Source organism: Bufo bufo, chromosome 6 (assembly GCF_905171765.1).
Source record: "Bufo bufo chromosome 6, aBufBuf1.1, whole genome shotgun sequence".
In the NCBI taxonomy this organism is placed as follows: domain Eukaryota; kingdom Metazoa; phylum Chordata; class Amphibia; order Anura; family Bufonidae; genus Bufo; species Bufo bufo.
Window position 1 is genome coordinate 325,048,092 of NC_053394.1, and position 134,253 is coordinate 325,182,344.

General features: G+C 45.6%; 1 protein-coding gene across 3 annotated transcripts; it reads left to right on the forward strand.

Moving 5' to 3' along the window:
• Positions 1 to 23,828: 23,828 nt before the first annotated feature.
• On the forward strand, positions 23,829 to 98,351 carry NDRG3 (NDRG family member 3). Of its 3 annotated transcripts, none has more exons than XM_040435326.1 (17): positions 23,829 to 23,971; positions 67,720 to 67,807; positions 70,516 to 70,551; positions 79,015 to 79,120; positions 80,544 to 80,664; positions 80,810 to 80,872; positions 81,453 to 81,513; positions 83,196 to 83,282; positions 83,932 to 83,988; positions 84,846 to 84,949; positions 88,590 to 88,652; positions 89,344 to 89,395; positions 92,646 to 92,693; positions 94,112 to 94,147; positions 94,360 to 94,411; positions 96,271 to 96,309; positions 97,514 to 98,351. In XM_040435326.1, the coding sequence occupies exons 2-17, from the start codon at positions 67,751 to 67,753 to the stop codon at positions 97,693 to 97,695; spliced, it is 1,164 nt and encodes a 387-aa protein (XP_040291260.1). In that variant the 5' UTR covers positions 23,829 to 23,971; positions 67,720 to 67,750; the 3' UTR covers positions 97,696 to 98,351. The 3 variants fall into 3 exon arrangements, with proteins under 3 accessions (XP_040291260.1, XP_040291262.1, XP_040291261.1); XM_040435327.1 differs by lacking the exon at positions 23,829 to 23,971 and adding an exon at positions 24,015 to 24,084; XM_040435328.1 differs by lacking the exon at positions 96,271 to 96,309.
• Positions 98,352 to 134,253: the final 35,902 nt, after the last annotated feature.

Here is a 134,253-nt window from a genome sequence, read left to right on the forward strand (position 1 = left end):
ACCATTTACCCAACCCCCCCCCCCCCCCCCCCTTCCTTCCGTAACAGACACATCTTCCATTTATTTAGTACATGTGTCTTCAAAAGCCATAACTTTCCTTTTCCTATTTGGTCTTTTAGATAATGTCTGCATTTTTTTTGTTTTGTTTTTTGTGATAAGTGAGACATTTTATGTCATTTTTATTATTTTTATTTTTTTACCTGGGGAAATGTGAAAAGAAAAAAATAGTCTGTTTTCATGTTTTCTTAAGTGTTTCTGTAAGTATTACCATGGTCCCAACCACCAGAGAGGCTGACACTTTTTCCTATGGTGTGCAAGCACGACCACCGCTGATGAATTGCAGGGTAGTCATGACTCCTGGATATGAGCAGTGTATAATGTGATTGAAAATTGAATCAAGCCAGCAAAGGAAGCAATATAGACAATCACAATACATTAGTAAGTGCCTTTCATTAATTTTGTTTACGTGATATATGTCATTTGTCAAATTGAATAAAAAAAAGTGAAAACAGACAGTTTTCTCTTTTTTCCCCCTTTAAGTCCCCTTTCAATTTCAGTCATTTTTATATAGGGGATACATGGGCATCAATAAGTAAAAACATTAGGGGCTTCGGACCTGGATGTTTTGTCCTAGGCCTGAATCTACTGCCTGCTGGACCCATATGACTGTACAATTGAATCCCTGCACTGCAGCGCTACCATACTGGATGATTTGCCCTGGGCCCCCTGCTCAGCTGGTCCACAGATAGTGAAAATACAAGGGTGACTTCTGACCAGGATGCACTGCAGGAACTGAAAGCAGGGCCGGCCTTAGGGTTGTGCAACCAGTGTGGCAAAAATGTCACCTTGCAGTATTGGTGTCAGTTCACACCATGCGGCCTGTTCTGCCAACAAGAGTCCATCAGCAGGCTTTAGTCGGCCTGTTTCCCCTCACATGGGTCTCAGCCCTCCTCCCCCGCACAAGCCTCAGATCCCAATACAGAGATCGCCTTGGCATGAACCCAGCTGTCTCTTTGGGTCCATTCACATATCTGTGTGTGTTTTGTTGATCCGCGGATCCGCAAAACACGGACACCGGCAATGTGTGTTACACATTTTGCGGACTGCACATCGCCGGCACTTAATAGAAAATGCCTAATCTTGTCCGCAATTGTGGACAAGAATACGACATGTTTTTTTTTTTTCGGGATCGGAATTATGGAGCCGGAAGTGCGGGTCCACATTTCCGGATCCGGGTAGCACATCGTGCGGCCCCATAGAAATGAATGGGTCCGCAATTCCATTACGCAAAATGCGGAACAGAATTGCAGACGTGTGAATGAAGCCTTAAAGGCAGCTAGGTGTTAACAAAAACCCGGATCGGCACCTGTGATCCAGTCCGGTGTTTGACCTTACCTGACTGCTAATTAGTCCAGCAGCTAACACTGGGAGGAAAATACCTGCCTCCACATACAACTCCCTTTACTGTGTCCCAGTCCCTACATAGATACCCCCACCATAATAGATTTGGATTTTTGTATTCCTTTTATTTGGTGTTGGGATATGATCCCTGTCCATATGAGTTATTGCTCCATACAATCTTCATGTAGGTGAACACACTGTTCAAGAGAACCAAATCCGCAATGAAAACCTGGCATAATTGTGTGTTACATGCAAATTTGTTGTGGATTTTACTGCAGATTTGCCGTGGATTTCACCCTATACATTGTGAAATCCACACTAAAACCAGCACACATAATTGACGCTGTACATTTGCGGGTTTCGATGTGCATTAGGTCAGTTTTGCCACAGATCTTACCCTTCCTTTGAAAAGAGTGAAATCCACACCAGAGCCACAAATATAGCCGACATGCTGCAGATTTCTAAATCCGCACGGCAAAGTGTACATGAGGTTTGTGCAATCTCATACACCTTGCTGTACATTTAGGCCAGCTGCACACTGGGCAGATTTGTGTGCAGAAAATCCGCATGGATTCCTCACTAAAGCCGCACAGTGTGGTTATGTGGTTTTTGGTGTGGATTTCCCGCAGATCTCATCCTTCCATTGAAAAGGGTGAAATCCACTCAAGAAAAATGCAGCAACACCCGACATGCCGCAGATTTCAAAATCCACATATCAGGTCAATTTCTGCACCTAAGGAAAAACGTGCAGGCACCCTAAAAGTGACCTAAATGGTAAAAATACTTAAAAATCAGCATTTCAGGTCAAATTTTGTGCTGAAAATGTCCGCTTTATGTAGATGCGGTTTGTTAAAATATCATTAGGGCTTTTTAGGAAATCAGTTCTTTCTTTTGTCTTTTAAAAGAAATAGTGTTTAGTTAAAGGGGTTATCCCACGATTAATGTAAAAAAAAAAAATTGGACAACATATAGTACATGATAAGTACCGAACTTTAGGATTTTTTGACCCCGAACATTTCAGTAAAAGCTTAGGTTCGGGTTCGGTGTTTGGCGAGTTAATGGCGCTTTTTGAAAGGCTACAGAGAAGCCAATCAACAAGCTTTTAACTTGTGTGCCCTTAGAAGCCATCACAGCGATGCCTACTAATGGCATGGCTGTGATTGGCCAGTGCAGCATGTGACCCAGCCTCTATATAAGCTGGAATCACGCAGCTTACGGCGATTTTGTTTTGTGGGTGCCGTGCACAATTTTTTTATCCTACTTTGAGCCCAGTGACACAGAAAAAGAACTTTTATCCATCCGTTAGTTAGGTGGGCGGCGGCGGCCATTTTATGCAAGTTCAGTGCACCAGCAAAGCATATTTGCATTCGTGACAGTGAAATACAAGCTTGAAATACTGCAATTATATTCTGGGTTTTTAAAAAACACCCATTTTTTGAGAGACCCTACATCTGGGGCCTTTGCTGCATTTGTCACAGTGAAATACAAGCTTGAAATACTTCAATTATATTCTGGTTTTTTTAAAAAAACTTTTTTTGCAATACCCTACATCTGGGGCCTTTGCTGCATTTCTGACAGTCCAATACAAGCGTTAGATACTGCTGTTATATTCTGGTTTTAAAAAAACACCCATTTTGGGCAAGATAATAAATTTGCAGCGTTTGCTGCATTTCTGACAGTCCAATACAAGCGTGATATACCACTATTATATTCTGGTATTTAAAAAAAAAAAAACATTTTGGGCAAGATAATACATTTGCGGCCTTTGTTGCATTTCTGACAGTCCAATACAAGTGTTAGATACTGCTGTTATATTCTGGTTTAAAAAAAAACACCTATTTTGGGCAAGATAATACATTTGCGGCCTTTGTTGCATTTGTCACAGTGAAATACAAGCTTGAAATACTGCAGTTATATTCTGGGTTTTAAAAAAACACCCATTTTTTTTGCAATACCCTACATCTGGTGCCTTTGCTGCATTTGTCACAGTGAAATGCAAGCTTGAAATACTGCAATCATATTCTGGTTTTAAAAAAACGCCCTTTTTTTTTTGCAATACCCTACATCTGGTGCCTTTGCTGCATTTGTCACAGTGAAATACAAGCGTTAGATGGTGCTGTTTAGTCTGGTATTAAAAAAACACCCATTTCATGCAAGATAATACATTTACGGCCTTTGCTGCATTTCTGACAGTCCAATACAAGTGTTAGATACTGCTGTTATATTCTGGTTTAAAAAAAAACACCTATTTTGGGCAAGATAATACATTTGTGGCCTTTGTTGCATTTTTCACAGTGAAATACAAGCTTGAAATACTGCAATTATATTCTGGGTTTTAAAAAAACACCCATTTTTTGCAATACCCTACATCTGGGGCCTTTGCTGCATTTGTCACAGTCAAATACAACCAGTCAATACTGCAGTTACATTGTTGGTTGCCAAATTAACATTTTTTGTGACCATGAAGTAATTGTATAAAATTCGCCTGTCACACTGTTGTGTGACCTCAATAAATTTTCCCTCTTTATGACATTGGCACTGCCTTATTCTCAGTGAACTTAATTGTTGACTATTGGTGGTTACATTGTCGCCTGACATAAACCCTCTGTTAGTTTGGTGGGTGAACGCAAAGAATGAGAAGAGCGTCAAATAAGGGACGTGGCTCTGGTTGTGGTGCTGCTGGTGGAGCTCCTGTTACAGGGAGATGACGTGGTCGATCTGTGCCAGCTACACGCACAAGCAGGGCCGTCTTTGCCGCAGGGCAAAAGGGGCAGCTGCCCTGGGCCCAGTTTCTCCCGGGGGCCCAAGGGAGCTCAGTTTCCCGACTCTCATTCACTAGTCTATGCTATGCGAGCGAGCGGTGTGTGGCTCGCTCATTAGTAAAGGATTTGTCTGACCAGTGGCGTTGCGAAGGGGGTGCGGTGGGTGCAGGCCACACCCGGTGACACCAGTCTGATGGGGTGTCACCCGCGGCCCGCCGGCGCTTGAGTTCTCACTCACAAGTCTCAGAACAAGCAAGCACGTCGGCGCCGTCACGTGGTAAATGGAGTGTGACTCACCGCAGCCTGGTGAGTGGCGCCGCGGCAGAACAGCCAGCAGGGACTAAGTCTCCGCCTTTGGAGGTAATGGGATTGGGTTGTGAGTCACGGACTCACATGACCAGTGACTCACTCACCTTACACAGCCAGACCTGCCACTGCCGTGCTGGGAGGAGGAGGTGGGTAGAGCGCAGAGAGCGCAATCACGCATATTGACTTTATTTTATATTCAAAATTTAGACCGGTCACCAAATTATTAAATAACCCCATTCATAAATTAGTGGGGGATTATTATAGAGACGGCCCCAGGAGACATAAGGGGTTGGGTTCTCTCTGTCTGCTGCTGAACTGTGGCCACCCGGCCACATTTACTAATCTTTGCTCAGGGGGGCCCTCATGGTGGGGTGTGGACTGGTCATCCCTTCCCTGCACAACCAGGTGTGCACTGCGCAACGCCATCTGTGGCAAGCTCCACCTAACTACGGATACATGGACCAGTAAGCACGGTCAGGGACGTTATATCTCCCCAGCAGCACACTGGGTAAATGCAGTGGCGGCTGGGCCTGAGGCGGATAGCAGTTTGGCGCATGTCCTTCCACCACCAAGGATTGCAGGGCGCTTCTCTTTGCTTCCTGCTGCTTCCTCCTCCTACTCCGCTTCCTCATCCTCTACCGCCTCCTCATCCGGTCAGCGTAACACCTTCACCACCAACTTGAGCACAGCCAGGGGTACACGACAGCAGGCAGTTTTAAAACTTATCTGTTTGGGGGACAAACCCCACACCGCGCAGGAGCTGTGAACGGGCCTTGAACAACAGACCGATGAGTGGTTGGTGCCAGTGAGCCTCAAACCGGGCCTGGTGGTGTGCGATAATGGGCAAAATCTCGTAGCAGCTCTGGGCCTAGCCGGTTTGACGCACATCCCTTGCCTGGCGCATGTGCTGAATTTGGTGGTGCAGAAATTCCTTAAAAATTACCCCGATATGTCAGAGCTGCTGCAGAAAGTGCGGGCCCGTCTGTGCGCGCTTTCAGCGTTCTCACCCTGCTGCTTCTCGCTCGTCAGCGCTGCAGCGTAACTTCGGCCTTCCCGCTCACCGCCTCATATGCGACGTGCCCACAAGGTGGAACTCCACCTTGCACATGCTGGCCAGACTGTGCGAGCAGCAGCAGGCGATAGTGGAGTTTCAGCTGCAGCACGCATGGGTAAGTCGCTCTGCGGAACAGCATTTCAGCACCAATGAGTGGGCCTCCATGCGAGACCTGTGTGCCTTGTTGTGCTGTTTCGAGTACTCCACCAACATAGGCAGTGCCAATGACGCCGTTCTCAGCGTTACTATCCCATTTCTATGCCTCCTTAAAAAAATGCTCAGGGCGATGATGGAAGAGAATGTGGCACAGGAGGAGGAGGAAGAGGGATCATTTCCAAGCGTTTCAGGCCAGTCATTCACAAGTGCAGGGGTCAAGTCCTGGGAAAAAAAGTGTGGGAACTCACCCAAGATCCACTGCAAGGCTGGAAGTAGGCACCGCACAATAAGAAAAAAATATTTTTCATTACACCTCAGGTCAGACCACCAATCAGACCCCCAATGTTAATAAGACCCCAATAATACCTCAGATCAGAACCCAATATCAATGACCCCCAATCAGACCTCAGATAAGAGCCCCATGCCTCATAGCAGCCCCCAGTGCCTCTCCATCAGCCCCCCGTCAGTGCCTCTCCATCAGCCCCCCGTCAGTGCCTTTCCATCAGCCCCCCCGTCAGTGCCTCTTCATCAGCCCCCCCGTCAGTGCCTCTTCATCAGCCCCCCCGTCAGTGCCTCTCATCAGCCCCCCCGTCAGTGCCTCTCATCAGCCCCTCCGTCAGTGCCTCTCATCAGCCCCCCCGTCAGTGCCTCTCATCACCCCCCCCCGTCAGTGCCTCTCATCAGCCCCCCCGTCAGTGCCTCTCATCAGCCCCCCCCGTCAGTGCCTCTCATCAGCCCCCCCGTCAGTGCCTCTGATCAGCCCCCCCCGTCAGTGCCTCTCATCAACCCCCCCGTCAGTGCCTCTCATCAGCCCCCCCCGTCAGTGCCTCTCACCAGCCCCCCCCGTCAGTGCCTCTCATCAGCCCCCCCCCCCGCTCTCATCAGCCCCCCCTCTCATCAGCGCCTATAGTATAAATAAAATATGGAAAAAAAAGAACACTCACACTTACCTCTCGTGCTCCTGGACGCAGACGCTCCTCTTCTACTGCTGTAGGCTGCGCACGGAGTGACGTCACAGAGCGACTCACTTGGCTCCTGTGCGCAGCCCCCAAAGCCGACAGCCGAGGACCAGGAAGGCGGCGGTGAGTACAAAGCCTTCACCGCTTCCTCCTGGTCCTTTTGCCCTGAAAGGGAACGGCGTTCCTGCCATGAAAAAAGTGCAGGAACGCCGTTCCCACGCGTTCCCCCTCGACTCGACTTCTGCACAAGTGGCTCCGAGGGTGGGTTCCTGCACCCACAAATGCCAGGTACACAATTGTTCAGCAAGGGCACAGTTCTGGAGGATGAGGAGGAACCGTGTTCACAGCAGGGTGGCACCCAGACCAGCTCATGGCCATCACTGGTGTGCGGCTGGGGGGACACAGACGATACACCTCCCACAGAGGACAGCTTGTCGTTGCTTTTGGGCAGCCTGGCACACATGAGTGATTACATGCTGCAGTGTCTCTGCAACGACCACAGAGTTGTCCACATTCTAACTTGTGCTGATTACTGGGTGGTCACGCTGCTGGATCCCCGTTACAAGGACAACGTACCATCCTTAATTCCGTCACTGGAGCGTGATCGTAAGATGCGCGAGTACAAGCACACGTTGGTAGACGTGCTGCTGCTGGCATTCCCACCTGATAGCGGGGGCAAAGTGGAAGCACAGGCGAAGGCAGAGGAGGAGCACCTCAGAAGGCAGGGTTAGCATGGCCGAAATGTGGAAAAGTTTTGTCAGCACGCCACAACAACCAGCACCACCAGCTGATATGAAATGTCTTAGCAGGAGGCAGCATTTCAGCAACATGGTGGAGCAGTATGTGTGCACATGCCTACACATACTGAATGATGGGTCTGCCCCCTTCAACTTCTGGGTCTCCAAACTGGGCACATGGCCTGAGCTTGCTCTTTACGCCTTGGAGGTGCTGGCCTGCCCTGCAGCCAGTGTATTGTCTGAACTTGTGTTTAGCACGGCAGGGGGCGTTATCACAGACAAGCGCAGCCGCCTGTCCACAGCCAATGTAGACAAGCTCACGTTCATTAAAATGAACCAGTCATGGATCCCACAGGACTTGTCTGTACCTTGTGCAGAATAGACATGTATACCGGCACTAACCAGCCATTGTTATACTACAGCTCAATTGCTCATTGTTGTATTTTTGGTATTTCACACTCGTTTGGGGTGTACCCTAATTTAAACTAAAAAAATTAAATAAAACCAAAAACCAATGTTGGCTACCTCCTCCTCCTCCATTGCCGCTTCCACCTACACCGCTACTCAATCAGAGTTTCTGACAGCACACCACAAGAAATTTTCAATGCAATTAATGTTTTATTCAGCCGGACATTACATCATTTTGAAAAGCAATGTTTCGGGCTTACATATTATGCCCTTCATCAGGCTATGTCTGATAAAAGTGTATATATGGAACCGGCACCACTACGTCCACCGCTTCCTCAACCTCCTACTCCATAGGGTTAATAAATTTCACTAAGTTGTCTGTTACATTGTCGGGTGAAATTCACCAATTTATGGCTGTGATATACCCCTGCTCTACCTAGTGGACAGGTTAATAAATGTCACTAATTTGTCTGTTACATTGTCAGGTGAAATTCACCAATTTTTGGCTGTGATATACTCCTACTCTACCTAGTGGACAGGATAATAAATTTCACTAATTTGTACAGCAGCAGCGGCACGAAGTACAGTACAGCAGCAGCGGCACGAAGCGCACAGCGTCATAGCAACCAATGATGCTGTGCGCTCCTGCACTCAGCAGGAATCCAGGCCGGTATCTCACGGTGTTCCACGGACGTGCGCATGAGGCTTTAAAAGGGAATGATTTAATATGACCACCAGTAACCTGTCCTAGAAAGTGACCAGTACTGGTTGCCACCACTTGCAGAGCTGCCTATGGGGGGGGGACACCTCCGCTGATCAGATGTTTGAGAAGGCGGCAGCGCTCGCAGTAGCTCTCTGCACATGGCTGTACACTGTATAGCTGCTGTGCTTGGTATTGCAGCCGAGCCCCATTCACTTCAATGGGGCTGATCTGCACCTAAGCCATGTGACCGATGAATGTGACGTCACATGGACTAGGAAAAGCTGGAGAAGTCCACGCCGCCACTGCGAGCTGCCTTCTAAAACAGCTGATCGTGTGGGGGTCCCTGGTGTCGGACCCCCCACTGGAAAACCCCTTTAATCAATGGGAAAGGGCTAAAATAGCTGGCATTATTTGGTGATGTTATCTCTGCTAATAAAGCCTACTGATCTGCCATTGATTTTGCTCACATGGATTTTATCTGCGTGAACACAACCACAGGGTATATTTAGATGTTACAGAAATTCCTGCAACTGGAAGTCTGCTGCACTTACTATATCTGAATGGAAATGGTTTTGCACCGAGCACGTGGATTTCTCTAAGCCCCATTCAGATGCATGGGACAGTTCCAGAATTTTTTTGCAACAAATGTGCAGCATGTGAATACTGCAATATTTGTAAGTGGCCATGAACCACAAGTAACAACTGACTCGCGGCGGACGAATACTGCACAGTTATGAAAGCTGCTGCTGCGGGATCAAATTAATTCATTACAGACAAAATGTTTATTTGGTGTTCATTATTAAAGGGGTTGTATCAGCTGGAACATTGCTGGCATATCGCTAGGTGAGGGTCCTACTTCTGAGACCCACACCTATCTCTTGAACAAAGTGCCCAAAAATTGGGTGCGTGCACCGCGCATGCGCAGCAGCTCTCCATTTATTTCTATGGAACAGCTCTGCTACTTTCGGTGCTCCCATAAAAATGAATGGCGGGCGGCTGCACACGAGCTGTGCGCTCTCTTTCTCTTTGGAAGCTTCGTTCTAGACATAGGTGTGGCAGGGCCGTAGATAATTTTTTTTCCTGGGGGGTTCAGCTTTCTCAAATTACACTAGTGCGGGGCTGGCAGGCGGCGGAGCACAGGGGTGTGATTAGGGTGTGCCCAGGCACACCCCGTGCGCACGCCTATGCTGCCCAGGGGCGGATTAAGTGCATGATAGGCCCGGGGCTGTCTACCCAACTTGGGCCCCCCCCCCCCCCCTCCATTTTAGTTTAGTTTTTTTTTTTTTGTATGAAGAGGCTGCGGTGCTTCATGAGCGCCACAGTCTCTTCTTAGGCCATATGACATCTTCAGACAAAAAAAAAATACCCCAAATTGGGTCCTAAACTGAAAAAAGTCTCCACATAGAAATTATCCCATACTGTCCCCACATAGCAATTACCCCCACACTGCCCCCATATAGAAATTTGCCCCCACATAGTAGTCCCTCCCATAATAATTTGCTCCCACACTGCCCCATCTAGTAATTTGCCCCCACATAGTAGTCCCTCTCATAATAATTTGCCCCCACATAGTATTCCCTCCCATAATAATTTGGCCCCATACAGCCCCCACATTCCCCCCCCATCATGTACTCGATTTATCTTCCCTAATATGTCCTCCTGTGTCCCCCCCCATGTCCCCCAAAGTAGGCACATGAAATAAAAAATATAAAAAATGAACAAAAAATAAAAAGATAAATACTCACCTATGTCCAGGGCCAGGCGCTTGCTCGCAGAGGAAGTCGGGATGAGTCAGGCGCGTCATAGTGCTGCGTCCCGGCACAGGCGCGCGATGACGTCATCACGCACGCCTGCGCCGGGATTTCACTACCGCATAGGCCTCAGGCCTTCAAGGCGGTGATAGGCGACGGGAGAGGGAGCTATGCGCTCCCGTGCCCCTCCGCAGTAATACAGTATGTGGGCGTTCGGGTCAGCGGCACGCCTGGGGGGGGGTTAAACCCCCCCCCCCCCCCCCCCCCCTTATCTACGCCCCTGAGGTGTAGGTCCCATAAGTGGGAGTGCACCTAGCTGACATTGGTGGCATATCCTAGTAATATTGCAAGAAAATTTAGACTAGAACCTTCAGAATCACAGGTGCATATCCATGATGCAAACATAATTACAAAAAACTAAATGGCTGCACACCGTTATATATACAAACAATAGAGCTAAGAAATGGGGGTCATTCTAGATAAAAGTGGTACAATACCGACTATAAATAAGTAATGGAAGCTCTTAGCGCACACATTTATAGTCGGTATTGTACCACTTTTATCTAGAATGACCCCCATTTCTTAGCTCTATTGTATTATAACGGTGTGCAGCCATTTTGTTTTTATATCCCAGCAATATGCCACTAATGTTCCAGGTGAAACAACCAGTTTCATGACCGTATCCCTAGGCACACAGACACGGCCTGATTATGTCACTTGGACAAAGCAGAATCTTCTCCAATCTGTATACAGTACACACGTAGCAGCAGTTGGATGATGGCAGACAGGGCTGTACTGATCGTACGTATTATACTACTGATCAGATATTCAGGACATATCCTGAGGATCAATAATCAATATCTGATCAGTGGAGGTTCAGGTCCCAGAACCCCCACTGATCAGCTATTTGAAGAGGCCTCTTCTTAGGCCAGTGACGTCATCATACATCGGTCACATGGCCTAGGTCAGGGATCAGCATATTCCACTAACTTGTGACAAAAAATAAAAAATTCTAGGAACTCGCCATACCTCTCACGGAATACCTTTGGGTGTCTTCTTTCCAAAATGGGGTCACTTGTGGGGTAGTTATACTGCCCTGGCATTCTAGGGGCCCTAATGTGTGGTAAGTAGTTTGAAATCAAAATGTGTAAAAAATTACCTGTGAAATCCTAAAGGTGCTCTTTGGAATGTGGGCCCCTTTGCCCACCTAGGCTGCATAAAAGTGTCACACATCTGGTATCGCCATACTCAGGAGAAGTTGGGCAATGTGTTTTGGGGTGTCATTTTACATATACCCATGCTGGGTGAGATAAATATCTTGGTCAAATGCCAACTTTGTATAAAAAATGGGAAAAGTTGTCACCACGTCAAGGTCGCCTCTATGGAGTGGTCCCTAACACTAGTTGACGGGGTTAAAAGCAGAGTGTGCTTGGCATGCATGCTGCACCTGCATTCCCTGGACTTTGTGTGGCTGTCATGGCCCATAAACAGGTAGGAACTAGTGTTAGGGACCACTCCATAGAGGCGACCTTGACGTGGTAAGTGGCTTATTACGCTTTGGCCAAAATGTACACAATGCCTCATCCAGCATAGAGGCAGGGCAGAATGCTGGTTGCAGAGTGCTATTGCATTTGTATTTTGCGTTTGTATATGTATTTCGCCATATCGATGTGCACCTGCATACAGGGTTGTGCTGACTGAATCCCCCACATTTTTTCTTTGTAGTATATATTGGAGGCGTGGCGATCTCCATGCAGTCATGCACACCTGACCAGTCAATCTGTCCTGGAGGCTGGTTTTAAAGTCAGTATAAAATTGAGTCTGCTTATATAGCACCTACCAGTAGCCATTTGGCTCCAGGAGAAGTATATAGTGGGCTCAGCATGCATGTTGGTACTTGCATCCCTGGATCCGATGAAAGCTGTAATGGCACCGGACGGGGTTAAAAGCAGAGTGTGCTTGGCGTGCATGCTGCACCTGCATTCCCTGGACTTTGTGTGGCTGTCATGGCCCATAAACAGGTAGGAACTAGTGTTAGGGACCACTCCATAGAGGCGACCTTGACGTGGTGAGTGGCTTATTACGCTTTGGCCAAAATGTACACCAATGCCTCATCCAGCATAGAGGCAGGGCAGAATGCTGGTTGCAGAGTGCTATTGCATTTGTATTTTGCGTTTGTATATGTATTTCGGCATAGCGACGTGCACCTGCATACAGGGTTGTGCTGACTGAATCACCCACAATTTAAAAATTGTATTCTGGGAGTGATGGATGGAGTGGATATCCCTCAATATCGAGAGATAGCATCTAAACTCTTATTCCAGGCCAGGAGATGTATTGTTCGACACTGGGGGGGCAGTGCTGTCCCCACGGTCAATGAATGGGAGAACTTCACCAGAGTCTCACTTGCCAGAGAGGAATTTCATTTGGTAAATAAAAATAAATAAATAGAGATTTGCTAGAACATGGCACAAATGGTTAAATTAAATAGCAGATGCTTTTGAGAAAGGCGAGTTGGGTTGGGGGGCTGTGGGGTGCAACGGAGGGCCGGGGGAAAATTGTGTTTTGCTTTTTTTTTTTCTTCTTCTTTTGGAGCAAGCGGTGGCTAAAAGGAGGGGGGACTGGTCTTATTGTATGCAATGTAATGAAAAATTTAAGGACTTGTAAGATGCTTGTAAAAAAAGTAATAAAGATATAATTAAAAAAAATCGTAATATGTGTTCTATACTGAATCGGACATGTAAGATGTCTTACTCTATATCATTCATTACCATTCACATTGAATTCAATATTAAAGAGGACCTTTCACCCATTATGACAATGTGAACTAAGTATACAGACATGGAGAGCGCCGCCCAGGGATCTCACTGCACTTACTATTATCCCTGGGTGCCGCTCCGTTCTGCCGCTATGCCCTCCGGTATCTTTATGGTAGACGGAGATTTCAGTCACTAAGTTATGGTAGGCGGAGTCAGCTCTTGTTCTGCTGTAGCGCTGGCCAATCGCAGCGCAGAGCTCACAGCCTGGGAGGTTCTTTTCTCCCAGGCTGTGAGCTCTGCAATGCGATTGGCCAGCGCTACAGCAGAACAAGGGCAGACTCCGCCTACCATAACTTTGTGAACGAAGATACCGGAGGGCATAGCGGGAGAACGGAGCGGCGCCCAGGGATAATAGTAAGTGCAGGGCGATCCCCGGGCGCCGCTCTCCATGTCTGTATACTTAATTCACATTGTCATAATGGGTGAAAGGTCCTCTTTAAGGCCAAAGGGTTGTAATGACTTTAAAGTAAAAATCCATTTTAGCTGCTTTTTTCCAAGGATGCGTTCTCTATCACCTCCTCTTCTCAAAACCCCCACTGAATCAATCACACGGAATCTCAGTTGGTTGACAGAGTGACCACACTCCACAAAGTGTTTCGCCACCGTCTTATCCACCATTTTTTACGGATTGTACTCTTGTTTGTTGATCCTCTCCCTAACTTCCATGGTTGTCTCACCAATATAGATGAAGCTGCATGGGCACTACTACTATATACCACATCCCTAGATCTACAAATGTAGAAATCCCTGATGACATATTTCTTCCCACTGTATGGATGGACATATTACCGCAATTGCAGCATCCTAGGCAAGGAAAGTTGCCCATTTTTCTCGGTGCTAAATATCTGCCTCTCCCTACCTTTTCCTCCTGTGTCAGTCTTAACCAACTTGTCCCTCAAATTAGCATTTCTCTTGTATGACATCAGTGGTGAATTACTAAACTCATGTACTGTTGGGAGACCCCTATGTAGATTCTATATGCCATTCCTTCCTCAATGTATAGGCTATGTCCCCACTGTGGTTACCAAACGTGGATACAAAAGGAATCCGATCCATATTTTTATCAGTCGATGTATTGTGTAGCGTGGTCTCTCTGTCAACCAACGAGATCTTATCACTCACATTCTGTAGCAATCTCTGTGGATATCCTCTTCTGGCAAATTTGTAACACATCTCATCTACCCTACCCTGAAATCTGTCGTCATCTGAAACCACTCTCCTCACCCGTAACAGTTGGCTCCAAGCTAGTGCGTTCAGCATCTGTCGTGGATGATTACTGTCATGTCTAAATAAATTGTTTCTATCAGTAGGCTTTTTATACAGGTCCGTCTTGATCATCCCTTCCTCCACATATACCCTAACGTCCAGGAACTGCAGCTCCTTCTGTGACGCGGATATCGTGAATTGCAGACCCAGCATTCCCCTATTCAGATGTGGATAAAAGTCATCTAGTTTGTCTTTAGTGCCACTCCAGATCATAAAAATGTCATCGATGTAACGCCATCAACACAGGATTCCCTCCAAAAATACAGATGCGTACACCAGCTTGCTCTCAACATCAGCCATGAAGATGTTAGTGTAGGTGGGGGCCACATTGGACCCCATGACCACGCCCCGCTCTTGCTGGTAAAATGTGTCACTAAAGAGAAAATAATTTCTCCTCAGGACTACCTGCAGTAGTTGGAGAACAAACCGGCACGCATCAGGAGAGAGCCCTGTGCAAGCGAGCGCCACATCAACGACATTTAAACCATAACTATGCTCAATAGATGTATATAGCGATGTTATATCAAAACTCCAACCAGAACTCGGCAGGCAAATCAATCCCTCTTAACTTGGTCAAAAAATGACCTGTGTTCCATGATATAGGAAGAAGCATTGATCGCATGGACCTGAAGCAATCTATCAAGAAACATAGCCACAGTGCTAAATATTGATCCCCGGCCAGACACAATCGGTCTGCCAGGTGGACCCTCAAGACTTTTGAGGATCTTGGGGAGGACATACAGCAATGGGGTGATGGGATGCTGCACTATCAAGTATTCACTCAAGTCCTTGTCGACGAGTCCCTTATCCGAGGCGTCGACAATGTTCCTGAGTGTCTTGGTGATGTCCCACTTGGGGTCACCTCCCAGTACACCTCCCCATCATCCAGCTGCCTACGTACCTCACCAATATACTTGCCTGTGTCCATCACGACCACTGCTCCCCCCTTATCGGCAGGCTTAATTGTGATCTCCTTATTCTGTTCTAATGACTTCACTGCCTCCCTTTCTTGTTGCTTCAGATTATGTCTCAATGTCACCCTATCATGTTCTCTCAAATTCCTGATCTGTTTAGTCAATATCTCAATATATGATTCAATGATATGATTGCTTTGTGGGGGCATAAAGTTACTTTGTTTCTTAAGTGCTAGATCCTTTAATGATAATTCTTTATTTGTTATCTTAGTGTCAACCACCGTGGAGAAAAAAACTTTCAATCTCAGTCTCCTGAAAAAACGCTGTAAATCTAACTCAACATCAAACCAATTAGTGTCCACTACAGGGCAAAAGGACAGTCCACGTCCCAATACCCTAATCTGATCGACAGTCAGTTCCATAGAGGAGATATTCACAACCAGCTGTTCTATCTCTTCTGATTGTGTCTGGTCGGTCTCCCCTGAACCTCTTTGTTGTAACTTGGAAACATAGGTGGAGGCAGGTTTCTTCTGGAATCTGTGGTGCTTCTTTCCGCCCTGTCGATATTTCCTTCCATTGAGCTTCCTGGTTGTCCTAAAAAAGCCGATTTGACCAACTCATCAGTGGATTCCGAGTCACAGGTGGTGAACTTAAATCGCCCCTGATCAAACTTCTTCCCTTCCTTTTCCTTGGTCTGTTCTCACTCTGCCGTTTATGCCAATTATATACACGCCCAGACTGGTAATCCTCCAAATCTCTGTGCCACTTATCTCGTTTGGTTTTCTCAACCTCGGCCCTATGTCTTTGTATATGTTGGGCCATCTTCTCCTTATGTGCGGAGAAATCATCAGCCCCCAGTAGATCTTGAATCTGGGAATCCAATGTTGTTAGCGTTGTTTTAATGGCATCAGCCTCTTTATGAAGATATTCAATGTTTAATAACATCAATTCAAATGAGTATTTGTTATTCACCAACTCAAATTTTTTTCAAAAGTCCTCATTATTGGGGAACAAGTTGGGGCGCAGATGGGACCTCAGACCCCTAGGAATTATTTGTGTCTTGTAATATTCCCTCAAGGTATTGAGATGCAATTCAATAGTTATAAGTCTCTTACAGTTTTGCTCATATTTCTTTCTTAAAAGATCGATTGATGGTATCATGAGGAAAGAGACATCACTCTTATCCTCATTAATCAACCTATGAATGTCCTCTTCAGTATATAGATATACAGTCATGGCCAAAAGTTTTGAGAATTACATAAATATTGGAAATTGGAAAAGTTGCTGCTTAAGTTTTTATAATAGCAATTTGCATATACTCCAGAATGTTATGAAGAGTGATCAGATGAATTGCATAGTCCTTCTTTGCCATGAAAATTAACTTAATCCCAAAAAAAACTTTCCACTGCATTTCATTGCTGTCATTAAAGGACCTGCTGAGATCATTTCAGTAATCATCTTGTTAACTCAGGTGAGAATGTTGACGAGCACAAGGCTGGAGATCATTATGTCAGGCTGATTGGGTTAAAATGGCAGACTTGACATGTTAAAAGGAGGGTGATGCTTGAATTCATTGTTCTTCCATTGTTAACCACGGTGACCTGCAAAGAAACGCGTGCAGCCATCATTGCGTTGCATAAAAATGGCTTCACAGGCAAGGATATTGTGGCTACTAAGATTGCACCTCAATCAACAATTTATAGGAGCATCAAGAATTTCAAGGAAAGAGGTTCAATTCTTGTTAAGAAGGCTTCAGGGCGTCCAAGAAAGTCCAGCAAGCGCCAGGATCGTCTCCTAAAGAGGATTCAGCTGCGGGATCGGAGTGCCACCAGTGCAGAGCTTGCTCAGGAATGGCAGCAGGCAGGTGTGAGCGCATCTGCACGCACAGTGAGGCGAAGACTTTTGGAAGATGGCCTGGTGTCAAGAAGGGCAGCAAAGAAGCCACTTCTCTCCAAAAAAAACATCAGGGACAGATTGATCTTCTGCAGAAAGTATGGTGAATGGACTGCTGAGGACTGGAGTCATATTCTCCAATGAAGCCTCTTTCCGATTGTTTGGGGCATCTGGAAAAAGGCTTGTCCGGAGAAGAAAAGGTGAGCGCTACCATCAGTCCTGTGTCATGCCAACAGTAAAGCATCCTGAGACCATTCATGTGTGGGGTTGCTTGTCATCCAAGGGAGTGGGCTCACTCACAATTTTGGCCAAAAACACAGCCATGAATAAAGAATGGTACCAAAACACCCTCCAACAGCAACTTCTTCCAACAATCTAACAACAGTTTGGTGAAGAACAATGCATTTTCCAGCACGATGGAAAGTGATAACTAAGTGGCTCGGGGACCAAAACGTTGACATTTTGGGTCCATGGCCTGGAAACTCCCCAGATCTTAATGCCATTGAGAACTTGTGGTCAATCCTCAAGAGGCGGGTGGACAAACAAAAACCCACTAATTCTGACAAACTCCAAGAAGTGATTATGAAAGAATGGGTTGCTATCAATCAGGAATTGGCCCAGAAGTTGATTGAGAGCATGCCCAGTCGAATTGCAGAGGTCCTTAAAAAGAAGGGCCAACACTGCAAATACTGACTCTTTGCCTATATGTCATGTAATTGTCGATAAAAGCCTTTGAAACGTATGAAGTGCGTGTAATTATATTTCACTACATCACAGAAACAACTGAAACAAAGATCTAAAAGCAGTTTAGCAGCAAACTTTGTGAAAACGAATATTTGTGTCATTCTCAAAACTTTTGGCCACGACTGTACATTCAAATTGGCAGTCTCTCTGGTCTTACCCGGTCCTGGGGGTACCTCCATCCTGAGTATTGGGGTCTCCCCTGATGCACGCTCCCTGGATCCAAATAGTATAAAATACTATTTTTATACTATCCTCGGTATAGGTCATCAGTATCTGATCGGTGGGGGTCCGACACCTCAAACAGATAATCTGCGGGAGTCCCAGGTGTCAGACCCCCACTAATCAGATACTAATGACCTATCCAGATGGGGTTTGCCGCCAGCCTGAACCAAGAAGATACATCGGCTTCCATAGGTGAGAAGACTGAAATTTTCAGAAAAAGCCCAGTGAACCCATTTAAGGTCACATGAGCGAGTTTTCCATGTGGGTGCGATGAGTGAAGCAAACGCACAGCATCAGGGCTGAATCCTGACCCGTTCATTTCAATGGGTCTGTGCCCATGAGCATTGTTTTTCACGCATCATTTCTGCCTTCCGGAAAAATTGCAGCATGTTTTATATTCTGTGTTTTTCACGCAGCCCTGGCCCCATAGAAGTGAATGGGGCTTCCGTGAAAAACGGATTCCATCCGGATACAGTACGTTTTTCACTGATGGTTGCTAGGACATGTAGGTTGTAATAGATTTTTTTCATGCACATGAAAAACGCATCAAAAACTGATTGCACCCATGTGAAAAAAACTAAAACACAACACAATCGCAGACAAAACTGACTGAACTTGCGTGGAAAACCATCAGTTTTTCCCAGAATAGATCCTGAGAGAATCCGTAACGCTTGTGTGAAAGAGGCCTAAGGCCTCTTTCAGACGGGCAAGACTTCCGCACAGGTGCGATGCGTGAGGTGAACGCATTGCACCCGCACTGAATCCGGACCCATTCATTTCTATGGGGCTACACAACACCTAACCCAAACCTGAACTTCTGTGAAGAAGTTCGGGTTTGGGTACCAAACATACCGATTTTTCTCACGCGCGTGCAAAACGCATTACAATGTTTTGCACTCACGCGGAAAAATTGCGCATTTTCCCGCGATGCACCCGCATTTTATCCGGCCCAAAAACATGACGCCCGTGTGAAAGAGGCCTAAGAGATGATATAGAGCTGGCGTATGCCATCAAGTAGGCTCTGCTCATACACTGCGTGCAGAATTATTAGGCAAATGAGTATTTTGACCACATCATCCTCTTTATGCATGTTGTCTTACTCCAAGCTGTATAGGCTCGAAAGCCTACTACCAATTAAGCATATTAGGTGATGTGCTTCTCTGTAATGAGAAGGGGTGTGGTCTAATGACATCAACACCCTATATCAGGTGTGCATAATTATTAGGCAACTTCCTTTCCTTTGGCAAAATGGGTCAAAAGAAGGACTTGACAGGCTCAGAAAAGTCAAAAATAGTGAGATATCTTGCAGAGGGATGCAGCACTCTTAAAATTGCAAAGCTTCTGAAGCGTGATCATCGAACAATCAAGCGTTTCATTCAAAATAGTCAACAGGGTCGCAAGAAGCGTCTGGAAAAACCAAGGCGCAAAATAACTGCCCATGAACTGAGAAAAGTCAAGCGTGCAGCTGCCAAGATGCCACTTGCCACCAGTTTGGCCATATTTCAGAGCTGCAACATCACTGGAGTGCCCAAAAGCACATGGTGTGCAATACTCAGAGACATGGCCAAGGTAAGAAAGGCTGAAAGACGACCACCACTGAACAAGACACACAAGCTGAAACGTCAAGACTGGGCCAAGAAATATCTCAAGACTGATTTTTCTAAGGTTTTATGGACTGATGAAATGAGAGTGAGTCTTGATGGGCCAGATGGATGGGCCCGTGGCTGGATTGGTAAAGGGCAGAGAGCTCCAGTCCGACTCAGACGCCAGCAAGGTGGAGGTGGAGTACTGGTTTGGGCTGGTATCATCAAAGATGAGCTTGTGGGGCCTTTTCGGGTTGAGGATGGAGTCAAGCTCAACTCCCAGTCCTACTGCCAGTTTCTGGAAGACACCTTCTTCAAGCAGTGGTACAGGAAGAAGTCTGCATCCTTCAAGAAAAACATGATTTTCATGCAGGACAATGCTCCATCACACGCGTCCAAGTACTCCACAGCGTGTCTGGCAAGAAAGGGTATAAAAGAAGAAAATCTAATGACATGGCCTCCTTGTTCACCTGATCTGAACCCCATTGAGAACCTGTGGTCCATCATCAAATGTGAGATTTACAAGGAGGGAAAACAGTACACCTCTCTGAACAGTGTCTGGGAGGCTGTGGTTGCTGCTGCACGCAATGTTGATAGTGAACAGATCAAAACACTGACAGAATCCATGGATGGCAGGCCTTTGAGTGTCCTTGCAAAGAAAGGTGGCTATATTGGTCACTGATTTGTTTTTGTTTTGTTTTTGAATGTCAGAAATGTATATTTGTGAATGTTGAGATGTTATATTGGTTTCACTGGTAAAAATAAATAATTGAAATGGGTATATATTTGTTTTTTGTTAAGTTGCCTAATAATTATGCACAGTAATAGTCACCTGCACACACAGATATCCCCCTAAAATAGCTAAAACTAAAAACAAACTAAAAACTACTTCCAAAAATATTCAGCTTTGATATTAATGAGTTTTTTGGGTTCATTGAGAACATGGTTGTTGTTCAATAATAAAATTAATCCTCAAAAATACAACTTGCCTAATAATTCTGCACTCCCTGTATGTTCGGTGTATGCACCAGGAAAGCCTTCAAAGCAAACTACAACAGAGACTGGGGAAATTTTATGGATGTTTTTAAACCTTTTTTTTTTTCATGTGGCCACACGTTGCTTTAAAGTACTTGCCAACTCTCTTGGAACATCTGGGAGGCTTCTTGAAAATGTGGACAATTCTTGGACTCCTGGAAGAGCTGGCAAATCTCCTAGGTGCTTAAAGGGGTTGTCTCATCATGGACAATGGGGGCATATGGCTAGGATATGCCCCCATTGTCTTATCGGTGCGGGTCCCACCACTGGGACCCACACCTATATCGAGAACAGAGCTCCACAAGTGAAGGATGGAGCACTGCGCATGTGCAGCCGCCCCGCATTTATTTTCTATGGGGCCGATGAAAATAGCCGAGTGCTGGCTCGGCTATTTCTGTTGGCCCCATAGAAATGAATAGGAGCAGGGGCCGCGCATGCGCAGTACTCTCCTATTAACTTCTATGGGGAGTCGACTTGGTGGTGGCCGGACCGGAGTCCTCCAGCCACCACCTTGTCGGGCTCCGTTCTCGATATAGACAAGGCAATTCTAGCGATATGCCCCTATTGTCCATGATGAGACAACCCCTTAAAAGTCTCCCAGCACCTCACGGAGAGCATCCCTAATTGTGGGTGCGGGGCGCAGCAGTAAGGAGGCCTGACCGGAGAGAGAGTCATGGCCATAAAGGGGGCAAAGTTTACTATAAAAGTGGCTCATTATGTCAAAAGAGGGTCTACAGTCTGAACAAAAATGCAGCTCCTGTCCTGCTGGATCACTAATATGAAAATTATACTTTAAAAGGGGATTCTTAACTAGCGATATGCCATAAATGTCTGATGGGTGCAGGTCCCACCGTAAAAAGCCGGTCTTAGTAAATGTTCCCCAGTGATTTCCATCAGTGACTTTGAGCCAAAACCAGGAGCAGGAACACAGAACAGGAGCAGATCTTTCCCTTATCTTATACCTTATCTCTGTGGAGGCTCCAGTCCTGGTTTTGGATCACAATCACTGATGGAAATCACTGACCGAACACTGACGTGTGAATGAAGCCTAAAACACGTGGATTTGGTGCGGGACTGCAGCGAAAACCGTATGAAAACCCAAGCAATCCACATAAATGACACTGCAGTGCGCATATACCCTTAGAAAGGTGGCTTTTACTGGTCCCTCACCAAAATCCAGTTGCGTTACCTTGCAGTTCAAAGGGTAAGATCTGGGGTAAATGTGCGACAGAGGGCGTTCACATCACCGTTATTTTTCCTTTCTTCCGATCTGTCAGAAGGACAGAAAGACAAAAAACGGATCCTGTGCATCAGTTATGCACATTTGGCATCCGTTTAAGCCATTTCCACCTGAGACGTTATTTCAGACGAAAAAAAAAAAAGTCCTGCATTTCTCCGTCTGAAATAACGGATCTCTGAGGGAAATGGCTCAGACGGATGCCAAATATGTATAACTGATGCACAGGATCCATTTTTTTCGTCATTTTTCTGTTCTTCTGACAGATCAGAAAAATAACGGTGATGTGAACGCCCTCTGTCGCACATTTACCCCAGATCTCACCCTTTGAACTGCAAAGCGTGAAATCTACTCTGGTTTCAAAACCCGCACTGCAGGTCAGTATCTGTGCGGAACATTCCCCCATCTTAGCCGGCACCGTTTGCACAAGGCTTTAGGCCTCTATTACACGAACGATAGGGATTGGCTCCGTATGCGTTCAGTGAAACGCGCACTATTTCACAAGCAAGTTCAGTCAGTTTTGTCTGCGATTGCGTTCAGTTGTTCATTTATTTTTCCGCGCGGGTGCAATCCGTTTTGATGCGTTTTTCACACGGGTGAAAAAAAACATAGCATCATCTGTGAAAAACGCATTGCACCCGGACTGCATCCGGATTACGATGCGTTTTTCACTGAAGCCCCATTCACTTCTATGGGGCTGGGGCTGCGTGAAAAACGCAGACTATAAAACATGCTGCATTTTTCACGCAACGCAGAAATGATGCGTGAAAAAAAACCGCTCATGTGCACAGACCCATTGAAATGAATGGGTCAGGATTCAGTGCGGGTGCCATGTGTTCACTTCACGTATCGCATCTGAGCGGAAAACTCGTTTGTGTGAAAGGGGCCTTAAGCTAAATGCACAGGATCAGGATTGCGTGCCGATTTTCCGCGTGGATTTGCATGCGCAAAAATCCGCACCCCGTAGGTCATGTACATTGTAGTCTATGAGAATTTAAAATTCTCAATGCACACGATGCAGATTTTTTCAGCGCAGATTTTGACCTGTGGGGAGGATTTTAAAATGTCAATTTATTTTATTTTTCCTGACCGGATTTTCTTCATTCACTTCAAAATCCGCATGGAAATTCGCACCAATTGATGCTGATTGGCCGCACGGATTTGCCTGCGAACACCTGCGGATTTCAGTGCGTATTCTCCGCACATGAATCCTGAACGTGTGCATGTACCCTGAGGGTTTATTCACACGGAATATTCTCAGACTGATTCCAATGCAAATCAACCTGGAAAAAACCTCAAGAATGTGTCCGTTGATTTCAATGGGAATCCTCGCTGCATAAATGACACGCTTAAAAAAAAAAAAGATCATGCGCCAGCTTATGGCAAAATCAGCGCCCATCGAAACGGAAGCCGATTAAACGCCAAAGGCTGAATTTATACTGTTCTTTTTTCCGCTTGTGGTTTAAAAAAAAAAAAAAAAAAACACGCCATGAAGAAAAAACGGGAGACCTGCCCATTGTAGACGCAGAATCCGCATCCGGAATTGACAGGGAGCAGGATGAAAAACTGCATCAAAAAACATGTCATGGAAGCAAAAAACTGAATGTGAACAAAAAAAAATCCGTTCAAAAACGCATGTACTTTGAAATCGGCATCAGCCTGTAAAACGCGTTAGTTCTCAGGCGCATACTACACGACTCCTAGTGTGGCGCCATGGAGTACAGTGAGGGCCCCTCTCCCATACACCCTCATCATCATCCCAGGAACACATGGAAATGACTACAGCGCCCGCCAGCCAATCAGCGCCGCGCTCTCACCGCCCAGAGAAGCTGTCACAGGCGGCCAATAGGAGGCCGCGTAACATGGAGATTTAAAGACGCGCAGAGGGAGGCGCCGCTTTCTGTCAGTTCTCGGGGTTACAGCTGCCGCTCCGGCACCGCACCGTGAGGGAAAAATAACAGCGCCGGTGGGTTGCTGAGTGGTCGCCATCGCCGTGGTGTTTACGAGAGCTTCCTGAGGTGAGGCGCAGCTCTGGGCGTCGCTGCGGGTGGCGGGAGTGGCGGGGAGGGCACAGGTGTGTGCCGCTCTGTGACCGCAAGTCTGTGGGCAGGGTGCGACATTCTCTCTCCAGGTAGGTCGCTGTAACGGCTCGTTCACATTGGGTGATGGCGTATTGCTGTGTTTTACTGCTGCGTATGCGCTCCGTATATGCGGTTACATGTCCTGTGCACTGTAGATGTGTGTAGATTACATGTAGATATGTATTCTGTAGGGTAAGTGTATGTGGGGGCGGGGACGTCTGTGTCATGGCTCTCAGATTAACCCTTACATCTCCGCTGTAAGTCTAGATGGCAGACATGTCTGATCTGATAATATATATATAGCTGGCAGTGAGCCTGGCACCATCAGGTCTGGTGAGGGACATTCACTATTGGTTTTCACTTTGGAGGATTGTATGGATCATCCCTAATGCACCATGACCCAGCATGTCACTCAGTCCAATATGGTCTGATGATGGTTCTGACCCATCTGGGTGCTGTGGGCCTGGTCCAGTATGGAGGAGATGGATAAGGTGCCCACTGCCCTACAGGCTTGTCCTGATGATCTGCAGTGAGGCCCATGCAGGGGACGCAGGCTCCGGCCACTAACGAGGCGTGGTTTCCGATTTATTACCTGTCAGGCCGCTGTCACGGGTTGGCTTTCCCCCTGCTGAACAGACCGCATGGCTCCAATGTCAAGGTGATGATGGGAGTTGTAGGTCAGGTGCTTGTGAGGGTGGTGCCTGGATCTTCAGAGATGTGTTTTTTCCCTCCTGTTCCTTTTGTTCCCGTGAAGGGTTAAGCAGTGCTCCAGACTAAAAAAAATACCTAGTAGCCATTGGCTCCTGAACTGAAAAATTTAGGAGCCAAATTATATTTTTAGTCGCCAAATCGAAACCGAATCAAAATTTTGGTATCGTGACAACGCTACGCCGATCAGATCGGCGTAGGGTTGTTTCGATACCAAAATTTTGATTCGCTTTCGTCACCATAAAAAAGTATTGCGATACTCAATACCGCGCAAAAAAAAAAAAAGCCGCGTGCATTTCGCATTTTATGAAACGTTCGGCCCATAATAGAACAGTCCTATCCTATTTTTTGGGGTGACAAGGCGACTAAAAAAATGACGAATCGCATGGTTTTTATTTATTTCTGTTACGGCACTCACCGCATAGGAGATATTTTTTAATAGTTTGGACTTTTCGGACGCAGCGCTATGTAATATGTTTATTTATTGTTTATATATTTTATATGTAAAATTGGGAAAGGAGGGATTTAAATTTAATATTTTAGGGTACTTTCACACTAGCGTTTTTCTTTTCCAGCATTGAGTTCCGTCACAGGGGCTCTATACCGGAAAAGAACTGATCAGGTATATCCCCATGCATTCTGAATGGAGAGTAATCCGTTCTGGATGCATCAGGATGTCTTCAGTTCAGTCGTTTTGACTGATCAGGCAAAAGAGAAAATCGTAGCATGCTACGGTTTTATCTCCGGCAAAAAAACCGGAAGACTTGCCTGAATGCTGGATCCGGCATTTTTCCCCATATGAATGTATTAGTGCTGGATCCGGCATTCAAAATGCCGGAATGCCGGATCCGTCCTTCCAGTCTGCGCATGCGCAGACCGGTAAAAATGTGTAAAAAGATACAAGACAGATCCGTCTGTCCGCATGACAAGCGGAGAGATGGATTCGTTCTTGCAATGCATTTGTGAGATGCATCCGGATGCGTCTCACAAATGCTTTCAGTCACATCCGGATCCGGCAGGCAGTTCCGACGACGGAACTGCCCGCCAGATCACACTGCCGCAAGTGTGAAAGTAGCCTTGTTTTTTTTTTTTTTTTTTTTTTTTGTTTTTTTTTTATACTTGCCATTAGCCGCCTTAGGGGCTGGAACTCTTGTCCTATTCACCCTTAGGCCCCTTTCACATGGGCGAGATTTCTGCACGGGTGCAATGTGTGAGGTGAATGCATTGCACCCGCACTGAATCCGGACCCATTCACTTCTATGGGGCTGTGCACATGAGCAGTGATTTTCACGCATCACTTGTGCGTTGCGTGAAAATCGCAGAATTCTCTGTTATGCGTTTTTCGCGCAACGCAGGCCCCATAGAAGTTAATGGGGCTGCGTGAAAATCGCAAGTAAGTGCGGATGCGGTGCGATTTTCACGCATGGTTGCTAGGATGAAAGTCTATTCACTGTTATTTTCCCTTTATAGCTGCCGGTCTCCTGTTCTTGCTTCAGGACCTGTCCAAGGACCAGTGGTGACTTCACTGTGCTCATCACATGGTACATCACATGATCCATCACCATGGTAAGGGACCATGTGATGAGTTCAGTGACGTCACCACAGGTCCTTTGACAGGTCCTGAAGAAAGAACAGGAGACCGGCAGCTACGCTATCAATTGGAGGAGGTGAGTTCATTTTATTTTTTAATTTTTTTTAACCCTCATCGGCACTGCGCCACCAATGTTTATTATACTGGGGGGAAGGGGGGGACGCACTGTGCCACCAATGTTTATTATGTTGGGGGGGGCGCACTGCGCTACCAATGAAGATAACTGGCCTGTTAATACAAATACAGGAGGCGGGTGCCGTACCTGAGGGGTTAACTGCCGCTGATCGCAGCTCCCTGTCATAGAGGTCGGGTGCCGGCTATTTGATTCCGGCACCCGCCTCCTGTATTTGTATTAACAGGTCAGTTATCTTCATTGGTGGCGCAGTGGCCACAGCCCCTCCCCTCCTCCCATCTCTCTTCTTATTGGCGGCAGCAGCACAGGGGGGGAGGGAGAGACTCCTTCACTGCGCTGCTGAGAAGAACATCGGCGGGGGGGCGGAGAACTATCATCTCCTGTGCCCCGCTGCTGTATTCAACCTCAGAGCTGCAGCGGCGGGTCTAGTCGCAAATGGCGACAAGACTTTGTAAATTCTAAGTCGCTTTGGCAACCATTTTGGTCGCCATCTGGAGCCCTGTACACCATTCGCTGTATGGGATAAATATTTCGCCGTCTCCTCATACAGCTGATCAGTGCCTGACCCCCGCCGTTCTGATATTGATGACCTATCCTGAGGAACCATCATTAGAGTAGGTGTTCTATAGTATTCTCTGTCTTATTCAGCAGATAGATTGTGGTCCCTATCCCCTATGTCGTCCCTCAGTGGAAGCTCATTCATAAAGGGATCAGATAGGATGACTTATCTAAGGGAGAGCAGGTATCAGGTAAGTACAGTCCAATATGGGAACATAAAATTATATACTGTTTAAAAACAAACATGATAAAAACAATGGAGCGATGATAACCGATCAGAGAAAAAAATAAGGTCATAAAAATGGGGCAAAACTGTTGCCTTCATTTAGACCTTTTGGAGCAACAGTATCAAGCATATAGATCCATCTGGTTTCCCTCTGACTCAACAACTTTTCCAATTGCCCCCCCTCCGGGAGAGGAGATGATACCCTGAAACCTCGAGAGTGAGCTCTCCGAGCCATGCATTTCCTTAAAGGGATTCTGTCACCAGGTTTCACCCCTGTCAGCTAAACATATGCTGATGTTCAGGGCCTCATCAGGATTCCTAATGTGGGCTTCTAAATGTCATCCGTGGCCTTATTTTGCTAAAAAACAGGTTTTACTAACCTGTCACTCAAAGAATTAAGGTGCCCAAGGGAATGTCAGGGGATGTCAAGGGATGCAAGGTGCCGGCCGCACCCACCGCCGTTCGTGCCCAGCGCCGCCTTTCCAGACTTCTGCACCGCCTCCTAATCCTCTGTGCCGCCTCTCGCTCTCCCTCCCTCCCCCCTCCTCCTGCTGTAAGATATCGTGCGTGCGCACAGGGCTCTGAGAGGCTGGCGCCAGAGTGCAGGTCATACCTGGGTTGAGAGAAGTGCCGGCGCATGCGCACTTCGCTTCAAGAAGCCAAATGGAGAAGTCCGCACGGGCGCATCAGGCAGAGCCCTGTGCGCACGTGCGAGATCTTAGAGGAGGAGGGAGGGAGGGAGAGGCGGCACAGAGGATTAGGAGGCGGTGCTGAAGTCTGGAAAGGCGGTGCTGGGCACGAACGGCGGTGGGTGCGGCGGGCACCTTGCATACCCTGACATCCTCTTGGGCACCTTATTTCTTTGAGTGACAGGTTAGTAAAACCAGTTTTTTAGCAAAATAAGGCTACGGATCACATTTAGAAGCCCACATTAGGAATCCTGATGAGGCCCTGAACATCAGCATATGTTTAGCTGACAGGGGTGAAACCTGGTGACAGAATCCCTTTAAAGTGTCTGGGAATGGTATGTAGTGCACCTACATTTTTCTCATCTGTGGCTGATTGTACATGTTCTCTAATTCTACGTCTGTGTAGTTATTCCCATGTAGATCTTTTTATAAGTTGCCCAGTAGAGTCCTGGCAGCTTCAGCGCAGGCCGAGCTTCCGGTTTACTCCGCCCACTGCCACCTACAGTTTTTTTTGTTTTTTTTTAAACTGAATTAGCAGCAGGGGTGGAGAAAATCAGGAGCTCATGAATATTCAGGCCTCATCAGCATGTGCTGAAGCTGTTAAATACAAGATCTTAGGTAACCAGGCCAATTTTTCCATTTTAGCAATGGGCTGATCTTACTGCGAGTAACGATCTAATTTCTGAGCCCACCAACCTTTTGTGCCATTAGCTGACCGGTATAATATCAACAAAAATATATTGAAGGAGAAGCTGTGGAAATGTATATTTTTCAGGAGAACATTTCATTACCGTGTGTTTGAACCGTGAATATGGACGCTATATGTGCCATTTATCTACTGGCCGGGACCAAATGTTATAATTGTAAGCCATGACGCAAATGTGAATGAATCCTTAGTGTGGGTTGACATGTTGTAGTAAAAGAATTGCGTTTTAAAACCGTGGGGGCCGTAAAATTGTTGCTTGACCCCTTTTTTGTGACCTTTTTTAAATAACTGTGTGAAAATTTGTCACAAGTGTTTTTACAGCTCATTTAACACAATGGAGTGGCGGGCTGGGCCTCTGGCACTGGCAAACTTACTAACTTTACGTCTGGAAAGGGGCATCAAAGTTACTGAAAAATGGGCCAGCGTAAGTTTTCCTGCAGGCTCAGACTACCAGAAATGCGGGTAGTTTATGAAGCGGCGCTAGGCTCACTCCATTTAGTAATGTAATGTAGTTTTACCGTGTCTGGCTTCCTTTTTTTTTTTTTCTCTTTAGTGGAGGGAAACTCGGCATAAACGTGGATATGTTTAGAAAACTGCCCGCTTCAGGTTTTTTATTGCCGCCCCCAAAACGCAGCACCACCACGATGTGTGGCAGCAGCCTGAGAATAGCGCTCTTTACCTGAGCTGTATGAACGTGGCCTAAGAGCCTGTTGGTTCATCCCAGGAACCGGTTGCGGCGCCATTACCACTTTGTGATGTTATTGGGGCTCTGTAGGGGCCCGTACATGATATTATAGAAATGGTTGCAGCTCTTTTCCCTGTAGACGGTTCTTTATGGGTATGTTCACATGGTACTTTTTAATGCAAATTTCTGCTCATTTTCCATTCCAAAATCCACCATAAACAAATAAACATTGCATTGATTTTAATTGGAATCCATGTCGACATCCAGTTGACTTGTCAGTGGTTGCAGAGGTTTCAGGAAGCCACGGTAGGTGGCTGAATCCAGTGTGAGAAATCGGAGGGTCTGACTTATGGTACAATTTCCACTGAAGATGCCTGTTAGATTCCCCCCACCCCCTTTGAACATACCTTATGACTTGTATATTTGGGGTCTTTGTCTTGTGACAAGATTAAGTTTTGGAAGATTCTGGTTGCAATTCCCAGCATTGTATTTTTCATTAATTTTGACCACATCAATTGACTTGATGGATATATTATCCATCTGTGTTATTTACACATGAAGTGGTCTGACCAGAGGGATCTACGATACTGAGAGCTCAGGCAGTGGGCCCCTGTCACGTGTGAGCTGTATTGCGTCATGAATATGCTTGTGTGAATAGCCCCCTAACTCTGCAGGTTGCATCTTCCATGTTCCAGTGCTGGTTTCAGGCATTCGTCCAGCAATCAATAGCTTGTTATGTGGGAAAGCCCCCCGTTGAGCCAGAAATGTCAGCCCAGAGCGCTCCCTGCTCCCTCCCAGTGCTTGGCTTTTATACATAGGAAGTCTTGTCCTTTTGATTCTCTGAAGGTTTTTGATAGCGGTTCTTCCCCTCCAGACTGTACATTCCAGTGTTTTCTCTGATCTCAAAGCCTGATCAGTACTGCGGGGACCCTCAGTATCATCAGGTCACCATTTCCTAAAGGGTCTCTGAAGAATGGTATTGGTGGCTACGGCCATTGTTCCTGTGAACGTCCTGACATGAAATCACAAATGTGGCGAGACTGATCACTTTTGATGTAGTCTTTTGGTGTCTGGTTCTTTTAGGGTACGTTACGTTCACACATGGCGATGTGTATTTTTGTGTGGCAGATCCACATCGTTAATATCACCCTTTGCAGTGGAGAGGGCAAAATCCTTAAGCTATCTCCACTGCAAGAAACGCTTCTCATTGAAGGGGTTGTCTCATCTTGGACATTGGTGGCATATTGCTAGGACATGCTAGCAGTATCCGATACGTGCAGGTCCCACAGAATGGGCCCCTAAAAGTGAAGGAGAGTCTGTGCATGCCCAGCTGCTCTGCATTCATTTTTATGGAAGTGCATATGTGGCTGCTCTCCACTCACTTTGGGGGGTTTCATTCTGGAGATAGGTGGGACCTGCACCTAACACTGGTGGCATATCCTAGCGATACGCCACTGATGTCTAAGATGAGACAACCCCATATAATGCAGTTTTTGTTGCAGATCCAGCTGACTTTTCCACTGTATTTAAAGGGGTTCTGCAGTTTGTTTAAACTGATGATCTATCCTCTGGATAGATCATCAGCATCTGATTGGCGGGGGTCTGACACCCGGGACCCATCAGCAGTTTGAGAAGGCAGCGGCACTCCAGGAGTGCCGCGGCCTTTTCACTGTTTACCACAGGCCCAGTGACGTCACGACTAGTATCAACTGGCCTGGGCGTGGCTAAGCTCTGTTCACGTAAATGGAGCTTAGCCCCGCCCAGGCCAGTTGATACTAGTCGTGACATCACTGGGCCTGTGGTAAACGGTGAAAAGGCCGTGGCACTCCTGGAGCGCTGCTGCCTTCTCAAACTGCTGATCGGTGGAGGTCCAGAGTGTCGGACCCCCGCCCATCAGATGCTGATGATCTATCCAGAGGATAGATCATCAGTTTAAACAATGTGCAGAACCCCTTTAACGTCTGTGTAGATATATATATTTCACATTTTGCAGACCTAAGGATGCGGTTACACAACTGCACTTGTCGTGCGACAATAGGGTATAACTACACTGCAACATATGTCGCAATGATAGTATGTGGTGCCGCACTGTCACCTGTGATGTACTGAGACACGACAGTCGCACAAAACTTGGATGGCTCTTTGTGCGACTGTTATGTTGCATGTCAGTGTGACACCATGGACTGTCATTATAAAAAGTCACACGACATTACTTCGACAAATACCGGTAGTTGCTTGAGGAATGTCGCCTCGTAGATATACCCTAAATTCTGCCCCACAAGTAAATTTTTGCAGTTTCCAGACCATGGACCCAAAATGTCAACGTTTTGGTCCCCGAGCCACTTAGTTATCACTTTTGCCTTATGGCACGGTGCTCCATCGTGCTGGAAAATGCATTGTTCTTCACCAAACTGTTGTTGGATTGTTGGAAGAAGTTGCTGTTGGAGGGTGTTTTGGTACCATTCTTTATTCATGGCTGTGTTTTTGGGCAGAATTGTGAGTGAGCCCACTCCCTTGGATGAGAAGCAACCCCACACATGAATGGTCTCAGGATGCTTTACTGTTGGCATGACACAGGACTGATGGTAGCGCTCACCTTTTCTTCTCCGGACAAGCCTTTTTCCAGATGCCCCAAACAATCGGAATGAGGCTTCATCGGAGAATATGACTTTGCCCCAGTCCTCAGCAGTCCATTCACCAAACTTTCTGCAGAAGATCAATCTCTCCCTGATGTTTTTTTGAAGAGAAGTGGCTTCTTTGCTGCCCTTCTTGACACCAGGCCATCTTCCGAAAGTCTTCGCCTCACTGTGCGTACAGATGCGCTCACACCTGCCTGCTGCCATTCCTGAGCAAGCTCTGCACTGGTGGCACTCTGATCCCGCAGCTGAAACCTCTTTAGGAGACTATCCTGGCGCTTGCTGGACTTTCTTGGACGCCCTGAAGCCTTCTTAACAAGAATTGAACCTCTTTCCTTGAAGTTCTTGATGATCCTATAAATTGTTGATTGAGGTGCAATCTTAGTAGCCACAATATCCTTGCCTGTGAAGCCATTTTTATGCAACGCAATGATGGCTGCACGTGTTTCTTTGCAGGTCACCGTGGTTAACAATGGAAGAACAATGATTTCAAGCATCACCCTCCTTTTAACATGTCAAGTCTGCCATTTTAACCCAATCAGCCTGAAATAATGATCTCCAGCCTTGTGCTCGTCAACATTCTCACCTGAGATAACAAGACGATTACTGAAATGATCTCAGCAGGTCCTTTAATGACAGCAATGAAATGCAGTGGAAAGTTATTTTTTGGGATTAAGTTAATTTTCCTGGCAAAGAAGGACTATGCAATTCATCTGATCACTTTTCATAACATTCTGGAGTATATGCAAATTGCTATTATAAAAACTTAAGCAGCAACTTTTCCAATTTCCAATATTGATGTAATTCTCAAAACTTTTGGCCACGACTGTATATCAGTCGGTGTTTCATCTGTAAAGGATCTGTAAAAAAAAAAAAACAGAAATGTGATGATACCTTTCACTTGGCACTCCAGTGGTTCGTTCTGGAGACGGTGGGAGATTTATCATCTCTTTACACTTTTCTGGCAAAATTTTATCAAAGTGGCATTTCCACACCGTCCTTGCCACTTTCCACAAAGGGGGCGTGACCAAACAGGTGGCAGGGCAAGGATACTCAGCATATTTATCTTCCTTTATGCCAGTTTTCTGCAATAAAGAATGAAGTTATGATCTGCTGTAGATTTCAGTATAGGGCTGTGCACGGACTGCTGGAGGAGGCTGGCGCAGGGGATATCCAGACTAGTCTACTTCTACTGCATGTCCACATGCAAATGAGCAGTTAAGTGCACACAAGATGGGCCCAGGCCACTCTGTGCACCCCTGCTCCTCCTACTTTCTCTGCCAGCACCTGCATTTTAGTGACTTGGACAAAAAGTTGTGATTGCCCTGCATCTGAACAACATGAGGAAGCCGAGCTGACATCAGCGCGGTGGCCACTTTAACCACCTCAGCCCCCAGTGCTTAAACACCCTGAAAGACCAGGCCACTTTTTACACTTCTGACCTACACTACTTTCACCGTTTATTGCTCGGTCATGCAACTTACCACCCAAATTAATTTTACCTCCTTTTCTTCTCACTAATAGAGCTTTCATTTGGTGGTATTTCATTGCTGCTGACATTTTTACTTTTTTTTGTTATTAATCGAAATTTAACGATTTTTTTTTGCAAAAAAAATGACATTTTTCACTTTCAGTTGTAAAATTTTGCAAAAAAAACGAGATCCATATATAAATTTTGCTCTAAATTTATTGTTCTATATGTCTTTGATAAAAAAAAAAAAATGTTTGGGTAAAAGTTATAGCGTTTACAAACTATGGTACAAAAATGTGAATTTCCGCTTTTTGAAGCAGCTCTGACTTTCTGAGCACCTGTCATGTTTCCTGAGGTTCTACAATGCCCAGACAGTACAAACACCCCACAAATGACCCCATTTCAGAAAGTACACACCCTAAGGTATTCGCTGATGGGCATAGTGAGTTCATAGAACTTTTTATTTTCTGTCACAAGTTAGCGGAAAATGATGATGATTTTTTTATTTTTTTTCTTACAAAGTCTCATATTCCACTAACTTGTGACAAAAAATAAAAAGTTCTATGAACTCACTATGCCCATCACGAAATACCTTGGGGTCTCTTCTTTCCAAAATGGGGTCACTTGTGGGGTAGTTATACTGCCCTGGCATTATAGGGGCCCAAATGTGTGGTAAGGAGTTTGAAATCAAATTCTGTAAAAAATGACCAGTGAAATCCGAAAGGTGCTCTTTGTAATATGGGCCCCTTTGCCCACCTAGGCTGCAAAAAAGTGTCACACATCTGTTATCTCCGTACTCAGGAGAAGTTGGGGAATGTGTTTTGGGGTGTCATTTTACATATACCCATGCTGGGTGAGAGAAATATCTTGGCAAAAGACAACTTTTCCCATTTTTTTTTTATACAAAGTTGGCATTTGACCAAGATATTTATACCCATGCTGGGTGAGATATGTAAAAAGACACCCCAAAACACATTCCTCAACTTCTCCTGAATACAGAGATACCACATGTGACACTTTTTTGCAGCCTAGGTGGGCAAAGGGGCCCATATTCCAAAGAGCACCTTTCGGATTTCACAGGCCATTTTTTACAGAATTTGATTTCAAACTCCTTACCACACATTTGGGCCCCTAGAATGCCAGGGCAGTATAACTACCCCACAAGTGACCCCATTTTGGAAAGAAGAGACCCCAAGGTATTCGCTGATGGGCATAGTGAGTTCATGGAAGTTTTTATTTTTTGTCACAAGTTAGTGGAATATGAGACTTTGTATGAAAAAAAAATCATCATTTTCCACTAACTTGTGACAAAAAATAAAAAATTCTAGGAACTTGCCATGCCCCTCACGGAATACCTTGGGGTGTCTTCTTTCCAAAATGGGGTCACTTGTGGGGTAGTTATACTGCCCTGGCATTTTCCAGGGGCCCTAATGTGTGGTAAGTAGGTAAATGACCTGTGAAATCCGAAAGGTGCTCTTTGGAATGTGGGCCCCTTTGCCCACCTAGGCTGCAAAAAAGTGTCACACATGTGCTATCGCCGTATTCAGGAGAAGTTGGGCAATGTGTTTTGTGGTGTCATTTTACATATACCCATGCTGGGTGAGAGAAATATCTTGGCAAAAGACAACTTTTCCCATTTTTTTTATACAAAGTTGGCCTTTGACCAAGATATTTATCTCACCCAGCATGGGTATATGTAAAATGACACCCCAAAACACATTCCCCAACTTCTCCTGAGTACGGCGATACCAGATGTGTGACACTTTTTTTGCAGCCTAGGTGGGCAAAGGGGCCCAAATTCCTTTTAGGAGGGCATTTTTAGGCATTTAGATACCAGACTTCTTCTCACGCTTTGGGGCCCCTAAAATGCCAGGGCAGTATAAATACCCCACATGTGACCCCATTTTGGAAAGAAGACACCCCAAGGTATTCAATGAGGGGCATGGCGAGTTCATAGAAAAAAAAATTTTTGGCACAAGTTAGCGGAAATTGATTTTTTTGATTTTGTTCTCACAAAGTCTCCCTTTCCGCTAACTTGGGACAAAAATTTCAATCTTTCATGGACTCAATATGCCCCTCAGCGAATACCTTGGGGTGTCTTCTTTCCAAAATGGTGTTATTTGTGGGGTGTTTGTACTGCCCTGGCATTTGAGGGTCTCCGCAATCATTACATGTATGCCCAGCATTAGGAGTTTCTGCTATTCTTCTTATATTGAGCATACAGGTAATGAGATTTTTTTTTTCCGTTCAGCCTCTGGGCTGAAAGAAAAAAATTAACGGCACAGATTTCTTCATTCGCATCGATCAATGTGGATGAAAAAATCTCTGCCAAAAAAAGAAAAAGGAGGGGAAAGGCGTCTGCCAGGACATAGGAGCTCCGCCCAACATCCATACTCACTTCAGCTCGTATGCCCTGGCAAACCAGATTTCTCCATTCACATCAATCGATGTGGATGAATAAATCATTGCCAGGATTTTTTTTTTTTTATATATACAAAGTGTTTGCCAAAGTATATGAACACCGCCACCTCCTCAGCTCATATGCCTCGGCAAACGTATCTTTTACTGCAGAGGAGAAATCTCGTCTTGCAGCGCCGCATACACCGACTTGCGTGTAATCTGACAGCAGCGCAATGCTTCTGTCCGAATGCACATCAGTGCTGCAGCTGGTCGATCGGTTGGTCCACCTGAAAGGTTAAAAAAAAAAAAAAAAAAAAGAAAAAACCAGGCCGCAACGCAATAACTTTATTAACTTTAGAACAGAACATATAAACTTTTTTTTTACTTACTTACCGGTAATTTTTTTTTTGTTTATTTTTTTTTACCTTTATAGAACAAACCTCTCCTTCCCCATGGGACAATGTGCAAAGCGCAAATCGCTCAAAGATGTGGCAAAGTACGTTATGCACTTTATCCCAGGTGAAAGGAGAGGTTTGCAGCAGCTGTGAGTAAAAGGGCCCTAATAGCCCTGTGTGCCTGTCCTGTGAGATGCAATCCCTATGCTAGGTGTACCTGTGTGTGGTACTTCCGGAAACACTCCCCAAAGCATAGGGCAGGGTGGTCAGGACAGTCAGGACAGAAATAGCGGGTGTCACGCCTTATTCCACTCCTGCTACAGACACGACATCTTTTTCGGGGTGACGGTTGGGTTGAGGTACCAGGAACGACACTGGGGAAATGTCGCTCGTGTAGACGGCTAACTACACTGGTGGATGGGGCCACGGAACCTCCTGGGTAAAGGAGGTTCTCGATGATCTCTTCCTGGAATTTGAGGAAGGATCCTGTTCTCCCAGCCTTACTGTAGAGAACAAAACTATTATACAGCGCCAATTGAATTAAATATACAGACACCTTCTTATACCAGCGTCTGGTTCTGCGGGAAACTAAATACGGAGACAACATCTGGTCATTGAAGTCCACCCCTCCCATGAGCGCATTATAGTCGTGGACACAGAGGGGCTTTTCAATGACACGGGTTGCTCGCTCAATTTGGATTGTCGTGTCTGCGTGAATGGAGGAGACCATGTAAACGTCACGCTTGTCTCTATTTCACCGCGAGCAGTTCTTCGTTACACAAGGCAGCCCTCTCCCCCCTTGCAAGACGGGTGGTTACAAGCCGTTGGGGGAAGCCCACGCGACTAGTTCGCGCGGTGCCACAGGCGCAAATCCGTTCTAGAAACAAATGCCTAAAGAGGGCCACACTTGTGTAAAAATTGTCCACATAAAGATGGTACCCCTTGCCGAATAAGGGTGACACCAAGTCCCAGACTGTCTTCCCACTGCTCCCCAGGTAGTCAGGGCAACCGACCGGCTCCAGGGTCTGATCTTTTCCCTCATAGATCCGAAATTTGTGGGTATAGCCTGTGGCCCTTTCACAGAGCTTATACAATTTGACCCCATACCGGGCACGCTTGCTTGGGATGTATTGTTTGAAGCCAAGGCGCCCGGTAAAATTTATTAGGGACTCGTCTACGCAGATGTTTTGCTCGGGGGTATACAAATCTGCAAATTTCTGGTTGAAATGGTCTATGAGGGGCCGAATTTTGTGGAGCCGGTCAAAAGCTGGTTGGCCTCGGACGGGAGGTGGTGTTGTCGCTAAAATGCAGGAAACGGAGGATGGCCTCAAATCGTGCCCTGGACATAGCAGCAGAGAACATGGGCATGTGATGAATCGGGTTCGTGGACCAATATGACCGCAATTCATGCTTTTTTGTCAGGCCCATGTTGAGGAGAAGGCCCAAAAAAATTTTAAGTTCGGAAACTTGGACTGGGCATAAAAGCTTCCCGGGTTGGCGGATATAAATTGTGTGGCATACCGGTTTGTCTCTGCCACGACTAAGTCCAAGAGCTCCGCAGTCAAGAACAGCTCAAAAAATCCCAGGGCTGAACCGATTTGAGCCGTCTCAACCCGAACTCCAGACTGGGCGGTGAAAGGGGGAACTAATGGTGCGGCTGAAGTTGGTGACTGCCAATCAGGGTTTGCCAGCACCTCAGGGACTCTAGGGGCTCTACGGGCCTGTCTGTGCGGTGGCTGCGACGGGGTAACTATTGCACGTGCCACCGTACCAGCTTCAACTGCCCTTCTGGTGCTCGCCACGTCACCATGTTGTACGGCAGTGCTGGTACTAGGTCCAGGGAGGGCTGCGCTGCTGGTGTATGCCTCACCACGTGATCCGGCAGCGACAGCCCCACTCTGCTGCTCTTGAAGCGGATCCTGCGTAACCTGTGGTCTAGCGACACGGGGCCGGGTACGCCTGGTGCTGCCAGGGACCTCAACCTCCTCGTCCGAACTTTGGGTCAGAGAGCCACTGCTTTCTACAGGTTCATATTCTGACCCGCTAGATTCGTCAGATGAGGGTTCCCACTCCTCATCCGACTGGGTCAGAATCCTGTAGGCCTCTTCAGAAGAATACCCCCTGTTTGACATTTTGGACTACTAAATTTAGGGGTATTCCCTGAGACTACCCAAGAAAAAAAGCAAGCCTGTCTTACAAAGGGGAGGCTAGCGAAGTACCGGAGGCCGCTGCGGTTGATAAAAAATATCAAAACAGATTTTATCGCCGCAGTGCGTGTAAAATGAATGTGCAGTGATCAAAAAATATATATTTTTGTCACTGCGGTGGGGCGGGCGTGGGTGAACGCACGTGTGGGCGACCGATCAGGCCTGATCGGGCAAACACTGCGTTTTGGGTGGAGGGCGAGCTAAGGTGACACTAATACTATTATAGATCTGACCGTGATCAGTTTTGATCACTTACAGATACTATAAAAGTACAAATGCTGATTAGCTAAACAGCGAATAAGTGACTGCGGTGGGCTGGGCGCTAACTCACGCTAAACTACCTAACCAAGGGGCCTAAACTATCCCTAAAACCTAACAGCCAATACTAGTGAAAAAAAAAAGTGACAGTTTACACTGATCACTTTTTTTCCTTTCAATAGTGATTGACAGGGGCGATCAAAGGGTTAATTGGGGTGCAGGGGGGTGATCTGGGGCTAAGGTGTAGTGTTTGGTGGGTACTCACAGTTCAGTCTGCTCCTGTGCTGGATCCAACCAACGAAAAGGACCAGCAGAGGAGCAGACAAGCCATATAACAGATCATATTTACTAATATGATCTGTTATATGACTTGTGATTGGATTTTTTGAAAATCGCCAGCCTGCCAGCCAATGATCGTTGCTGGCAGGCTGGTGACGAACTTGTTCTTTTAATTTTGCCAGCCCGCGATGCGCATGCGCAGGCCGGCTTTGAGCGAAATCTCGCGTCTCGCGAGATGACGCGTATATGTGTGATTGTGCGCAGCGCTGCCACCTCCGGAACGCGAATCTGCGTTAGGCGGTCCGGAGGTGGTTAAACAGCAGTACGGTGGGGGTGCCAGGAGTCGGACCCCCACCTTTCTGATATTGATCTATCCTGAGGATAGGTCATGAGTTTTATGATACTGGATTTCCCCCTTTAACAGAAAGCAACAGATCACCAAGTGAAAGGTATGATTACATGGAGCTGGGCGAGCCGTGCCAGCCATTGTGCCTTCTTAAATGGTGATCTTACTGGTGACGGGGCCTCTTTAAAGGGGTTATCCCACTTAGCAGTTTCATACTTACCTGCTGCCACCGCGCGTTCACTTCCTGGATTCTGGCTGGGGGCGGGCTTCATCTTGATTGAAGTCTTCTCCCGGCCGGGCCGCGCGCTGGACTGAACGCGCACGCTGCCGCGCATGCGCAATGTGACTTATTTCTGGCCAGTATAGTACAGAGCCGGCGTGCGCGTTCGCAGCTCTGTACTATTCTGGCCGGGAAGAAGTCACCGTTGCGCATGCGCGGCAGCGTGCGCGTTCAGGACAGCGAGTGGCCCGGCCGGGAGAAAAGAAGAAGTCTTCTGGGCAAGCGCGACCATCGGGATTTTGCGGAAGAGCGGTGGTCGTAACCAGGGGAGACCGAGTCACAACAATAAGGTAAGTGGGGATGAATTTTCTCCTAATCGGTGGGAATTTGTTAATAAAGTATATTTACAAAAATGATCACTGTCAAATCATTAACAGATTTAACAGTGATCATTATGATGGGATAACCCCTTTAAGGAAAGTTCAGGTGCTATATTATTGTGGCGTAGACTATTGTAACCGGTAGAAACTTTAAGCCATTTATTATGTTCCTTTGTTTCGGCGTCTTTTCTTCCTGCGTGATCTTGGCAGTACCACCGCTGTGCCTACTGCTTCTTTTGTTCTCAAGTGTATTTATAAGACCTTAATGAAGGCATGCGATCCTAGGTGTAAATATAACCTGAGATCTTGCAAATTACTTAGTAATACTTTAAAGCCGCGCAGTCCTTTTCATTATCGCTCAGCCAATTATTGGAGCTGCCGGCTGTGTTTCCACGTGTAATGTATATTCATGAATGTACCCATCCCTGCCCCTTGAGTCATTGAATACCCACTAAAATGCATTTATTCAGCTAAATGTGCTGTTGAGCCTGGTAAATTGGAACCGACGACCTATCCTGTTCATACAGAAGACGTCTTCTTTGTACTTTATTTATGGCGCATCCGCAATATACAGGCTTTATACCTCCATAGGACCTTCATCTATCAATGAACGTGTTTTTGGATACAGGAGGAGGCTGGCGCTATGAAAACTGCTGAGCCGTGAATATGCCATAGAGATCATTCACTGTATAGATGGGACGCAAAGTGGCTGATCTAGGCAGTGAATCTGAAAAAGGGTACATCTACATGACCATTCTGGCCACCACAGATGTCAAGCGACCAAAGATCAGTGTGGTGGCCCTAAGAATGAATGATGTCGCAGCACCACTTGCATGTTTGCTGTGAAAAAAAAAAAATTGCCAAAAACCCCTGGATTTTTGGCAATTCGTGTGTTGCATTCCTATTAAACGTGCCAGTCGACCTGTAACCCCATCATTCCTATGGCCGCCCTGATCTTTAGTCGCTTGACAGCTGTGTAGACGCACCCTAAGCCTTTAGACAACATGCATATGGGAATGTATTCTATGTGAATTTCTCAGTGCAGATTTCACCCTTTGCAAGACAATACAAATCTGCAGAAAGAATTAACGTCCTGTGGGTTTCAAAACCCTCACTGCAGGTCCGTTTCTGCATAGACCTTTTTGCAACGTGTTGCAGAGATTTTAAAAATCTCCTCTACTTGGCTGGTACTATATTACACGTTGGATTTGCTGCAAACACATCAGGGCAGCAAATTCCCACGTGTGCATGGGGCCTTATAGCGATGGGTGAGAACGTATAAATAAGAAGAAATTACTCCGAGGCAGGTTTACTGACAGGTACACAACGTACATGGTCCACTGGATCGACATCCTATTGAGGATCTGCAGAAAGTATTCATGGTGCTATCCATTACAGTAGCAGTGGGTATATCGCTAAGGACGACAACCATGTCTAGTAAAGGTGTTGGCCCACAAAAAGAAATCCCCTATCCACTAAGGCCTCGTTCACATCTCTGATAGAAGATCTGGCAGGCTGCCAAGTATTGCAGGACCCGGCGTTGCTGTATCCCCATTAACTGCAATGAGGTTCAGTGGTGATCCAGCTGATTTCCCGCATTTCAGCATGCAACGCTTTTTTTGTCTAGCCGACAGTTGGCATTTGTCAGATCAGGCAGCTAGATCTCCAAAACAGAGATGTAAACGCAGCCTAACCAAGACTGCACAGAGGGGCTATCGGGCTGCATGTTGGCTGCTCTCGAGTGAATCCATATGAGGGCTGCAAACTTTGGTATTGGTGCGTATGGCAGCATGACCCCTGCTCTGTATAGACTGGACCCTCATTCACAGCGGGGACGCCAGTGAGAGGCACTGATTTGCTTCATTATAGTCTGCCCTCGGATACTTCTATCCTTGTGGTACCACAGCTGTGTAAAAGGACTTCTGATTGCAGTAATCTCCAAGGCTCCCAGCATTGGCGGCTGCAGATGCTTTATTAAACGCCTATGCCGAGAATTAGGAGCACCGCACCGGTTATACCTGTGTATCCAGAAGCCAGATGTAGCAGTGCTGCCAAGACTGGCCCCTACAGTAACCTTTTAGGCTAGGGCTACACAGCAACACTGGTAGCGAGACAGCTGTTTGCAGCCAGTATCAGAGTAGTAGTGATCCCGTAGAATTGAATGTGTGGGTGTATTTTGTGGTTTTTGCCTTTCTGAAGTATTTAATTTTTTAAAATTAGTCTTATTTTTTACTCCTCTCTAGGTTTGGGCAATATCAAAAATATTCCCACGATAACTATATTAGGTAATTTGTCACGATAGTTACCCATTTATAAGAAGAATAAAAAAGGAGACGTTATACTGTATGGGGGCGGCCGCATGGAGACGTTATACTGTATGGGGGGGCTGCCGCAAGGAGACGTTATACTGTATGGGGGGGCTGCCGCAAGGAGACGTTATACTGTATGGGGGGGCTGCCGCAAGGAGACGTTATACTGTATGGGGGGGCTGCCGCAAGGAGACGTTATACTGTATGGGGGGGCTGCCGCAAGGAGACGTTATACTGTATGGGGGGGCTGCCGCAAGGAGACGTTATACTGTATGGGGGGGCTGCCGCAAGGAGACGTTATACTGTATGGGGGGGCTGCCGCAAGGAGACGTTATACTGTATGGGGGGGCTGCCGCAAGGAGACGTTATACTGTATGGGGGGGCTGCCGCAAGGAGACGTTATACTGTATGGGGGGGCTGCCGCAAGGAGACGTTATACTGTATGGGGGGGCTGCCGCAAGGAGACGTTATACTGTATGGGGGGGCTGCCGCAAGGAGACGTTATACTGTATGGGGGGGCTGCCGCAAGGAGACGTTATACTGACATACGGTGGCCCCCAATATAACAATGTCGTCTTGTTGGTCATGTATGGGGGAGTGGGAAGGGACTCGTGATGACTCATTCCCTAATGCCTGCTATTTCAATGTGCAGTAGTGGGCAAGAGTCAGACCGGGCCACATTAGAAGACATACATGGTCACATCATAGACAGACATTACACCTTTATTTACTCTGGTTGGGGCCGGCTGTAATATATATTAGGGTCTCTCTCTCCACTCGCAGGAGAAGTTGTGAACTCTGTGGGGGTCGGACACTGAGTAAGAGAAACTTTCCTACCACTCGCTCCTGTCCTGCGCTGCTTGGCGACCTCGCTCGTCATCCAATTCCAATGTCAGACGTTGGTGGGCGCGGACTTCATTATGGGAGTTGGGGGCGGCCGCTGCGGGCAGGAATTGTACTCCTGGTTTGCAATCGTGCAGGGGCGGGCAGCCACGGACGCATATTTTGAAGCGGTCGACACATGACCGCTTCTATGACGTAAAAAAAAATACTGCGGTTATTAGCCACCTCAGCCCCCAGTGCTTAAACACCCTGAAAGACCAGGCCACTTTTTACACTTCTGACCTACACTACTTTCACCGTTTATTGCTCGGTCATGCAACTTACCACCCAAATGAATTTTACCTCCTTTTCTTCTCACTAATAGAGCTTTCATTTGGTGGTATTTCATTGCTGCTGACATTTTTACTTTTTTTGTTATTAATCGAAATTTAACGATTTTTTTGCAAAAAAATGACATTTTTCACTTTCAGTTGTAAAATTTTGCAAAAAAAAAACGACATCCATATAGAAATTTTGCTCTAAATTTATAGTTCTACATGTCTTTGATAAAAAAAAAATGTTTGGGTAAAAAAAAAATGGTTTGGGTAAAAGTTATAGCGTTTACAAACTATGGTACAAAAATGTGAATTTCCGCTTTTTGAAGCAGCTCTGACTTTCTGAGCACCTGTCATGTTTCCTGAGGTTCTACAATGCCCAGACAGTACAAACACCCCACAAATGACCCCATTTCTGAAAGTACACACCCTAAGGTATTCGCTGATGGGCATAGTGAGTTCATAGAACTTTTTATTTTTTGTCACAAGTTAGCGGAAAATGATGATTTTTTTTTTTTTTTTTTTTCCTTACAAAGTCTCATATTCCACTAACTTGTGACAAAAAATAAAAACTTCTATGAACTCACTATGCCCATCAGCGAATACCTTGGGGTCTCTTCTTTCCAAAATGGGGTCACTTGTGGGGTAGTTATACTGCCCTGGCATTCTAGGGGCCCAAATGTGTGGTAAGGAGTTTGAAATCAAATTCAGGAAAAAATGACCTGTGAAATCCGAAAGGTGCTCTTTGGAATATGGGCCCCTTTGCCCACCTAGGCTGCAAAAAAGTGTCACACATCTGGTATCTCCGTACTCAGGAGAAGGTGGGGAATGTGTTTTGGGGTGTCATTTTATATATACCCATGCTGGGTGAGAGAAATATCTTGGCAAAAGACAACTTTTCCCATTTTTTTATACAAAGTTGTCATTTGACCAAGATATTTATCTCACCCAGCATGGGTATATGTAAAAAGACACCCCAAAACACATTCCTCAACTTCTCCTGAGTACGGGGATACCAGATGTGTGACACTTTTTTGCAGCCTAGGTGGGCAAAGGGGCCCATATTCCAAAGAGCACCTTTCGGATTTCACTCCTCATTTTTTCCTGAATTTGATTTCAAACTCCTTACCACACATTTGGGCCCCTAGAATACCAGGGCAGTATAACTACCCCACAAGTGACCCCATTTTGGAAAGAAGACACCCCAAGGTATTCCGTGAGGGGCATGGCGAGTTCCTAGAATTTTTTATTTTTTGTCACAAGTTAGTGGAAAATGATGATTTTTTTATTTTTTTTTTTTTTTCATACAAAGTCTCATATTCCACAAACTTGTGACAAAAAATAAAAACTTCCATGAACTCACTATGCCCATCAGCGAATACCTTGGGGTCTCTTCTTTCCAAAATGGGGTCACTTGTGTGGTAGTTATACTGCCCTGGCATTCTAGGGGCCCAAATGTGTGGTAAGTAGGTAAATGACCTGTGAAATCCGAAAGGTGCTCTTTGGAATGTGGGCCCCTTTGCCCACCTAGGCTGCAAAAAAGTGTCACACATCTGGTATCTCTGTATTCAGGAGAAGTTGAGGAATGTGTTTTGGGGTGTCTTTTTACATATACCCATGCTGGGTGAGATAAATATCTTGGTCAAATGCCAACTTTGTATAAAAAAAATGGGAAAAGTTGTCTTTTGCCAAGATATTTCTCTCACCCAGCATGGGTATATGTAAAATGACACCCCAGAACACATTCCCCAACTTCTCCCGATTACGGAGATACCAGATGTGTGACACTTTTTTGCAGCCGAGGTGGGCAAAGGGGCCCATATTCAAAAGAGCACCTTTCGGATTTCACAGGTCATTTTTTACAGAATTTGATTTCAAACTCCTTACCACACATTTGGGCCCCTAGAATGCCAGGGCAGTATAACTACCCCACAAGTGACCCCATTTTGGAAAGAAGAGACCCCAAGGTATTCGCTGATGGGCAAAGTGAGTTCATGGAAGTTTTTATTTTTTGTCACAAGTTAGTGGAATATGAGACTTTGTATGAAAAAAAAAAAAAAAAAAAAAATAAGCATTTTCCACTAACTTGTGACAAAAAATAAAAAATTCTAGGAACTCGCCATGCCCCTCACAGAATACCTTGGGGTGTCTTCTTTCCAAAATGGGGTCACTTGTGGGGTAGTTATACTGCCCTGGCATTTTCCAGGGGCCCTAATGTGTGGTAAGTAGGTAAATGACCTGTGAAATCCTAAAGGTGCTCTTTGGAATATGGGCCCCTTTGCCCACCTAGGCTGCAAAAAAGTGTCACACATGTGGTATCGCCGTATTCAGGAGAAGTTGGGGAATGTGTTTTGGGGTGTCATTTTACATATACCCATGCTGGGTGAGAGAAATATCTTGGCAAAAGACAACTTTTCCCATTTTTTTATACAAAGTTGGCATTTGACCAAGATATTTCTCTCACCCAGCATGGGTATATGTAAAATGACACCCCAAAACACATTCCCCAACTTCTCCTGAGTACGGCGATACCAGATGTGTGACACTTTTTTGCAGCCTAGATGCGCAAAGGTGCCCAAATTCCTTTTAGGAGGGCATTTTTAGACATTTGGATACCAGACTTCTTCTCACGCTTTGGGGCCCCTAGAATGCCAGGGCAGTATAAATACCCCACATGTGACCCCATTTTGGAAAGAAGACACCCCAAGGTATTCAATGAGGGGCATGGCGAGTTCATAGAAATTTTTTTTTTTTGGCACAAGTTAGCGGAAATTGATATTTTTAATTTTTTTCTCACAAAGTCTCCCGTTCCGCTAACTTGGGACAAAAATTTCAATCTTTCATGGACTCAATATGCCCCTCACGGAATACCTGGGGGTGTCTTCTTTCCGAAATGGGGTCACATGTGGGGTATTTATACTGCCCTGGCATTCTAGGGGCCCTAAAGCGTGAGAAGAAGTCTGGAATATAAATGTCTAAAAAATTTTACGCATTTGGATTCCGTGAGGGGTATGGTGAGTTCATGTGAGATTTTATTTTTTGACACAAGTTAGTGGAATATGAGACTTTGTAAGAAAAAAAAAAAAAAAATTCTGCTAACTTGGGCCAAAAAAATATCTGAATGGAGCCTTACAGAGGGGTGCTAAATGACAGGGGGGTGATAAATGACAGGGGGGTGATCAATGACAGGGGGGTGATCAATGACAGGGGGGTGATCAGGGAGTCTATATGGGGTGATAACCACAGTCATTGATCACGCCCGTGTAAGGCTTCATTCAGACGTCCGGATGCGTTTTGCGGATCCGATCCATCTATCAGTGCATCCGTAAAAATCATGCGGACATCTGAATGGAGCTTTACAGGGGGGTAATCAATGACAGGGGGGTGATCAATGACAGGGGGGTGATCAGGGAGTCTATATGGGGTGATCACCACAGTCATTGATCATGCCCCTGTAAGGCTTCATTCAGACGTCCGGATGCGTTTTGCGGATCGGATCCATCTATCAGTGCATCCGTAAAAATCATGCGGACATCTGAATGGAGCTTTACAGGGGGGTAATCAATGACAGGGGGGTGATCAATGACAGGGGGGTGATCAGGGAGTCTATATGGGGTGATCACCACAGTCATTGATCATGCCCCTGTAAGGCTTCATTCAGACGTCCGGATGCGTTTTGCGGATCGGATCCATCTATCAGTGCATCCGTAAAAATCATGCGGACATCTGAATGGAGCTTTACAGGGGGGTAATCAATGACAGGGGGGTGATCACCACAGTCATTGATCATGCCCCTGTAAGGCTTCATTCAGACGACCGGATGCGTTTTGCGGATCCGATCCATGTATCAGTGCATCCGTAAAAATCATGCGGACATCTGAATGGAGCTTTACAGGGGGGTGATCAGGGAGTCTATATGGGGTGATCACCACAGTCATTGATCATGCCCCTGTAAGGCTTCATTCAGACGTCCGGATGCGTTTTGCGGATCCGATCCATCTATCAGTGCATCCGTAAAAATCATGCGGACATCTGAATGGAGCTTTACAGGGGGGTAATCAATGACAGGGGGGTAATCAATGACAGGGGGGTGATCAGGGAGTCTATATGGGGTGATCACCACAGTCATTGATCATGCCCCTGTAAGGCTTCATTCAGACGTCCGGATGCGTTTTGCGGATCCGATCCATCTATCAGTGCATCCGTAAAAATCATGCGGACATCTGAATGGAGCTTTACAGGGGGGTAATCAATGACAGGGGGGTGATCACCACAGTCATTAATCATGCCCCTGTAAGGCTTCATTCAGACGACCGGATGCGTTTTGCGGATCCGATCCATGTATCAGTGCATCCGTAAAAATCATGCGGACATCTGAATGGAGCTTTACAGGGGGGTAATCAATGACAGGGGGGAAATCAATGACAGGGGGGTGATCAGGGAGTCTATATGGGGTGATCACCACAGTCATTGATCACGCCCCTGTAAGGCTTCATTCAGACGTCCGGATGCGTTTTGCGGATCCGATCCATCTATCAGTGGATCCGTAAAAATCATGCGGACGTCTGAATGGAGCTTTACAGGGGGTTGATCAATGACAGGGGGGTAATCAATGACAGGGGGGTGATCAGGGAGTCTATATGGGGTGATCAGGGGTGATTAGGGGTGATCAGGGGCTAATAAGGGGTTAATAAGTGATGGGGGGGGGGTGTAGTGTAGTGTAGTGGTGCTTGGTGCTACTTTACTGAGCTACCTGTGTCCTCTGGTGGTCGATCCAAACAAAGGGGACCACCAGAGGACCAGGTAGCAGGTATATTAGACGCTGTTATCAAAACAGCGTCTAATATACCTGTTAGGGGTTAAAAAAAACACATCTCCAGCCTGCCAGCGAACGATCGCCGCTGGCAGGCTGGAGATCAACTCTCTTACCTTCCGTTCCTGTGAGCGCGCGCGCCTGTGTGCGCGCGTTCACAGGAAATCTCGCGTCTCGCGAGATGACGCGTATATGCGTGACTGTGCGCAGCGCTGCCACCTCCGGAACGCGATCCTGCGTTAGGCGGTCCGGAGGTGGTTAGGAAACAGCGATATTGCTGTTTCCTAATACCACAGTTTACCACCAAGACCAGTATATCTCCCAACCCTACTCCTCTCCAGGGGTGGTGTAGTTCTGTTTGGTAGCCTTTTTATGGGGCTGTGCAACAATTTTATTTGAAAAGTCGCTAGAGTTCAGACTGAAGCAAAAAAAATGATAAACTAGGTGCAAAAGAAAAGACAAGTGTTGCCTGTATGCCTGATTGTTTTTGCCACTTACTAGAGCACATTTATCGCCTGTTTTTAGGTGTAAAATGATGTATTTCATAGGTTTGTGAGAGCTCCGCACTTTTATACCTATTTACACATTCTGTTATGTTTGTATGCTGACACCAAGTCAGTTTGTATTTATTTAGTGTATTAATAAATTTTATGCAAAAATACTGTGAGCCAGCCTATATTATCATTGATTTATTCCTCTTTTTCAGCTGGTAACTGAAAGGCTGAGCTCCAGTAGTTTGCTGCTGGAGCCTTTTCTAATTATTTGATACTATTTCATTAAGCTGTCTTTACAAGTATTTAAGTTGCACAGCAGAATTAGACTCGGCGTATTGTTATCAGTCTGGCCTCTAATGGCTTTTAACTTAGACTGGTCTCGTTTATTTGCGCAAAAATAGTCTAATCTGCAGACAGTTGTTTTGGGGTGATTGCTTCTCATTAGTGCAGAGAGTACTGGCTTAACTGGATGAGAGGCCTAGGTCAGGATTTGGGGGCAGAGAGCTCCTTTAATCAGCGTGAGGAAACTTATAGGCCATACATGCTTCTCTGGAATTCTGAGGGGCATCACCCCGAAACGGCTGTCTGCAGATGAGATGATGGCTTATTTAATATCGGTCATGTCTCGATGCCTGTTTAAAGGGTTGAACATTGACTTATAGGATAAAATGAATATAACACTGCGCGCTACCGATAATTATATGAGGTATATTGGAGTGGGCAGCCGGCAACCTGTATAAACCATCTACCACTCGAGCATACAATACCACCAAACACGCTATAATATGTCAAGGTCATACCTTGACACACGTGTGTTTGCAGCGGTGCAATGTTCTGCAGCGGTCCTCTTCTTGTATTCTCTGTATGAAGCGAGAGAAGTAAATCCAAGGGGAGGGGATGGCTGCCTTACATCTGGTGGCATTAGAGGCAGAGCTTGTTAAGAGCTCATTTGCATTCCTTCTTCCTACAATTCCAGAGGAGCATGTATGGCCTATAAGTCTCCTCACTCTGATTTAAAGGGGTTGTCTCATTGTGGACAATGGGAGCATATCTCTACGATATGCCCCCATTGTCTTATAGGTGCGGGTCCCACCACTGGGACCCACATCTAGATCGATAAATGGGGCCCCGCAAGGTGGTGGCTGGAGGACTCTGGTCCGGCCACCACCAAAACTGCTCCCCATAGAAGTGAATGGGAGCGTACCGCGCATTAGGGTTGTCTCGATACCATAAATTATTGCAATACTCTATACCACGCAAAAAAAAAAAGCTGCGTGCGTTCCGCTTTTTATGGAACTTTTTGGACATGGCAATATATAATGTTTTTTATGTTTTTTTTTTTTTTTTTTTTTTTTAATTCTTTGAGTTTTCAAGAATATGGTAAGTTACATCATGTTGATCCACATATAACAGGATGAGTATGTTGGCACCAGGCCGACAAAAAGTCATAGGTAACATATTGATATCCTGTCAACAAGCTCTGAATATATGCAATGAGGGAGACAGTTAGGAGGTTGCAGGGTGCATTGACTAAATACGGTACGGATTCACTCCGTATACAATTGAAAGAAGCTAATCAACAATATAGGTCTTTTTATGGTTTATGGTAAATAAGGCCCAACATACTCTTTTGGAGGAGGGAAAAACAGGTAAATTGTTAGCCGCATTGGTCGCCAATCAAAGGGGTGGGACCAAAATTAGGTATATTAGGACTAATCTGTGCCAGATAGCTAAGGATCCGGATCTGATTAGACAGGAATTTGCCAACTATTACTCTACTATATATAGATCTGGAACGGTATGTAGTTCCTCTAAAATCGATGACTATTTGGACCAATTAGAAATGCCCTTTCTTTCACCTCAGGAAACTGGAATGCTCGATCACCCCTTACAACAGGCAAAATTGGAAGATGCTCTTCGGTCGCTTAAACAAAACTCATCCCCCTGGGCGGACGATTTGCCATTTGAATTTTATAGATACTGTATCACGCTAAAGTACTCCTCCCTATCTTGTTGCAGGTGTTAAGGGAATCTCAAATATGGTTCTCTCCCTCCATCTTTTAGGGAGGCAATCATCTTAATTAAAAAAAAAGATAAAGATGGTAGTGAGGTTGGGTCTTATAGGCCCATATCACGCCTTAATACTGACTATAAGATCTTTGCAAAGTCTTTAGCAAACCGTCTGAAATGGGTGATTGCAGCCCTGGTCCATCCTAATCAAACAGGATTTATACCTGGGAGACAGATCCAGGAGAATCTGTACGGGACGTATTTGAACCTGTCGGTAGGGGGGGACCAGACCACTCAATCCTGTCTTTGGACGCTGCCAAAGTGTTCGACAGGGTAGAGTGGTCCTTGTGGCGGACTATGGCACACTTTTGATTGGGGTCTACCTTCATTGCAATGACTCAACTGTTATAGACCCAACCAATCGCCCGAGTTAATATTGATGGGGTTAATTCCTCAATTATTGAGCTTCAACGTGGCACGAGACAGGGATGTCCCCTTTCTCCCTTATTATTCGCGCAATTTATGGAGCCGTTGGCTTGTAGGATTCGTTTGGACGGTCGGGTTCGGGGTAGCGGGAGAGTGACAAAATCGGGCTTTATGCCGACTAGGTTATACTCTTTTTGGATCAGGGCTGGAATGCTGTCCCCTACGTTATGCAGGTGATAGAGGAGTTTAGTCTACTGTCTGGTTATTTAATTAACTGGGCTAAGTCCTCACTCCTCCCACTAAATCGAAATGCCCCCGACGGAGGCTCCCGGGTTCGTATATTGTCTACGGATGATTCCCTGGATTATCTGGGGATAAAGATAGGTGTCCCCATAGGTTGATTTTATGAGTTAAATCTTTCCCCGGTAATAGATAAAGTAAAGGGGAAAATTATAGCCTTGCAAAAATTGGCAATATCGCAAACCGATCGTCTGGCATTAGTAAAAATGATCATATTACCGCTGGTTTTGTATCCGATCTGTGTTTCCCCCATCTGGATAGAGGATGCTTTTTTTTTTTTATAGATTGGAAGTCTTAATAAATGATCTAATTTGGGGGAGGAAGAGGGTCCGTATAAAGCAGAGGCATCTGTGGCTGGCTGAGCCAGATGGGGGACCATCACTCCCTTTCTTTCAAGGCTATTTTTTTCTCTGCGCAGTTACAAAGATGTTGTAATGCTGGCGAGAATGCACTAGGGCAGTACTTAACTAGGGTATTCGATGGGTCATTGGGTAATATTTTTATGCACTTAGAAACCGCACATTTTGGCACCTTGGACACTAGATGCCCAATCGCGAGAACGCTACAGAGGGTTTGGGACACATTGAAAACGACCTTGCAGGTGACACATGCTTTTTATTTTACCCTGTTGTGGGAAAATCGGAATTTAGGGGAATTTTTTAAAATAACTGATTATACTTATTGGAGTTGTAGGGGTATTACCTGAGTGGCTCATTTGTTGTAGATCGTTTTAAAGTTTTAGGGGACTTTAACTTCTCAAACACTTTTAGATCGATGTATGTACACACGTTTAAAACATGCATACGACGGTACACTTAATAAAACATATATGATTACTGAACAACATTAATTTTTTGATTGTTTTTCTCACACAGGGATTAAAATGGCACAGATTTACTCGAAAATGCGAGATTCACTGCCCACAGTGTTTCCTCTTAAAAGTATACCTAAATGGGAGCAGGAATTAAAAATCTCCCCCCTCCCCTGGTCACTGATTTTTTTAAAATATGAAAAAGGTAGTATCGGCAGCCAGCTATAGTTTGATCCAGTTTAAGATTCTTCACAGGTTATACTATACACCACAAATGCAGGCTAAATTTGCTAATAACCGAGGACGTGATTTTTTTTATTTTTTTGTCGAAAGTGCGGCAGACCCAATGTTGGATATATCAATCTTTTATGGGAATGCAGTGTGATAAAGCGTTTTTGGGAGCAGGTATTTACAGCATTGCAGGGGGATCTTCCCCAGTCCTCTGCACCAGATATGATCTCGGCAATTTTGGGCGTTTTTATATACCTGACAGTCCTAACTAGGGATCGACAGATTATCGGTTTTACCGAGATTATCGGCCAATATTCAGGATTTTGACCGTTATCGGCATCTATTTTGCCGATATTCCGATAACGTATGGGGAACACAGATCGTGCTGCTCTCCGTGTTCCCTCAGCAGCACAGGGGAGAAGGAAGCAGTGTCTCCCTCCCCCTGTGCTGCCGCCAATGAGAGGAAGGAGGACAAGAGAAGGGGAGGGGTTATGGCCACTGCGCCTCCAATGAAGATAAATATCTCATTTATTCATATACAGGAGGCGGGAGCTGGCTGCAGAATCACATAGCCGGCTCCCGACCTCTATGAGCGGTAGCTGCGATCCGCGGTAGTTAACCCCTCAGGTGCCGCGGATCGCAGCTACCGCTCATAGAGGTCGGGAGCCGGCTATGTGATTCTGCAGCCAGCTCCCGCCTCCTGTATATGAATAAATTAGAGATTTATGTTCATTGGTGGCGAAGTGCGCCCCCCCAAGCCCCCCAGTATTAATCATTGGTGGCGCAGTGCGCCCCCCACCCCCGTATTAAAAACATTGGTGGCGCAGTGCGCCCCCCACCCCCGTATTAAAAACATTGGTGGTGCAGTGCGCCCCCCACCCAAGCCCCCCCAGTTTTAATCATTGGTGGCAGTGACCACAGGATCCCCTCTCCCCTGCTCCTCCGATCGGAGCCCCAGCAGTGTAATCCTGGGGCTCTGATCGGTTACCATGGCAGCCAGGACGCTACTGAAGCCCTGGCTGCCATGTTCAGCTCCCTGCTGCTGTGTGCACAAAGCACAGAGCAGCAGGGACAGTGTGAGATCCTATTCACCCTGATAGAGATCTATCAGGGTGAATAAGACAAGGGCTCTAGTCCCTAAGGGGGCTAAAAGTTAGTAAAAAAAAAAAAACACCGAAATATTAAGTATAAATGAAAAATAAAGATTTACAAAAAAAAAATACACGTTAACAATAAACATTAATTTTCAGCAGATTTGTGTAGGATTTTTTTTTTTTTTTTTTTCAAAAATGAAAATTCCCAGACTATTGGTATAAATTATCGGCTATCGGCCTGAAAATTCACAAATTATCGGTATCGACCCTAAAAAAATCAATATTGGTTGATCCCTAGTCCTAACCCTTCCGTACATCAATTAGCTTGGCTGAAGGGCTGTTTGATAGCAAAGGTGCTGATAGTCAAGAGATGGGGTTCCCCCATTTCCCCTGTACTTGAGGAGTGGAGACGGATCATGTCCCAAATAAAGCACTATGAGGAGGTTGAGAGGCGGAGTAGGTGAGACATGCGTTATGCTGCTCTGCAGAAGTGAGGTGAATTGATTAGTTCAGCTTGAAGGGTGGAGTATATGTACGGAAGGAGGGGGGGGGGGGATACGGGGTCCGGGCTATCGGCGACAGCAGCTAAGGGAAAGAGGGGGAATAGTGGGGCTTAAAGTTATTAGGCTTGAGTTCAGTGTTGGATTGAATGTCACTGGCTATGATCATGTTGAAATTATATTAACATCTTTGTCATATGTGTATAAGCTTTGTTTTTCTTTTTGTATTTTTGGCTCATCTTTGTTCCTTCCGCTCTGTTTAATAGCTTTTTTGTAACCATCATTGAAGAAAAGAAAATTTAACTAAAAAATAAAAAATCTGAATTTCTGTCCTGCATTTTGAAAAAAATTGTTTTTGTGTGTCCATTTTCTAAACGCCATATGTTTATTTTTCTGCCGATCGTCTTGTGCAGGGGCTAGTTTTTTGCAGAAAGAGCTGAGGTTTTTATTGGTACCATTTTTGGGTACATAGGATTTTTTGGATCATTCATTATTACACTTTATGGGGCAAAGTGACCAAAAAATTGGTTGTTTTGGAACAGTATTTATTTTTTACAGCGTTTATCTGAGGGGTTAGGTCATGTGACAGTTTTATAGAGCAGATCGTTACGGACGTGGCGATACCTAATATGTATACTTTTTCTTATTTATTTAAGTTTTACACAATAATAGCATTTCTGAAACCAAAAAATGATGTTTTAGTGTCTCCATAGTCTGAGAGCCATAGCGATTGTCTTAAATAGGGTATCATTTTTTGCAGGATGAGGTGACTGTTTGGTACTATTTTGGGGGTCATAAGCCTTTTTGATCGCTTGCTGTTGCACTTTTTGTGATGTAAGGTGACAAAAATTGTTTTTTTTTTTTACAGTTTTTATTTTTTATGGTGTTTATCGGACGGGGTCTATCATGGGATATATTTATAGAGACGGTCGTTACGGACGCGGTGATGCCTAATATGTGTTTTTGTTTTTATTTTTTTTCATTTTTTTTTTTATAGGAAAAAGCAATTTTTTTATTTTTTTTTAATTTTACATTTTTATTTTTACTTTTCACTTTTTTTTTTTTTTTAAGTCCCTCTTGGATCTTGAAGATCCAGTGGGGCTGATGGCTGTACTATACTTTGCAATGCTCTTGCATTGCAAAGTATAATACAATCAGATGCCCTGTAGGTGGCAACAGCGGACGCTTTTGCAAAGCGTCTGGTTGCCATGGCAACAATCGGGCGCTGCAATCGCAGCGCGGCAGCTCCAGTGGTGGAGAGAGGGAGCCCCCTCCCTCTATTAACCCCATGAATGCCACGGCATCTATGGGGTTACAGCAGAGTGTCAGCATACAGCTGACACTCTCTGCTGATGGCGGCGGCTCAGGAATGGAGCCGCCGCCATCACACACAGCAGGGGGACCGCACGGCATGGGGGCAGCGCTGGAAAGGGGGGCGGTGTCACGGCCAGCATTGAGGGAGGTGATGCATCTCGAAATGGGGGCAGGAGCAATGTATGGGTGGGAGGGGGCGGATCGCATCAGGGCAGGAGGCAGGAGATAAGCTTCAGCGGCAGGCGGACACAAGGGGGGGCTTGGAGGGGCACAGATCAGGGGGTATGGGGGGCACGAGGACACTACCTAATTTCAGGCTCTGATCTGCATGGTAACCGATCGGAGACCCAGGATTACACTGTTGGGGCTCCGATCAGAAGCTGCCACTGCACCACCAATGAGGAGGGGAGGGGAACCTGTGGCCACTGCCACCAATGACTTTAATACTGGGGTTGGGGGGGGGGGGCGGGGGCGCACTTTGCCACCAATGAAGATGACTCTCCCATTAACTCAAATACAGGAGACGGGTACTGGCTGCACCTTAGGGGTTAACTTCCGCGGATCGCAGCTACCTCTCATAGAGGTCCGGTGATGGCTATATGATTCTGCAGCCAGTACCCGCCTCCTGTATTTGAATTGATGAGTGAGTTAATGTCGTTGGTGGCCAGTGTGCTGAGAGAACATGTTGCACGTTGACAGCAGCGCGCTCCATGTTCTGATATTAGGTAGCGCAGCCTAGTATAGGTAAGCGGAAAATCCCGGCGACAATAACCGAGACAACCCTACCGCGCATGCGCGACTTCCGCTTCCATTAATTTCTATGGGGCCGACTGAAATAGCCGAGCCAGCGTTAGGCTATTTTTGTTGGCCCCATAGAAAATGAATGGAGGGCGGCTGTGCATGCGCAGTGCGCCCGCCTTCACTTGCAGGGCTCCGTTCTCAATATAGTGCAGGTCCCAGTGGTGGGACCCGCACCTATAAGACAATGGGGGATATCCTAGCGATATGTCCCCATTGTCAATGATGAGACAACCCCTTTAAGACACTTTGTCGTCTCCCCCTAAATGTGTCGGCAATTGAATCTCAGGTTTTAGTGCATTGCACTTGTGGATTCTGTCCTTGTCTGTAGGAGCCAACAGTGGCAGCAAAAATTTCCAAAGTGATCCAAAAATGTCTGTCTGCTGAGTGGCTGTGCTCCGTGTGGGGAGGTTTACCTTCTGCAGCCCCGCTCAGGTTTTTGGCTTCCTCATCAGCCTTGAGACAAACGCAAAGTGCAACCTTATTTTAGACTTCAGTTGTTAATGATTTTAAGGCATGCAGAAGGACTGCTCACAGATGGAGCGCAGTTGGCTGAGGATCCCATGGCTGGTTTCCATGGTGAAGGCAACGTGAAGGAACCTGTGGGGTTTCAGTACTTGTCTGCTTCAATCTCTGAAGCTTTCTTCAGCTTTCTGCAAGAAATCGGCAATTAGAAACTGCTAAAAATTAACTAGATGCTGTACTTTGGCTTCCCGGGTTGAAATCGCTTATGTTCAAGTCATGATTCTTCTCCTGTGTAGACATCGGGCACTGTTCTTGCACACACATATATATATATTAGATATTGTAATGTAGGGTTATATTTCTGTACAGGGTTGGGTGCTATAAGAGAAAAACGGCTTATCTGCTCACATTATATCATTGTGCTAGAGGCACAGTGGCCACATTCACACCCAAAAGTGGTTGGGTCCAAGACCTCTCCATAAGGGCGCCTTCACACGTCGCAGACTTTGTGGCACAAAATCTGCAACTGAAAATCAGTTCCATTCATTTTAATGGGGCTGGAAGCACGTGGATTTCTGGAAGCTTCATTAAGGTGAAAGAAATTAATTTTCAGTCGCTGAATTTTCTGCCACAAAATCTGCCGCCTGTGCAGGTGCTCTTACAGTTCTTAAATTTAGCAGAGATTAGTGGTGTAAGAAGTAGAATTATAACTCTGCCCATACTGTGGACACCCCGGGGCGTAGCACGGTTCTGCTCGCCATGGATCTGCCAACACTTCTAGCTGACATGTAATGAATGGAGCAGTAGAACATGACTGGTAATATGGTGCAGGAATGAAAACCCAGGGGTGAAATCTGGTCTTTTTAGGGTTGTTTCTCACAAACGAGTCCATTGTGGGAATCTCGCCCCAGGTGTGAGCGTGATCCCACATTCTGGACTTGCATTATCATACTATGTGCCTCTGCGGGACCTTACTGATACATAAAGCCGTCTATGAAGCAGCGGCACATGGCATTATAAATCATGATGGCACTGTCCGCTCCTGCAAGTCCAGAACTGGGGATCATGCCCACACATGGGGCATGATTCCCGCAATGAACTCGCTCGTGTGAAACAGCCCTTACTGTAGGTTCTCAGAGTATTTTGGGCGCAGAATTCAGTACTGAAAACCGTACAGAATCTGCAGTTCATGCGGGTGAGGGTTTTTGCCTTAAGAGTTTCAAGACTATGCCAAGAATGTACAGGTACATTCTTGGGGCAGTTACCACATGAACCCCTCGCAAAGCTGCAGCGGGAGCGTGCTCATGTTTTAATCCCATTCAATGGCGTTTCAGCATGAAACGACGTGCATAGTGCAGCGGTTTCTGCTGTAGGATATGCAGTGGATCTTGCCGCTGATGGGCTTCTCCATGTGAACTTGGGCTACATTCATACGACCGTATGTGTTTTCGGTCTGCAAAAAAAACATTTGACTTCTGTATGGCATACTTTATTTACTTTATTTTTTATTTTATTTTGCGTATCCATTGTAACAATACCTATCCTTGTCCGCAAAATGGACGAATTCCTCAGTGTCTGGCCAGGCTTTGTGTGATCAGTGAATCTAGTTCATTTAAGCATAGCAGGCGCTTTCTGTGCCACCAACATGGTCTATTTAACAGGTAAAACAAGGATCAATGGATAGTATTCTTCTGTATGCGTCCATTGTGCATTCCCCCCCAGAGTTTGCTTCCTGTCATTGTACTGTCCTTGGCTTTCTGAAGGTGACATTAATCTTTCATGAACATGCCGTTTCCTCCCCCAGAGGAGCACAGGAGGCATGAATAGTAATGTTCGGTCCCAGGCACTGTACTCTGAGGTCGCACTACATTTTTTTCCAGAAAAGTAAAAATACTCCTCTGACCAGTTTGAGGAGTATTTTTTACCTGGGACTGAGTACGAAAGTTACGGTAATTAAAAATACATAATACATAGGCCTGCATTTGGAGCCTCTGTTGCTTATTCTGTTGAAAGACCAGACAAAAAAGCCTCATATGCAGCACTTATTTTGTCTGGTAAAAAGGCAGGATCCCGAATGGAAACTGAAAGGATCCCATCATAGTCGGCAGAGTCTGTTCAGCTTCTTCCCTGTGGGGGGGGACAGGAGGAGGGGGGGGAGCAGGGTTACTAGTGGGGATGAGCAGGGTCACTAATGGGGTGGCAGGAGGAGGGGGAGCATAGTCACTAATGGGGATGACCAGGGTCCCTAATCGGGGTGACGGGAGGCGGGGGAAGCAGGGTTACTAGTGGGGTGATGGGAGGAGGGGAAGCAGGGTCACTAGTGGGGTGACGGGGAAGCAGGGTCACTAGTGGGGTGACGGGGAAGCAGGGTCACTAGTGGGGGGGACGGGGGAAGCAGGGTCACTAGTGGGGGGGACGGGGGAAGCAGGGTCACTAGTGGGGGGGACGGGGGAAGCAGGGTCACTAGTGGGGGGGACGGGGGAAGCAGGGTCACTAGTGGGGGGGGACGGGGGAAGCAGGGTCACTAGTGGGGGGGACGGGGGAAGCAGGGTCACTAGTGGGGGGGACGGGGGAAGCAGGGTCACTAGTGGGGGGGACGGGGGAAGCAGGGTCACTAGTGGGGGGGGGACGGGGGAAGCAGGGTCACTAGTGGGGGGGACAGGAGTGGGGAGCATGAATGGGGGAGGAGGGAATCACTTACTTGAAGACTGACAGGCTGGGCTCCTTAGCTCTCCAGCGGCCCTGTCATGTATGCCAGGGTCCTTGGGCAGTGCGCCCTATTCTCCTTACTACAGCCACCCCCTGGAGCCGGCCCCTCCTCCTTCTAGCTCCCGCCGGCTTCCCCTGCCTGACACGCTCTGTATCACTCTGGCGTGCCAATACTCACTGCGCTGATGAATGTGGGGGAAAAGTCTAAGGCGTATTGGTGCGCCTTAGACTTTTTACAGAAAGTAAAATTGCCTGAAGAAGCATCATAGACTCTTGTACAGGCGTTATTGTGACCTCTGACTGTACTGCTGAAGTGCTTCACTGCAATACTTAGCTGCAGAAATCTGGGCCTGAAACTGATTTCTGCCACAGATTTTAGCTTGGCCCATTGCCATTCAATAAAATGTCGATTGTAAAATCCTGGGCATGTTTAGTATTCTGTGCATACATGTATCTTTTCCACTGCACGTGAGTGGGGTAACAAACCCTATTGAGTTGCATTGGCTGCAGATTGTTGGGGCGTTCGGTCAGGATTAAGGCGCAGAATCCATGAAATATGATGTAGGGACGTTCAGGGTTGCGTATATACAGGTTTATCACATTTAAAGGTCTTGTCCAGGAATTGTATGAACATGTCTTATTCCAAAAACAGGCCTTTACCTCTCCATGAGTTGTGTGGTACTGCGGACCGGATCCATTGAAGTGAAGAGGGATGTCCTGTAATGCCACAAACAACCTGTAGACAGGTGTGGTGCTGTTTTTGGGGAAAAAAGCAGCTATCCCTTTCCGGACAGCCCCTTTTTAATAAGAATTTCTTAACCACTTAATAAATATGATGGGGCTGCAGTGCTGAATAGGGGACACGGACTCTGTTTTTGTGAGAAGACGATGCCTTTAAATAAAAATGGCTGCTTATTAGGAGTTTTGCCCCTCTCCAAGCCGTGGACTTCACACATAACTTATCAGCTCCCTATAAATGCTGGCCTGCAGCCAAGCATAGGGGCTAGATTCTAGATGGATGTTCTGTATCACCTGCAGGGTCAAACTACACAGGCTTTGTCTGTAGTCTGGTACCTTGGAGACACCTAGGTCTGCATAGAGCTGTATACCACAAAATAAGACTCCTCCTTAAAAGATTAAAAAAAACAACATTCATAAGATCTGCATGAAGTAAAATTCCTCTAGCCTGGCCTCCAGTGGTCCAGATTTTAACCAGTTGACCATGATGTGGGAAGTCATGGCTGACTGCTTGGTATACATCCAGAATATCTTCATGTCTCCACTAGTGTAACATTTCATAGAAGTGGTCTATTAAAATTCCAGGGTCTAAGTACATATAAGATGTGTGTATATAAACAGAGTAGTTAATGATTACCCACAGCCCAGTCATGAGGTTTTAAAGACTAGTCCTTCCATTTCCACCTGCAGTGTTGATCCGGAGGAAGGCAAAAACCTCTAAGAACCCTCTTCTGTGTGGATATAGAAACCTTCTTTCCCCAGTCGTCTCCATGACACCAAGTCCTGAGATTGACTTCCTTCTGATTGGACAGGAAAAACACAGAGGTTAAAACCCCCACCCCCTCCTCACATCACCAGTGTTTTTCCTGTCCCATCAGGATAGGAAGCAGGAGAGGTGCACGGAGCTCGTTTGGGCTCACCTGGAGTTATTTTTTTCATCTGGGCCGAGGTCGGATCTGCAGTGCAGCTCTCCCTCCTCCGTTTGGTTAGGCCTGGGCTCGGGCACATAGGTAGTGCCCCTGCGAAGATTCCCTCTGCGGCGGTCCCGGAGGGCTTGATGCAGAGGGAAGGAGGAACACGGCGGATCGGCACTGTGATGTGTCCCTTCCGGCCGGCAGGCGGATGACGTCAGACGCCTAATTGAAGACATTAGAAAAGTGGTAAAAGAAGAGGTTCAGCTAGCCTTAACTACCAGAGAACCTACTCCCCCCAAAGTTCCCCCCACTCAGGACGCCCGTAGTGTTAAATCACTTATCCTGGATTCCGACTCTGAGGGGCTGGCGGTCTCAGACTCCGAATCTGTCCAAAAACACCCGGCATCTTCAGATGAAGAGGGCGAATATAAGCGCTTCCTGTTCAATCCTGAAGATATTGATGAACTTATCAGGGCCATCAGGGCCACCATTCAGATGGAGATGCCTAAAACCCCTAGGTCTACCCAGCAAGAAATTTTTGGGGGTCTAGGTGAAAGGAAGAAGGCCGTTTTTCCAGTCCCTGATAGTGTCCAAAAATTAATTAGGTCTGAATGGGAAAAACCGGATAAAGGATCCTTTATCCCAAGAGGAATTAAGAGGCGCTACCCCTTTAGCCAAGAGGACTGTACGGATTGGGAGACCATTCCCAAAGTAGACGCGCCAGTGGCCAAGGTAGCAAAACATACGGCCCTTCCGTTTGAAGACTCAGCACAATTGAAAGATCCTCTAGACAGGAAAGCGGAGAGTCTCTTGCGAAAGACCTGGGAGACTACGGCGGCCCTTCTCAAACCGGGCGTTGCCTCCACATGTGTGGCCAGAACACTGAACCTTTGGCTAGACCAGCTAGAGATACATCTGGTCAATAAGACACCACGGGATCAAATTCTAGAGAGCTTGCCTCTATTAAAGATGGCAACCTCCTTTCTAGCAGACGCAGCTGCTGAATCAGTTAAACTGTCCGCCCGTACAGCTGTTCTCTCAAATACAGCGAGAAGGGCACTATGGCTTAAAGCGTGGTCAGGAGATATCACATCTAAAAATAAATTAATCGCACTCCCCTTCCACGGTCAGTACGTTTTCGGAGAAGATCTAGATAAAATCCTAGACAACGCGACAAATAAAAAAAGAGGGTTTCCAGAGGAAAGATATAAACAAAAAAGGCAGCCCTTTCGTGACCGATTTTTTCAACCCGAAAATAAAAAAGATAAAGGGAAGACTGGGAGGTGGAGCTATGCGAAGGGAGGCAGGGGGAGAAGCTTCCTCTTCAACCCAAATCGGGCCGAAGCCTCCTCATCCAACAACAAACAATGATGCCATACCAGTGGGGGGAAGACTCAGCTCCTTTCTAAGATCTTGGGAGCATGTAACAAACAGCCGGTGGATCTTAAGTATTATACAAGAGGGTTATCTGATAGATCTTCTCTCTTCCCCTCCACAGAAATATGTGATCACTACCCTTCCCCCATCTCAAACTGCGACCTTAAAAAACGACATAAAAAACCTATTAACCTTGGACGCCATAGAGCCCGTCCCGAAAAATCAGACAGGACTGGGATTCTATTCCCGTCTCTTCATTATAAAGAAACCAAACGGGAAATCCAGGGTTATTATAAATCTGAAACATCTAAACAAATACGTAAGATATCAAAAATTCAAAATGGAGACCCTGAAGTCAGCAGTGAAACTCTTAAAAAAGGATGCAGTGATGGCCACAATAGATTTAAGCGACGCCTATTATCACGTCCCAATTCACAGGTCATCAAGGGAATTCCTAAGGTTCGCAATAGAATTGGAGGGAAACATTCAGCATTTCCAGTTCAGGTGTCTCCCCTTCGGGATCTCTTCTGCCCCAAGGGTTTTTACCAAAATAATGGCGGAAGCCTTGACAACCTTGAGAGAAAAGGCAATTTGTGTGATCCCCTATCTGGACGACCTACTGGTAGTGGCGGACAACATAGAGACCATGGGAATCCATCTCGGGTTAGTCCTGGATCATCTACAGAGCCTAGGTTGGCTCATCAATTGGAAAAAATCGGATTTAATCCCATCCAAACGGAAAGTTTTTCTGGGCATTACTCTAGACACAGTCTCCCAAAGATCCTTTCTACCACCTCAAAAGATAGTAAAACTTCAGACAGCTTTGAGGAAGTTCAAGAAGGAGAAATTCTGTTCAATAAGACAGGCCATGAAGGTACTAGGGAGTCTGTCCGCTTGCATTCCAGCAGTTGCCTGGGCACAGTTCCATCTAAGACCACTCCAGAAATTCATCTTAGACAAATGGAACAGATCGCAATTAACCCTAGAGAGGAAAATATTCTTAGATGCAGAGACCAAAAAATCACTAACTTGGTGGCTCAGCAATTCGAACCTAGAAAACGGGATTTTCTGGGCACAAGATCTCCCTCTAGTCATCACAACAGATGCCAGCCTCCACGGGTGGGGAGCGGTCGTCCAGGGGAACTCCTACCAGGGAACATGGGGGAATTACGTGAGCCAGCAATCCTCAAATTTCAAGGAGCTGAGGGCAGTGTGGGAAGCACTGAAACACACAAGTCAGCTGTCTACTCGGACAACGCTACAGCCGTGGCCTTTATCCAACACCAGGGAGGCACAAGGCATCGCCCGCTACAGAACCTGGCAAACAAAATCTTTTCCTGGGCAGAAGGCAACATTCAATCTCTTTCAGCGGTTCATTTGAAGGGAGTTTTAAACATTCAGGCCAATTACCTAAGCCGGCACAGACTAGACCCAGGGGAATGGATGTTAGCTCCAGAAGCCTTCCATTTAATCACAAAGAAATGGGGCAGGCCGACGATAGACCTGTTTGCATCCAGGAGAAATCATCAGCTAAACCAGTTCTTCTCCCTCAACCCCAGGGATCATCCTCGGGCAGTAGACGCCCTCAACCAGAGTTGGACAACAAACTTAGTCTACGCCTTCCCCCCATTTCCGCTTATCCCCAGAGTGTTACAGAAGTTCCTAAAAGAAAAGTGTACACTAATCCTGATAACCCCCTTCTGGCCCAAGAGAAGTTGGTTCTCCCTCTTGAAAGCCCTCAGCGTGGAAGCTCCTCTCCTTCTACCTCAGAGGCCGGACCTTCTAAGTCAGGGGCCCATTTCTCACCCAGACCTGAAAATACTAAAGTTAACAGCCTGGATTCTGAAGAATCCAACTTATTAAACTTTGGTCTATCAAAAAAAGTAGTGAACACCTTACTCCTTAGCAGGAAACAGAGTACCAACGACAAGTACCAAAAAATATGGAAGAAATTTGCTGATTGGTCTGGGACCTCCTTCAACCAGTTTAGAGCCAACATCTCACTAATCCTGGATTTTCTTCAAGAAGGGCTAGATTTAGGTCTATCCCCCAATACCCTTAGGGTCCAGGTATCGGCTTTAGGAGCACTATATAATACCAAGCTAACGGAACATCCCTGGATATCCAGATTCCTTAAGGCGGCAGATAGGATCAGACCTACAATTAGAAACATGGTGCCACCATGGAACCTTAATACGGTACTAGGGGGTCTAACCTCCGATCCATTCGAACCTCTGGACTCTATCCACATCAGATGGCTTACCATTAAAACGATTTTTTTGGTGGCAATAACCTCAGCCAGAAGGGTCTGTGAGCTGCAGGCCTTGTCCATCCAAGAACCATTCCTTGCAATATTCGAGGACAAATTAATTTTCAAATTAGATCCGACTTTCCTCCCCAAGGTAGTCTCGACCTTCCATAGGTCTCAGGACATTGTTCTCCCCTCGTTCTGTGACGTTCCGAAAAACGATCAAGAAATCACTTACCACACATTAGATGTCCGGAGAGCGGTCTTAAAGTACCTGGAAGCTACCAGCCTTTGGAGAAAAGACAAAAATCTGTTTGTCCAATTTTCAGGTCCTAACAAAGGGAAGAAAGCGGCAAAAAGTTCCATCTCCAGATGGATTAAGATGGCAATCTCCGAAGCATATAAAGCTCAGGGAAAAGACGTCCCTGCTTCCCTAAAAGCACATTCTACGAGAGGCATGGCTGCCTCCTGGGCGGAAAAAGCCTCAGCCTCCTTACAACAGATTTGCAGGGCAGCAACATGGAAAAGAGTTCATACTTTCACTAAGCACTACAGACTAGATGTAGCCGCTAATGACGACCTAAGATTTGGACGTAAGGTCCTGTCGGCAGTTGTCCCCCCCCTAATTGTATCTTTGATATTGTCTCAGGACTTGGTGTCATGGAGACGACTGGGGAAAAGAGTATTACACTCACCGGTAATCCGGTTTCCTGGAAGTCTCCATGACACCACATATATCCCACCCTTTTTTTCTGCTATTAGCTATTATCCTTTCATCCTGGGGTTCTTCGTTAAAATACACTGGTGATGTGAGGAGGGGGTGGGGGTTTTAACCTCTCTGTGTTTTTCCTGTCCAATCAGAAGGAAGTCAATCTCAGGACTTGGTGTCATGGAGACTTCCAGGAAACCGGATTACCGGTGAGTGTAATACTCTTTTGTTCTAGATGTGGAGGGTGTCCTCTTCTCACAGTCCTGGGCAAATGCCTCATATGGCACTGATGCCTATGACTTGCAAGCTGGTGCAAAACTATATAATCCAGTACGAGAGGATGTCTGGGAATGCTGGGAGTTGTTCTGCAGCTGGAGTCACAAGTTGTAGATAAATTATGTAACCTGATGTATCCCTAGACTGGTGGCCCATGAGCCAGGAAACCATATTTCACCCTTGCTGACTTTCATGCACACCCATCTTTAGAAGTAGGCTTGAGCAAATCGACCTATGGATCATAGATCCAAAGTTGATTCCTTCAAATACTTCGATTTTAATGCGGTTTCCATACAGCATTAAAATGTATTGTCTCTGTGGAGCCAAACTTCATTGTGCAAGACTTGGATGAATTACTGCGTGTTTAAAATAGAAAATCTGAAGTGGGCTTTGGTACTGGCTGGTAGCTCTGTGCAGAAGCCCAATTCAAATTCCTATTTTAAAATGTTTACCGTAGTAATTCACCCAAGTCTCACTCAATGATGTTTGGTTCCACTGAGCCAATACATTCTAATGCTGTACGGAAACCGCATTAAAATCGAAGTATTTGAATGTATCATCTTCAGATCTATGATCAGGTCGATTTACATCTCATTAGGGTTAAGCATGTGAATGGGCAATGTTCTTCCAGCATTGTGCATGATTTTGTCTCCTCAGTCCATAGAACACTTTCCCAGTAACATTTTGGATCATCCAGGTTGGTTTTGGGAAATCTTGAGATGGGATGCAGTGTTTCTTTGGACAGCAGCAACATCCTTCTTGTCCTTCCATGAACACCATTCTTCAATGTTTTTCTAACAGTGGACGGGGGTTCCTGCAGTTTGTCAGGTCTTCTGTAGGTCTTTTGCTGTTACCCCTGGGTTCTTCCTCACCTCTTGTAGGATTGCCCGTTGTGCTGTTGGTGTCATCTTAACTGGATGCCCACTGCTAGAGAGACTGGCAAGAGACTGAATTTTCTCTCTGTAGATACTAGGGCTGCACGATAAATCGAAAAAATAATCGAATCGCGATAATCGGCAAATGCGATATGGCGATTATATATGAAGGGGCCCCGCGCACATAACTGGCTTTGTGTTAAGTATTTTACTAGTGTGTGAAACAATCTCTCTCCTATTGATAACAGGTCCAGCCTCTGTACTCACTGTCACGATGAATGCAATGCACTGCAGCGAGCGGAGCGGCCGGCGCGTGACTGACTTCACTTAGTAACGCTCCTGCTTCCTGAAGTGGGAGGAGCGTTACTAAGTGACGTCAGTCACGCGCCGGCCAGCTCGCTGCCGTTAGCTGCAGTGCATTCATAGTGACAGTGAGTACAGAGGCTGGACCTGTTATCAATAGGAGAGAGCTTGTTTCACACACTAGTAAAATACTTAACACAAAGCCAGTTATGTGCGCAGTTTAGGACACATGAGGGGACACATAGGGCCATGCATAATATGCTATATGTCTTATGCTGGCCCCCCTCATGGCCCTATGTATCATAGCACACATCCCACATAACGGCGTCCTCCACAGATCCCCCCCCCCCCCCCCACATAACGGCGTCCTCCACAGATCCCCCCCACATAACGGCGTCCTCCACAGATCCCCCCCACATAACGGCGTCCTCCACAGATCCCCCCACATAACGGCGTCCTCCACAGATCCCCCCCACATAACGGCGTCCTCCACAGATCCCCCCCACATAACGGCGTCCTCCACAGATCCCCCCCACATAACGGCGTCCTCCACAGATCCCCCCCCCCCCATAACGGCGTCCTCCACAGATCCCCCCCCATAACGGCGTCCTCCACAGATCCCCCCCCATAACGGCGTCCTCCACAGATCCCCCACAACAGTCATACCCAGCTGCGTCAGCGGCTCATATGGGAAAATCCAAGCAAATGGACCTCTAACACAATTCTCTTTAAAATATCGCATCGCACATCGTTATCGCAATTTTTAGGTCCCTAATTGCAATCGCACAAAATTCCCATATCGTGCAGCCCTAGTAGATACGGTAATCTGTCCGTGTGGTGTCCAGTGACGTATGCTGCTTTTCTTTCCACACTGCATATAGATCCCATTTACACTTCTGAATAAATCCTTTTTCCCCTTGTAACAGGAGTCTCCTTCTCTAATTACTGAATTTAAAAATGGATGAACTGCAAGACGTCCAGCTGACAGAGATAAAACCTCTCCTCACTGACAAGGTAAGACTTCTTATTAGTCTGAAGTGTCATCCAACTGTCTTGGAGATGGTGACCACATTCACTTAATTTTTTTTATTATTTCTCCTATGTATGCAGTCTTAAGGACTGTATAAAATACATCCAGTTGTGAGCACCAGGCCGAAGTTTTACATTTCACCCTAGCAATCTTGTTCCTACAGGCCTACAAGAGCCACAAGATGACATGCACTGATGCCCTCCGTACCAAGGACATGATGGCTTTCCTTTGTGCAGATTAGACTATGGCATGCCTGGCAGGAACAAATGCTGCTCTGTTCATCCTGATATCTTCATAGTTCTGCCAGTGGACACTTGTACATCAGTGTGGCATAAAGAAGCTTTGTGTCCTGCAGGCTTCCTGTTTATTAAATGAAGCCTGTTTTAAAGGGGCTGTCTCACTTCAGCAAATGGCATTTATCATGTAGACACAATGCATACAAGGCACTTACTAATGTATTGTGACTGTCCATTTTGCTACTTTGCTAGTTTGATTCATATTTATTTATTTTTTCCCCCATCGCATTATACATTGCTTGTATACAGGGGTTTCTGACCACTTTCTGGATTCCAAGGTGGTCGTAACCATGGAAACGAGCAGTGTATAATGTGATGGAAAAGTGAAACAAGCCAGCAAAGGAAGCCATATGGCCAATCACAATAAATTAGTAAGTGCCTTGTATTAACTTCCTCTACATCGGGGTGGGGAACCTCCGGCACACAGGATCATTTCATATGGCTCCCTGCCCCCTGCCAGAGCATTCACCGATTTGCCAGCTATATTCTAATAATATCTCAAGAAGTTGTATGAGGAGTTCTGCCATCACATTGCTTCTCGTGACTCTTGTAGAAGCGCTGCTCCCACCCGGCTGTCTGCCAACTAGGAGCAGCGCTTCTACAAATGCCGCGAGATGTGATGGCTTCTGCAGTGCTGCTCCCACCCGGCTGTCTGCCAACTATACGCTGGTATGTCATCAGATCGCTTCTTGTGGTGGTTGTAGAAGTGTTTTTTTCATTGTAACGCAATTTCTGTGTTAGCGCCAAACCAGTTTGGTGAATTACAAACATATAAAAGTGCTATTTGTCCTGCAAATGGCTGCGCAAATGTATTCCTTGGAGAATGAAAGTGCGTTAACCCTCTGACGCATTTCTGTTTTCCCTGATACTGTAGCACGCTGGAATTTTGTATGGCCCACGAACAATGTTACAAATATCCAAATGGCCTCGGCAGCAAAAAGGCCCCGATAAATGCCATTTGCTGAAGTGAGACAACCCCTTTAATATCAGTCCTTGAACAATTTTCCGGACTGATACATTTATGACGGATCATCATTTAAATGCAATGTAATTTGTTAATCCATCCTTGCTGCTCTCCCACGTTCTTGTCCTCACACTTTGCAAAGCTGTCAACTTGATTTACAGTGGGATGAACTTTTCACTGGCACTCAGCACATTGGCATTGCCCAGTTCTTACAGATCCTGCAGGCTGGCAGTCTTCTCAGCTCACTGTGCCACCTGCTGATCGTTTCAGCCGTCTGAGCCTTTATTTCTTGGGTGGACTGGTAATCCAAGGGTTTTTGAAGCTGGCGCCAGTGGGGTCAGGAAGCATTTTTCCATTATACGCAGGGTTGTCCTCTGTAAAGCTGGATCTATGTCGTCAGTGCGGCAGCTCACGAATACAAATCTGACTGCACCCTGCTTCTGCTACTTGTCAATGGAGTTTGAAAACCCAAATCGCATGTATTGTACTATATTCTGGATTTTCAGTACAGGGACCTCCCTGACCACCACCAGCTATGTCTGAATGGGGCCGTACTGCTGGCTCTTGAAGGTGTCCTGCAGGATGCAGACGTCGGGTGACTGACAAGGGACGATTGTTTTTTCTTTCCTCAAGTCCAGATAATCCTGTGTGATCTCCTGCAGCACATCTCGTAATGTAAAATAGCAGCTGCTCTTCTCCCCCACCAAAATGGAAAATCTGAAATGATTTACTAAAGAACAGTTGCAAAAAATCACCTTGGAATAATGTAGATGTTGGGATCTCCGTCTTGCCTTTAGTTTACATATCGTCAGAAATGGAGGCCTGTGAAGATGCTGCTTACTGTGCCCTCATCCACCTGCAGTCTATTCTCCGGCGCTCTAATCACCTCCACCAGCATTACTGCTGTGCCACAAAAACAAATGCTAGCATGCTGGGAGTAGTAGTTTCCATCACTTGGGCTGCAATCTGGTAGTTTCCTCCTATGTTACGTTGTAACAACCCTTCAGCTGTGTGAACTAGGTCAGCCCAGGTGTATGAGAGCTGGAATGTTTCCATTCACTGACTGCAATAAGGTCTTGACAGTTGCGAGGAATTGAAGCTCAGTTATAGGCGATTATAAATGTAACTGATGTTTAAGCCTTATTTACAGAATCCTGGACTCCCCCTTGAATTTTTCCTCTTGTAGGGGTCAGCAGCTCCCAGCACTCCACTTGTGAAACTACAAATCCGAGCATGCACACGCATGGCTGTTCTCCAATCGCCCATAAGAAATGAGTAGAGCATGCTGGGAATTGTAGCTTCACAACTGCTGGCATGCTGGTTGTGGACCCGTTTTATTGTGTTTTTTTATTTTATTTTTTTATGTATTGATTGTGAATGTTTGTTTTAAGATGGATTTTTTTTAAATACGCATGTTTTTTCTTTCCCTTAGACTACTGGCCGTAGCTTTGAGGATTTTGATGGACAGGTAAGAATGAATCTGGTCATGAAAGCTTTCTGGAATTAAACGGTTTGTCTAATTTGTATGAGGAGACGTGTGATAATAGTATGGGGGGGGGACTTGTGACCCTGTGTGTAAAAAAAAATAGTATGGGGGCAGCTGGCTACTTTCCAGAGAAATACTGTAATACTGCTATATGGTGAGTGCACAGAGGATCCCTGCCAATGATGAGCCTGGGGCCGAGAACAGACTGCCGTAGTATCAGACTCTTGCACGGCTTGATTATTTCATAAAACAATGGGGGTCATTTTATTAATCCCCCACACCAGGAGGTTTTTTCCTCCGTTGTGCCATCTATTACTGACAGCTCTTCGGTTAGATGAAGGCTTTATTTGTTTCTTTTCTCTATTTTACTTACTAAAGGGTTTTTCCCATCACAGCCACTTAAGGTATACGAACAAGATATGGCAAAAATGCCCAGTGGGTACCGGGACATGCACCTCTGTTGATTATGGGACCCAGTCTCACGACTGCTGAGAGTAGGGAGTAGCAGTATATGCATGGCTCTCTATTCACCTCTATGGGAGTCCTGAGCGTAGTCAAACGTGGTTACTCCAACTATTTCCAGAACTGCCATAGAAGTGAATGGAGCGAGCAGCTCATGTGTGGCCAACTGCCCATTCACAGTGCCCTGTCACTGCCAATCCTGCGAATGGCATGGTGTGCAGGAGCACGCAGCGCAATCAGAGGCAACACGTATATTAATAGATTTCCAGCATAGGGGGCAGTAGAAAGGGATTAAAACGGAGCCAATAATCCACACCATATTTTTTATTTATTTTTTTGATTCTCTACAATTAGCTACCAGGCCAGCGTCTATCAATCCAACGACACTGGTACCAGTGATAAGATTCCTTTATGGTGACTGTACAATAGAATGAAATGTTTGAAGCAATCCTAGATGCCATGGACAGAGGAACAAAGAACTGACATTTAAATTAAAGTATTACAATAGAAAAAAAATATATATATATATATATTAGGGCTGCACGATATATCGCAAAAGTAATCGAATCGCGATAAACGGAAAATGCGGTTTGGCGATTCGGCCGAGCCGAAAATGCCGCGATTATTATATATGAAGGGGCCCCTATTGATAAAAAAAGCCCTCTGTCCTATTGATAACAGGTCCAGCCTCTGTACTTACTTTCACGATGAATGCACTGCAGCGACAAGCGGGAGCGAGCGAGGCAGCCGGCCGGCGCGTGACTGACGTCACTTAGTCACGCTCCTGCTTCCTGAATTAAGTGGGAGGAGCGTGACAGTGACGTCAGTCACGCGCCGGCCGGCTCGCTCTCTGCCGCTCTCTGCACTGCAGTGCATTCATAGTGAAAGTACAGAGGCTGGCCATTTTATGATAGAGCGGCGCCCAGGGATCTAAGTGCACTTACTATTATTCCTGGGCGCCGCTCCGTTCGTCCGCTGTGGCCCCCGGTATTTTCAACATTCAGAGCAAGGAGGAGGAGACGCCAGTGTCTCTCATTCTCCCTGACAGCAACGCTGTCCAATCAGAGCGCAGAGCTCAGAGCCAGGGAGGAAAAAAACTCCCTGGCTCTGAGCTGTGATTGGACAGCGCTGCTGTCATGGAGACGGAGAGACACTGGCGTCTCCTCCTCCTTGCTCTGAATGTTGAAAATACCGGGGGCCACAGCGGACGAACGGAGCGGCGCCCAGGAATAATAGGTGCACTTAGATCCCTGGGCGCCGCTCTATGCAGCCTGCTACTATGAAAGGTCCTCTTTAATTATATTCATTGGTGGCGCAGTGTGCCCCCCCCCATTATCACTTGCCACAAGTCCCCTCCCCCCCCCCCCCCCCCCCCTTCCCCATTGTTATATGGTGGCCACAGCGTCCCATCCCCTCCAGTGGTGGCAGTGGCAGATTACACTGCTGGGGCTCAGATCGTTGCCATGGCAGCCAGGACACTATGTGAAGCCCTGGCTGCCATGTTCAGCTCCCTGCTGCTGTGTGCACAGAGCCCAGGGCAGCAGGGAGATGTGAGGTCCTATTCACCCTAATAGAGATCTATCAGGGTGAATAGCACAAGGGTGTAAAAAGATCCAGGTTCTAGTCCCTAAGGGAAGAAATGGTTATTAAATAAAAAGTTTAAAAAATCACCAAAATACTAAAAGTTTAAATGGCCCTCTTCCCAGTTTTACATAATTTTTTTTACAAACAATAAAGAATAAACATATTACATATAGCCACGTCCGAAAAAGTGTGAGCTATTAATATTACAAAATATTTCCGCTTGGTGAAGGCAGTAACAGAAAAAAAAACTCTAAACCGCGCAATTCGCCATTTTTAGTCACCTTGTCCCCCAAAAGATGTCCCTGGATGTGAGAGGCATGTGGTGCTGTATTCTCCGATATGTAGACCTGGCTCACTACCTGCGTCTCATCTTCTCAAAGTCCTTTTTTTTTAATTATCACTATATTACTATTTTCAATTTGGCGACTAAAAAATGTAATTTGGCTCCTAAATTTTTTTGTTTAGTTTATGTGCGCAGTTTAGGACACATGAAGGGACACATAGGGCCATGAGGGGGACCAGCATAAGATGCTATATGTGTGTCTTATGCTGGCCCCCCTCGTGGCCCCATGTGTTATAGCACACATCCCCCATAACAGTGCCCTCCGCAGGTCCCCCACATAACAGTGCCCTCCGCAGGTCCCCCACATAACAGTGCCCTCCGCAGGTCCCCCACATAACAGTGCCCTCCGCAGGTCCCCCACATAACAGTGCCCTCCGCAGGTCCCCCACATAACAGTGCCCTCCGCAGGTCCCCCACATAACAGTGCCCTCCGCAGGTCCCCCACATAACAGTGCCCTCCGCAGGTCCCCCACATAACAGTGCCCTCCGCAGGTCCCCCACATAACAGTGCCCTCCGCAGGTCCCCCACATAACAGTGCCCTCCGCAGGTCCCCCACATAACAGTGCCCTCCGCAGGTCCCCCACATAACAGTGCCCTCCGCAGGTCCCCCACATAACAGTGCCCTCCGCAGGTCCCCCACATAACAGTGCCCTCCGCAGGTCCCCCACATAACAGTGCCCTCCGCAGGTCCCCCACATAACAGTGCCCTCCGCAGGTCCCCCACATAACAGTGCCCTCCGCAGGTCCCCCACATAACAGTGCCCTCCGCAGGTCCCCCACATAACAGTGCCCTCCGCAGGTCCCCCACATAACAGTGCCCTCCGCAGGTCCCCCACATAACAGTGCCCTCCGCAGGTCCCCCACATAACAGTGCCCTCCGCAGGTCCCCCACATAACAGTGCCCTCCGCAGGTCCCCCACATAACAGTGCCCTCCGCAGGTCCCCCACATAACAGTGCCCTCCGCAGGTCCCCCACATAACAGTGCCCTCCGCAGGTCCCCCACATAACAGTGCCCTCCGCAGGTCCCCCACATAACAGTGCCCTCCGCAGGTCCCCCACATAACAGTGCCCTCCGCAGGTCCCCCACATAACAGTGCCCTCCGCAGGTCCCCCACATAACAGTGCCCTCCGCAGGTCCCCCACATAACAGTGCCCTCCGCAGGTCCCCCACATAACAGTGCCCTCCGCAGGTCCCCCACATAACAGTGCCCTCCGCAGGTCCCCCACATAACAGTGCCCTCCGCAGGTCCCCCACATAACAGTGCCCTCCGCAGGTCCCCCACATAACAGTGCCCTCCGCAGGTCCCCCACATAACAGTGCCCTCCGCAGGTCCCCCACATAACAGTGCCCTCCGCAGGTCCCCCACATAACAGTGCCCTCCGCAGGTCCCCCACATAACAGTGCCCTCCGCAGGTCCCCCACATAACAGTGCCCTCCGCAGGTCCCCCACATAACAGTGCCCTCCGCAGGTCCCCCACATAACAGTGCCCTCCGCAGGTCCCCCACATAACAGTGCCCTCCGCAGGTCCCCCACATAACAGTGCCCTCCGCAGGTCCCCCACATAACAGTGCCCTCCGCAGGTCCCCCACATAACAGTGCCCTCCGCAGGTCCCCCACATAACAGTGCCCTCCGCAGGTCCCCCACATAACAGTGCCCTCCGCAGGTCCCCCACATAACAGTGCCCTCCGCAGGTCCCCCACATAACAGTGCCCTCCGCAGGTCCCCCACATAACAGTGCCCTCCGCAGGTCCCCCACATAACAGTGCCCTCCGCAGGTCCCCCACATAACAGTGCCCTCCGCAGGTCCCCCACATAACAGTGCCCTCCGCAGGTCCCCCACATAACAGTGCCCTCCGCAGGTCCCCCACATAACAGTGCCCTCCGCAGGTCCCCCACATAACAGTGCCCTCCGCAGGTCCCCCACATAACAGTGCCCTCCGCAGGTCCCCCACATAACAGTGCCCTCCGCAGGTCCCCCACATAACAGTGCCCTCCGCAGGTCCCCCACATAACAGTGCCCTCCGCAGGTCCCCCACATAACAGTGCCCTCCGCAGGTCCCCCACATAACAGTCATACCCAGCCGCGTCAGCGGCTCATATGGGAAAATCCAAGCAAATAGACCTCTAGCACAATTCCCTTAAAATATTGCATCGCATATCGTTATCGCAATTTTTAGGGCCCTAATCGCAATCGCACAAAATTCCCATATCGTGCAGCCCTAATAAATATATATATATATATATATATATATATATATATATATATATATATATATATATATATAATATATTTATATTTTTTTTTATTTATTTTAGTGAATTGCTTATGAATATACACTGCTCAAAAAAATGAAGGGATCACTTAAACAACACAATGTAACTCCAAGTCAATCACACTTCTGTGAAATCAAACTGTCCACTTAGAAAGCAACACTGAGTGACAATCAATTTCGCATGCTGTTGTGCAAATGGGATAGACAACAGGTGGAAATTATAGGCAATTAGCAAGACACCCCCAATAAAGGAGTGGTTCTGCAGGTGGTGACCACAGACCACTTCTCAGTTCCTATGCTTCCTGGCTGATGTTTTGGTCACATTTGAATGCTGGCTGTGCTTTCACTCTAGTGGTAGCATGAGACGGAGTCTACAACCCACACAAGTGGCTCAGGTAGTGCAGCTTATCCAGGATGGCACATCAATGCGAGCTGTGGCAAGAAGGTTTGCTGTGTCTGTCAGCGTAGTGTCCAGAGCATGGAGGCACTACCAGGAGACAGGCCAGTACTTCAGGAGACGTGGAGGAGGCCGTAGGAGGGCAACAACCCAGCAGCAGGACCGCTTCCTCCTCCTTTGTGCAAGGAGGAACACTGCCAGAGCCCTGCAAAATGACCTCCAGCAGGCCACAAATGTGCATGTGTCTGCTCAAACTGTCAGAAACAGACTCCATGAGGGTGATATGAGGGCCCGACGTCCACAGGTGGGGGTTGTGCTTACAGCCCAACACCGTGCAGGACGTTTGGCATTTGCCAGAGAACACAACGATTGGCAAATTCGCCACTGGCGCCCTGTGCTCTTCACAGATGAAAGCAGGTTCACACTGAGCACATGTGACAGAGTCTTGAGACGCCGTGGGGAACGTTCTGCTGCCTGCAACATCCTCTAGCATGACCGGTTTGGCATTGGGTCAGTAATGGTGTGGGGTGGCATTTCTTTGGAGGGCCGCACAGCCCTCCATGTGCTCGCCAGAAGTAGCCTGACTGCCATTAGGTACCGAGATGAGATCCTCAGACCCCTTGTGAGACCATATGCTGGTGCGGTTGGCCCTGGGTTCCTCCTAATGCAAGACAATGCTAGACCTCATGTGGCTGGAGTGTGTCAGCAGTTCCTGCAAGACGAAGGCATTGATGCTATGGACTGGCCCGCCCGTTCCCCAGACCTGAATCCAATTGAGCACATCTGGGACATCATGTCTCACTCTATCCACCAACGTCACGTTGCACCACAGACTGTCCAGGAGTTGTCAGATGCTTCAGTCCAGGTCTGGGAGGAGATCCCTCAGGAGACCGTCCGCCACCTCATCAGGAGCATGCACAGGCGTTGTAGGGAGGTCATACAGGCAAGTGGAGGCCACACACACTACTGAGCCTCATTTTGACTTGTTTTAAGGACATTACATCAAAGTTGGATCAGCCTGTAGTGTGTTTTTCCACTTTAATTTTGAGTGTGACTCCAAATCCAGACCTCCATGGGTTGAAAAATTTGATTTCCATTTTTTAATTTTTGTGTGATTTTGTTGTCAGCACATTCAACTATGTAAAGAACAAAGTATTTCAGAAGAATATTTTATTAATTCAGATCTAGGATGTGTTATTTTTGTGTTCCCTTTATTTTTTTTGAGTAGTGTATATACAATCTGATTCAGACACCACTGCAGACATCATCACGGGGTCACTTTCAGTCTGTGGTGCAGACCATTAGTGGAAAAGTGATGGTGCTACACTAATATAGATGGAAGTTATGAGCTGTATGGCAGACTCCACATTAAGGGTCCATTCACACGTCCGTTGTTTCTTTCCTGATCTGTTCCGTTTTTTGCTGAACAGATCTGGACCCATTCATTTTCAATGGGTCCTGAAAAAAAACGGACAGCTAAATGTCAGATTTTTTTTCAGGACCCATTGAAAATGAATGGGTCCAGATCTGGTCCAGATCTGTTCCGCAAAAAACGGAACAGATCAGGAAAGAAACAACGGACGTGTGAATTAGGCTTAAAGGGGCATCTGTCAGCAGATTTGTGCCTATGACACTGGCTGACCTGTTACAGGTGCACTTGGCAGCTAGAGGCACCCTACTGTTAACATGTAGAAGCTCAGCTTTCTGTGCAACTGCCGCACCCTCTGCAGTTTGACAGGGCCAAGGGTGATGACCTTTTCACTGCCAAAGTGCAGAGGGCGGGGAAGTTGCAAAGGAGGAGTAATGGCAACGCCCCTGTTGCTCCTAGAGGTTAATTTGCATATATTAAAACATCCTATTTCTCAGCCATGCGGGCACATATGAACATGGGACCAACACAGATGCTTTCAGCTGCCAAGTAGACATGTAACAGGTCAGCCAGTTTCATAGGTACAAATCTGCTGACAGCTGCCCTTTTAATTGCACTGTAGATGGGTGATGGCTAATGTGTATAGTCGATGATGGCCATTTCTGAGTCTTCATTTACATGCAGCAATTGAGCACACAATTTTCTGGAAGAAAATTCTTCCTCCCTGACAATCTTCTTGTTAGTGGGGGGTATAGAACTACATTTACATGCAGCGATCACCTCCACAGTATGGGGATGAGCGATGGCTACACCCATCACTCGTTTCTATACAGATTCATTGTTCCTGAGTGGCAGAAAGTTTGTTCCCGAATATCGGGCAGTGTAAACCAGCATTGGGGCTCATGCACAAGTATGTATTTTCTTTCCGTGTTTTTTTTTTTTTTTTTTTTTCGGACTGTATACGGAACCATTCATTTCAATGGGTCCGCATAAAAAAAAGTTACTGTGTGCATTCCGTTTCCGTATGTCCCGATTTCCGTTCCTCAAAAAATCGAACCTGTCCTATTGTCTTCATTACGGACAAGGATAGTACTGTGCTATTAGGGGCCAGCTGTTCCCTTCCGAAAAATACGTAATGCACACGGACCACAAAATGCATATGGCTGTGTGCATGAGGCCTTAATGTCTGGACTGAACGTATACTTTTTGTGGCACATCCGATATTCTGCGCAGTCTTGTCGCCTGCAGCTGTCATTATAGGGTAGCCATTCAAATGAATGCACCTTGGCAGATGCCAGGTACTCGTGGCCAAGTGTCCTTAAAAGCAACGACTCCTATTAGTCCCTAAATGCAGAAGTGGAGCTCAGGTTTCTTCTGTATGCTGACGAGTGGATAAGTTGGGACTTGATCTGTGACAATCAACCATCTTAACAACCGAAGTGGGTGTGTGCATACTGAGAGTTGTAGTTTTGAAACGGCTGCAGAGCCACATGGATGGACAGTGAGACCACCACATTATCATAACTATGGTAAACCTTGGCCGCACAGCGAGCTGCCGGTAATGCAGCATGTTTATTTCCAGTCACCCATCATCCGTATTACCTGTTGAAATCCAATTAGTCAGTGACTAATCCCCTCTGCTCGTGCTTTGCTCTTGTTTGTTTCTGGAAGTCTTGTTCCTGTTGATTATCACACATCGTGATGACGCACTTGGATGTAGACAGCATATATCTTTCCCTGGTTCCCTTGGTAGGTTAATGCTCAGGATGGATGATTCTGCGAGGAGGAGGAGTAGACCGATTGTGACCAGAATTATCTGCTTTTCATCATATTTTCAGATGTCTCGTTATACCCATAGTATTTCAGTTTTTCCAGTATTTCCATTTAAATCCGTTATTTTTTTTTCTTTCATTAATGTGTCCTTATGTCCAGATTGTAAACTTGTCACTTTTATCTAGAAGGACCTGTGCTTTCCAAGCATTATATCCATAACTTTTCTCTGTTTTACTCAGGAACATGATATTGAAACTGCTTATGGTGTGTTACATGTCACCATGAGGGGCAACCCTAAAGGCAATAGACCCGTGATCCTCACATACCATGACATTGGCCTGAACCGTAAGTCTTTATTTTAAATTTTTATTTTTTAAAGAGGATACTGCACACCACCTGACATGTACTAACAATTCTGGAGCCATCTTCTCTTATAATGTTATGTTGTGCCATTCCTCTGTTATTCCTATGTGAAGTTTATGATTGAATTGCCTGCAGTCTACAGGAAAGGCTCCAACTGGGTGTTAGCAGTTGGGGCAGGAAGGTGTCCCTGCACAGTCGCACGCTATCAAACCAGTTACACCTTTATTCATGAACTTCTAGTATGGCTAATAGAGGCATGGCACAACATATTGTTATGAAATGGTTATTGCACAGGCGATGCACACGGTTACTAAGACAGACATGCCTGGAGGGGTGACAGAACATACCCTGGACTCTGTCACTTCCTGGGACATTAATGAAATCTATTAAAATGCACTGCATGACCATGCCCAGGAAGCGTGCTGTGCGAATATATGGAGAGAACTTTTGGAAACAAAAATAAGATGCGAAATTAGGAGAATCATTGTCCCTTCTAGAACAATTTAAAATGATGGATCTGTAACGAATGCACAATGTGAGCAAGCAAATGCGACTGAAAAAAATCACTTTTTAGATTTTCCCGCAAATTCTTCAGGGGAATCCACGGAAAATACATATGTTTTACATGCTGAGTTTGTCACTGATTTCACGCTATACATTGTGAAGGGTAATATCTGCCAAGACTCAACAAGTTGCAGGTTTTAGAATCTGCATGGAAGGGGTCAGTTTATGCGCAGATGTTTTCCTGCAGTGTGGTGTTCATCCATTAGGGTGCTGACCCGTGTAGCCCTATAACCAATTGTGTTAGGGAGTTCTCACCTACTGCCAGGACATGCAGCAATCCATAGTGCTGATCCAATAAGTCAAAACCAAGTTTTGCACGGTCATCAGTCTGGTACCACAAGCCCCTTCCTGGAAGATATACAATATGAAAGTGGTCAAAGCCGTTAGGAGATTTATCCTCGTACTGTCATCATGCATCTGAAAAATAAGGTGCTAGAGGGGGGGGCCGCCGATTGTTCATTTATACCTCTGTGGTTATGCGTACATAACTGCTGTGTGTTGGGATCATATCTGTTAGAGCTCCCTCTTGAGGATATAAATTGAAACTGCCAGCCTCAAGCTTCTATGGTCTTGCTAAGAAGTGAGCACAGCCCCCTCCTGTGTACATTGTGTGTTTTCCATATGTGTTAAGTGTTATTGGGATGACCGCACACTTAAAGCTGTGGCTCTTCTCATTAGCAAGCTGGTTTCAGTGTAGAAGGGGGTTGTCATGTTGCGGCAACCTTATCAAGTGTGGTGGATGGAGACCTGTTGGAGAACACTAACCTGCAGCTTTATTTCTGTTATTTTGGTACCCATGCTGTGTGAGCTGCAGACCATTTCTTTACTCACTGTATTATAGACAAGTCCTGCTTCAGCACATTCTTCAACTATGAAGACATGCATGAGATCACCCAGCATTTTGCTGTTTGTCATGTGGATGCCCCAGGGCAGCAGGTGGGAGCACCACCATTTCCCACTGGGTAAGTGCACACAATATGCAGAGTGTATTTGAGGTAAGTGGGCAGAAGGTGCTGGTTGGAAGGTTACACATCATTTTAGCCCTTAGTATGAGCTGTGCGGATTGGGCTTCTTGCTTTTAATGTACCATATTTCCATCTGGTTCAGGTACCAGTACCCTACAATGGATGAGCTGGCGGAGATGTTGTCTGCAGTCTTAATCCACCTAAGGTAAATTCTTAATTGATCAAGTGAAGCCAAAATTTGAAATGGGAAGAATGGAAACATAGTTTTGAAATAAACTATAATCCTTTTTATAGATTTGGAGCATAACGTTTTGTGTTTTTATTTTTTTTATTTTACTGATGACCTATCCTCTGGATAGCTTATCAGTATTTGATCAGTGGGGGTCTGACACCCCGGACCGGTGCAAAACACTTGTTATAGAAGGCAGCGGCACTCCGGTGAGTTCTCACAGCTTTTATGTGACGTCACATTCATCAGTTACATGGCCTAGGAGCAGCTTGGTCCCGTTAAAGTGAATGGGGCTGAGCTACAATACCAAGCACCGCTGTCCAATGGACAATGCGGAGCTCAGGTGAGGAGGCTGTGGCTCTCACCGGAGCACCACAGGCTCCTCAAACAGATGATCAGCGGGGCTCCTGGATATTGGGCACCCGCTGATCATGGGGTCATCAGTATAAAAATGTCGGAAAACCCCATTAGTTTATGCTTTCCATGAAGATATCCTACCCGTTAATGAGCAATTCCACAGAACCTACGTAACTTTTTACCATTCAAATTCTTCTAGCCTGAAAACTGTAATCGGAATTGGAGTTGGAGCTGGTGCCTATGTCTTGTCAAAGTTTGCCGTGAGTACACTTAACCGTAAAATGCTCACCTCTATGGTGGTGTTTAAAATGGCACTGCTAAGGCTACTTTCGCACTACCATTAATATTTTCTGGTATTGAGATCTATCATAGGGTCTCAATACCGGGGGGAAAAACGCTTCTGTTTTGTCCCCATTCATTTTTCAATGGGGACAAAACATAACTGAATGCTCCAAAATGCATTCCGTTCTCATACCGGAGAGCAAACTGCAGCATGCTGCGGTTTGCTTTCCGTCCGGAGATGCGGAGCAAGACAGATCCGTCATGACCCACAATGCAAGTCAATGGGGACGGATCTGTTTTCTCTAACACAATCTGACAATAGAAAAAGGATCCGTCCCCCATTGACTTTCAGTGGAGTTCATGACTGATCCGTCTTGGGTATGTTAAAGATAATACAACCGGATCTGTTCATAACTGATTCAGACGGTTGTATTATCAGTAACAAAAGCTTTTGCTGAACCCTGCCGGATCCAGCAAAAACGCTAATGTGAAAGTAGCCTAAGAAGTTTCTGACCTGCAAAGGGATACAGTGCTCTGTAGAGCCCCTTCATTCCAGAAATAGGTAAAGATCTGAGAGGAGCTTCATCAGTGTAATCGTCTCACTTCTACCACCAACTTTTTTTTGCCTGAGCAAAATTTTACAGCTGGCATACAGATTTTTTTTCCTCCTAAACTAAGGGCCCATTTGCACAGGAATTTTATTGTGGACCCCTATGCTTAAATTCCACTGAAAACCGGCGGTTGTGTCCTCTCTGCCTCCCATACATCTCGATGGGAGACTGCGCTCAGCGGCGGCTTATAAGCCAACCCCAAAAGTGATATGTCCATTCTGGGCATGGCAGCGGCTTTAAGTTGCCACTTCGCAGTCCTCTGCGCTGCCTTCTTTTGAAATAAACGAGCAGCAGAAGAGAGGCAGGTTTTCGGCAAAATTCTGTTGTGGCTAAATCCGCCATGCGAATGGGCCTTAAGGATTCATCTAGATGGGACAGTTATGCTGCAGATTTGCATGTTGCAAATCTACAGGCTTGCAAAATGCTTTGTAACAAATCTAGTCCACACGCTAACCGAAAACTCAGCGTAAATTGACCTGTGGTGCATATTTTAAATCCACAGCATGTCAGTTTATGCTGCACACGTCACCTTTTGCAATGCATCTGTCCCATGTGGCCTTACTGTGTAACAGGGATGCTCAACCTGTGGCCCTCCAACTGTTGCAAAACTAGAACTCCCACCATGCTCCTAATGGATGTAGGTTGTTCAAGCATGCTGGGAGTTGTAGTTTTGCAACAGCTGGAGGGCCGTAGGTTGGACATCTGTGCTGTCCAACCGAACCTCCTAAAGCCTCTGCTACAAAGCACCTATGCTACGGATGTTGTAAGGTTTCTTAGTCAACAGTAAAACCCAGTGGGCACATGTGGGGGGTATATGGCAGTATGGAAAATCACAATACATTAGTAAGTGCCTCCATATTAACTTTCTCTACGTGATAAATAGCATTTGCTAAAGTGAGACAGACCCTTTAAGGTTTGCAAGTCTTGATTACAGATATGCTATCTGCTTTGTGTATACAGCTCCTATGCAGGCTTATACAGGACACACACTTTTTACAGACGTTCTAATAATGGCTTGATACATTTACTGTTCATTCCTGGTTCCACAGCTGGATCACCCAGACCTAGTGGAAGGTCTTATTCTAATAAACATTGACCCCTGCGCAAAAGGATGGATTGATTGGGCAGCCACCAAGGTAAGACTACGACCTAAATATTATTCCCTGTGTGTTCTGTATAAAGGTCTATTTGACCAACCTCCTATGTGTTTTTTTTTTTTTTTTTTTTTTGTTTTTTGTTTTTTTTTTAACCAAAAGCCATGTGAAAGGCTAAGACCTTTCCATGTAGTTTTACATGTAGTCACTCGTAAGCAGACACACAAAGGGAGGCTTCTAAGGGCCGTGTGGAGGGGAGCAGTTTACTAGACATGGGAAACTGAACTGCTTAGTGATCACTAACAGCGCTCCAGATAGCGACCAAAATGGTAGCCAATGCGCCTTAAAATTTGCAGAGGCGAAAATACTTTTTTTTTTTTTTTTTTTTTTTTTTGGCCTTGTCTGTTTTTCCTGTCCCCCTAAGAAAGAGTTAATAAACGTTAATCAGTAATTTAGGTGTACCCCAAAATGGTGCCATTAAAAGCTACAACTTGCCCTGCAAAAAACAAGCCCCCATACGGCTACATAGGTGGGAAAAATAAAGTTGTACTTGATGGAAGGCGACAGTGGAGGGGAAAAAATGCTTGGTCACTAAGGGGTTATTTGGCTTTGGGCTTACGTCAGTAAACATATTGTATTGGGACTGATATTGCAGATCTGACAGGAAGAGAATAATTCTGTTCTTTTCTAGCTCTCTGGCTGGACGACAAACATAGTGGACACTGTGCTGGCTCACCTCTTTGGCTATGTAAGTCGTGGCTCTGATATGTATTTTGTGTTGCTACTCTCATGTACAAATCCTTTCACTCTTTTCAGTTCACTTGTGAGGGTGGAAATGTATCGCAGCAGTCCCACCGTGCAGCTTGTACAAGTGAAGCACATTGAAACCATGCTTTACCTGTGTAACCCACGCAGGGGAAAATCGTATGTCAAAACTGCAGTAAGGCCTCATGCACACATGTTTTGGTCCGCATCCGAGCCGCGTTTTTTTGCGGAGGGAATGCAGACCCATTCACTTCAATGGGGCTGCAAAAGATGCGGACAGTACCTCTATTCTGCAGCCCCGCAAAAATATATATATATATATTCTTGTCCGTATTATGGACAAGGATGGGACTGGTCTATTGAGGGCCAGACCTTCCGTTCTGCAAATGTGGAGTGCACATGGCCGGTAAAAACACTGTTAGGCATCATGCACACGGTCGTAAACTGAGGATTTTGCTGAGCAGCATGTCTAAATCTAAAGTCTAGCAGCAGATCTAAGTGGTTCCTTTCTGATAATATGCTCCTGTATATCAGACACATTTCAGAGGCCACTTGGTTCTCTGATGCATTAATGAGTGATCTGCCTCATCATTAAAGGGGCATTCTCATGGCATATCCAAAACATGGCTACTTCTCCATTCATTCTCTGTATGGATGCACTTATATTCAGGACATATCTGTGTCGCTTGCAGAAATGCCCATCACAACTGACTAGAAAGTGTCAAACTGATTAAAACATGATTGGCAATTGTTCTCTGCCAGTATATGGTCAGTTACTTATTTTGGCTGGACATCCTCCGTTTTCTCTTGTAAGTTTTTGTTTTAATTTTGTTTTTTTAGGAAGAATATCAGTCAAATTTGGACCTGGTTCAGACCTATAGATTACACATCGCTCAAGATATCAATCAAGATAATCTTCAGCTCTTTGTGAATTCGTATAACAGGTGAATTACATCCATGCAATTGCGTACTGTGCTGAAAAAGCGCAAGGACCCGGCTAACACCCCTACAGACATGGTGTACCCCTATGTTTACACAAAAAAGCAGAAAACGAGGCATTCTTATTCTTGGGCTACTTTCACACTAGCGTTTTTTTTGCGGATCCGTCATGGATCTGCAAAAACGCTTCTGTTACAAAAGTACAACCGCATGCATCCGTCATGAACGGATCCGGTTGTATTATGTCTTCTATAGTCATGACTGATCTGTCTTGAACACCATTGAAAGTCAATGGGGACGGATCCGTTTTCTCTCACAATCTGGCACAACAGGCGGACAGCAAAATGCTGCAGGCAGAGTTTTGGTGTCTGCCTCCAGAGCAGAATGGTGACTGAACGGAGGCAAACTGATGTGTTCTGAGCGGCTCCTTTTCCATTCAGCATCCATTAGGGCAAAACTGATTGCTTTTGAGAGCCCTGAACGGATCTGACAAATGGTATGCCAAAACGCAAGTGTGAATGTAGCCTTAGGTGTTGTCCAGCTGATTAAACATTGTTATTTTTTTTTAAATTGGTCAGCGCAGTGTGAATTTAAGTCACTATCAATCGATTCAGTTCTGCTCCTGTTCTGACGCATCCGGGTCTCTGCTCCCTTCGAACATGCTCCAAGCCAATTACTGACCACAGCGATGACCTGCCACAAACAGTGGTTAGCTTTGTGTTGACAAGAAGCAGAAACTGGCATGGGGCTGTGAATGTCAAAACAGGAGTAGCAGGGGATCGCAAAGATTAGTGACTTATTTTATAATAGTTATATATATATATATATATATATATATATATATATATATATATATATATATATAATTATTTTTTTTTTTTTTTATTAAATTGATTGGACAACACCCTTAAGGACATGCACCATACATGTATGGCGGATGTTTTTACTTTAAAGATGGCACAGGCTCAGCTGCTGAGTGGTGCTGTAGCTGGTTGGTGCCTGCTGTTTTACACCGCAGACACCTGAAAGCAATGTCCATGATTAGTCTTTGATCGGTATTATTGCCAAACTCCTCAGATCCCGTATTTAATTGTGACCATGGCATCTGAGCAGTGAAGCCCTGGGAGTGCCACGCTCCAGGGGCCCAGGCGACTCCCACAGTACCGAGATCAAGGGAGTTGTTTGGTTGCTATGGCAGCCTCTGGTCTTCTGAAGGCCAGAAGTTAAATCATTCAGGCCTTCTGAAGTTAAATCACTGCAGTCTATGGGGGATATATACAGTACAGACCAAAAGTTTGGACACACCTTCTCATTCAAAGAGTTTTCTTTATTTTCATGACTATGAAGGCATCAAAACTATGAATTAACACATGTGGAATTATATACATAACAAACAAGTGTGAAACAACTGAAAATATGTCATATTCTAGGTTCTTCAAAGTAGCCACCTTTTGCTTTGCACACTCTTGGCATTCTCTTGATGAGCTTCAAGAGGTAGTCCCCTGAAATGGTTTTCACTTCACAGGTGTGCCCTGTCAGGTTTAATAAGTGGGATTTCTTGCCTTATAAATGGGGTTGGGACCATCAGTTGCGTTGAGGAGAAGTCAGGTGGATACACAGCTGATAGTCCTACTGAATAGACTGTTAGCTGCTTTTTTTTCTTGCCATAATACCAATTCTAACAGTCTATTCAGTAGGACTATCAGCTGTGTATCCACCTGACTTCTCCTCAATGCAACTGATGGTCCCAACCCCATTTATAAGGCAAGAAATCCCACTTATTAAACCTGACAGGGCACACCTGTGAAGTGAAAACCATTTCAGGGGACTACCTCTTGAAGCTCATCAAGAGAATGCCAAGAGTGTGCAAAGCAGTAATCAAAGCAAAAGGTGGCTACTTTGAAGAACCTAGAATATGCCATATTTTCAGTTGTTTCACACTTGTTTGTTATATATATAATTCCACATGTGTTAATTCATAGTTTGATGCCTTCATAGTCATGAAAATAAAGAAAACTCTTTGAATGAGAAGGTGTGTCCAAACTTTTGGTCTGTACTGTGTGTGTATCTATATCAGCTGTTTGAAGAGAATGAGCGTTACCTTCTCGCCGTAGCAATTGCAGTGGTGAGCAGGTGTAATTAAAACTATGGCATCCCTGTTCTATGGGACAGCTGTCTGTTCAAGTGAATACTACAGAACCACTACAGTTGCTGCGGTGAGCAGGTAAACAGCAGAGAAGGCAGCGCTTGCATGACAGCTGCCTTCCCTTCAAACAGCTGATTGATGGGGGTGCCGGGAGTCTGACACCAGCCGATCTGATATTTAGTAACCCATCATTGAAGATGGGTCACCAATAGTGTTTAGCAAACTTGTGTTTTAAGTTTGGCGTCTAAGGTTCGGGTTATCGAAGAATCGCCTTATGGATTCCGATGCCACGGACCATAACGGAATTTAGAATCCATAACGCGATTCTTCGATAACCCGAACGTTAGACACCGAACTTAAAACACAAGTTCGCTCAATACTAGTCCCCAATAGTAAAAAGCAGACAATCCCTTTTTAATGTGTTTTTAAATATAAAAAAATTAACTTGCCCCTAGTTTTCCGTAATAAAAGTAAAGATTCTAGATACCTGTATCCCAAACTGTGCAAACTTTAAAATATAAATGTATTTGTCCCGTATGGTGAACTGGTTGTGTTTTTTTTTTTTTTTTTTTTTTTTTTTGTTGCTTCGTATTCCAAAATGTCATACACTCTCCAAAATGGTATCAATAAGAACTAGATATCGCTATACAAAAAATTAGTCCTCCTGCAACTCTGTAGACTTAAATATAAAAAAGTTATAGGGGTTAAGCAATTAGCATTTATCATGGAGAGAAAGTTAATACAAGGCACTTACTAATGTATTATAGTTGCCCATATTGCTTCCTTTGCTGGCTAGATTCATTTTTCCCTCACATTATACACTGCTCGTATTCAGGGGTTGCGACCACCCTGTAATCCAGCAGCAGTGGCCGTGCTTGTACAGTATAGGGAAAAAGTGCCGACCTCTTTGGTGGCTGGGACTGATGGAAAAATGAATCCAGCCATTAAAGGATGCAATATGGACAATCACAATACATTAGTAAGTGCCTTGTATTAACTTTCTCTACATGATAAATGCTATTTGCTGAAGTCAGACAACCCCTTTAAATCACAAGGAAGACTATATAAATATTATATTGTTATAATTGTACAAACCCAGAGAATGGAGGTCAGGTTTACTGCATAGGGAACGCTGTACAAATAAAACCCATAAAACTTTGGCTGAATTTAGTTTTTTTTCTCCAGCTTTCTACTATATTTTATGCAATATAAATGGTGCCAATAGAAATTACAACTTGTCCCGCAAAAAGTAAGCCCCCATACGGCTGTGTGAATGGAAAAATAAACTCATGGCTTCTGTGAGGCAGGGAGTTATAAACAAAACTAACAGTCAATTGGTCCTTAAGGGGTTAAATTTAAATGGCAAAGCAGTCTAGGAAGTCATATTAGACTCATCCTGAGAGTCGTGTGCTCAGTGTTATGTTTTCATGCAAATCTGAGATTCTCTATATATCAGCCTGTTACTAATTGCAGATATCTTTGATTTATTCCTGCACCAGCCGCAAAGATCTGGAAATAGAAAGACCACTACTTGCTTCCAATAATTCTGAAGGCACGCTCAGGTCAGTGGGTCGGCTGTATCTGTTAAGAACGGATCTGGTTGTATTATATCGAAAATTAAGAAACTAGATTCAGCACTAAAAACATTAAGTCAATGGGCGCCAGATGCATTTTATTTATTTTTTTGTTTTTTGGTGTCTGAAAAAAACTGATCTGGCACCATTGACTTGCATGTTTTTTTTTGTGCCGGCTTCTTCAGTTTTCCATGCTGTGCACACAGAAATGCTGCTTGTAATACTGTACAGCTGTATTATATAGTATGGTGCACATGGAATTCTATAGGCTGATATTGTATCTCTGATTTTATACAATGGCAGTGGGTTTTGTCCTCAAGGATTTCACACAATGGGCCTTGTGAGGTATTTTCTTCTGGTGGTATGGCCTATATGGTATTTTGTAAGGCAGTGTATTCTCCCATAGAACGACACATGCAGTGCCTATAGGTCCTGTATAAAATAAATGAAACTCCCTTAACTGCCTTTTAAATGTCCTGCCGCTCTGGGCCTGCAATGATGAGGTCTTGTCAATTTTTTGCATGCTTATTTGATCACTGAAGCCATTGGTTGGCTGCAGTGGTCATGTTAATGTTGGACAAGATGCCATCATTGCAGGCCCAGGAAGGACTAGCGCGAAGGAGCTGAAGTGTTGGGACGTTTTAAACCCCTTTTAAGTCTCCAGGATTTTGTGTTCTAGGTGCCCTGCCTTGTTGGTGGTTGGAGATAGCTCTCCTGCAGTCGATGCTGTAGTAAGTACTTAAGGTTTTTTTATTACAATTACTGTGCCAAGACACAATTCTGTGTTGTATGTAACGAATGAGGAATGAACTTGTATTTGTTTTATAATGGCTGGCATGTAAATGATGAGTGTAGGAACTCTGCAAGTAGGCTGGGATTACATGTTCTGGCTGCCACATGCACAAAAACGCTCCAATCCTAAAAAAAAGCCGTGGACGCGCAGGCGGGTATTAAATCTCATAAAAATTTGAAATGTGCAGAGTTCATACATGTCATTTACTTAGCACGCGCTCCAGAGCTGAAGAGGCCAAATCTCCAGGATCCAGATGCCGCTAAACATTGGAATCATAAAGTCAACAAATGGCCCAGCTGCATGTGAACACATCCAAAGCTGAAGCTTCTGCGACTGAAAACCAGTTCCGTTCATTTGAATGGGCGTTGCAGAAATCTATGTGCTTGTCGTGAAAACAACCCCATTGTAGAGGTTATCCCATGATTACCGTATATACTAGAGTATAAGACGAGTTTTTTGGCACATATTTTTGTGCTCAAAAAGCCCCCTCGTCTTATACTAGAGTCTAGTCTAGCTCCGGTAATACAGGCAGTGCGGGGGGTGGTGCTCACTCACTGACGTCACGCGCCTGCGCCGCCTCGTGGGAGCAGGCGCGTGACGTCAGTAAGTGAGCGCCGCCCCCCGCACTGCCTGCTATTACCGGAGCTAAGACAAAGTACCGGTAAGATATCCCATATCCAAATAATCAGAGTAAAGAGCTCAGCAATGAGCGATGACTGTTGATTAAAGTTAAAGTAGTTACTGATTACGGTAGTTTATAAATATACTGCTGTGAGCGTCGGGGAGGGGGATCTGTGGATGGCACTGTAGGGGATCTGTGGATGGCAGTGCCATCCCCAGATCCCTCTACAGTGCCATCCACAGATCCCCCCCCCTCCCCTAAACAGTGCCATCATGGCACTGTTTAGGGGAGGGGGGGATCTGTGGATGGCACTGTTTAGGGGGGATCTGTGGATGACACTGTTTAGGGGGGAGATCTGTGGATGGCTCCCTGTATTTAATGCAGAGTGTGTGTGTATATAATGCACAAACTCTGCATTAAATACAGGGAGTCAGAGTCAGACTCCCATCAATTTGAGTCACCCTCTTGCAGATGTGTGTATATAATGTAGAGTGTGTGCATTATATACACATACACTCTGCATTATAGCTGCATTTCCCACCCTAGTCTTATACTCGAGTCAATAATTTTTCCCTTTTTTTGGGGTAAAATTAGGGGCCTCGGCTTATACTCGGGTCGGCTTATACTCGAGTATATACGGTACTTTAAAAAATAAAATCGGACATCATATAGTACATGACCATCTTTCTAACCAAGCTAGTACCAGCCCTGTACCTTACATGGACCAAGATATCTCACCGTTCATTGATCTGATTGCTCTGCTAGGTTCTCTTCAAGCTGGCAGCCTAAGGGTGTGTGTCCTTTCTCAGGGGACATGTCCTTTCTGCTCTCCCGATCAGTTTAGGGGGTAACTAGTATGCCGAATAATATGAAAATAACATTTAATAGCGGCACAGCCACCAGTGCAGGAATGTCACTATCTTCCACGAGTGAAGGTTTTTTTGGGTGCAGGAATGATTAGATGTGTAATTGCTCATTATCTAATGTAGCAGACCACCGCTGATTGTTAAGAATGGGGATGACCAGCATGAAGTATAAAGCTCCTGGGGAAGGTTGAGATGACAGTAACGGGTAGGGGTCTTTCATTTTCCCTCACTTACTGACACACAACCAGGGAGTCACTTTTCAAGCTGCTGCCTGACTCCATACTGGTAGTACGTGACAGCGAAGATTCTGGACTGTAATATATTTCTAAGCTGCACGGCTATATATTCTAGTCACGTCATAACTTTATAAACCCTTGCAGAATAATGTGTTTCCCTCGCAGTAAAATTTTTTTTTTTTTTTTTTTATGTACCTGATAACATTAAAGGGAGTCTCATCTAAACTGACCATTATAGAACACTAACACCATGATCTGCATTATACTCCCCGTATTGGAATGCTACTTACTGTATTGCTGTCCGTCGCTTATTTTCGCAAAAAAAAAACACGTATTCAATATGTTAATTGGGTTCTGAAGGTGCCCAGGGGCAGCGTTCAATTGGCCGATGCCCAGGCCCCTCGTCGCTCTTCATATGAAACCCCCCCCCCCTTCACCCTCTGGCCCACCCTAGGTTCTTCAGAAATCCAACACCGTTCACAAGATTTGCTGTGCCTGTGCACTTCATTCCCATTCCGGCACATGCGCATTGAATGCTCTTGTGCCTCTGCCCATAATAGAGAATGAAGTGCGCAGGTGCGGCGAATCTTATGAACAGCGCTGGATTTCTGAAGAACCTAGGGTGGGCCAGCAACGAGGGGCCTGTGCAGCGGCCGATTGAACGCCGCCCCTGGGCACCTTCAGAACCTAATTAACATATTGAATAAGTGGTGTGTTTTTTTTTTTGTTTTTTTTTTAAATAAGCAACGGACAGCTATATAGTAAGTAGCATTCCAATATGGGGACTATAATACAGATCATGGTGTTAGTTTTCTATAATGGTCAGTTTAGGTGAAAGACACCCTTTTTAAGGCCTCTTTCACACTACCGTTTTTTGCGTTCCGTATACGGTCCATATTCGGAACCATTAATTTCAATGGTTCCGCAAAAAAAACTGAATGTACTCCGTATGCATTCCATTTCCGTATTTCCATTTTTCCGTTCTGTTGAAAGATGGAACATGTCCTATTATTGCCCGCAAATCACGTTCCGTGGCTCCATTCAAGTCAATGGGTCCGCAAAAAAAGATCACATACGGAAATGCATCAGTTTTTGCGGAACCATCTATTGAAAATGTTATGCCCAGCCCAATGTTTTCTATGTAATTACTGTAAACTGTATGCCATACGGAAAAACGAAACAAACAAAAAAACGGAACAAAGGATCCGTGAAAAACGGACCGCAAAACACAAATAGCCATACGGTCGTGTATAAGAGGCCTAAAGCAACTAATGTGCAGAACTCTTTCCAGTACACAGGAATTCTCTGTAGCTCTAAGGTATTCTTAGTTGGATCTGCTGAAAGTCTAACGTTGGTAGCTTACCATAGGGGCAGGATTGTTAGCAAATCCTACAAAAATGTTTAAAATTTTGTAAAATCTGCTTTAGATATATAAAAGTTTAGCTGATCTCCTTTCCATTGCAGGTTGAATGCAACTCCAGATTAGATCCAACAAGAACAACACTACTGAAGGTGAGTTTTACCTTTCTTCACAAGCTTTAGAAAGTGCAATGTATTGTACAGTGCTGCAGTAAGCAAACGTACATCTGGCAGAAGCCATCTAAGATAAATGATATCGCTAAACACTTGCTGGAGGTCAGGGTGATATACCGGGCACCCCTTCTTTCCCCCACCTCCCATGGTAAATCTCCCCTTATACACTGCATGGATAGGGGGAGCTCATTCAATGACAACAAGCAGGAGACAGATGGGATCATTTCTCAAACACTGCTGTGGTATGTGTATATATATATGTGTGTGTGTGTGTGTGTGTGTGTGTGTGTATATATATATAGAGATAGATATAGATCAGACCAAAAGTTTGGACACCTTCTCATTCAAAGAGTTTTCTTTATTTTCATGACTATGAAAATTGTAGATTCACACTGAAGGCATCAAAACTATGAATTAACACATGTGGAATTATATACATAACAAACAAGTGTGAATTCATAGTTTTGATGCCTTCATAGTCATGAAAATAAAGAAAACTCTTTGAATGAGAAGGTGTGTCCAAACTTTTGGTCTGTACTGTATATTCTATACTGCTCTGTGTGTGGTACTCATTGGGGTATTCTCATGGTTTACCACGGATATAAACTACTCTATAGCCCTGCAGTGGCGCACATGCTCTAGAATGTAGAAAAGTATACCGTCAAGCGTTGTGTGTTGCAGTGGCCCACTATATAGGGAAGTGCAGTCTGCAATGCTTTACTATAAAGTAAAAAAGAACACACTGTACTACCCCAACATAAGCTGAAAGCACATTCTTTTGGCCTCCGTTGGTTAAATAGGAGCCTTGAAATAGGTGGTTGGAGCTTTCCCAGTGCGTATGTTGAATGTATTCATCTGAACATAATGGAAACGGGGTACTGGTGTTAGACCTCCCCCGATCTGATATTAATGACCTATCCTAAGGATCAGCTGTTTAAGGAGGCAGTGGCGCTCCCCTGTGGACATACATTTTATAGCAGCTGTGCTTGGCATTGCAGCTGTCCCATTCACTTCAATGGAACTGAGCTGCGCCTAGGCCACATGACTGCTGAACTTGACATCACTGGCCTAGAGGAAGCTGCGACAGCACCGTGGCCTCCTCCAACAGCTAATCGATGGAGGTCCCCGTGTCTGACCACCCCGCCTGAGCCCCTGTGCAGGTCTAGAAAGCCAGTCTAGGCTTACACCATCTATAGGATTAGTACATCTGGGCCATTGTGTTTAAAATGCTGCATAGAAATCATTAGAGCGTGCATTGAAAGTCTGTGCAGAGATGTCCAGTCTTTCACTTTGTCATGTTTTATTGCTTACACTATTATTCATGGACTAACTTTGAACAAAATGATGCCATTGCTGCCTTCTCACTACATACGATTTACTGATTCCTTGTCTTCTAGATGGCAGACTGTGGAGGGTTGCCCCAAGCTGTGCAGGTTGGTGGTGGTTCTTATCAGTTTATTTCAGACCAGACCCTGATGAGATGAGCAGTCATGTATGAGCTCATTCTTACTGCTAGTTACATAGTTGCAGCTCTTTAAGCTGAATGTGTAGTAATCTGTACTAATCACTACAGACATAGTATTGCGTCTGACAACTGAATACTTTTATTTATCCCGCCATTTTTTTATTTTTTTTTATTACGTAGCCTGGAAAGCTGGCAGAGGCGCTGAAATATTTTGTTCAAGGAATGGGATACAGTAAGTGACCACTTTATTTTTTATTTTTTTATAATTGTTCTTTTTAAGTTGGGCACCAACCAATTTAGATGAAACCTCTGCAGTCAGGGGTGTCAGTGGGACCTTTACAGAATTGAAAGTTCTTAAATGGTCACTAACTTTTCACTAAACTTTTGATATGTCAGATACACATTGAGTTTTTTTATTTATGGCGGTCTGAGTGCGGAGACCCTCGCAATCCCTAGAACAAGGGGAGAGAAGTGCATGCTCTCTCCTCTCTGCACAAGACAGGCTCCATACAAATCTTTGGCCCATTCTCTCTGACTTCAATGGGGAATGCAGCTAAAATCCGCTTTAAAGAAGTAACCTGCCACTTCTGAGGCATTTTTTTGCAAATCAGTTGCTGAAGAAGAAACAAAAAAAAGCTATTATGTGCGAGTGGTGGAAGCTGTTGGTGTTTTAGCCATGTGAACATACCCTGTTTTTGGAGCATGGTGTCTGGTTAGTAAATGGTAAATTTAATAACCAGGGTGAAGTTTATGAACGATAAACTGGTCATGTAATCAGCTCCTGGTATTGGAGGGGTCAATAAATGTAAGCATCAGACGTATAGGCTTATGTATTTAGTGTTGAGCGAAGCGAGCTTTAGATCGTAGATCCCAAGTCGCGTCGGTCAAAACTTTGTTTGAAATGCTGTACGGAGATCCATCCCTGTACAGCACTAAAATGTATGGGCTCCCGCGATACTCCGGTGAATAACTTCAAACTTCGATTTTTAAACCTGCTAACCATTTTAAAACTTCATTTCGAAGTCAGCTTTGGTACCGAGGTAACAACTGGTACTGAAACAGACTTCGGAATGAAGTTTTAAAATGTTTTTCAAGTTTAAAAATTGATGGCCGAAGTTATTCACCAAAGTCTCGCCAGAGCCCCTACATTTGAATGCTGTACGGAGATGGATCATTCAGCACATCATTCAAACGAAGTTTTGACTGAAACAATTTTGGATCTATAATGGTCCCATGTTCATATGTCCCCGCAGTGGTGAGAAAAATTATGTTTTTAATGTGTTAATGAGCAGCGGGGGCGTTACTATTACACCTAGAGGCTCTGCTCTCTCTGCAATTGCTGCTCCCCCTCTGCTTTGACAGATCCAGGCAGTGTAAACATCATAACGCCTGGCCCTGTTGGTTAGTGGAGAGGGCGCAGCAGTTGCAGAGAGAGCAGAGTCTGTAGGTGTAATAGTAATGCCCCCGTTGCTCCTAGAGGCTCATTTGCATATATTAAAATTTTTCTCAGCAATGCGGGCACATATGAACATGGGACCAACACAGATGCCTTCAGCTGCTAAGCGCACATGTAACAGGTCAGCCAGTGTCATAGGTACAAATCTGCTGACAGATGCCCTTTAAAATGACTTGTAAATGAATCCCTAAGATGCACGTGACTACATACAGAATTGCAGAATCAGTTATAGGTTAATCTCTGTATAATGAAGTAGATACAGATTTATCATTTACATGTTAGTTTTTCCAGATATCTGTGCTGTCATTCAATGAATTTATACTGTTGACTTCCATGGACAACAATCTGTCCGGGTCTTGTGATCGCACAGGTCCATGGCTTCATACAGTATAGTATCCGTGGAAGCAGTCGGTCATTCTGATTGACTGCAAGCAGAGATCTTGAAAGCCCAAGGAGTTTCTTTTATATAGAAAGCATTTTACAGAATTGTATAATTTCATAAACAGAATGACCTCTTACTTGCTTGAACTGTACATTATACAATATTCTGGCTTTTGAATACATAGCAATGAGTAATCCGTGTGTACTCCTAACTGTATCCTGTGTGTGCCCTCTCTTGTTATGTGTCCCCACAGTTCCGCACGTTCAGCTCAGTCACTTGAGCAGTGAATCAGGTATCTGTAGCGCAGCCAGAAGCTGCTCCTTCTTAGTGGAAGTTGTATATAGCTGTGTGTATATATGTAACCGCATTGTACTTTGGCATGTGGGTGTTTGACAGTTACTGCATGATGCATGGCAACATTTTCAATCTGTACATTGAGTCGGTTAAAGGGGTTCCCAGTTTTCTATAACTTAAAGGGTTGCAGCCAAATATATGCTGCTTTCTTCAAAAAAAGTGCCATTGTGGTATTGCATTGTTCACCACAATGAAGCTGAGCTGAAATGCCAGACACAAGCCCATCACGTGTGGATAGAAGCAGTCATGTTTTTCTAATGCCGGGAGACCAAGCTTTAGCCCCTTTTTTACCCAAACAACGGTCGTGTGCATGAGGCCTAAGCCCTGCCAAAAGGCAAGGAGTAATAGGATGCACTGACAGTTGTAATATACTGCAGAAAAAAAAAATAGAAAAACTTGGAATTTATTTTTTACGGTGTTCACAGTGCATGATATACAACACCATTTACCAGTGATACCAATTAGTTATTTTATTATGTTTTATATATTTATTATATATTTGATGCATAGCTTTTTTAGCTATTTGGGGCTTTTTCATAGTAAAAAAAAAAAGCTGTTTACGTAAACTTAATAAAATAACTAATTGGTAAATGGTGTTGTATATCATGCACTGTGAACACCGTAAAAAATAAATGTTATATATATAATCACATTTTTTATTTTTTTTCTCTCATCTGAAAATGATAGTCAAGTGTAGCTCACTTTGTGAAAAACAGGCTCTCACTCAACTCCATTGACTTGCCAAATGTTATATAGGTCCTACCTCGGCTCTTCACAAGAACAGGACCCCGCAGTCAATAGAGATCAGTGTTTCAGCAAAAAAAGCCCTTTATATATTTGTCAATGCAAAACTCCAACCCAAGGTTAGGGTGAAAATAGGAAGTGTGGCCACCAAAACTGGCTGCAGTGGGAAGAGGTAAAAATGAGGTGACATGCTTGGCACATATCAAAGTTTATACAAGAGTTGGGGATCCCTTTTAACGTGACCTCTCCGGCTCGGTGTGGTGCTCATGCTCTGAATGTACCCACAGCATCCAGTCAGTCCTGTTCATTGAGTCATACATGGTAAGTGTCTGTTGGATGACTTGCAGTAGTTCTCCTTTATTGTTTTGTATTCAGAAATATCCTGATTTCCTTTTCAGTGCCGACGTCCGGTATGACCAGGCTTGTACGGTCTCGCACCCACTCTGCCTCAAGCAGTGGCTCAACTGAGGTGCCCCGAAGCCGCTCCCAGACCAGCAACGCCACGGTAGACGCCACGCCAGGCTCTGCAATGACAAACGATCACAAAGAGGCTTCTCAGACAATAGAGTTATCTTGCTAGATCTGGTCATCCACCTGTCTGCTGTACTATGGACCCATGCAGACCTACAACCTGAGCGGCTCCGGAAATATCCTTCCTATTCCTTCCCATGAAACCGTGCATGAACAGTTCTGTACCTTATCAGATTAGTCTTTCTTTCCAGTAAAACTAACCGCAGTGATCCCATCCCTTGTATCATTCCTGGAGTTTTGTTGTGGTTGGACTGTTCTGTGACGCACACTGAATCTCACGTGTTGGTTTTATAGCCAACATGGGTTCACGTGTTTTTTTTTTTCATCTCTACACCTGATGTTAACACACCTGATGTTTTTTTGTTTTTGTTTTTTTTAACAAGGAGAAAAAAAATGTATTGGTGTGGTTCTTTCTAGATTGCCTGTGGTGTAATGACCGCTAATGCACTGTAGAACTTTCTTCATACTGCTCTATGGTTTTAGGAACAGACACTGCCAATATATCTAAGCTAATCTGAGCCTTCACAAGAGACAAAGGGATCGTCTAATGCTTTTAACCTCAAACATAGAACAAAGCGGAAGCATTCTGCAAAACGACACAGCTTCTTGCCGTTTTCACCATTTTCTCATTGTTCAAGCTGCCGTTCTGCTTTTGTATTATATATGTTTGCCTTTGTCATTTCAGTGAATAAATATACAATAATTTATGAATGTCCCCTTACAACGCAGAAACGAGCAGATAATATGGATACTTTCCATTCAAGAGTTTACCTGAGATAAAAAATGGGGTGCAGTAGGCTACACAGCCAGTGGGTGGTGGTGGGGGGAGCAAAAGCATATTGACATTTTGTCTAATCTCAGGCAACCCCTTTTTAAAGAGCTCTCCTGGCGTAAATTGTATTCCCCACCTTTTCTTAGAAATCTGTGTTGTGCTATTGCTCTGGTATTCCTCCTGGAAATGTATAAATAGTTACCTTTTTCCCTTGTCAATAGGGAGTGTCCCTTTAATGTCTAATGCCGACCATACACGTCAGACAGCTGTCAAATATTTGGCCTACAGTTCTCTCTCCTGGCTCCCCCATACACATACATGCATGCATGTTTTCTGGACATGGGAAGGGGGGGAGAGACAATTCCAGACAATAATCTGCTTAGTCCAGTCCTAATCTCCCCCAACATCTGCCTTTGGCCTCATGCATACGACCGTTGTTCTGGTCCGCATCCGAGCCGCAGTTTTTGCGGCTTGGATGCGGACCCATTCACCTCAATGGGGCCGCAAAAGATGTGGACAGCACTCAGTGTGCTGTCCGCATCCGTTGCTCCGTTCCGTGGCCCCGCAAAAAAAAAAAAAAATTAAATATGTCCTATTGTCCGTTTTGCAGACAAGAATAGGCATTTCTACAATGGGCCGTCTGTTCCGTTCTGCAAATTGCATAAGGCCTACGGGCGGCTTCCGTTTTTTTGCCGAACGCAAAAAACAGAACGGTTGTGTGGATGAGGTTTTTGGGGTAGAGTCGGGGGACCCCATACACTTTAGATGTATGTGGCCAACTTTACACTGTCAGCACTGAAGGGCAGTGACTCTGTGTAGACGCATACCCCACTGACAATGGGATAGAAACACAGTTGTCATTTGTTTATAGGTGGAATAGGACTTGCTTTGGTGTAGGAAATCCACAATGCGTTACATGCAGATTTGGCTGTGAATTTCACAGTATGCATTTCAAAGAAGGAAATTTGCTGCAGAAATCTGTTAAATCTGCACTATGGGTCTAGTCCTGCGCAGATTCTGCTGTGTGTGGATAAGACTTTTTAAAATCCCATCAATTTTCTACCGTAATAAATAGCTGACTTTTCTGCACACAATTCCCTGTGTGGCCATACACTTTAAGAAACTGCACAACGGAGTTCTAAAAAAAAATTAAAATAAATGCTTATACCGTAAATGCAGAATTATTTAATGGGAAGGAGAGTATTTATGAGAACGGGCATGTTGCGAGGTGAAATTAATAAAGTATATTATAAAATAAAAAGGATCCATCCTGGTACAAACCAATTTAACTTATGCCAGAGCTCAGGAGCTCAAAGGGTAAAGTCTGGAGCAGGGATCAGCAACCTTCGGCATTCCAGCTGCTGTGAAACTACATCTCCCATCATGCACATGTACTTGGCTGTTTTTGTAACTCCCACAGAAGTAAAAGGAGGATTCTGGGATTTGTAGTTAGAGAACAGCTGGAGTGCCGGAGGTTGCTGATTCCTGGTCTGGAGATTTCTGATCTCTGGATCTTCTCCTGCTTTAGAGCTGCTTCACGCGCTGCAGACTTTGTTGCAAAATTTCCTGCGACTGAAAATTGGTTCTATTCACCTGAAATCCATGTGTTGCTGCCCCATTCAAATGAATGGAACTGATTTGAAGTTGCAGAAAATTCTGCAACAAAACCCACAGCGTGTGAAGGCATTCTTATTTGCAAGCGATTGGTATCAAAGGAGGTCTTTGCATACTAGCCCAGTTGGTATATTCATTCCAGGAAACATTCTCCATATGGGAGCTGTATTTCCAGTTATGGACACTTCCCATCTATGGTGGATTCACAGCATCCTAATGATTTATGATGTGATTTCCTTCCTGATCAGAAGTCTACTAAACGGTCGTTACAAAAGGCCGTGACCACAATTCAGTAGACTCGTGGTCAGGAAGCAGTTCACCACATAAATCATTATGATGCTGTGAATCTACTACAGATGAGCAGTGTCCATAATGGGAAATACAGCTCCCACATGGAGCGTGTTTCCTGGAGAGAACATGCTTCTCTGAAACTAGCCTAAGGCCTCGTTCACATTTCCGTGTCCATTTTACGTCTGTGCAAAAATCTGTCAGTGTTTCATCTGTGAAGGAGCTGTACTTGGTCCATGTGTCCGTCTCTGCATTCCGTGTGTAATCTGTATCCCACGGACAGTGCTCAGCTGAAACTGAATTTCCAGAGCATCTCTACCAGTGGTCAGTGAAACACTGGCACAAGACAGGTGGCATCTGTGTTGTCAGTGGCTTTTCATGGACCCGTAAACTTCAATGGGCATGTTTGGTCCGCTTGAGAGGCCAAAGTAGTACGTGTCGGATTTTTGCACTGACCCACATTCGGTGCTAAAATGCCTCCCCCACTGCCCGCGCCCCTCACTGGTTCTACCTACCTTACTTCCTGGCTCCCACGTTGCTTCTTATACCGGCACGGCTGCATCTTCCTGTCGTGGATGAAAACATCCAGTGACGGGGGGAGCAGCCAATAGCAGGGTGTGACTGGGACGAGCTTCCTAGCATTGTGGGTGACGCTAGGGAAGCTCGTCCCTGTCGCAGCCTTCTATTGGCTGCTTCCCCCTCCTTACCGGATGTTTTCTTCCGCACGACTGGGAGATACAGCGGCGGCCGTTTGGGTGTCAGAAGAGACGCGGGGGCAAGGTAAGTAGAATCGGTGTGAGCGGCCTGGACAGTAGGGGAGGCATTTTAGGGGTTGGTTAACCCCTTTAAAAGTCAATGGGTACATGTGCTGTCCGTCATTCACTGAAGTGTGAACGAGGCCCAAGGTGAACACTTTGCAGGGCTGGTGGAAGACCAGAGATCAGCATCTCTACCCCACATCCTTTACCAGGGGCATATAATAATAAATGGCATTGTTTTGCCTTGATGGATCCTTGGTAATTGCAGTGTTTACTAAGAAAGCAATATAATGATATAGGTTGGCCTTAAATCTCTGATGAGGGTAACAATATATGGGCTAAATAGGTTTGGCATCCAGTTAGATTGATTCACATAGTGGAAATGAACAGTCACTTATACCAAAAATACTAGTGATTTTCTAGTGACGTGCTGTCAGTACTGGGTTTGTAGAAGTCACAGCGACTAATTTCTGATCCACATCTTGCCAGGTCAGCTACTGTAGAATATATAGTCCTTTATGTAGTCCTTTTTTATATCTGTTTTTGTTTGTAGCTTAGATCTGTGCCCCCTATCAGCACCTCTCCTGGATTACAGATGGACATGACTGTTTTGTGCCTAGTCACCTTTTTAGCCAGCAGTAGTAATAGACCAGTAAGACTTAAAGGGATTGTTACTACTTTCTATCTTAATAGCAAGCCTATATTATATATTTTTTCCTGTAGTTGGACAAGAATGTAGACTCGTGTATAACTGTTATAATAGTTTTCTGCTGTTTAAATAAAAGCGTTGTCCTTCTAATAGACTATGTTCTTACTAATAAAGAAAACTGCAATGTGTCCAGTGTAAGTGTCCTTTCCTGTAAGTACCTGTATATGGGCGCTCCACAGCTATTCTAGGCGTTGAGGATCATGGTTGATCCAGTGCGAGTATTGCAGGTTCTTGCCACTAGTCTTAACCCACGGAGGTCTGTGTACAATTTGTTTAGCGTGCCTGTTGCATTTGTTTGCTACTATGCAATTGAAGTGTCTTTTGCAATTGTAATCCATGAAATGCTAATGGAGACGATACAAGTGGCTCATGCACACTACCTTATTTTCTTTCCGTGTCTGTTCCCTTTTTTTGGCGGACCATATGCGGAACCAGTCATTTCAGTGGGTCCGCAAAAAAAAAAAAAAAACTGAATTTACTCTGTGCGTTCAGTTTCCGTATGTCCGTTCTCCAAAAAAATAGAACATGTCTTATTATTGTCTGCATTACAGACAAGGATAGGACTGTTTTTTATTAGGGGTCAGCTGTTCTGTTCTGCAAAATACGGAATGCACACGGATGTCATCTATTTTTTGTGGACCGCAAAATACATATGGTCATGTGCATGAGCCCTAAGACTGGTTTCACACAAGCAAGTTCAATGTGTTGAACTCACAGCGTGTATCTGCAAGAACTCCCATCCTGACCTACGTAGCACTAATACTGTAGGATCGCATAGCATTTTATAGATTTATAATGCTATGTAACCCTTGGGCCCCTTTCACATGATCGGGTTTTCCTGCGCGGGTGCAAAGGCTTTCCTTTGGGGAGGAGAGTGTGCCTGGACATTTCTTTTAACCCCGGTCAAACAGGTCAATATATGAAATGAGCAATAGTCGGTAATAAATGCATTTTAAAAATCCCTGATAATTAAATGTTAAAATTTTGTGTGCTCAAATATGAGCTTAAAATCATTACAAAAAAAGTTCAATATATAAAAATCACCCCCTTTCTGTATAATAAAAAATAAATAAATGCCTAAATAAAAAATAAACATGGGTATCGCAGTGACTGCAAATGCCTGCACTATTAAAATATAGCGAATGGCATAACGGAAAAAGAATCAAAATGGCTAATTTGCCTTTTTTTTTTTTTCCCATTTGCTTCACTTGTCCAAAAAACGTAATAAAATGTGATCAAAAAGTCATGCACTCTCCAAAATGGTATCAATGAAAACTACAGATTGTCCTGCAAAACATGATCCCCCACACAGCTCACTAGATATAACTATTAAAAAAAATAAAAAAAAGTTATGGGGTTCAGAATATGGTGATTTTTTTTTTTTTTTTTTTTTTTCCAAAGTTTAAGTTTATTTTTACACTATTCAGACATAAAAAAAAAAAACACAATACATATGGGGTATCGTTGTAATGACTCACAGAATGAAGGGCATGGGTCAGTCTTGCTGCAAACGGAATGCCATGGGAACAAAACCTGTAAAAAGGCGGATGCAACAAAAAATAAAGGGGAGGGATAAGTAATAAAATGTGTCAAAGGATTAGACCACACAAGCCGCAAATGATAGAGGGAGTACCCACCTGAAGCACACTAACTTCACTGCCAGATGCACCACTGCAGGTAATGTCTGGAAGCAGCGCCTCTGGCTCCCAAGATGGGAAAACAACCAGTGCAGTTCATCCAGGATTAAGATCAAAGGGAGGCTATAAACCAAAAGCTGGATTAGGCTACTTTTACACTAGCGTTCGGGGCTCCGCTTGTGAGCTCCGTTTGAAGGGGCTCACAAGCGGCCCCGAACGCATCCGTACTGCCCCAATGCATTCTGAGTGGACGCGGATCCGCTCAGAATGCATCAGTCTGCCAGCGTTCAGCCTCCGCACGGCCAGGCGGACACCCGAACGCTGCAAGCAGCGTTCGGGTGTCCGCCTGGCCGTGCGGAGGCAAACGGATCCGTCCAGACTTACAATGTAAGTCAATGGGGACGGATCCCTTTGAAGATGACACAATATGGCTCAATTTTCAAACGGATCCTTCCCCATTGACTTTCAATGTAAAGTCTGGACGGATCCGTCTGAACTACTTTCACACTTAGAATTTTTTTCTAAACTATAATGCAGATGGATCCGTTCTGAACGGATCCAAACGTCTGCACAGACTGATCCGCTCCTATAATGCAGACACCAGACGGATCTTCTCTGAACGCTAGTGTGAAAGTAGCTTAAAAGATATTGCAATGGAGCTGTGTATTCACTCTACTAGGGAGGGGAAGCCACATAACCTGTGTCCCTCCCACACCAGCGTTGCTTGTAGATGGAGTCCCACCGGTGGCTGATGGATACAGGAAACGCACACACTTTTCCACTGGTGGATCAACATTTTAATTACTTGGAGCGTAGCTCTCCTCTTTGTCAGGCGTACAAACAATAAGCAACAGTTAGGGCTCATGCACACAAACGTATTTTCTTTCCGTCTCTGTTCTGTTTGTTTTTTGCAGACCGTATGCGGAACCATTCATTTCAATGGGTCTGCAAAAAAACCGGAAGTTACTCCGTGTCCGTACTGCAAAATAATAGAACATGTCCTATTATTGTCCGCATCACAGACAAGGATAGTACTGTTCTATAAAGGGCCAGCTGTTCTGTTCCACAAAATACGGAATGCACACCGTCATCTGTATTTTTTGCGGACCGCAAAATACATACGGTTGTGTGCATGAGCCCTTAACATGACACTAGGAGACACTTAGGGTCCATTCACACATCCGTAATTTGTGGACCCATTCACTTTCAAGGAGGCTGATACGGATCCGCATCTGTTTTTTGGGGGATCTGCAATTCCGTTCCTGAAAAAAATAGTACATGTCCTATTCTTGTCCGCAATTGCAGACCAGAAAAGGCATTTTCTATTATAGTGTCTGTGATGTGCGGTCCGTAAATTGCGGATCGCACATTGCAGGTGTCCGTGTTTTGGAGATCCGCAAAACACTTATGGACGTGTTAATGGACCCTTAAAGGGGTTATCTAGGAAAAGAAACTTATGAAATCCTCAGGATAGGTCATCTGTATCAGATCTGCAGGAGTGCAACAGCTGGGACCTCCACCGATCACCTGTTAGAAGAGGCCTGAGCACCGCAGCCTCTTTCCAGGCCAGTGACATCACTGTAAAAAACCTACAACCACCTCATATTATCCAAATTGTCCCCAGATCAAAAAACAGCACAAATCCTAACCAAAATAAAGATCAATGGAACTATAACTATAAAATATGTAAATCTTTATTAATCCAAATATATAATTATATACAATTGTAAGGAGAAACAGTCACGATGGAAAATGATCCAGAATAATAAAGATTACATATTTTATAGTTATAGTCCCTTTTATCTTTCTTTTGGTTAGTGACATCACTGTACGTCAGTCACATGGCCTGGTTGCAGCTCAGTCACATTGAAGTGACTGGCCGACCTGCAATACCAAGCACTGCCATTATACGATGTATGGCGCTGTCCTTGAAAAGCTGCCGGGAGCCTGCATCACTCAACAGAGCCCGGGAATTGCAGCGGCTCCCTGAAACAGCTGATCGGCAGGGATGCTGGGACTTAGACCCCCCGCTGATGTGATAATGATGACCTATCCCGAGGATGTCATTATTATCTTTTTCAGGATAGTCCCTTTAAGTAGTTTTGAAAAAAATTAAAGGTGGAATATGAATGGGCAACTAAGCCAGTTTTCCTTAAAGGGGTTATCCCATCTTAGACAATGGGGGCATATCGCTAGGATATGTCCCCATTGTCTGATAGGTGCTGGACCCACTGCTGGGACTCACACCTACAAGGAGAATGGAGCAGAGAAAGTGGAGGAGGGAGCACTGCGCATGCGCAGCTGCCCTCCATTCATTTCTATGGAGCCGCCGAAAATAGCCAAGCGCTGGCTCGGCTATTTCCCTCGACCCCAAAGAAATTAATGGGAGCAGTGGCCACGCGTGTGCGGTGCGCTCCTATTCACTTCAATAGGAGAGGCGGGGAGCTGCGTCCGGTGGGGACGGACCCCCTGGCTCCGTTCTCCTTGTAGGTGCGGGTCCCAGCGCACCTATCAGACAATGGGGGCATATCCTAGCGATATGCCCCCTTTGTCTAAGATGGGATAACCCCTTTAACACCAGTTTTGATAACTCTTCCTCCTTAGTTTTTTCTATGCTGAAAAAAATTACCCTATGTGGAATCTGCTTTAAAACATTTTTATCCTATCCATTCAATGTGAACTTTGGATGAGGATTCAGCGCAGAATCTGCATCAAGAATTAACGTCAATGCATTTTTCAACCCTATGGTTTTTAGACAGCTAGCCAAAGAAAAATGTAAGAGTCCGTGCCAAAACTCAACTCCGCTTTTGACATAATTCTGTCAGTACGAATCAGTACAGATGATGTCTGGCAGAGACACACAGTATTCTAAATCATTAGGAGATCAAAGGAGCTGTGTTCACTATGGCTGGTTTCACACGGGCGTTGCGGGAAAATGTGCGGGTGCGTTGCGGGAACACCCGCGATTTTTCCGCGTGAGTGCAAAACATTGTAATGCGTTTTGCACGCGCGTGAGAAAAATCGCGCATGTTTGGTACCCAAACCCGAACTTCTTCACAGAAGTTCGGGCTTGGGATCGGTGTTCTGTAGATTGTATTATTTTCACTTATAACATGGTTATAAGGGAAAATAATAGCATTCTGAATACAGAATGCAAAGTAAAACAGCGCTGGAGGGGTTAATTTTTTTTTTTACAATTATTTAACTCACCTTAGTCCACTTGATCGCGGCCCGGCATCTACTTCTGTCTCCTCTGTTGAACAGGACCTGTGGTGAGCATTAAATACAGTTACAGGATCTTTGATGACGTCACTCCGGTCATCACATGATCCATCACCATGGTAAAAGATCATGTGACGTACCATGTGATGACTGGAGTGACGTCATTAAAGGTCCTGTAACTGTATTTAATGCTCACCACAGGTCATATTCAACAAAGGAGACAGAAGGAGATGCCGGGCTACGCGATCAAGTGGACTAAGGTGAGTTAAATTTATTTAATTTTTTTAACCCCTCCAGCCCTATTTTACTTTGTATTCAGAATGCTATTATTTTCCCTTATAACCATGTTATAAGGGAAAATAATAATGATCGGGTCTCCATCCCGATCGTCTCCTAGCAACCGTGCGTGAAAGTACGTCACATGATCTTTTACCATGGTGATGGATCATGTGATGACCGGAGTGACGTCATCAAAGGTCCTTTACCCAGGTCCTAAAGAAAGAATACAGAAGGAGATGCCGGCTGCGCAATCAAGTGGACTAAGGTGAGTAAAAAAAATGTTTATTTTTTTTTTTAACCCCTCCAGCGCTATTTTACTTTGCATTCTGTATTCAGAATGCTATTATTTTCCCTTATAACCATGTTATAAGGGAAAATAATACAATCTACAGAACACCGATCCCAAGCCCGAACTTCTGTGTAGAAGTTCGGGTTTGGGTACCAAACATGCTGATTTTTCTCACGCGCGTGCAAAACGCATTACAGTGTTTTGTACTCGCGCGACAAAATCGCGCATGTTCCCGCGACGCACCCGCACATTTTCCCGCAATGCCCGTGTGGAAGAGGCCTTAGAATTCACTCTCCCTCATGGAGTGTGTTTCACGCTTTGGGAGAGATTACTGCGTACAGTTTATATAGTTAATATAGTATGCATTAAAGGCCCCTTTACACAGGCAAACTTTGCAGGCAGTTATCAGGAATTAACCATTCATTCCTGACAACTGCCTGCTCCTCAGGGGAGGTGAAAGCTGTATTTACATGCAGCAATTATCTCCTTTGTGTTGAGATTGCTAATAACCATTTGCTCATTCATCAGTCTTCATGGTCTCCTGCATCTTCACACAGTGCAGTTATCTGAAAGGAGAGTTTCCAGGATGATTGTCCCAACTGTCTGTCCATGTAAACCGGCCTTCAGTGCCCCCTAGTGGACGTTGTTGGCAGCCACATTTGTATCATTCAGTTGTTTCCATGCAGGAATATTTGTAGCTCTGTATCAAAAGTGACCTGTAGTCTGCTGCATTTCCATTTTACGTATGCTGCAGATTTCACCCACTGCAAAGTCTACATGTAAGAGATGCTGATTTTGCCACAGAATTGTAGCGGCTGTTGCGCTCCCATATGGCTGTACCCCAACTCTGATGCCTCTTGTTACTAGCTGGAGAGCGACACACTACAGATTATCTAAACCCTGAACAAATCTGGTGCTGAAACCTAGTCAGTTGAACCCCATAGCAATATTATGACGCCTGCACTACTAAGGCCAAGTTCACACTTCTTCAGTTATTTTGGTCAGTGATTTCCATAAGTTATTCTGAGCCAAAACCGGGTGTGGGTCAAAAGCACAGAACAAGTTCAGATCTTCCCCTTATACCTTATCTCTGTGAAGGCTTCACTACTGGTTTTGGCTCACAATAAGCCTCCGTGAGCAGGCCATATGTCCCGGAGCGGCACTGATTGTGCGCACAGGAGCACACAGCATCATAGATTACAATGATGCTGGGGATGTCGGGCCGCCCGCGCGACTATTGTCCCGCATTCATATGATCTTATGAGTGCGGGACAATAGTCCTGCGGGCGGCCCAACGTCCACAGTATCCCAGTAACCTATGATGCTGTGTGCTCTGGTGGGCACGATCAATGCTGCTCCGGGACATATGGCCCGCTCACGGACCGTATATCTCGGAGGGCATACGGTCGTGTGCAAGAGGCCTGAGGCCCCTTGCAGACAAGCGTTCCATCCGCAGCGAGTCCGCATCTCAGCACCTGGCCTGAACTCCCATCGCTGCCGGGGGTCACCCAGCATTATATTGATTTATGATGCTATGTAAGGCTAGTTTCACACTTGCGGCAGGACGGATCCGACATGCTGTTTAGCATGTCGGATCCGTCCTGTGGCTGTTCGCCGTGCCCCCGCTCCGTCCCCATTGACTATAATGGGGATGGGGGCGGAGTTCCGGCGCAGCACGGCGGTGCACGGAGAAAGCCGCCGGACTAAAAAACCTGACATGCAGTAATTTTAGTCCGGCGGCCTTAAGCCGTGCACCGCCGTGCTGCGCCGGAGCTCCGCCCCCATCCCCATTATAGTCAATGGGGACGGAGCGGCGGCCCGGGGGCACGGCGAAACAGCCGCAGGACGGATCCGACATGGTGAACAGCCTGTCGGATCCGTCCTGCCGCAAGTGTGAAAATACCCTAACACTTACAGTTCTGGAAAGTACTGGATAACACTAGCATAATGCTGAGTTCAGGTTGAGTGCTGCAATGCAGACTCGCTGCAGGAGGAACGCTCGTCTGCAAGGGGCCTAACTGATGGAAATAACTGACCAAATAACTGAAGTGTGAACTCAGTCTAATTAACACTTCTAAATCTCTGCCAGAACACATGCTTATTGCTAGTAAGCAGCTGCTTTAGGAGAGATCAGTCGTCAAGTAATCTTCTAATCCTGAGAAAACCCAGAATTAGGCCTCATGCACACGACCGTATTTTTTTGCGGTCGGCAAAACGGGGTTCCGTTTTCCCGTGATCCGTGACCGTTTTTTCGTCCGTGGGTCTTCCTTGATTTTTGGAGGATCCACGGACATGAAAAAAAAGTCGTTTTGGTGTCCGCCTGGCCGTGCGGAGCCAAACGGATCCGTCCTGAATTACAATGCAAGTCAATGGGGACGGATCCGTTTGACGTTGACACAATATGGTGCCATTTCAAACGGATCCGTCCCCATTGACTTTCAATGTAAAGTCTGGAGTCCCTTTTATACCATCAGATCGGAGTTTTCTCCAATCCGATGGTATATTTTAACTTGAAGCGTCCCCATCACCATAGGAACGCCTCTATGTTAGAATATACTGTCGGATATGAGTGAGATCGTGAAACCTCATTTCCGACAGTATATTCTAACACAGAGGCGTTCCCATGGTGATGGGGACGCTTCTAGTTAGAATATACTACAAACTGTGTACATGACTGCCCCCTGCTGCCTAGCAGCATCCGATCTCTTACAGGGGGCCGTGATCAGCACAATTAACCCCTTAGGTGCCGCACCTGAAGGGGTTAATTGTACTATCATATCCCCCTGTAAGAGATCAGGGCTGCCAGGCAGCAGGGGGCAGACCCCCCCTCCCCAGTTTGAATATCATTGGTGGCCAGTGCGGCCCCCCCCCCCCCTCCTCCCTCTATTGTAATAATTCGTTGGTGGCACAGTGTGCCCCCCCCCCCTTCCTCCCTCTATTGTAATAAATCGTTGGTGGCACAGTGAGCGCCCCCCATTGGCCCCCCCTCCCTCTATAGCATTAACAACATTGGTGGCTAGTGTGCGGCCTCCCATCTCCCCCCCCCCCCCCCCCCCCGATCATTGGTGGCAGCGGGTTACTAGCAATAGTACAATAGTAAAGATTCATACTTACCTGGGAGCTGCGAGGTTCGTGTCCGGCCGGGAGCTCCTCCTACTAGTAAGTGACAGTTCATTTAGCAATGCGCCGCACAGACCTGTCACTTACCAGTAGGTGGAGCTCCCGGCCGGACACGAACATCGCAGCAGCAGCCTGGAGCAGGTAAGTATGAATCTTCTACTATTGTACTATTGCTAAGTAACCATGGCAACCAGGACTGTAGTAGCGTCCCAGTTGCCATGGTTACCGATCGGAGCCCCAGCGATTAAACTGGGACTCCGATCGGAACTCCGCTGCCACCAATGATGGGGGGGGGGGGAGAGATGGGAGGCCGCACACTGGCCACCAATGTTGTTAATGCTATAGAGGGAGGGGGGGCCGATGGGGGGCGCACACTGTGCCACCAACGAATTATTACAATAGCGGGAGGGAGGGGGGGGGGGCGCACACTGTGCCACCAACGAAATATTACAATAGAGGGAGGGGGGGGCCGCACTGGCCACCAATGATATTCAAACTGGGGAGGGGGGGGGGGGAGGGTCTGCCCCCTGCTGCCTGGCAGCCCTGATCTCTTACAGGGGGCCGTGATCAGCACAATTAACCCCTTCAGGTGCGGCACCTGAAGGGGTTAATTGTGCTGATCACGGCCCCCTGTAAGAGATCGGGTGCTGCCAGGCAGCAGGGGGCAGTTTTGTACACAGTTTGTAGTGTATTCTAACTAGAAGCGTCCCCATCACCATGGGAACGCTTCTGTGTTAGAATATACTGTCGGTTCTGAGTTTTCACGAAGTGAAAACTCAGCTTTGAAAAAGCTTTTATGCAGACGGATCTTCGGATCCGTCTGTATAAAAACTAACCTACGGCCACGGATCACGGACACGGATGCCAATCTTGTGTGCATCCGTGTTCTTTCACGGACCCATTGACTTGAATGGGTCCGTGAACCGTTGGCCGTGAAAAAAATAGGACAGGTCATATTTTTTTCACGGCCAGGAAACACGGCTCACGGATGCGGCTGCCAAACGGTGCATTTTCCGTTTTTTCCACGGACCCATTGAAAGTCAATGGGTCCGCGAAAAAAAACGGAAAACGGCACAACGGCCACGGATGCACACAACGGTCGTGTGCATGAGGCCTTACAGCAAAATCTAAAACAAATTTAGGTGGATTGCGTGAGGCTAATTACCAGAAAACAGATCAGAGGAGTGTCACGAAAAAAATGCAAAATGTACAAGAGATTTGTCCAATGTCATACACTTTGCTGGTACTGTATTAGGCTGGGTTCACATGTGACTGATTACAGTAGCTGCAGTTTTTCTGCAGCACAAAATTTGCAGCATTTCTGCTTCTAATCTGCAGCAGAAAACAAAACACTCCAAAGGCTGCATACACACACTGCAGATTTTGTAGCAGAAAAGCTGCAGATTAGACGCAGTGTCATTCTTTAGATTGGAAAGGATGAAATCCACAATGAACTCTGTGGTATAAATTAAGATGCTGCAGATTTCAAATACGCAATACCGCAGCTTTTTTGCTGCGTTTTTCTTTATGCAGCAGGTGCTCATCCTCTTTGCTGGTACTGTACAACGCGGTGGGTTTGCCACACCAAAATCCGCAACAGCAAATCTGCAGCGAATCAACCATGAGTGAAACCAGCCTTAGGCTACATTCACACGAACGTGGTTGTGACAAATACCACACTTCGTGCCCGCTTGACGTCGCCTACGTTGAGCTCACGAGCCGCGGTATTGTCCCTGGTTACCAGAAACGTGATGTTACACCCTCCGGGAGGAGCAGGTAAGGTCAGGTTGGTACAGTTTACACACACACCTCCTGTCCACGCGGGCACAGAGAGGCAACAAGCTGAGAGAGCCTTTTCACTGCCGCAGTGAAAACAGCGCTGTCTCAGCCTGGGAAATCTGCCACCAGCTTCTCGTTTGATATAAGCCCGGTCCGCTAACGGGATTATATAGGGTCATAAACCAACCCGCGGTAGCTTATAACTAGGCCAAAACACAGACGTGGGGATTCGTGATCGAGATACAAGACAGCAGAAGATTAAATTATATATTTAATCTCCGTAAGGGCACACTAGATTTAACACAATATACCCATAGAATATACACAGAGGTCTGAGGTTACAGATACGGGTTATATGGGTACAACAGGGTTAGGCCTCATGCACACGACAGTGTTTTTTCACTGTCAGTGATTTGGCTTCCGTGGTCCGTGTACGATTTTGCTTCAGTTGTGTTTCCTTGTGTCTTCCTTTTTTTTTGTCTGACAGGGGAAAAAAAAGGAAGGTTAATGAAAAGTGTAATTTTATTGCACCAAGGTCTTGTAGAAAAAAACCGACACGGATGACATACCAGTTGTGCATCCGTTTTTTTTTTGACGGACCCATTGACTTGAATGGGTCCGTCCTCCGTTTTCCACTGACAAGAATAGGACAGGTTATATTTTTTTGACGGACTGGAATCACGGATCACGGACGCGGAGAAAAAACGGAGGACTATCAGTTTTTTTTTACAGCTCCATAGAAATGAATAGGACCTCCGCTAAACTGTGAAAAATGACGGAACGGACGCGGATGCACACAACGGTCGTGTGCATGAGGCCTTAAGCAGAGTAAAAGTCAGTTACCGGGTAAGATGAAAGTTCCTTTTGGTTGTGAGATGTTCTTTGCTGGAGTCCACATGAAGGGCCATGATCTCAGCTAGTTCCTGGGTCCCTCTAAACACATTTGTAAGATGTGACCCTTCTTCAGAGAAAGACACGCCCGCTTGCTGGCACAAGACTTTTAAGCTGTAGCTGGTCCACTCCCCCTCTTCTGGACTGGCAGCAAATGACTCACAAAACCCTTTAGGGTTCATAGCTCCAGACCAAAGGGTCACAGGGAGATGGTTCTGGGACCAACGGACCTGCCTGGGTTCCGGCTACAAGTAGAGTCCAAACCTGGTACCGTTATTTGGTTTCTGTGGGGAGATATGGATATCTCCCCTCCCTGACCTCGCCCTATTAAACAAAGACCATGGGCACGTACATCGTGGCCACCGGGACACAAATATGTATCTGGTTTGTGCCTGCGATGGCCAGGCGATTCATAATTCCTTATGAAATGTAGGTACCAACATGTCTGGGAGGTCCAATCGATCGTGACAGGGCTGATACCTCCTGCTGGGGGTTTTCCTGCAGGATTTAGCTTGGCTCCAAACGGGTTGACTGAGGTGTGAGTCTATCCACCTGGGGCATCCTTTGAGCTAGGACCCCTGTGGATTTCAACCATCTGCTTGTCAGATGGCAGATCTAGTGGAGTGAGAGCCTATTTGCATGGGGGCTGACAAAAAGGTGAATCAAATGACAATCAGGGCTGGGGGCTTTGAAGCTGGGCCCTCCTGTGGCGTTCACTACCTCCGCTATCTGTCAGCAAATGGGGGTGTGAGGACATGGCTAACAGTAAATATTAATCCATATTCCTCACAGTGGTGTTTTGCGTATCCGCAAAACACGGACACCGGCCCATGTGCGTTCCGCAATTTGCAGACCGTCATAGAAAATGCCTATTCTTGTCCACAATTGCGGACAAGAATAGGAAATGTTCTATTTTTTTGCGAGGCCGCGGCACGGAACAACAGATGCGGACAGCACAAGAAATGAATGGGTCTGCACCCGTTCCGCAAAATTGCGGAACGGATGCGGACTCATTCATATGGTCGTATGAATGTAGCCTTACACTGCGTTTTTTCCGCACAACAATCCCCTCAGGAAAAAAGTGCATAATCTACTTAGGCCAATTTCACACAAGCATATTCAGTTTCAAGAAACACGCTACGTAATAAGTAACAAGAGCATTCCTGAATGCTGCTCCTATGACATGAACCCACGGCATTATAATGATCTACAATGCTGCGTGTTCCTGCCAGATCTCAACTTTAATGAATTGTACTTCTCTCAATTTGGGGTTCATGCACACGAATGTATTTTTGATCCACATCTGAACTGCATTTTTTGAAAAGGAGCGGACAGCACTCTTGTGTGCTGTCCACATCCGTATGTCCGTTCCATGGCCCCACAAAAAAATTAGAACATGTCCTTTTCTTGTGCTTTTCAACTACTTTATTTTCTCCTAGGCCACCTGCACACAGTGCGGATTATGCCTGAGATTCTCTTAGGACCCCCACCGACCACACTGAGCTGTTGGTGATGGTGGGGGTGATTACTTCAACTGATTTGACTAGAAGCCACATACCCTTCACAGTGAGAGCCGCTGTGGCCATTTTGCAAGGTATTTTCTGGAATGGACAACCTCATTTTAAGTAACCCAAATTCAGTTGGTTCGATAGGGCTACACTGTAAGTTTTTCTAGCGCTGATTGATTGTATACAATCTTGAGCACTACCGCCATCTCTCAGTTAAACCTAATGTATTCCTTTGGATTGCCGCTGTGTGGCTAAGTAGTTAAAAATCAATCTGTAGCGCTAAAAAAAGTTGCAGTGTAGCCTTAGCCTAAGGGCTCATGCACACGACCGTATGTATTTTGCGGTCTGCAAAAAACTGATCCGCAAAAAATACGTATGACATCCGTGTGCATTCCGTATTTTGCGAAACAGAACAGCTGGCCCTTCATAGAACTGTACTATCCTTGTCTGTAATGCGGACTATAATAGGACATACGGAAACGGAAGTAACTTCATTTTTTTTTTGCTGACCCATTGAAGTGAATGGTTCAGCGTACGGTATGCAAAAAAAACGGAACGGACACGGAAAGAAAATACATTCGTGTGCATGAGCCCTAAATCTCAGGAACTGGGAAACTGCATCATTACGTATATTCTCGTCTTGATCAGGTTAGAAAACCTGCAGCCTAAAATGATTGTCACAGTACAGTTACTTACAGTTACTTCCCACTAGAGGGAGCAAAATCACGAGTCTACTATGTTTTAAAGGAAATGTGTCATCAGAAAATGACCTATTGTTTAAATCACATTTTTATGTTTAAAGGGAGTCTGTCACCACATTTGAGCATATTAGACTGATCAAATAGCGTTATATGTGCCGCCCAGAACTTAAAAACGGTACCTTTGTTGTATCTAATAGAGTTTTCTTTCAGCCAAAAATGAACTTTTAAGATTCTGTAAATGCGCCCTCTCAAGTGCCCAGGGCGGCGTCTCAATCGTCCGAGCCCCAGGCAGCACCTCCTCAACGGCTCATAACCCCGCCCTCCGCGTGCCTCTGCCCGCCCGTTTACTCTCCTCCTCTCTCCTTTTCCACTGCGCTACGAATTTGACCGCGCAGCCGCAGTGGAAAAGGAGAGAGGAGGAGAGTAAACGGGCGGGCAGAGGCACATGGAGGGCGGGGTTATGAGCCGTTGAGGAGGTGCTGCCTGGGGCTCGTACGATTGAGACGCCGACCTGGGCACTTGAGAGGGCGCATTTACCGAATCTTAAAAGTTAATTTTTGGCTGAAAGAAAACGCCATTAGATACAACAAAGGTACCGTTTTTAAGTTCTGGGTGGCACATATAACGCTATTTGATCAGTCTAATATGCTCAAATGTGGTGACAGACTCCCTTTAAGGCTACTTTCACACTTGTGGCAGGACAGATCCGACAGGCTGTTCACCATGTCGGATCCGTCCTGCGGCTATTTCGCCGTGCCGCCGGACCGCCGCTCCGTCCCCATTGACTATAATGGGGATGGGGGCGGAGCTCCGGCGCAGCACGGCGGTGCATGGCGAAAGGCCGCCGGACTAAAATTACTGCATGTCAGGCTTTTTAGTCCGGTGGCTTGCGCCGTGCACCGCCGTGCTGCGCCGTAGCTCCGCCCCGGTCCCCATTATAGTCAATGGTCCAGCGGCACGGCGAAATAGCCGCAGGACGGATCCGACATGGTGAACAGCCTGTCGGATCCGTCCTGCCGCAAGTGTGAAAGTACCCTAACATTTTTAAAGAATTTTTGGTGGTTATTTTAAATGTTTAGTGTCAAGATCTATATTTAAACAAAAACCCTAAAATCCTGCGGTTTTCCCACTAGCCACAAAGAATAATAATAGGCGCCACTTCATGTTCTATAGAGATTCCTTTACTGCAATTCCCTGCTTATCTGTACACAGAGGTGATATCATTACATGCAGGAAACAAACTCTCAACCTTTATATACTAGTGATGCCTAAGGGCTGTTTCACATGAGCGAGTAAGTTATGGAAATCACACTCCGTATGTGAGCGTGATCCTCCGTTCTGGACTTGCAGGAGAGTATGGTATTATCATGACTTATAATGCTGTGTGCCTCTGCTTGACCTTACTTCTAGAGAATCGTACTGACAGCTTTATGTCAATATAATTTTGCTCAGTGGCGTTGCTAGGGCTGGTGTCACCCGGCGCGGTAGAAAATGGCCAAGGGCGGATTAAGTGCATGTGAGGCCCGGGGTTGTCTACCTCACACGGGCCCCTCCCTCCATTTTTTTTCTGTATGAAGAGGCTGCGGTGCTTTTGAGCATCACAGTCTCTTCCTAGGCCATATGATATCATATTCATCGCTCACATGGTCTAGGTGCAGCTCTGTCCTATCTGAGTGATTGGGGCTGAGCTGCAGTACCAAGCGCAGTGCTATCACATGGACAGCGCTGTGCTTGGTAAGGAGCAAAGAGGCTGCGGCAATCACTGGAACATCGCGGTCTCCTCAAACAGCTGATTGGTGGGGGTGCCAGGAGTCGGGCCCCCACCATCTCATAACTCTCTATGTACAGATGTCCTAGATGTTCCCTGCAGTCCTATGTAACACCCCACATAACACAGTGAATTATTGTGTTCTGTGGGGTGTTACATAGGACTGCAGGGAACATCTACTACATTATCTGCACACAGAAAGTTAGCACTGTTATCTGGGCTGTTACATAGGACTGCAGGTGGCATCTACAAATTAAAATCTTAGCCCGCTCTACATATAGGAAAATACAGCACCACATACCTCTTACTTCCAGTGACATCTCCTGTCATGTAGCCCTTCTCTTTCTTCTTCTCCTCCGTTTGACCCAGACAACCATGACAAATTCTTTCAGCCGCATCTCGTCTCTGCAGAGTTTGTTACACAGACACGTTAAATTTTTCATAATTAGGGTAATTTATCAAACTGGTGTAAAGTAGAACTGGCTTAGTTGCCCACAGCAACCAATCAGATTCCACCTTTTTCCCCACACAGCCCCCATATAGTAATTTCCCCCACACAATAATTTCCTCCACACTGCCCCATATAATATTTTCCCCCACACTACACCCATATAGTAATTTCCCCTACACTGCCCCATATAGTAATTTCCCCTACACTGCCCTATATAGTAATTTCCCCCACACTGCCCTATATAGTAATTTCCCCCACACTGCCCCATGAAGTAATTTGCCCCCACAATGTCCCCATGAAGTAATTTCCCCCGATACTGCACCCCATGAAGTAATTTGCCCCCACACTGCCCCATGAAGTAATTTGCCCCCACACTGCCCCATGAAGTAATTTGCCCCCACACTGCCCCATGAAGTAATTTGCCCCCACACTGCACTCCCATGAAATAATTTGCCCCCACACTGGCGCCCATAAAGTAATTCGCCCCACACTGCACCCCCATGAAGTAATTTGCCCCCACACTGCACCCCCTGAAGTAATTTGCCCCCAAGTAATAACTGCCCCACATAAAGTGATTTGCCCCCATTTAATAATCTGCCTCCCCCGAACTGATTTGATACCACACTGCCCCATGTCCTCCTCTGCCCCCCCAAAGTTGGCACACACAGACAATTAAAAGCTAATGCTTACCTGTGTCCGGCATGGTGAGGCAGGCACGCATTCTTCATTGTCCTGCGTCCCTCCCAGCACAGGCGCGCGATGACGTCATCACCATGCCTGCGCCGGGATTTCACTACCGCATAGCCCTCAGACCTACTAGGCCTGTAGCCTATGGCAGTGATCAGCGGCGGGGCAGGGAACTATTCGCTCCCGGGCCCCGCCGCAGTATGTGGGCGTGTAGGTCGGCGTTGGGCCTGCCAGGGATGTCGGGCCCTGGGATACCTATCCGAACGCCCCTATTATAATCTGCCACTGGGTCCGGCGGGTGACTCACCCCATCCGACTGGTGTCACCCGCTGCGGCCCGCACCCGCCGCACCCCCCTCGCAATGCCACTGATTCTGTTACAGAAAGGTCACACAGAGGCACACAGCATTATAAATCATGATAATACCATACGCTCCTGCAAGTCCAGAACGGAGGATCACGCTCACATACGGAGTGTGATTTCCATAATGGACTCGCTCATGTAAAACAGTCCTTAGGTTACGTACCTGCAAACGAATACAGATTTCAAAAGACAAAATCCGCAAGGTTTTTAGAGTGGATTTCTGTGCATTTCCACACCAGCATTTCCACATGTGTTACTTGCGGATTTTCAGCAGATCTGAACCTTGCTTGAATAGGGTAAAATCCCCACAAAAAAAATCTCACGAACAATCGGCATCCTGCAGATTTCAAAATCCGCACAGCAGGTCAATTTCTGCCTAGAAGAAAAGAGCAGTGTTCATGATATTTGTCCAAATGTCATACACTTTGCTGGTACTGTATTAGGCTGGGTTCACACGTGACTGATAGGGATGAGCGAATCGACTTCGGATGAAACATCCGAAGTTGATTCGCATAAAACTTTGTTCTAATACTGTACGGAGCAGGAGCTCCATACAGTATTAGAATGTCTTGGCTCCGATGAGCCGAAGTTATTGCTTCGCGAGACTTAATTTGTACTGTAAAAAAACATTTCCCGAACTCGCGTTTGGTTCCAAGTGGTACCTAATCAGTCAAGAGTGAAAACAGCCTTATGCCTCATTAGTGATGAGCGGCAGGGGCAATATTCAAATTTGCAATATTTTGCAAATATTTTGGGCGAATATTCGTCATAAATTCGAGAATTTGCGATTATTTTCTTGATTGCGAAAATCGGCAATGTATTATGAGTGTATTGCGTGTGCAATTCAGGCGTGGGTCACTGTTGCTAAATTTTTCAAGCTATTAGAAGTTTCCTGAGACTGGAGAAAATGGTTGGCACGGAAGAACATCACAATAGCTTTATATGCAGATAGAGTGCTCCAATATATTCGCGATTGCGCAAATTCGGCAATTAATTATGCGCATATTTTTGCACAGTATGTGAAACTTCACATTTTAGCAGGTCTGACTACATATTACTGATTGGTGCACTAAGTATTGTTGTGAACTTGTGACATCACAGCACTATGTCTATAGCATGTATGTATGGACAACAGAACCTATCACACTACACCCTGCACTGGAATCAGCTATACTATATCACTATCTAACCTACACTGACTATTTCCCACTAGCTATCTGTATTATATATATAAGCTAACTAACTAACTAACTATCTAATGTAATTAAACAGTAAAGCACAGAGCACAGCAATGACACTGCTGTATCTCTCAGAGCTCCATAAAACTACAGAAATTGGCTGCTGGGGAGGTTCTTATATAGTAAGGGGTAGGCAACTTTCCTATTAGTTGCTAGGGATGTTGCTAAGCTCAGACAAAGACATTGCAGCCTTCTCATTAGCCCACAAGCAACCTCCCGTTACTGATGAAAAAAAAAATCTAGAATATTCGCGAATACGAATATATAGCACTATATTCTACATTTTCGTGAATTCTCGAAGTGGCGATATTCGCGATTAAAATTCATGATTAGAATATTCGCACCCAAAACTATGCCTCATTCACACATCAGTGTTTTGGTCAGTGATTTCCTTCCATGATTGTGAGCCAAAACCAGGACTGGAGCCCTTTCCATTATGGAATGCTCGCTCTGTCAACAGCAAACTTTCCTACATTAATGACCTTTTCATCTCTCACAAACTTTTCTTTCTGGGTTTAACAGAAACATGGCTGACATCATCTGACCCTGCCTCCCCCGCTGCACTCTCTCATAGTGGACTTAATTTTCCTCACACCCCACCCTGGCAGAAAACATGGTGGAGGAGTTGGTCTTCTCTTATCAGACAACTGCTTCTTCAGCCCAACTCCACTGCCTCCCTCCATTTTGCTCCCTTCATTTGAAGTACACAATGTCCGCATCTACTATTCCTCCAACCTCCAAGTAGCTGTCATCTACCTTCCCCAAGGCCCAGCCACCATCTTTATTGACCCCTTTAACCCCTGGCTCCTACACTTTCTATTTCCGAAATCCCCACTATCATCATGGGTGACTTCAACATCCCCATTGACACTTGCCACTCAGCTGCCTCTAAGCTTTTACCACTCAATTCATCCTTTGGCCTCTCATAGTGGTCCTCCACTCCCACCCACAGAGATGGTCACACACTGGATCTTATCTTTACCCGCCTCTGTTCCCTATCTAACCTTTCTAACTCATCTCCTCCCTTTTCCGACCACAACCTACTCATATTCTCTACACTGGTCTCTTCAGCTGCTCCCCCAGTAAATACACTAGTACACACTTGCAGGAACCTTAAACATCTCGACTTTCGCTCGCTTTCTGAGTCTCTTATGCCACTCTCTACCATATGTTCCCTCCATGATGTAGATGCTGCTGCCACTCTGCATACCACCACTATAACTACAGCTCTTGACTACTTGCCCCACTCAACAATAAAACCTGAAAAATCAATAGGCAACCCTGGCACACCAGCCTGACCAAAGAAGTATGGCAAGCTTCCAGGGTTGCAGAGCAATGTTGAAAGAAATACCATTCTAATGAGCACTTTATCACATACAATCCCTCCTCAATTTCAAGTCGACACTCGCTGCTGCAAAACAGGCCTACTTCACATCTCCCATATCTTCTATGTCTCACAATCCTAAACAACTTTTTTAAACTTTTAACTCTCTGTTTCCTCCCCCAGTGCCCCCACCCTTACCCCTTATCTCAGCTGAGGACTTTGTTACATACTTCATACTCCCTACTCTCCAGATCACATCTCACCACCTGGGCACTTGACCCGATTCCATCCCACCTCATTCCTAACCTCACCATACTGTTTATCTCTGCCCTAACTTATCTCTTCAACCTATCAATAACCACTGGTGTCTTCCCCTCCTGTTTTAAACATGCTACCATAACAATCATTCTCAAAAAGCCTTCTGTCCTTGACCCATCTTCTTTGTCTAGCTATCATCCTATATCACTTTTCCCATTTGCCTCAAAGCTACTTGATCAACATGTCCACCTTCAACTGTCCTCTCACCTCTCTTCCTGCTCCCTCTTTGACCAGCGACAATCTGGCTTCCAAACCCAACACTCCACTGAGACTGCCCTTACCGAAGTCACCAACAAACTGCTAACCTGCAAAGCAAAACAACTCTGTCTACTCCCTTCTGTTACAAACTCTCATTTCTTGGCATCACAGACTTGGTCCTCTCTTGGATCACATCATACCTCACAGACCAGACATTTTGTGTCTCTCATTCGCACACCACCTCTTCATCTCGTCCCACAAGGCTCTGTCCTAGGACCCCCGCTCTTCTCAATCTACACCTTTAGCCTGGGACAGCTCATAGAGTCCTATAGATTTCAATATCACTTTTATGCTGACGACATGCAAATTTACTTTCTGGTCCAGAATCCCACAATGCCTTTCTTCTATAGTATATCCTCTTTCTTATCCTCCCCCTTTCTAAAACTTAACATGGATTAAACTGAATTTATCAATCATCTTTCTTCCATCTCACTTAACCCCCACCCCAACAGACCTACAGTATCTCACAAAAGTGAGTACACCCCTCACATTTTTGTAAATATTTTATTCTATCTTTTCATGGGACAACACTGAAGATAGGACACTTTGATACAATGTAAAGTAGTCAATTTACAGCTTTTATAACAGTGTAAATTTGGTGTGCCCTCAAAATAACTCAACACACAGCCATTAATGTCTTAACAACTTGCAACAAAAGTGAGTACACCCCTAAGTGAAAATGGCCAAATTGTGCCCAATTAGCCATTTCCCTCCCCGGTGTCATGTGACTTAATGTTACAAGATCTGAGGTGTGAATGGGGAGAAGGTGTGTTAAATTTGGTGTTATTGCTCTCAAACTCTCTCATACTGGTCACTGGAAGTTCAACGTGGCATCTCATGGCAAAAAAGGAGGATCTGAAAAAAAGAATTGTTGCTGTACATAAAGATGGCGTAGGCTATAAGAAGACTGCTAGCACCCTGATACTGAGCTGCAGCATGGTGGCCAAGACCATACAACGGTTTAACAAGACTGGTTCCACTCAGAACAGGCCTCGCCATGGTCGACCAAAGTTGAGTGCACGTGCTCAGTGTCATATCCAGGGGTTTTCTTTTCCAAACAGATGTATGAGTGCTGCCAGCATTGCTGCAGAGGTTACAGGGCTGTAAGTCAATGGGGACGGATCCGTTTGAAGTTGACACAATATGGTGCAATTTTCAAACGGATCCGTCCCCCATTGACTTTCAATGCAAAGTCTGGACGGATCCGTCTGACTAACTTTCACACTTAGATTTTTTTGTGAAATATAATGCATACGGATCCGTTCTGAACGGATACCATCGTTTGCATTATAGGAGCGGATCCGTCTGTGCAGACACCAGACGGATCCGCTCCGAACGCAAGTGTGAAAGTAGCCTTACTGTTTTCTAACAAAGAGCTTCATGGTAAAATTCACAACAGGTGTTTGATCCATGAATCGCCCCATAAGATTTCCCGGTTCAATTAGAATTGGTATTTAAAAAGTCCTTCTCATCGTGCTGTTCACATTTTTCATTCATGAAACCAAGACAACACCTAAAAATTTAACAGTACCTCTCCATTTTGAGGATTCAAGCAGGATGTTCTCAGACGGAAGTGGCAACTCAGCTTAGAGTGTCACAGAGTGTCATCAGCAGGTTGGAACAGAGATACAGAGAGACTGGAAGATTCACAGAAAGGCATAGAGGTGGACATTCTTTGGTCACATCCCACACTGATGACCACTTCCTTGTGAACAATGCCCTGTGGAACCGGATGATGACCCAAGTGTCACATTAAACTATTTGAAAATGTTTACATCAGCATGGTGTGTGTGCTAGACGACCTGCAAGGATACTGGACCACACAGGCACAGGCGTCATCGTCTTGTGTCGGTCAGGGAGCATCTATGTTCAACGAGGGACCAGTGGGCCTCAGTGCTGTTCACTGATGAAAGACGATTCTCGCTGAGCATGAATGATGGCCCGCCAATGATGCTGGAGACGTCAAGGAGAGCGCAAACTGTTGTCACCAGGCGAGTGTCTGGTGGTGGTGGTACAGTGTGGGTAGGTGTGTCTAGTCAATACTAGTAAAAACTTCCCTACAATTTGTGAATGGTACAGTGACAAGCCCATACTACTTGAATAACATCATTAATCCAGTCATTGTACCTCTGCATAAACAACACAGGCCTAATTTCATCTTCATGGACGACAATGCGTCAGCTAATCGAGGTCGCATCATTAGGGAATGGCTGCTGGAGGCTGGGGTACCTCAAATGGAGTGGCCTGCGCTTTCTCTAGACCTGAATCCTATTGAAAACCTATGGGATCAGCTGAGTCGCCATGTAGAGGCTTTTAAATCTGTACTACAGAACCTCAATGACCTGAGGGCCGCCCTTCAAGAAGAGTGGGATGCCATGCCTCAGCAGACAATAAGTCAACTTGTGAACATCATAAGACGTCGTTGTGAAGCTGTAATTGATGCTCAAGGCTACATGACAAGCTGTTGAGACATTGGCATTTTTTGTGGGGGTATACCCACCACTGGTGTTGACTTTTGTTTCAATAAATAGTTTGAGATGAGGAAATCCCCATACATGCTTCTACTTAAATGCCTTACTTTCATGATATAATATCACTGTAGAGGGAACTTTTCACGTTTTCCATAAATTTCACCCGAAAGCCAAATATCCCTAACTTTTGGTGAGGAGTGTAACTTGGAAGGAGCTGTTATTACACTTTATCCTTTGGTAAGGAACACTGTGGCTATGTGTCTGCTGTCTGCCAGTGTTTGAAGAAGTGAAAGCCATCTAGTTCTTAGTAACAACTCTTATAATGCAAATTGTTTCTGTGAAAGGTTGTTTTGCATAGATTTATAGAGAAGACAAAGCCTCTTTATTACAGTAAATGATTGGTGACAATGTTTGCATTATGAGGCTTGACTCATGGTGTCATGCAAGTACCATAGTCTTGTCCCACATCACTGGTAATACAGCGTGTCTGATGCAAACTATGCCCTTGCAAGAAACTTCACCGATGCTAACAACATAACATAAGTTCAATGGTACTTAAAGTGACCCTAGGGATAGGGAACGTTTTTGTAACATACTTTATTTAGGGAAAACGTTTATTTGTGGTAGAAAACTGGGGCTGAAATGTCCCTTAGCATTGCTCTTTCAAATGAGCATTGCTAAGGGACATCCATCTTCTCAGTATAGCACTCTGCTGACTAGAGAAACGGGCTGTGCGGGAGCTGTGGGGCCTCTGTCTGCCCTGCTTCCTCGCAGCCTGGTGGGGACAGGAGCCTTATGTGTTTAAATGAAATATACATTTCCCCCCTTATTAAATATAGACTTACAGTATACACTAACTTTATTTTCACTACAGGCAGTGCAGGGAGGCAGGGGGAAGCTGTTATACAGTATATAGGGAGATAACTATCCATAAATAAACGTTTTCCCTAAATAAAGTATATTACAAAAATGTTTCCTGTCACTGTCCCTACACATTAGCAAAAGAAAAAAAATTAAACGGCAGTTACGCTTTATTAAAAGGAAAAAAATCATGTATCTTGTGCATGCAATAGTTAAATGCCGGTCCAAATACATTAATAAAATTTGGTTTAAAAAAAAAAGGAAAAAAATCACATTAATTGGGGAATGACCAGAACACTTACATAGTGACCTCCTTTTCATCTTTTTAGTGCCAGATCATCCAGTTCCCAGGCTTCTCTTCTGCCATCCAAGATGGCCGCACCGACTGCGTGATGAATGCCGTGCATTTTGTACCCCAAGACATTGTCTGCTGTCCTTAGAATGGCCAACAGTGCTCATGTGTGATATTGAAAGTTGTCAAATCTTTCTATGAGAAGGATGGGAGAATCTTAAATAAACACAATAAGGGCCCTACTAGTAAATTTGTAGGCCAATTATGACGGAAGAGCATTTGAAGGACCGGAGAACCTTTAATGCACACTTTAAGGGCCCTACTAGACCGAACGATTTTCAGTCCAATTATTGGAAACAAGCGTTCTCAATAATTGGCCCGTATAATCATGCCAACAATTAACCAATAATCATCTGCCAATAATCAGCAGAACTGAATGAAGGAGGAAGAACTGTGACGCTAATTGTCTCTCCCATGTTCACTTTGCATCGGCTTGTGTAGTCGGCTGATGCATAGGAGCGCTGTAGAGGGAAGTGGTATTATGCAAATATATGTATATATGTCTTCTGATATATACATATATATATATATATATATATATATTGGCCCTGCATGGCCAGTATGAGCCCAGGCCTGTGGATATGTGTATATAGAGATGGGTGTATGCCCCTTATATTGCACACATCTGTATATACATATATCTATGTGTATATGGGCTGGTATTGTATGTGTATATACATAGATGTGTGTGTATGCCCTTATATTTACGCACATGTCTGTATATACAGTGGATATAAAAAGTCTACACACCCCTGTTAAAATGTCAGATTTCAGAACTTTTTCCACCTTTAATGTGACCTATAAACTGTACAACTCAATTGAAAAACAAACTGAAATCTTTTAGGTAGAGGGAAGAAAAAATATAAAAATAAAATAATATGGTTGCATAAGTGTGCACACGCTTAAACTAATACTTTGTTGAAGCACCTTTTGATTTTATTACAGCACTTAGTCTTTTTGGGTATGAATCTATCAGCATGGCACATTTTGACTTGGCAAGATTTGCCCACTCTTCTTTGCAAAGACACTTAAAATCTGTCAGATTGCGAGGGCATCTCCAGTGCACAGCCCTCTTCAGATCATCCTAAAGATTTTCAATCGGATTCAGGTCTGGGCTCTGGCTGGGCCATTCCAAAACTTTAATCTTCTTCTGGTGAAGCCATTCCTTTGTTGATTTGGATGTATGCTTTGGGTGGTTGTCATGCTGAAAGATGAAGTTCCTCTTCATGTTCAGCTTTCTAGCAGAAGCCTGAAGGTTTTGTGCCGATATTGACTGGTATTTGGAACTGTTCATAATTCCCTCTAGCTTAACTAAGGCCCCAGTTCCAGCTGTAGAAAAACAGCCCAAAGCATGATGCTGCCACCATCATGCTTCACTGTGGGTGTTCTTTTGGTGATGCGCAGTGTTGTTTTTGTGCCAAACATATCTTTTGGAATTATGGCCAAAAAGTTCAACCTTAGTTTCATCAGACCATAACACCTTTTCCCACATGCTTTTGGGAGACTTCAGATGTGTTTTTGAAAAATGTAGCCTGGCTTGGATGTTTTTCTTCGTAAGAAAAGGCTTTCGTCTTGCCACTCTACCCCATAGCCCAGACATATGAAGAATATGGGAGATTGTTGTCCCATCTACCACACAGCCAGTACTTGCCAGATATTCCTACAGCTCCTTTAATGTTGCCGTAGGCCTCCTGGTAGCCTCCCAGACCAGTTTTCCTCTCGTCTTTTCATCAATTTTGGAGGGATGTCCAGTTCATGGTAATGTCACTGTTGTGACATATTTTCTCCACTTAATGATGACTGTCTTCACTGTGTTCCATGGTATATCTAATGCCTTGGAAATTCTTTTGTACCCTTCTCCTGACTGATACCTTTTAACAATGAGATCCCTCTGATGCTTTGGAATCTCTTTGTGAACCATTTCTTCTGCTGTGGGATGCGACTAAGAAAATTTCAGGAAAGACCAACTAGAGCAGCTGAACTTTATTTGGGGTTAATTAGAGGCACTTTAAATGATGTCAGGTGTATGCTGACTCCTATTTAACATGATTTTGAATGTGATTGCTTAATTCTGAACACAGCTACATCCCCAGTTATAAGAGGGTGTGCACACTTATGCAGACACATTATTTTAGTTTTTTTTTGTTTTCTTCCCCCCACCTAAAAGATTTCAGTTTGTTTTTCAATGGAGTGGTACAGTTTATAGGTCACATTAAAGGTGGAAAAAGTTCTGAAATGATTTATCTTTGTCTAATTTTTTTACAGCACAGAAACCTGACATTTTAACAAGGGTGTGTAGACTTTTTATATCCACTGTACTTATACTAATGATGTACTGCGTATCCCAGGTTTGTGTGTGTGTGTGTATATATATATGTATATAGATATTGCCCAAGTATCTATATTAATATATATACTTATAAACACTTAGATTCCGGGTGCCCCCCCCAGCAGCTGAGGAGAGGCTGACAACTGGACAATTATGTCCAGTTTCGGCCACAACAAAGGACAAAGGATTAATAAAGATTGGAGATGCTATGCATAACAGGGACAGGAGAACAAAGAGCTCCCCTGCCCCTGTGTGCCGCATACCTCCGGCGCTGTAATTACAGCGCCAGAGGTATGTGATATCTTCACAGGCGGGAGGATCAAAGGATCCCCCACCTGGAAGCGCACGCCAGGACGCGCAGGTTGGTGCGGTGACATCATATCACCGCGCCAGCTGGACTTGGCTGAGCGCAGGAAGATGGGAGCGAGCGCGGCCAAGTTTAAATACCCCAGCCGTGCGGCGCTCAAGAGAACACTGGCTCCCCCCTCCAGGAAGAAAGCGCAGTTGGAGCAGCGCTCACAGAATCCCCACACCCCCCAGATGTAAGGAGAGCGCAGTCAGCGCTCAGAAGAAGAATTAACTCTAACAGCCCGGCATGAAAGGAGATAGCAGGCAGCGCTCAGAAGCAGGAACCCCGACCCACCTAGGAGAGCAGGAAGCACAGGATGGATGGAGCAGCTCAGCTGGCTAAGTATCTGTAACCCCTGCTGTGCTTTGCTCCCTTGCCCTGCTGCCCTGGTCCCTGCTCCTTTACTAATGCATTTACCCCTTTCCCATTTACCCCGGCTTTATTCACTGTCCTGCAGGTCCTTTCCCCTGCATTCCCTGCAGACCCTGCTGAGGTTAACTCTTTGTTCCCTGAACCTCAGCCCTGTACCCCAGTCCACCAGGTGTTAACCCTTTCCTGGGTTAACCCTTGCCCTGCCATTCCCACCATTCCCCCTAATCCCTGTATCTCACCAGGTATTAACCCTTGCCCCTTCACTGCTCTCTGTACCCCTGCAGCTGTAACCCCTTTACGGCTGTATTGCTGGTATTGTAATATATCCCGTAGGGACAGTGAGTAGCCAGGTGGGTGGGTTGCTGGTATGTGTAATGTATAGCTTGTTTGTGGGGTGGAATAGGAATGGTGTATTGTGTAGTGTAGTTAGGTGATTGCTGTGATCTAGTGTGTTTAATATACACTGCTCAAAAAAATTAAGGGAACACAAAAATAACACATCCTAGATCTGAATTAATTAAATATTCTTCTGAAATACTTTGTTCTTTACATAGTTGAATGTGCTGACAACAAAATCACACAAAAATAAAAAAATGGAAATAAAATTTTTCAACCCATGGAGGTCTGGATTTGGAGTCACACTCAAAATTAAAGTGGAAAAACACACTACAGGCTGATCCAACTTTGATGTAATGTCCTTAAAACAAGTCAAAATGAGGCTCAGTAGTGTGTGTGGCCTCCACGTGCCTGTATGACCTCCCTACAACGCCTGTGCATGCTCCTGATGAGGTGGCGGACGGTCTCCTGAGGGATCTCCTCCCAGACCTGGACTAAAGCATCTGCCAACTCCTGGACAGTCTGTGGTGCAACGTGACGTTGGTGGATAGAGCGAGACATGATGTCCCAGATGTGCTCAATTGGATTCAGGTCTGGGGAACGGGCGGGCCAGTCCATAGCATCAATGCCTTCGTCTTGCAGGAACTGCTGACACACTTCAGCCACATGAGGTCTAGCATTGTCTTGCATTAGGAGGAACCCAAGGCCAACCGCACCAGCATATGGTCTCACAAGGGGTCTGAGGATCTTATCTCGGTACCTAATGGCAGTCAGGCTACCTCTGGCGAGCACATGGAGGGCTGTGCGGCCCTCCAAAGAAATGCCACCCCACACCATTACTGACCCAATGCAAAACCGGTCATGCTGGAGGATGTTGCAGGCAGCAGAACGTTCTCCACGGCGTCTCCAGACTCTGTCAAGTCTGTCACAAGTGCTCAGTGTGAACCTGCTTTCATCTGTGAAGAGCACAGGGCGCCAGTGGGGAATTTGCCCATCTTGGTGTTCTCTGGCAAATGCCAAACGTCCTGCACGGTGTTGGGCTGTAAGCCGAACCCCCACCTGTGGACGTCGGGCCCTCATATCACCCTCATGGAGTCTGTTTCTGACCGTTTGAGCAGACACATGCACATTTGTGGCCTGCTGGAGGTCATTTTGCAGGGCTCTGGCAGTGCTCCTCCTGTTCCTCCTTGCACAAAGGCGCAGGTAGCGGTCCTGCTGCTGGGTTGTTGCCCTCCTACAGCCTCCACCACGTCTCCTGATGTACTGGCCTGTCTCCTGGTAGCGCCTCCATGCTCTGGACACTACGCTGACAGACACAGCAAACCTTCTTGCCACAGCTCGCATTGATGTGCCATCCTGGATAAGCTGCACTACCTGAGCCACTTGTGTGGGTTGTAGACTCCGTCTCATGCTACCACTAGAGTGAAAGCACCGCCAGCATTCAAAAGTGACCAAAACATCAGCCAGGAAGCATAGGAACTGAGAAGTGGTCTGTGGTCACCACCTGCAGAACCACTCCTTTATTGGGGGTGTCTTGCTAATTGCCTATAATTTCCACCTGTTGTCTATCCCATTTGCACAACAGCATGTGAAATTGATTGTCACTCAGTGTTGCTTCCTAAGTGGACAGTTTGATTTCACAGAAGTGTGATTGACTTGGAGTTACATTGTGTTGTTTAAGTGTTCCCTTTATTTTTTTGAGCAGTGTATATTACTGTACTGTGGTGTGTGCGTCTATATGTATATATATTTATAACCATTGATATATAAATATGTATAGATATAGCGTAATAGACTGTATTTGTATTGTGTATAAATATTTATTTATTATTCATAATACACTGTTTATAGTCTTTTGTTGTAGCTGCCGTAGTAGCAGTAGTAATTAGCACGTAGTTTAGTTCAGTGTAGAGTAAAGCAACAGAGGTAACCTAGTTAAGGTACTTTCACACTTGAGGCAGGACGGATCCGACAGGCTGTTCACCCTGTCGGATCCGTCCTTCCGCTATTTCGCCGTGCCGCCGAACCGCCGCTCCGTCCTGATTGACTATAATGGGGACGGAGCTCCGGCGCAGCACGGCAGTGCACGGCGAAAGGTCGCCGGACTAAAAGTCCTGCATGTCCGACTTTTTAGTCCGGCAACCTCTCACCGCGAACTGCCGTACTGCACCGGAGCTCCGCCCCGTCCCCATTATAGTCACGGCGGCATGGCGAAATAGCGGAAGGACGAATCCAACAGGGTAAACAGCCTGTCGGATCCGTCCTGCCGCAAGTGTGAAAGTACCCTTAGTTAGACAATTAGCTAATTAGCTGACATAGAGAGGTAGTTGTATTTATTGTATAAATAAGCGGAGTCATCACTAGACGACTCACGCCTATTTATGAATATTAATTATTGAAATTACCCAAAATATCCATAATTAATATTTCCCCTTACAAGCCCCAATAAACATGTTTATATGGCCCTTAGAGTACAATTAAAATAAAGGCTGGTGTCCAAGAAAGCAACTCAGCCAGGCAGTGAGTAGAGAGCAGGACAGTGGAGCAGCAAAAGCCAACACCAGTACAGTACATGTAGCACTAGTACGGAGCAGAAATGTATGTAGCAAAGGGAGGTAGTAAACAATAGAGTGCTGGCAGGGGCGGATTGGCCATAGACCTTACAGGGAAATTTCCCGGTGGGGGGAAGTTTTTGGGGATGTATTTTCTGCTGTTGGTGGCCCAACTGGACATAAACTACAAGATGGGGCCATTTTTAGTATTTTTTCCAGGGCCACTTTAAGTTCCCAGTCCACCCCTTAGTGCAGGTAAAGAGTAGTTCAGTACATCTGCACAGGTAGATAATACAGTACATGTTACGTAGTACATGGCCATCAAATTCAACGAAGGGATGAGAGAGGATGTGGATGAAGGGAATTCCATACATTTCTTATATATATTTACACTGCTCAAAAAAATAAAGGGAACACTTAAACAACACAATGTAACTCCAAGTCAATCACACTTCTGTGAAATCAAACTGTCCACTTAGGAAGCAACACTGAGTGACAATCAATTTCACATGCTGTTGTGCAAATGGGATAGACAACAGGTGGAAATTATAGGCAATTAGCAAGACACCCCCAATAAAGGAGTGGTTCTGCAGGTGGTGACCACAGACCACTTCTCAGTTCCTATGCTTCCTGGCTGATGTTTTGGTCACTTTTGAATGCTGGCGGTGCTTTCACTCTAGTGGTAGCATGAGACGGAGTCTACAACCCACACAAGTGGCTCAGGTAGTGCAGCTTATCCAGGATGGCACATCAATGCGAGCTGTGGCAAGAAGGTTTGCTGTGTCTGTCAGCGTAGTGTCCAAAGCATGGAGGCGCTACCAGGAGACAGGCCAGTACATCAGGAGACGTGGAGGAGGCCGTAGGAGGGCAACAACCCAGCAGCAGGACCGCTACCTCCGCCTTTGTGCAAGGAGGAACAGGAGGAGCACTGCCAGAGCCCTGCAAAATGACCTCCAGCAGGCCACAAATGTGCATGTGTCTGCTCAAACGGTCAGAAACAGACTCCATGAGGGTGATATGAGGGCCCGACGTCCACAGGTGGGGGTTGGGCTTACAGCCCAACACCGTGCAGGACGTTTGGCATTTGCCAGAGAACACCAAGATTGGCAAATTCGCCACTGTCGCCCTGTGCTCTTCACAGATGAAAGCAGGTTCACACTGAGCACATGTGACAGACGTGACAGAGTCTGGAGATGCCGTGGAGAACGTTCTGCTGCCTGCAACATCCTCCAGCATGACCGGTTTGGCATTGGGTCAGTAATGGTGTGGGGTGGCATTTCTTTGGAGGGCCGCACAGCCCTCCATGTGCTCGCCAGAGGTAGCCTGACTGCCATTAGGTACCGAGATGAGATCCTCAGACCCCTTGTGAGACCATATGCTGGTGCGGTTGGCCCTGGGTTCCTCCTAATGCAAGACAATGCTAGACCTCATGTGGCTGGAGTGTGTCAGCAGTTCCTGCAAGACGAAGGGATTGATGCTATGGACTGGCCCGCCCGTTCCCCAGACCTGAATCCAATTGAGCACATCTGGGACATCATGTCTCGCTCTATCCACCCACAGACTGTCCAGGAGTTGGCAAATGCTTTAGTCCAGGTCTGGGAAGAGATCCCTCAGGAGACCGTCCGCCACCTCATCAGTTGTAGGGAGGTCATACAGGCACGTGGAGGCCACACACACTACTGAGCCTCATTTTGACTTGTTTTAAGGACATTACATCAAAGTTGGATCAGCCTGTAGTGTGTTTTTCCACTTTAATTTTGAGTGTGACTCCAAATCCAGACCTCCATGGGTTGAAGAATTTGATTTCCATCTTTTTATTTTTGTGTGATCTTGTTGTCAGCACATTCAACTATGTAAAGAACAAAGTACTTCAGAAGAATATTTAATTAATTCAGATCTAGGATGTGTTATTTTCTGTGTTCCCTTTATTTTTTTGAGCAGTGTATATAACTGTTACTGCTGTGACCAGCTCCTTTGGTGGACTATTCCACAGATTTACAGCATTTATGGTACAAAAGTCTTGTCACCTCGAGAGCCTGAACTTTTTCTTCTCCACACACAGGCAGTGCCCCCTTGTCATTTGAGGGGATTTTATCTGGAACAGATTTTCACCATATTCCAGAAACCACTGCGTTCCCATCTGGCCCCATGAAACTATAATGGGGACTGGCAGAGATCTGGCTTTAAACATGCCGAGAATCGTCCGGACGAAAACCGATGCACTGGGCGTCTCTTCTCAAGACTAAATTAATTGAATTCTTTCCTTAAAAAAGTGGCAGTTCTCATGATTTGCTATTAAGTTAAAAAAAATCACTTAAAGAAAATAAAAAATGGAATATCCCTTTAACTAGTACTGCATCTTCTCATTCTGAGGATCATGGTGTCTCAGCATTCTGATTCCCACTGATCAAGAATTGGGGCCACTTACTATGAAAAGCCCTTTAGGGTGGTTTTACACACAGCATTTACCCTTGTATTTGGTGTTTTTCAATTTATTTATTTTTTCTCACAGATGTAGCCAGAGACTTTAATGTTTATGTTAAAATATTGTAAAATCTCCATGCACGGGGGGAGATTCATCATCTTCTTTGTGCCTTATTTCTTGTTGGAGGATGTTTGAGGAGGTTGGAGGAGGTTTTAGGTCATAAATTAGGTGCATCCTCCGGCGCTTCTCCCCCATAGTGTGCTTTTTTGTGTGTGTGTGTGTGTGTGTGTTTGTGTGTGTGTTTTTGTAGCGTTTTGGTGTTTTTATTAAAATGTAGCAATCTTCAGGTATGGTGTTTTTTTCTGGTGCTTTCCTCTAAAATGAAAAAAACAGCAGGTAAAAGGCTGGACTCATATTAGCCTAAGGGCTCATGAACACAACGTACTGTATGTATTTTGCGGTCCACAAAGCAGAGATCCGTGTCACGTCCGTGTTGCATCAGTTTTTGTTTTTTTTTCCGGTGCATTTTAATAATTCCTGTTCTATTTTTTTTTTTTTTTGTGGAACGGAAACGGAATGCACACGG

Coding starts and splice junctions, on each gene's coding strand:
- NDRG3 (XM_040435326.1), top strand. CDS start 67,751: ATGGATGAACTGCAAGACGTCCAGCTGACAGAGATAAAACCTCTCCTC. Junction 70,552..79,014: donor TTGAGGATTTTGATGGACAG/GTAAGAATGAAT, acceptor TGTTTTACTCAG/GAACATGATATTGAAACTGC. Junction 84,950..88,589: donor TTTGTGAATTCGTATAACAG/GTGAATTACATC, acceptor TTCCTGCACCAG/CCGCAAAGATCTGGAAATAG.